Source organism: Leucopleurus acutus, assembly GCF_964270905.1.
Source record: "Leucopleurus acutus genome assembly, chromosome: 13".
NCBI lineage: Eukaryota > Metazoa > Chordata > Mammalia > Artiodactyla > Delphinidae > Leucopleurus > Leucopleurus acutus.
The window spans coordinates 44,034,518-44,176,610 of NC_139155.1; the positions used below are offsets into that span (position 1 = coordinate 44,034,518).

The 142,093-nt window shown below is 38.6% G+C and overlaps 2 protein-coding genes across 3 annotated transcripts; both read right to left on the reverse strand.

Moving 5' to 3' along the window:
• Positions 1–4,242: 4,242 nt before the first annotated feature.
• Positions 4,243–51,772, reverse strand: DSG2 (desmoglein 2). Of its 2 annotated transcripts, XM_082853639.1 has the most exons (15): positions 51,673–51,772; positions 34,716–34,751; positions 32,190–32,324; positions 28,029–28,190; positions 27,739–27,883; positions 26,762–26,928; positions 24,569–24,706; positions 24,269–24,454; positions 20,552–20,817; positions 17,649–17,791; positions 17,129–17,356; positions 11,740–11,967; positions 9,698–9,819; positions 8,838–9,173; positions 4,243–7,189 (listed from the first exon to the last, which is right to left on the reverse strand). In XM_082853639.1, the coding sequence occupies exons 1-15, from the start codon at positions 51,709–51,711 to the stop codon at positions 6,170–6,172; spliced, it is 3,351 nt and encodes a 1,116-aa protein (XP_082709765.1). In that variant the 5' UTR covers positions 51,712–51,772; the 3' UTR covers positions 4,243–6,169. The 2 variants fall into 2 exon arrangements, with proteins under 2 accessions (XP_082709765.1, XP_082709766.1); XM_082853640.1 differs by lacking the exons at positions 32,190–32,324; positions 34,716–34,751; positions 51,673–51,772 and adding an exon at positions 31,766–31,896.
• Positions 51,773–70,389: 18,617 nt separating this feature from the next.
• DSG3 (desmoglein 3) lies at positions 70,390–98,654 on the reverse strand (the record flags this gene model as incomplete). Its single annotated transcript, XM_082853646.1, has 16 exons — positions 70,390–70,878; positions 71,802–72,049; positions 73,438–73,501; positions 73,805–73,944; positions 77,561–77,815; positions 79,691–79,915; positions 80,989–81,128; positions 82,309–82,562; positions 85,031–85,216; positions 85,503–85,631; positions 86,493–86,659; positions 87,589–87,733; positions 88,322–88,477; positions 90,132–90,260; positions 90,782–90,817; positions 98,607–98,654. 16 exons carry the CDS (start codon positions 98,652–98,654, stop codon positions 70,390–70,392), a joined length of 2,811 nt encoding a protein of 936 aa, XP_082709772.1.
• Positions 98,655–142,093: the final 43,439 nt, after the last annotated feature.

Below are 142,093 nucleotides of genomic sequence, written 5' to 3' on the forward strand. Positions count from 1 at the left end.
CAGAAGAGAGTGGCATGATATACTTAAAGTGATGAAAGGGAAGAACCTACAACCAAGATTACTCTATCTGGCAAGAATCCCATTCAGATTTGATGGAGAAATCAAAAGCTTTACAGACAAGCAAAAGCTAAGAGAATTCAGCACTACCAAACCAGCTCTACAACAAATGCTAAAGGAACTTCTCTAAGTGGGAAACACAAGAGAAGAAAAGGACCTACTAACAAACCCAAAACAATTAAGAAATGGTCATAGGGACATACATATCGATAATTACCTTAAATGTGAATGGATTAAATGGTCCAATCAAAAGATACAGGCTTGCTGAATGGATACAAAAAACAAGACCCATATATATGCTGTCTACAAGAGGCCCACTTCAGACCTAGAGACACATACAGACTGAAAGTGAGGGGATGGAAGAAGATATTCCATGCAAATGGAAATCAAAAGAAAGCTGGAGGAGCAATACTCATATCAGATAAAATAGACTTTAAAATAAAGAATGTTACAAGAGACAAGGAAGGACACTACATAAAGATCAAGGGATCAATCCAAAAAGAAGATATAATAATTATAAATATATATGCACCCAGCATAGGAACACCTCAATACATAAGGCAACTGCTAACAGCTATAAAAGAGGAAATTGACAGTAACACAATAATAGTGGGGGACTTTAACACCTCACTTACACCAATGGACAGATCTTCCAAACAGAAAATTAATAAGGAAACACAAGTTTTAAATGACACAATAGACCAGATAGATTTAATTGATATTTATAGGACGTTCCATCCTAAAACAGCAGATTACACTTTCTTCTCAAGCGCACATGGAACATTCTCCAGGATAGATCACATCGTGGACCACAAATCAAGCATCAGTAAATTTAGGAAAATTGAAATCATATCAAGCTTCTTTTCTGACCACAACGCTATGAGATTAGAAATCAATTACAGGGAAAATAAAGTAAAAAAACACAAACACATGGAGGCTAAACAATACATCACTAAATAACCAAGAGATCACTGAAGAAATCAAAGAGGAAATCAAAAAATACCTGGAGACAAATGACAATGAAAACACAATGATCCAAAACCTATGGGATGCAGCAAAAGCAGTTCTAAGAGGGAAGTTTATAGCTATACAAGCCTACCTCAAGAAACAAGAAAAATCTCAAATAATCTAACCTTACACCTAAAGAAACTAGAGAAAACACAAACAAAACGCAAAGTTAGCAGAAGGAAAGAAATCATAAAGATCAGATCAGAAATAAATGAAATAGAAACAAAGAAAACAATAGAAAGATCAATAAAACTAATAGCTGGTTCTTTGAGAAGATAAACAAAATTGATAAACCATTAGCCAGACTCATGAAGAAAAAGAGGGAGAGGACACAAATCAATAAAATTAGAAATGAAAAAGAAGTTACAACAGACACTGCAGAAATACAAAGCATCCTAAGAGACTACTACAAGCAGCTCTCTGCCAATAAAATGGACAACCTGGAAGAAATGGACAAATTCTTAGAAAGGTCTAACCTTCCAAGACTGAACCAGGAAGAAATAGAAAATATGAACAGTGCAATTACATGTAATGAAATAGAAACTGTGATTAAAAATCTTCCAACAAACAAAAGTCCAGGATCAGATGGCTTCACAGGTGAATTCTATCAAACATTTAGAGAAGAGTTAACACTATTCTTCTCAAACTCTTCCAAAGAATTGCAGAGGAAGGAACACTCCCAAACTCATTCTTTGAGGCCACCATCACCATGATACCAAAACCAGACAAAGATACTACAAAAAAAAGAAAATTACAGACCAATATCACTGATGAATATAGATGGCAAAATCCTCAACAAAATACTAGCCAACAGAGTCCAACGACACATTAAAAGAATCATACACCATGCTCAAGTGGGATTCATCCCAGGGATGCAAGGATTCTTCAATATATGCAAATCAATCAATGTGATACACCATATTAAAAAATTGAAGAAAACCATATGATCATCTCAATAGATGCAGAAAAAAACTTTTGACAAAATTCAACACCCATTTATGATAAAAACTCTCCAGAAAGTGGACATAGAGGACCTACCTCAACATAATAAAGGCCATATATGAAAAACCCACAGCAAACATCATTCTCAATGGTGTAAAACTGAAAGCATTTCCTCTAAGATCAGGAACAAGACAAGGATGTCCACTCTCACCACTATTAGTCAACATGGTTTTGGAAGTCCTAGCTACGGCAATCAGAGAAGAAAAAGAAAGAAAAGGAATACAAGTTGGAAAAGAAGAAGTAAAACTCACTGTTTGCAGATGACATGATACTATACATAGAGAATCCTAAAGATGCCACCAGAAAACTACTAGAGCTAATCAATGAATTTGGTAAAGTTGCAGGGTACAAAATTAATGCACAGAAATCTCTTGCATTCCTATATACAAATGATGAAAAATCTGAAAGAGAAATTAAGGAAACACTCCCACTTACCATTGTAACAAAAAGAATAAAATACCTAGGAATAAACTTACCTATGGAGACAAAAGAGCTGTATGCAGAAAACTATAAGACACTGATGAAAGAAATTAAAGATGATACCAACAGGTGGAGAGATATACCATGTTCTTGGATTAGAAGAATCAATATTGTGAAAATGACTATACTACCCAAAGCAACCTACAGATTCAATGCAATCCCTACCAAATTACCAACGGCATTTTTTACAGAACTAGAACAAAAAATCTTAAAATTTGTATGGAGACACAAAAGACCCCGTATAGCCAAAGCAGTCTTGAGGGAAAAAAATGCACTTGGAGGAATCAGACTCCCTGACTTCAGACTATACTACAAAGCTACAGTAATCAAGACAATATGGTACTGGCACAAAAACAGAAATATAGATCAATGGAACAAGATAGAAAGCCCAGAGATAAACCCACGCACCTATGGTCAACCAATCTATGACAAAGGAGGCAAGGATATACAATAGAGAAAAGACAGTCTCTTCAATAAGTGGTGCTGGGAAAACTGGACAGCTACATGTAAAAGAATGAAATTAGAACACTCCCTAACACCATACACAAAAATAAACTCAAAATGGATTAGAGACCTAAATGTAAGAGCGGACACTATAAAACTCTTAGAGGAAAACATAGGCAGAAGACTCTTTGACATAAATCACAGCAAGATCTTTTCTGATTCACCTCCTAGAGTAATGGAAATAAAAGCAAAAATAAACAAATGGGACCTAATGAAACTTCAAAGCTTTTGCACAGCAAAGGAAACCATAAACAAGACGAAAAGACAACCCTCAGAATGGGAGAAAATATTTGCAAATGAATCAACGGACAAAGAATTAATCTCCAAAATATATAAACAACTCATGCAGCTCAATATTAAAAAAAGAAACAACCCAATCAAAAAATGGGCAGAAGACCTAGATAGACATTTCTCCAAAGAAGACATACAGATGGCCAAGAAACATATGAAAAGCTGCTCAACTAATTATTAGAGAAATGCAAATCAAAACTACAATGAGTTATCACCTCACACCAGTTAGAATGGGCATCATCAGAAAATGTACAAACAACAAATGCTGGAGATGATGTGGAGAAAAGGGAACCCTCTTGCAGTGTTGGTGGGAATGTAAATTGATACAGCCACTATGGAGAACAGTATGGAGGTTCCTTTAAAAACTAAAAATAGAATTACCATATGACCCAACAATCCCACTACTGGGCATATGCCCAGAGAAAACCATAATTCAAAAAGACACATGCACCCCAATGTTCAGTGCAGCACTATTTACAATAGCCAGGTCATGGAAGCAACCTAAATGCCCATCGACAGACGAATGGAGAAAGAAGATGTGGTATATATATACAATGGACTATTACTCAGCCATAAAAATGAATGAAACTGGGTCATTTGTAGAGATGTGGATGGATCTAGAGACTGTCATACAGAGTGAAGTAAGTCAGAAAGAGAAAAACAAATATCGTATATTAACGCAGATATATGGAACCTAGAAAAATCGTACAGATGAACCAGTTTGTAGGGCAGAAATTGAGACACAGATGTAGAGAACAAACGTATGGACACTAAGGAGGGAAAGCAGCGTTGGGTGGTGGTGGTGGGATGAACTGGGAGTTTGGGATTGACATGTATACACTGATGTGTATAAAATTGATGACTAATAAGAACCTGCTGTATAAAAAAATAAGTAAAATAAAATTCAAAAATTCCAAAAAAAAATAGACCTTATTTAACAAGGAAAAAAAAAAAGAAGATATGGGCAGTAAGAAGATGGGGGCAATAAGAAGATATGGGCAAGAGGCTGCAGAGAAGGTCGCCTTTTTATTTAAATATTTTGATGATACACATACAATTACAACGTTTCTTCCATAGGACAAATGTAAAAACTAATACAATCACCCTTTCAGGAACAAAGAAAATCATTTAGGAAATGTGGTGACTTTATATATAGGAGACATGTTAGGTTTTTTAAGCCTGTCTGAGGAGGAAATTTAAGACCAAGTTTTGTCTGGAGTACATAGGTCACATTCACATTTTCACACAGTAGTGATATTCTTGTTGCAGACTTGGCAAAAAATAACTACTAAGTCTATAATGAAAGAAAAGCAAAAACAATTAGTACGTAGAGAATAAAAAATTTATAGCATGGAACAGTGACCTTCATTTTGGCCACAGGCTTATGGTGTCTAAAAATATTTGCCTTTTATTCATACACGTCAGTGGGAGTAAAAAAGTATAAACCTTTTGCATAACACATTTTTAAAAGTGTGCCACAAAATGAATTTTTAGAGATTCATTTTCCTAGTAAATATATTAAAAATTCATGAAATCATAGCCTTTGAAATTTATGGAAATTATTTTGTTGTGGAGGATATTTATATAATTAATTACTGATATGCACTTATACTTTGAAATCTGAAATGGATCATTTCTTCAGGGAGCAATAAAAATACTCTATTTATTTGGCCAAAACACCCAAAACACTTTTCAGAAAGAAAGGCAAGATGTACAAATTCAGGTCAGCTACACAATATTTAATATTCCATGTAGTAAGCCATGACCAGCTAGTCAAGGACTTTGAGATATGGAATAAATCATAATTTCAAACTCATAATTATAGAAATTATAGGGTCTTTCAGTATTTTTTGCAAGTATAGATAAAAGAGAGTAGCTTCTAAAATTCAGTTTAATTCTACAAATATTGATTTGGCACCCATGGTAGGCACTGAGGATTTATAGCAGTGAAAAGGATTCTTACCACCATGTATATAGTTAATTTAGACGTACTAAATTAGAAGATAATGTATCCTGAGTTTTTTAATAGTATATTATTCCTATAAAAATAAAGTGATTTTATATTTATGAATTTTGCCCTGAATTATTCTACTGAATTTGAAGTATTTAATATTTTCATGATTATTGAGTGACAAAGGGAAGGTATAATGCTATTTTTGAGGTCATACAACACATGCACACACACAGAATCACACGCGCGCACACACACACACACACACACACACACAGTTATGTGCACAGAAACACACAATGTGTGTTCTTACCATGTCAGTGTTCCAAAATTCAATTAACCTTACGTGGATTGAAGGGCCTCTAGTTTTAAGGAAATCAAACAAGCAAAATGGGTCACTCAAACTGTGCGTGTATCTTTGGATAAATAAGTTGTTGATAATCTGCTAGGTGCAGGAACGTATGGAATATAGAACAGCAATGTTAAATGTTAACATGGTAGGCAAAGAGGCCCACTCAGTTTCATGGGGGGCTCTGTCGGATGGCTCATGAACTGGACACTTTGTTAATTTGATAAAATTCTTAGAAGCCAGATTTATTCTCTATTTAACTTGCTTTGTGAGTATTGTTTGGCCATAAGTCGCTCAAAGGCACCTAAGTCACAGCATCATCATTATGCCCCCTCAGTAAGTCCTGGGGCATTTCTGAATTGCACTCCTAGAAGCTGAGACAGTGAGGTTCTCTGCATATTAGTGACTGAGAAAAATTTGAAGCCCGAGGTATATGTGCCTCTTACATCTGTAAGGCTCATGAAAAGCCAGGTCCTTTGAAAACATGAAATGAGTCACTGCTAGCTGAACTCTGGGGCAGTGTCTGGTTAGGAGAACTGCTGGACTGTGCTAGGCTTGGAGACCCTGGTGGAAGATGTGGTTATTGTATAATTAGAATGACTAGACTCCTTGAAGCCTGAGTCTGGCGGAGGGCCCGGGACTCCAGCTCCAGAAACCACAGTCTTTTTGGCCATTACAGAGGTTTCGGAAGGAATCTGGTAATTAGATTGCAGAGTGGAAGCTGGTGTTAGCACTCTTTCCATCACTGTCACGTTCTGTCCTACGGCTACACTGTGCGCGGCCAGAGGGGGCTGCACACGGGAGCTGGGGGTGAGGAAGCGCTCTCTTTCCCGCACCATAACATAGTGTGCGTCGGGCAGATGCAGGGTGCCCTCCAGGGGGCCAGGTGAGCCCCCGTGAGGCTGGATGACTCTCTCAGTAACCATGATGCCACCCTCGCTAGCGTACTGCTGCTCTCCCAAGAGGGACGCCGGGGCATAGACCCGCTCTGTCACCATCAGGCCTTCGGACTGTCTGGGGTCCAGGACCACAGTGCTCAGTGGCACTGTGGAGCCCGTGGTATAGGAAGTTTCTGTCACTACCACGTTACCAGAAGCCAATGGATCTGAAAGTGGTGCAGCTACCTTTTGAGCCTGCCTAGAAGACACAGATTTTTCAGTGACTATTTCCTGAGTGACTTGCTCTGTGTTTGCTTCATGCAAAGGTTTTGGAACTTGAAAGCTGCTACTGGAGGGATAAGTATTCTCGGAATTAACCCTGGTTTGCTCATAGAATGAATGTGAAGCTGCCTTCACGTCTGTTTCTCTCATAGGTTTTGGCCTCTGCTCGATTTCCATATCCATCTCTATTTTTTGACCCCAGCAAACTTCAGCGAGTGTCTTGAATTTCCATCCTAAGTCATCTAAGAAGCCGTCATCTAGCTCTCCTTCAATAAAACTGCAACAGCCAATGGAACCCTGGAGAGAGTCAGTTTCTTCCTGAGAGTAAACCAGAAGGCAGTCTTTGGCTGTGTGAATGTCATCTTCCTCGGCATAAGAGGCAGCTTTCTAAAACGGAAAGAAGAACAGGCATACAATGAGTGATGCACTTCCTTTAAGAACAAGCCTCTAGATCCCTGCTCAAAATGTTTAACCTCTGTCTTGTAGTTAGACAAGAAACACCAGAGAAGCACAAATTGAAGGACATCCTACAACAGGACTGGCCTGTATTCTTAAAAAATATTCATATCATGAAAGATGAGAAAGGCAGAGGGCATTGTTTCAGGTTAAAGGAGACAGAAGTGTCATGACAACTAAATGGAAAGCAGGGCCCTAGACGGGAAAAACAGTGGCTATAAAAGACATTTTGGGGATAACTGGCTAAACTGAAATATGCAACGTGTCACTGTTCAATCTCTGTACTGTGGTAATGTAAGAGGATGTGCGTGTGCATGTGTGGGTGTGTCTGTGTGAGAGAGAAAGAGTGACAGAGAGACGGAGGGAGGGAGGGAGAAAAGGCAAAAAGCAAATGTGGCAAAATGTTAACATTTGGGTAATCTGGGTGAAGACTATATAGGAGTTCAAACTTCCTATTATTCTTGCAAAATTTCTGATGAGTTTGAAATGATTTCCAAATTAAAAGCTGAGCACACATACATCATCCAGACTGGTTCACGCAGGATTAGAGCAGAGAGGGAAAAAGATACTGAAATAAAACAGGACACCAGAGTGGAGCCCAGCAGTGAGACGGGAAATGGACGAGAAGTGCTCTTCCTTGACACTGACCAAATCACCATTTCCCCGTCTACTTGGGGGCGGGCAGATGGTATGACAGAAGGGAGAATGGGAGGGAGCAGCAAGTGGGAAAGCACTCGGGTCATTTGCAGCCATGCAGATGGGAGGGGGCAGAAATAAACGGGCCTCTGTGGAAGCCCATCCCCTCACTCCTCTAGGGTCCTTCAGGCCCCGAGCAATCTGACTCTGCCCATCCCATTCCCAGGCATGACCCTGTCCTCAAGAGAAGCTTCTAATTTCTAATCCCAGGCATGAGCTTCTGACTGCATCCCATCATCTTTCCTGAAACTTTCCTTCTCATTTTTTATGAACCACCTCAATAGTGAACCAAGTACTTGCCTTCAAAAGAAAACACTTAAAGGGACATAACGGATTGTGTTTAGGTCACACAGTCTCTCCCCTCCCACCCTGCCCGGCGCATCCCTAGCAAGTCTGCTCCTGCAGGGGGACAGCACTTTCTGACCCACTGACATCAGCCTGGTCATGTGACTCGCATTGGCCAATGAAACGTGAGTGGGAAAAGGCAGTGGCTTTGGGGGTCATTGCCAGGTTTGGCATTGCTCTGTTCCCTGCGCCCCAAGGACGCCAGCTTCCTGGGCACAAGCTGTGCTCTCAGCACACATCTTGGAATGCGGACCACATGGGGCAGAGCAGAGCTGCATCGAGGGGCAAAAGCATGAATGTGGGAAATACGCCCTGGCGAGAAGCAAGATCGTGGGGTCATCTGTTGTCACCACACAATTGAGCTGGCTGACTGACCCAGTGGGTCACACCTCTCCTTTCTCATTGCCTGTAAGCATTCTCTTAATGAAAGGAACGATGTCCCATTTAGGTCCAAGAAAATGATTACCCTGATAACATCACGTTCACATAGAAATGTCCGCCCCCCTTTCCCCGCCAATACATAAAAAACACCACTTACTTCAGTGAAATAACTTCTTAAGAATTCCTCATTCACTGCCACCGCAGCTGCTCGAGCTCCGGCCACTTCTCTAGAAGCCACCGTGGCTCTCGTGGTCCTAAGGGTTTCCGGGGTCATCAACGCTCCTGCTGTCCCTGTAACCTGGGTGGCCCCCCCTGAGATGAAGCTCCTGTATTCCTCCCATCGGCCGTCCACCTCGGACATCTCATGCTGCCCTTTGATAAAGGAAGCGGAGCTGCTTCCTTTCACGGCAGCACCCTTGGTGGTCACAGCCCCTGCTCCGCCGCCTACAGCTGCACAGTCTCTGTGGTCTGCCTCTAGAAGAGGCAGCACTGCCTGTGAGAGCAAATACAGCCGAGTCACGGACGGTCAGTACGGTTGGTAGAGGGACCTGAGCTAAGTGAGCGTATGCAGGGAATAAGATATTTCCGCAGAGGCAAATTAGGAAAACTTAGCTTGAATGACTTCTGCCGGCCCTATGCATCGCGTGGAATGGAAATGTAGAAGCACCTGGCTGTGGAAGACAGCCATGTAATACCGGGACAAACATTTCTACCTAAATCCCTACACACGCTTCCTCTCTTTCACCTTTGTTCTACATTCTCGGTGTCACTGCCTGATGCTTCTTCTACATTCTCTGTAACTTAGGACCTGTCAGGGTAGAGCAAAACCACCTCAGCTCTGTCCTGGCAACAAATACAAAGTAAGTTGTTATTCGAGCCCTGTGTTTAACGAAGGCATGCGAATGAAACCTGTAGTAACCACTTTACTCTCTCATGACCTAAGGTGTTAGAAACACTTCCCAAGGCCCCTTTAAAGCAGAAAAGAAGACGTGTTCTGTTGACATCTGATTATCTGACCTTGTCTTCAGGTGGTGCCCCTTCGTTGTTCCAAGGATGCAGCATCTCTATGGTACCAGGGATGGGGGTAAAGCCTTTGGCGCCCTTCCCACAATGGCACTTCAGCAGTAGAAGTGGTACAACTGGACAGAAACAAAATTGAGTACAGATTTTCAAATTTATGTTGCATAATTTTGGAATTTGCGTTATCACTTCCTGAGTTCAGTCTTCACTTATTTACAGCCCTATTTTTCTGTTTTTCTTTTCTTCCCCTGATCTAACGTCACCAAGCCTGTTTCGGGTGAGTTATACCAAAGCCTAAAGGCAGGATGAGGGAGTCTTACGGATTCAGAGTTCTTGGCCATCACAAAGACTGTGGTCAACAAGTGGAACACCAAGACTGGATTTGATACTATCCAAATCATCAAAACCAACTTAAAGGCTGAAATTTTTGTTTTTTTTTTAAACCACTTTAATTTTTAATATGAGAAAATTCACCATCTAAAATATATATATGTGTTAAAAAAGAAATCATAAGTCCCTAAGGGTAGAAAAGCTTTAATATATTCAAATATTCTAGAACATGAGAACTTCTATAATACTTCACCACTTTACCCTAGAGTAGAATTTGGCAGAAGGCATGACTCACTGAGGTTCCAGTTAACCTTTGAATTACCTAAGTACTATTTTCTAAAGTGATTCCACATTAAAAACCCTTAGAATATATATAACATTTTATCTAGAAGTTAATAAAATTTCAGAGCTCCCTCCTTCAATTTTATTCTACCTCCAGGATGAAGTAAAGGCCAATGCTGGCCCCTTGATCAACAGAGTAAAGAATTAACTACATCTGCAAGCAGCCCACCCCAAATTAGCTTTTATTGACGCTCCCATGTGGCAGCTTCCAAGGAAGAGCTGACTACTCCCTAGGCTCCTTTTTATATAATAGTCCCTATAGTTGCTATGCGTAATGAAAAGACTGAAATCAGCCAGGGGTAATTCAACAGATGTTTATCAAGTGTCTGCCATGTGCGAGGCACCATGTTAGGTGCTGGGAAATCTGAGATGAGAAGGCAATGCAAGGAATCTCCAGGTAAAAGATGTAGTCCTACCTACCTATAAACTTGGTAAGCTGAGACAAGTCATTTATCATCATGTCTGTATTTTTACCCATTGAATGGAGATGATGGTATAAAAGTGCACTATAAACTGTTGAGTGCTGTGCATTCAATTGAACATCTACTAATGGCTTTGACAAGCTCGTCTTCTGACACTGTAATAACTGAGGCTGCCCTGGAGGCGTTTCTCTGCCCATGAGCAGGGGTCAAGTGGACTGGTTCCACACGACCCCAGGCTGCAGTCTTCTGTTCTTCAGTGAAAGGAAACCCAAGGTCGTTGGGGGGCATGCAGGGAGGGGAGGGCTGGTTGTCACTGTTGGGAAACATACAAGTGCTCAGAGGGTCTGGCTCCTGTTGGGGCAGGTGAAGAGGCAAGCCAAGCAGAGGGTCTGGGGAGGTGGAGCTCTGACAAGATGAATGTGAAAAGCAAGGATCGATGGGAAAAAGATGAGTTTGTAAAATAACCTTGTAACCATAATCTAAACGCATGCAACAAATCTTTTCTGACAGCTTTCTATGCACAAGGTGCTGTTCGCAGCACTGGGTATGGAAGAGCAGACGACATCCCTCCCTCACGTAGAGCTTATCAAAATGGAGACACCAAAAAGGTTTAAGTTAAAAGGGTGTTGAAGAGCATGTACAATAACCTTGGTTATTTAAATCAGGAGATGATACATTCTTATAAAACAAAATTTGGAAGAGCACTTCAATAACTTTTGGTGAATTTATCAATGATCAATCCTTGCTTCCCTACTCACCCTCAATAGCATTCTAGTGTGTGTGATTATAGAAAAACAAAAGAAATCAATGACTACCGTAGTAACAAAATACTAAAAAAAAAAAAAAACCCTAAAAAGGTACTAACATTACTAAAAGAGCTAAAGTGTAGCTTTTAAAATACTAACATTACTAAAAGAGCTAAAATGTAGCTTTTAAAATACTTACGTAGCAAGAGCAGAAGGGCAAACATTATAAGCGCGATTGCTGCAGGTCCGAGGCCAGCGTAGGAGTCAATCCACATTTCTACACAGCCACCGCCTCCCACACACTTGCAGACGGTGAGTTTAAGGACTTGCTTTTCAGGGCAACTGAAGCCTTTACTATCTGCAATCAGCAAGTGAATGTCACTCCTCCCAAGCGTTCCTTCCTTTTGTTGCAGTAGCATGCTGGTACCTGCAAGGACAAGATAAAAAAGGAAATAAAAATGAGTGATTACCAAGGAAGGGCAAGATTACATTACAGAAACATTCTTTTTTTAAGATTTATTGAGATATAGGGGCTTCCCTAGTGGCGCAGTGGGTTAAGAGTCTGCCTGCCAGTGCAGGGGACATGGGTTTGAGCCCTGGTCTGGGAGGATCCCACACGCCGCGGAGCAACTAAGCCTGTGTGCCACAACTACTGAGCCTGCACTCTAGAGCCCATGAGCCATAACTAATGAGCCCTCTTGCCACCACTACTGAAGCCAGCGTGCCTAGAGCCCGTGCTCCGAAACAAGAGAAGCCACCGCAATGAGAAGCCCGCGCACTGCAACGAAGAGTAGACCCGCTCACCACAACTAGAGAAAGCCCGTGCACAGCAACGAAGACCCCACACAGCCAAAAATAAATAAATTTAAAAAATTTGGGCTTCCCTGGTGGTGCAGTGGTTGAGAGTCCGCCTGCCAATGCAGGGGACACGGGTTCGTGCCCCGGTCTGGGAAGATCCCACATGCCGCGGAGCGGCTGAGCCCATGAGCCATGGCCGCTGAGCCTGCACGTCCAGAGCACAGGCTCCGCAACGGGAGAGGCCACAACAGTGAGAGGTCTGTGTACCGCAAAAAAAAAAAAAAAAAAAAAAAAAAAATTTATTGAGGTATAGTTGATTATATTATATAAGTTTTAGGTGTACAACACAGGGATTCACAAGTTTTAAAGGTTATACTCCATTTATAGTTATTATAAAATATTGGCTATATTCCCTGTGGTGTACAATATATCCTTGTAGCTTATTTATTTTAACATAGTAGATTGTACCTCTTAATCCCCTACCCCATCTTGTTCCTCCCCACTTCCCTCTCCCCAGTGGTAACCACTAGTTTGTTCTCTACGTCTGTGAGTCTACAGAAACATTCTTTAATAGCTAATAATTGTTAGCTCCAGTTAGAAGCTTTATTATTTCATAACTTCTCTATTGAATTCACTGTGTGCTTGATGAAATTAGTCCACATATGCAGGTGAATAGCAAAGGATCAGATCTGGACATACCATCCTTTTATGATGACTAATGTTAACAAATGTGTGTGGTTTACCAGATGTTAGGAACTCTTCCATTACTGGGATACAGTGACAGACAAGTGGAGAGTTAAATGACATTTCCATCGAATGACCTTTATTTTACTATTTCTTTTTTTTAATATGTATTTATTTATTTATTTTGGCTGTGCTGGGTCTTAGTTGCAGCACCAGGATTTTGTTGCAGCATGCGGGCTCTTAGTTGCGGCATGTGGGATCTAGTTCCGGGGCTAGGGATTGAACCCTGGCCCCCTGCATTGGGAGTGCGGAGTCTTACCCACTGGGCCAACAGGGAAGTCCCTATATTTTACTATTTCTTAAAAGAACTTTATTGGGGCTTCCCTGGTGGCGCAGTGGTTGGGAGTCCGCCTGCCGATGCAGGGGACGCGGGTTCGTGCCCCAGTCCAGGAGGATCCCACATGCCGCGAAGTGGCTGGGCCCATGAGCCATGGCTGCTGGGCCTGCGCGTCCGGAGCCTGTGCTCCGCAACAGGAGAGGCCACAACAGTGAGAGGCCCGCGTACCGCAAAAAAAAAAAGAACTTTATTAAGGCAATTTTCAAACAGACGTAATCCAGGAAAGAGCATAATTAACTCCCATGGTACCCATCTCCAGCTTTAATAATTTTCAACAATGGGCCAATCTTGTTTCATCCAGTCCCACCCATTTTGTTCCCAACACTGTGTATTTGAAATTTTTCAAATTTCACGGTATATATGAAAACCTGAAAGACTATTACAATGAATATTGATAAACCCTTCATAAATTGTTTACATTTTACAACAATACTTTCTCTCTACATGCACACTTATTTCCCCCTGAACTATTTCAAGGTAAGTTGCAGATCTCATGATGTTCTTCAGAATAAATCTTCTAAGACCAAAGGATATTAACCCTCTCAAGAAATTCATTCTTGATATAATAATATATTTAATATATAACCCATAGTCAAACTTTTCAACTGTTGTAAAAATGCCCTTTACAGTTCTTGCTCTTACTCTCTCTGGCTTTTGTTTTTTGTTTTTTTTTATGATCCTGGATCCAATCAAAGATTACGCCCTGCATTTAGCTGTCACCTTAGTCTCTATTAATAATCTATAACAGTCCTAACTTTCTTTTGGCCTTTCAGGACTTTGACCTTTTTGAAGTCCACTTATTTTAAAGGATTTTCCACAGTTTGAATTTGTCTGACTGTTTCCTCATGATTGGATTCAGGCTACACATTTTTGGCAAGAATATTACACAGAAAGTGTTGTGCAAATGACCTTTTATCTTATTTTTTAAAAAATCTGACTGATGATTATTTAAGAAATTTTCTTTCAACATGAATAAAAATAATGACCAGTTTTCCCATGAGTAAAAATAATGATCAGTTAGAACAGTTTAAAACTTTTTCTGATATATGTATAACATTTATTAAAAACTAATTTACTTGCAAGGCAAAGATGGATGAATACAAAGATAAAAAATGAGGTGTTTGGGAGGTTTTTTTGTTTTATTTACTTATTTTTGGAAGTAAGAGACATCCTCTTCTCATTTTAAGGTCCATATTTTATGGAATTTGATCTCCAAAGCTAGAAATATACTTATTAAATCATCCCCAAAGCTCTGGAGAAGTGAAGAAAGCATCTAGTCATTCATTTAAGGAATATGAGCTTATTAAAAGAAATACAGGAAAACATGGCCTGGAAGAATATAACTAAATTCATGATTGGCTCTGAGTGGAAAGATGGAAAGGGGAGGAAAGGCCCAAAGGGGACTTCTACTTTGTCAGTGATCGTTAAAAAAAAAGGCCTGATTCAAATATGACAAATTGTTAATATTCTTTTAATTCTAGGTGGGAGGTACAAAGGTATCTGCCTTATTAGTCTCTGTAATTTTCTGTACTTAAGATATTTCCCAAATAAATAAAATAGTTAGGAGCTATTTATTATCATGATAGTTGGTCCATCATCTCATTATACAGCCAAGGAGAAAAAAGCCTGGGTTACAGAACCCTCTCTCTCTCAATTGTCTAGATGTATACCGTATAAGCTCAGTGACTTCCTGTTATAACACTCTAACATGTATGTGTATCCTAAAGAGTTTTATGTTTCTAAGGCTAGGAAAAAATTCAAGAGCCTATCAAATTCAAACATCTTTATCTTTAGACAGAAAATCCATTGTGTATCTGGAAAGGCAACAGAGCATAAAGGTAGTGAGTAGAGACTCCACAGCTAGAGTGCTTGGGTTCAAATACTAATTCCAGCTCTTCAACTAGCTGTAACTTTGAGAATGTTAAACTCTCTGCACCTTTGTTTCCTCATCTGTAAAATGTTGATGACGGTAATGCCAAACTTCTAGGGTTGTTAATATTAGTAAAGTGCTTAGACCGGTGCCTGGCATTTCCTAAACATCACATTTCTTAGATAAAAATAAGTAAGTCTTGGAATCCCAACAAGTTCAATGCAAAACACATTTACTATCTTAGTCAAAGAAAGGCAAACTCCAATCAAGCAGTCAGCCTAGGTGGGAGTCCCAGACTTCTGTGAGTACAGAATGAGATAATGTGAGCCAGGGGACCAACCCCGACGTGAGTCTTGAGGCCTGTGGCTTAATTACCATAAGAAGAATCATCTGGATGTCTGCATCCCAGGGCTCATGCTAGTTGAAAACTTGATCTTAAGTAACCTCAATTAATCAAGATGGTGATTGTCACCCCTTACTGGGGAGACCACTTGAGTTAACCAACAACATAACTATCTTTTGCAAGTGAGTACATAAACCCTAAGAAGATTCAGAATTAAGTATAGGAATATTTAAACAAACTAAAGATTTAGTTTTAATATTTTTGCATTGTAAAGAAATTATTTGCATTTGTTATTATATTTATACACTTGTAATATTTTAAGGACAATTAGCCCTATTAATGTGACAGCTATGTAACTCCAGTTCAAAATGTGTAATTATGTTACTAATTTAGATTTATGGTTTTAGGTTGAAATATCACTGGTTTGTTCAGTATTGGACCATTGAAGAGGATGTCAGGTTTGATGTATTTATAAGTTAAATTTACTGGAATTTTAGAGTATAGGAATCACAAGAAAGTTTTATTTGTTAATTCAGATCATTGAAATACATAAAAAGGAAGCCAAATATACTAAATTTATAAATATATTGAAATGTTAAAGGTGTTTAGTTTGTAAATTGGACCAAACATGATTCAAAGCCTCTTAAAATGACTGTAAAATTTGCTAAGCCTAAGAAAACAATAAACTTAAAAGTTAAGAAAAATTGGGGTATTACATTTAAAACTTTTCTGAAACGAGCACTACCTGTTTAAAACAAAGAGAGTCTTCTGGATAGATTTTTCTACATTTGAAACCACCTTGAAGGAAGCCAACAGAGCACGTCAATAAGGGAATATGTCCCAAGATACGGATTTATGCACATGTCCTTCCGGCATGGGGGGCAAGGGGACAGACAGACTCCTTTCCATGTTTTGTCCATCACTTACCAGCTTTGTGACTTCAAACGAGCTCTCTAACTCTAGTTAAGCCAAAGTTTCCTCAGCTGTAATCAGGGAATAAGGTTATGGGGTAAGAAGTAAACATGATAATGCATATGAAGGGATAGCAGAGTGCCTGGCACATGGTATATGTTCCGTAAGAGTTATTTTTAATGGAATCATCGTTACCATACATCAAGATTTTTAGAAGGCACCTACTCTGATTGGTGTGCTTACAGAGGCAACGTATTCCTCAGCTTACGAGACAACTACTTCAAGAGTGATTTGGAGAATACCCAGTGCAGGGGACATGGGAAAAAGATGAGTTTGTAAAATAGTTCCTTTTTGCCTATTTGTAGCCAAATGCTTTAAAGATATTAGATATCTATTTCCCTTCACTCTCTCCAAATAGGGTATTTATTATTAGGCAGATCAAAGACACTATGCCTGAGTTTCAGACCCTCATTTTATAAACTCAGTTGTATTGGAAATGTAATTCATGCCAAGAAAAAAGCCTGTATTATAAGGATTTTAGATTTCTATCATGTTTAAACATATAGTCCAGTGGTTTTGCTTACTTTCTCGGCTTACTATTTTCCACCTTTCTGCCATTCCAGCTGGTTTGTCAATGACAGAGAAACTGAAAGGCCAGCTGTTTTGGGGTCCGTCCAGGTCCTCTGCGGTCACGTTCACGTATTGCACATCATCACAGACAGTCTGCACAGGGTCGACCAGTGTGGGACAGTTGTCATTGATGTCTTCCACCGTGATACTAATAGTGCCAGTGATGGTTTTTCTAGGATATTCTTAAAAATAAGAAAAAGATAATGTATATTTTGGTTATACTGCTCATATGGACATAGTTTGAATTCTCTTGCCAATTTGGTAAGGAGAAGGTAGTAACCAAATTAGGATGCTTTCTATCTTAGATATGTTTTCATATTCAGATCAAGTAATATCTTTTAATCCACTAAATAAGTAGAAATGTGAAGGTTTACCCATTTGGCATTCCTACAAGATCAAAACAAAGGTCTCTGATGCTGGAAAATAAAATCTAAATGCATATAACCAAGAAAAAATGTCTATTTAATAACTTACCTTCTGTCACAGCCAAAATCTTTGCAGTGTAGGTACCATTTTGGACATATCTGGATTCATAATCAGGAATTTTTACAAGTCTGATTTCAGAGGTGGCAGAATCCACAGAGATCCAATTGTCTGTATCTTCAAATTTGGCATATCTGTTAGAAAGCAGACAAAGTTAATTCTGAGCTCTGGATAAATTGAGACTATCTACAACTAATATCTACAACTCTTTTCAAGCTTAATTTCTGCTTTCTTATATATGTTCTTATTACAGGCATTAGTTTGGAATGGTTTTTAATTTCTTGAAACTATCCTAAAAGCCCCTCTGTTTACTGTGTATCACACCTACTTTGGACCCTTCCTTATTTCTGTAACATTCCCAAGACATATGTGCAAGGGCGACGCCCTTGCCTACTCACCCGGGAGGTTTACGAGTTGCTCTTCAGTCTGCCTTACAGCTTTCAATCTAGTTTTCCTTAAATTTGGAGTTAACCTTGGAGGAAAACTTAGTCACCCAACAAGAACTCGTGGAGAAAAGCAGTTTTACATTCTATTATTTATTGGCATATTATCAATATTTAAAAGTATCAATTTAAAAAATCAATGACTGCCTTAAATGGAAGTACTTTAAATTTTGGGATATTGTTGATTGTTCAGAGCAACAGGCTTCTTTCAGTTAGAAATGGTTAAAAGTGAAAACAATGCTGATAAGGTGATTTCTGGGTTTATTCCTTCAAAGCAAAGGAGAATTAGTGCAAAAAGAGACCGCTTTGGGAAGGCAAGGAGAACATTCATAGTACATTTTCAGAAATATATGTAATTTAATACCATCGAGTTTAAAATGTATCCAAATACAAATATAAACCAAACATATGAGAATTTGATTCAACCAATCATATTAATGATTTATTTTCTATTAAGTGGCTGTTTAGGCATACAAAAATGAGTGGCTAATATATGGCAATATTTGTTTATAGTGACTATTTAATATACACTCGAACTAAACTTTCCTGTCTTTTAATATTTATACCAGTAAATGATGATACATTTGGATTTTCACAAATATTTCTGAATTTCATGGCTGGAATTTTAAAGCTTGAACTTAGCTGCTGTCAATGTTTTCCCAAATAATGCTTATAACAAAGACGAAGTTAAAGTAATAAGAATCACATTTCACAGTGGAATGTTTTGTGTGGTCTCATTTAAGGGATTTTCTGTTTTCTACTGTGAAAACTAGACACCATTCAAAGTAGGATGGCAGCTCACATGTCATGTCAAATACCATAACAACTGATGCATATGAATAATCAGTAAAAGAGTAAATTATGACAAAGTTAAGAGAGTGATTCTTCTGCTGTCCTTATCGACATTTCTAGATTAGGTGAATACTGGAAAATTATTTCACTTAGCTGTGCCTCTCATTCCTTATCTGTAAAATAGTAGATTTGAGTTAATCTTTAAGATCATTCTTATTCTAAAGTTCTGTAAGTGTATGCTAAAAATAAAATACTTTTGAGGAGTAAAGAAACATGGTTCATTATTTTTCAAGGAAGAACATATGATCTTTTGATACAGTCATAACTCTTACTAAAAACAGCAACCAAAATTAAATAGTTAGATGGAAATAGAAGTTTCAATAGAGAGTCACAATATTATTGGAGGATAATTAATTAGAGCATCTAAGCCTCTCAGGGGACAGCGTGAGGAATCATAAGGAACACTCATTCTCAATTCTGGGGATTTAGGTGGGGACTGCCTCCTTAAGGTTAGAGCCATGGAAATAAAAAGTAGACTATAAAAGTCGAGAGAAGCTAGACTGGTTCCTGAAGTTAAGGTGGGCAAAAAGGGGTCCCCAAGACATTGCAGAAAACACAATGGAAGCTGTTTGTTAACATAATTTTGGAAAAAGGTCACTTGCTACTACTGGCCGATGAATTCCATGAAAAGGAGATTCACTAAAAGGAAAGAGATTGTTGAAGAGCTTCCTCCATATTCCCATTCGTGCTATGGTTGGCCACGCATCTAAATACAATGTTTCATGAGTACTGGCACCCAGGGACATAGGCCTAAGGAGAGTGAAGCAACCGACAACTCTGGCACCGACAGCAGGAAAACATAGAAGCTGTTGTGTCTCGGGTGGCAGGTGGGGATTCTTAAATTCAACCAAATAACTACAGCTAGGTAGAACTTCATAAATAATAGCTCTGTAGAGAGTCATCTTTTGATGGTATGGCTCTGAGATCTAAGATGTAAATTCACTTTGAAAATGTGAATGGATCTTGCAAACCTAGGTGTCGCTACAGAGTGGACACAATCCAGCACCTTCCAGCACAGGAGCGGCATTTAGTAGGTTCTCAATAAGTATATTCTGAGTAAAGGTCACCATGACCAAGACAAGCATTACAAAAGTTTCATCAATCCCTAGCTCAAATGGCCTGGTTTAAATGAAGATCAATTTCCAAGGCTTATGAGCAAATGAAACTGGATTCCCCATTATTAAAATATATTATGCAGCTATTTTTATTTCTCTTAACCAACCTTGTATAAAGTGGATTTTGCAGTAAATTTTATTTGCTATTTTCTTATCTCTAATACTCCTTTAAGACAGATTTTAGAAAGTGTCTTTCTGAACTTTCTCTTTGTTGCTTTTTAGCCTTCTCTACCCAGAACTGTTTTGAGGTGAGCAACCCAGCCTCTGCCTCATACTCGGGTGGTGGAGGGAAAGGGATCCTGGGAAAACTCCTCTTTGCCTCTCAGTGACATGTACAACTCTAGGAAATTTAATCTATAGACCTTTGGGGGATTACAATGGCGGGGTTCGAAGGAGTGAAGTGTTAAAATTTCATTACGATTTTTGAAAATAGGCATTCAAAGTCATTTAAAATGATGAAACAATATTCATAACTATCTCTTACTTTACACGGGCTACTTGTCCAGTGTCGCCATCAAAAGCTTGAAATTTTCCCATTATTTGGCTTTGGCTTGATTTTTCCACACTCTCGCTAGTGTGAAATTGGATTATGCTGCTTTTAAAATAAATGCCTTCTTTCACATTTTTCACTTTGACTTTGATCGGAATGGGTGTAGGCTTATATTTATTCTTAACTGATTTGTGAAAAGCTGCTTTGTTAGTGACAATAATGTTGACGTCAAGATTCTTCATTTCTTCATAATCTACTTCCTAGAAAGGCAAAATCAAAGGGAATGCTTTTAAAAGGGACAAAAACTAGAACACACATGTGTGGTTTTAGTGTCAGATTATAATAATTTAAAACATGAAAAATACAGCAGTACTGAGTAGTCCAACTCTTATATTGGTACCATGCCATTAAAAAGTCTGTCAATTTTGATGTTCATAAATGTTAAGGATGTTTAGGAAGCATCCCCAATTTATTTAAGGTCAAAATCATTTAAAACGTATACATTTTTATTTTTAGCAATCTGAAGTGATTTTTTTTCTTAATAAAAAAAAGTTAATGGACATCCAATATAATATTCCTTAAAATGTGTTCCAGGGGTTTGTTCTGGTGAAAAGGGCTACATAAGTAGGCACGGCCAGCTCTCTCCCATGGCATATAAAACTGAGACCTCCTGTAGAAAAAACAACTATTTAGCTTTGTTAAGCCTAGGGATTTTCAAATTTGTTTAAACGGAGAATCTAACCCCCTCCTTTTTAGCATAATGTCTATTAATATCTGGTTTGCTATTAATGCCATAAAAGATTAATCCTCCTCTAAATACTTTGATCTTTGTGAATTGTGGTATTTATTAAGTACCTTTGATATAATCAGTTTATCACTCTATGCATATTTTATGTTCCAATTTGTCCATTTTCTTTTTGAAAACATTTCTATAGTATTCTACTATTTAGATACACTTAATTTACTTAGCCATTCTGTTATTAGGCATTTCGACTATTTGCAGTTAATACTGCTCTGAACGTTTTTATACAAATTATTTTTCCCCTGTTGAGATGCAGAGGGAAGAAGTACCCAGTCAAAGTTTATGTAGGTCCTGTTGCTTTTTATTTCTTGTGGTCCTGACCATTTAGATGTACTGACTGACCATTTTTGCTGTTTCTTCAGTATATCATTAAATATATTACATGTATTTACATGAATTACTGCAATGTTCACTTTTGTTTTTGGATGATTTATTATGAAATCCGTTTTCCTCTCTATAGAGTTCTGGATATATAACTTCTGCCCCCTTTATTATATGGGTCACTGTGGCATTGGGACAATAACACAACACAAATTGACTACAGAAAAATACACTCTTTGTGACTGTAGAATCCTTGTGAAAGTTATTGTCTTTTTAAGTTGCTCTTGCACTTCACAAACTTATTTTGATGGTATGATGTCTGTCGGATGAGAAATAAAATCTTTCAGCCATATGTCATTAGTATTCAAAGACCATGGAAGAACAAGACAATGGTAAAAAAAAAATGAGCTAGGTACTGGCGACATAAAAAATGTTTCATAGTGTTTGTTATAAATAGCCATCGTGCTCCAAAGAGAATGGAAAATTTTTCAGCGTCGAGAGCAATGTATGAGGGCACATACCTCTAGTTTTGCAACTGTTAGCATATTTTATCACTCCCATTTTTGCTATCTTCAATAGCATTAAAGATACTAAACTTATTTGTTAACGCAGCTGAGGCTTTTTCTCATGGGATGATTTACTATCTCTGTTTCTACAGTTTAAAGTATCTATTCTTCTCCTGTATCTTTTTTAGACTGCTTTATTGAGGTATGATTTACCTACAATGAAATTTACCCTTTTTAAGTGTAAAACATGAGGATGTTTCACAAGCCTATATGGTTTTGCAAATATCAAGACTGTTGGTTTTAGAACACTTCCATCACTCCCCAAAAGTTCCTTTTTGCCTATTTGTAGCCAAATCACAACCCACCCTAAGCAACCACAGATCTGTTTTCTATAGAAGCGCTTTTTGCCTTTCCTAGAAATTTCACACAAATAGAATCATACAGTACATAGTATTTTGTGTCTGTATAAAGTATAATGTTTTTGAGGTTCATCCACATTGTAGCATGTATCAGTACTTCATTTCTTTTTATTGCTCAAGAGTATTCCATTGTATCAATAGACCACATTTTATCTGCTCACCAGTTGGTGGACATTTGGACTGTTACCGGTTTTTCATTATTAGGAATACAAGCCACTATGAACACTTGCATGCAAGTTTTTTGTTTTTTTTGTAGATGTATGTTTTTATTTTTCTTGTGTGGATACCTAGGACTAAATCGTTAGGTCACTGGATAACTACTCAATGTTTAACTTTTTATAAAACTGCCAAACTGGCTCTACCATTTAATGTTTCCACTGGCAATATATAGGAGTTCCAGTTCTATATTCTTGCTGATACTTGGTGTTGTCAGTCTTCCTTTGATTGTAGCTTATTCTAGCAGGTGTGCAGTGGTAGCTCACATAGTCTTAATTTGCATCTTCCCTAATGACTAATGATGTTGAGTATCCTTTATGCACACATTTGCTATTTGTATATCTTCTTTATCTATCTTCCTTGTCCATTCATTTGAATGAAATCTGATTACCGCCTTTATACTTTGGAAGTGATTCTTTATACAATTGGAGAAGTAAATTTGTAATTTTCTTAATCTGTTGCTGTCATTTTAATACTAAATTTACTATTTTTTTCATGCCCCCTTTGATAACCCCTTTTTGTGCTACCATGGTGCATTGAGGGTATTTCTATTATTCATCACTACGTGATTGTTTCTCCTTATGTGTATTACTGGCTTTTTATCTCAGGCATCTAGCATGGTTGCACCTATAATCTGTGACTAAAAAGTATGCTTAGTTCTGTATAAGCAGGTAAATCTATTTCGTCTCTGATGCCATTAGCCATGTATTCAGTAATCATAAAATGTGTCTTCCCTTCAAACATGAGCTAATCTTTTTCTATTTTCCTTTGCTTTACAAGAAGTAATCTAAATGCATACAGTAGCCTATTGATAAATGGTATCAATAATTATTACTATGAAACCTCAAGTTAATTTTTCCCTATTCGGTTATACATTATCATCATTCCTCTTCCTGCTATTAGGGTTTACATACTATGCCATATATTAAGTTTTTGTAAAAATGTGGAAACCTCTGGAATCAATTTTTGTCTGTGACTTAATGAAACAGTATTTTGAAAGCTGTAGCTTTGCTTTTTATTTTAAAATCTGATAAGGTAATTCTACCATAAACCATTTAAACATACACTGATATTCTTCTTTACTTATTCTGTTAGATAGATCCATCTAAGTTTTGTTTAAGAAATTCTGTGGGAGTAAGGGTTTTAATTGTTTAAGACCCATGTGCTTAATAACACCATTAAATTTTTGTTCCTTGATTCAATTAAGCACACTTATAACACTGTGTTTCAAAATGTGACCCTCCTACTACTGACATTAGAAACACAAAAAGTGTAACCACTTACTAACCACAGAAATTGGGCTAGTAGGGGTGGCTCCTATCTCTACAACTGTGGTGCCAGTTAACTGATTATGAAAAGTACTTGTAAATATGTGGAGCTCAAAATAGATCAGTTCCCTCCTCTGGACCAGCTTCTCCCATTCCAGTCTTGAACACTAAGTACTTACCTTAATAAGGGTCACGATTCCTTCATTAGTTTGAGTATCAGTTTCTATGTGGAAATAACCCCCTTCATTTCCTGATGCAAAAGTAAAATTGGCTAACCAATTATCGGAGCCTACTTCATCTGCATCGAACACTTTTATGCGTAAAACTTCTACATTGGCTTTGTTTTCTTCAACTATTCCTTCATACTGCAAAACATGAACAGGCAATTTTTATTCTGAGGTAACACAAACCTAGGTGATATATTTTTAGTTTATGACTAAAATATACATAGGCATGTTTGTTATAAAAATAATAGTTACCACTTTATTTTCGACTACAGGTATATTGTCATTGACGTCCAAAATATGAATCTGAACTTGAGCTTGTTTTACTGGCTTGTCTGTTACTTGTCCATTGCCATCTCTTGCTTCTACCGTCAAAGTATAACTGCTGTGTTCCTACAGGGAAGTAAAAAATATCCAGCTGGGGTGAAAATGAATGGCTCTATCTTTCTGGTTTTAGTTCACTTTATCATCAAGGGAATGAACCACAGTATGTTTTATTCATAAATAAGTTTCATGATCTGCTGTTAATCCTATGAAGATGCTGTTTATTTGCCATCAGAGCTTTTCCCTAATGCAGTTGTTGATAGTGAATTCTTAATTATGCCATTGGTGATATTTATCAGGAGATGAGTCTCTCCTTAAAATAGTCTGAGCACAAAAGAGTGCATTCAAAATGTAGTTTGCACTATACTGGAAGTGATGGGACTCTAGGACTTAGTTTTTTCTATCCCACACATCATTTTCAGCTAAAAGTTAAGCCAGGAAAACTTAATCCCCCAAGAACACTTGACCAGTGAAGGCAAAACTTGGTGAACTTTGTCCATACATCCCAGGAGATTAGATTCTTGGAGAACGTGTCCTAGAGAATAACGTTTCAGATATTACTCCAAAGGGAAACCTCTCTTCCACGTGGTCCCCTTCCGATGGCTCCATTCAGTGTGGGTGTTGTTTAAGGAGCCGGGCAGCCAGTGCCAATGCCTGGGGACCCTGTGCTCAGTGAGAGGCAGGACAGCAGAGGCTTTGGAACCAGCTGGCGGGGTTCCAATTCTGACTTACTAGCTGGGTTGGACACACATTATCCCTTTGCTCCTTGGTTTCCTTCTATGTAAAATGGGGGTAATTGTATCTGCTTCACAGGGTTTACAGGTGAAGTTAATTTGAGCTATTCCACATAAAAGGCTTGTAATAGCACCAGGCATGTGGTGAGTGCCCAATAAGCGACAGCCAGTATTTTCTGGTTAAACTTTCCAGAGACGAAGCTCATTTAAAAAAATCACACTACTAATTCAAAATAGTACTTTTCCATTCTCATTTTATGCAAAAAGGTAGAGTAGAATTTTAGGAGTAATAATATGCTTTAATTTTACAAAGACCTTGAGAGGAATGTTGAGCACCATCCTCTCCATCTCTGGCCAGTCATCATTTTTCCAAGTAATACAAAACACCCTGACTGTGCCTGGATGATGATTTATATTTGATGATAATACGTTGTTCTTTGGATCATCCACATTTTACTCTGCATGCTGTTAAGACCTTTATGTCTGTAGCATTTAAAAAAACTTCTCCCTTTTTCAACTAAAATGTTCCCTTTGACTTAGAAACAAAAAATGAAATGTTTGAGAAAGCACCCTTTTTAGGAAACTGACTCAAATTTTCCTCCAATTTGGGATGTACAGTAACTCTTTCCTTTACAAATACTTCTATTACCCTAAATAGGATTCCTATTTCAAACTGTTTTCCTCCCTCTGCATATGTATTAGTAGTACAAAAGATTCCCGACGTTTCATTATAGAGACACAAATTAAGGAACATTGCTTTGGAACTCTCTAGCAAACAGATCCTGACTGGAGAGGCCCTAGGACACTGCTTACGTAATTTTAAAGTTTTTAGCAGCCACATTTAAAAAAAGTAAGAAGAGGGAATTCCCTGGCGGTCCAGTGGTTAGGACTTGGGGCTTCACTGCCGGGGCCCATGTTCAAGCCCTGGTCGGGGAACTAAGATTCTGCAAGCCGAGTGGCGTGGCCAAAGACATAAATAAATAAACATAAAAAAAGTAAAAAGAAACAGGTAATACTAATTTTAAACAAATATATTTCATTTAACCCATGGCATCCAAAATATAATCAATTCAACATGTGATCAACAAAAATATTATTAAGGTGATATTTTACATTCTTTTTTTTTCATACTAAGTCTTCCCAATCTGGTGTATATTTTCCACTTACAGCACATCTCAATTTGGACTAGTCACATTTCAACTGGTCAATGGCCACATATGGCTGATGGCTACCATATTAGACAGCACATCCCTAGAGGAGGATTATTCCGCGTTATCCTATGAGTAAGTAACATAGACCAAAGTCAGAAAATTAGCAAAGAATTAGAGAGAGAATAACTGGAAAGACAGAGAAGAGCTGAAAAGATGAATAACATAAAATATTAATTTACCTCTCTGTCCAAGGCAATAGTGGTTGTATAAACCTCTCCTGTATCTTTATTTAGGTAAAACAATGGAGAACTAGCAGGCTCCTGAGATACGATTCTATAAGAAATTTTAGAATTCAGAGTGTTGGGCTCATCTGCATCTGTTGCGGTGATTTTCATCACAAGGGTATCTGGCATCAGAAACAAAGGTGTCCAAGATGAAACTCAACTTTTAGCATACTTAATGTATGTTATTATTTTATTTATAATATCAACTTGTTCCAAAAAGGATTCCAGGTATTTATCAAAATCACTTTACCAAGATCAAAACATTTAATTGTTTGAGGAAATAAGTGTGAATGGAGGTAGGAATAGGAAAAATAAGGTGAGGGTGAGGCTGAGGTTAGTACATACAATTCTTAGGATGAAGTCCTGAACACTTGCTATAGGAGGGTCACAAATTTGTTTATAATAGACCTAATAACCCATACAAAGAAAGGAGAATGAACAGATACAAATACATGCTTATTAAAATATAAGCAATTCAGGAGAAGCATAGTTAGTTATTCTTTACATTCTGATCAAAGAGAAATCTCTCCTGCGTTTAACACTTGCATTGAAGTCTGACAGTTGAAATAATATGTCAAAGGTCAGCAAACTACTGCCAGTGAGCCAAAGCCAGCCAGCCACCAGCTTTTGTGAATAAAATTTTATTGGAACACAACCATGCTTACATGTTATCTATGGCTGCTTTCCTGATACAGACTAAAATTGAATAGTTGCTATAGAGACCTAACCTATCACATCAATCTACCACATCTGTTTGCGGGTAAAAAATTTATAACAAAAAAGCAGTTCCAAACCTAGAGCAATACGTTTATTATTATTTGTCCTGTGGGTAATACCCAGCCTCCACTAAGACAGAGCTTTCAGTGTTCAGTCACACAATGGGGATAAATTGGCCTTGGATATTCATTCATAAAAAAAAAATAACCTCTTACTTGCTGCACTCAGCTCTTCAACAGACCCGACAAAGACGTCCTGTGTGAACACTGGCTCATTGTCATTGATGTCAAGAACTTTAATTCGGAGTTCTATTGGTTTCTCTAAGTTGTTTCCTTTCTCATCCAAAGCATAACCCATTAGCTGAAATCACGACATAAATAATAGAAGGGATGAGATTTAAGCTGAGGTCATTCAAGTACCATAGTTTCAAAACAATAATAAAACATAACATAATTATTACCCAAGAAGAACTACAAACTAATAAATGTAAAATTGTTCTTCTTACCAGAAAAAATGGTGTTTCTTCTCGATCTAGAATGGTGGTAACGTTCAGTAATCCGGTGTCTTTATTAAAGACAAACACACCAAAAGGTGGCTCTGTGATCCCTTTTCCAGTGTATTTGTATGTAATTTTTAGGTCTTTTTCTTCTGCAATATCAGAATGTATCTAACATAAAAATAAGAAAGGAATGCCTCAAGTTAAACTCTCTATAACTTATAGGTAATTGTTTTTAATGGAAAATTTCGCTCTGAAGCTGTCAGATGTTGATGGGTGGAGGGTGGGCGGTGCACAAGTGCTCCAGAGAAGAGGTACTGGTGTCAGAGGACCTGGTTCTGGTCCTGTCTCAGCCACTCACCAGGTAGTGATGCTGAGGCAGTTACCTACCCTCCTGTGTCTCAGTGTTCTTATCTGTAACCTGAAGAGACACTACTGCCTACCTCTCAGGGTTGTTATGAAATTAAGGTATCATTAGGGGGGTACATCTTGGTGGGGATGGATTTTAAATTTAGCACATAAGGTAAAAATTGCAGAGTCAAAATCACCTTCATAACTCCGTTCGATTATCAGGACAGTATGAATAAGGCATCCTTCCATAGAAGGGTTAAAATAGTCAAGTGTTTGCCTGCTTGGAATGCTTCAGCAAATCAGGGTTTCTAACCCGCTGGGTCTTCTGTAGTTAACACTTTCGTCCTCTATAAACAGCTTTATTTGTATCTCCAATTCGTTTGTTTGTTTGCCATTTCTGTATCTCTCACTCTTCATTAGTAAGTGTGTCTCTGTGGCCTCCTACTGGATCCACAATTTCTTTTCTTCAGACATCGTTGAAGCCATCACCACCCACCTGCCTGGCCAATTCTTGTCCTGAAATCTCAGGATTAGCTAAACATTCTTCCCAGAGGATTCTCAACATGCACTGGGGCTGGGGGTTGTTGCTGAGAATGATCAATGCGGCTCCAATCTCCTGCTACAGCTGCTCTGCTCCAAGAGTGGAAGGATGATCCTGGGGCAGCCCATGATCACTTTTCACTGAGCTTCTCTCTCTGTCTGTCTTTCTTGTTCTCTGTGTTTCTGTTTGTCTGTCTCTCTTTTTTTGCCAAGTACATGCATATACACACACAACACATGTATATGTGCATATACATATATACTTCAGTATTTATAGAGAATATTCTAGATCTCTATGTGCTAATTATATGTATTATATAATTTCACTTACGTTAAAAATAAAACCAAACTGTGTGTGGACATAACAGCTGGTTTGTATATATATGTATGCATGTAAGAGTATGTAAGTATATACATATTTATGTATTTCACAAGATCTGGAAGATACTAAACTGTTGACAGTATTACTCCTAGACAGAGAATTTGGAAAGTTGGGGAAATACAAGATCTTTTGCTTTTTATGTACATTTTACTCTGAACAACTTTTTTTTTTCACTTTTTTCCAGCTTTATTGAAATATAATTGACATAACATTGTGTAGGTTTAAAGTGTACAATGTGATCGTTTGATACACATATGTATTGTGAAATATTTACCACAATAAGATGAACAACTTTTATAATTAAAATTAGTAAGAAGAATAGCTAACACTTATCGAACCCCAAAGAATCAATGCATTTTACGGAAAGAATGTGTGAAAGAATGTGTGAATGACTCAGATATCTCATCAAACCAAACCAAACCAAACCAAACCAAACCGAAAAGCTTAACTCCTTATATACATACCATTATGTAAAACCGTAATTAAACATTTAGATTTTAGAAAGCTTCTATGAAAACAACATGCTGTTGGAAAAAGGAAAGTGTTGTCTTCTGTTCTGTAGCTGCTCTTTCTTTTAAGGAGCTCATCATGTATAATGTTTATAAGATGGGAAAGATGAAGGTACAACTTGCATATGAACAATTATTCATTCACACAAATGTTTACTGAACACCTACTGGATGTTGGCACTGCTCAGGGCACAGGGCATGAGCTGTGAGCTCTAAGGTCTAAGCCCTTGCCCTGGGGGAGCTTACACTCTACTGAGGGAACCAGACAACAAGCAAGCAATTTATGACATAATGTCCTGGAGGCGAATGAGCTAGAAACTGAGCAGAACGAGTGTGGGGACTGAGATGGGGTGAGGCCAGGAAGGGAATTCTTTCAGGAGGTAACTCTTGGCTAGAGGCTTGATGCTGTGAGATACTGCAAGTATCTGTGGGGAGGGCGTTCTAGGCAGAGGCAACAGCAAGTGCTAAGGGTGGGAGGCTGGAATGGCTTGTGTCAGCTTAGGGAGGTGGCAGAGTGGGGGCTGGGGACTGATAGGAGCTAAGGTCAGAGAGGAGGTCAAGGCCAATGAATCCCAAGAGCTCTTGTAGGCCGCGGAGGGTTTACTCCTTCCACTGCAGTGGGCAGCTGTTGAAAGGGTCTCACCAAGGGGATGCTTTGATTTGTCTTTTCAAAAGATCACTCTGGGGCTTCCCTGGTGGAGCAGTGGTTAAGAATTAACCTGCCAATGCAGGGGACCCGGGTTCGAGCCCTGGTCTGGGAAGATCCCACATGCCATGGAGCAACTAAGCCCGTGCGCCACAACTACTGAGCCTGCACTCTAGAGCCCGTGAGCTGCAACTACTGAGCCCATGTGCCACAACTACTGAGCCTGCGAGCCTAGAGCCCGTGCTCCGCAACAAGGGAAGCCACCGCAATGAGAAGCCCGCGCACCACAAGGAAGAGCAGCCCCCGATCACCACAACTAGAGAAAGCCCGCGTGCAGCAATGAAGACCCAATGCAGCCAAAAATAAATAAATAAAATAAATAAATTTATAAAAAAACCAAACCAAAACAAAAAACCCCCAAAAGATCACTCTGGCTGCTTTCTGGAGAATGGACTGTGGTGGGGGGAGGCAGAGGCAAGAGTGAAGGCAGGGAGATGAAGTTGGGGCGCTTTTGGTAGCACAGGTCAGAGCTGACAATGACTCGGACAAGGAGGGTGGCAGTGGGGAGAAGTGGACAGATCTGGAATACATTTTTGGCATAGAACTGACAGTACTTGCTACATTTTTGAAATATTGGATAGAATTATAGTGCCGTTTACTGAAATGGGTAAAACTTATGGAGAACAGCTTTTGGGAAAAATCAGGGGTTCAGACTTGCACATGATAAGTCTGAGATACATATTAATAGAATTACCATAAAATTTATCCAAAAAAATGGGCATTTTGAGAGTGAAAGGGGAGTTATTAATGATTAGGCTAGGACAATGGCTACAAACTCGTACTGTTTCAGGCAGGATGTGTGGTCACCCTACCACCTATTAGATATCAGTTCTTTTCATTTTGAAAACTACTTTCATGTGTAGGGTGGCAGAATACGCAACTCTGGTATAAGAATTATTCCAAGCCGAAAGCAATTGAGAAGAATCAGATACAAGAAAGCTCTCTGCCCTCCCCCTATTTGCCTAAGAGCAGGACATAAATTTGTAAAGGTGCCTTTCCCCCACTCTCTAAGAGGAAGGACAAAGGTTAACCACAGGAGTTAGATCCTTATCAGCCTGGAGACAGGACCAGAGGAATCCACAAAACAAACCTAACTAGATTTTTCTATTATTAGTTGCCCATATATCTGCCTTCCCACAGTTTGCTGCTCCTGGAGATTCAAGGTCCTTTTCGTCTTGTCACTTCTCTAAAAATTTATTGTTCTTTTGCTAAGTAGCTATATAAACCCAAATCCTAAGCAAACCTTTCAGTTACTCACCTCTGGGTGCTACATGCGCGATAGACATGTTACTAAGCTTGTTTTTCTCTTGTTAATCTGTTTTTTTGTCAGTCCAACTTCCAGGGCTACAGACAGAGAAACTAAGAGGGTGGTAGGAAAAAGAACATTGCCCCGCCCCCAACACATGATACTATCTCCTTTTGAGCATTGTAACACTCCGTTAAACAAAGATTCAACTAGTGCCAGATTCAACTCTTAGTTGAATCAAAGCCCTACATTTTATATATATATGTTCACCAATAATGCTGCATCTTCCAGAATGGGAAAGAGGCTCTTCCAGGTGATATGTGGAATGTTAAAAACTCATCATATAATTTTCCTAAAATTTTAAAGTGAACATGAAAGTCCTCAGACCACACTTTAGCAATACGCAAGCATTATCCTGTTCCCCTTGAGAAGGTACCTTGGCAATCGGATTCTTCCTGGACAGATCCTCTCCTTCCCGAAGAGCCAGAGGGGCAGTGATCCAAGCGCGCTTTTGCCTCACTGAGTGAGTATGTTTAGGAAGCAGCTTATTTTCATTTCTTGAGTGTAAGGCCTAAAACAACAAAATAATGCCCCCAAATGATTAAGTACCCTAAGACATTAGTATGGCATCCTGCAATTTACTAGAAGTTGAAAAGGGGCTGTGCAAATTTAACGGTATAAATTTCATATTTTTTTAACAGGCTTCATTTTCAAAGAGGAAATATATACACTCTAGCAAACACTATATACCTGAAGAGCTTGTTTCCAAACCAGCAAAGCAGTTTTTTATCAGTCAGAAGAGATCTCCCAGAGTGAAGAGTTAAAAAGGTGAGAGTAATTGAGTGATCTTACAAATGGGCAAATTAAAATTAACGTACCAAGTCATATGAGTTTTCTTCTTACTGACTGAAAATGAAGTTTTATTTTTCTGTGGTGCCTTATAATATAAAAATGAATTACTAATGTTTTAAGACTACATGTCAGTAACCTGTTGATGTCAATTTAACTAAAACTAGTGCAAGTGTCAGTTAATGGATTTATTGTTTTAAGAATGACGTTAAAGGATTAAATCACCCATCTTTGGTTTATCAAAAACTTTAGGTAGAAAACTATTCTATAAATTTTCAGTTGTGCTTTAATAGATGAATATATATTTTATCCAAGGAAAATTTTAATACAGCTGACCTAGTATTTTAAGATCAGAAATGATTTTTACACTAGGTTTACAGTTTTAGTCATTTTGTTGCTGTATATAACATGTATTTTATTTCAAAATATTTACACTGGTTATCATTAGGTCACTGATTTTTTTCTTTGTTTATAGTGGAAAAATTCTTCTATAATTAAAAAAATTAAATTATGTATCAAAACATTAAAATAACATTAAAGTTTATAATGTAAAACATCTTCCTACTTTTTCCACTCATACTTTGGAGCATTCACTGTTAACAGCTTGATAAATATCTTTTTTTTTGATAAATATCTTTTATGATCTTTTCTTATGACCATACATCTGCACATGTAAAAAGGTCTCTTGGAATTATACTGTACATCTCATTGTGGCCCTTGATTTTTTTTTTTAAGGGTGATTCATTATTTATTTAATTTTATTTTTGGCTGCGTTGGGTCTTCGTTGCTGCGCTTGGGCTTTCTCTAGTTGTGGCGAGTGGGGGCTACTCTTGGTTGCAGTGCGCAGGCTTCTCATTGTGGTGGCTTCTCTTGTTGTGGAGCACGGGCTCTAGGAGTGCAGGCTTCAGTAGTTGTGGCACGTGGGCTCAGGAGTTGTGGCTCACAGGCTCTAGAGTTCAGGCTTAGTTTGTAGCACACGGGCTTAGTTGTTCCGCAGCATGTGGGATCTTCCCAGAGCAGGTCTCGAACCCGTGTCCGCTGCACTGGCAGGTGGATTCTTAACCACTGCGCCACCAGGGAAGTCCTGCCCCTTGATTCTTCATTCAGTACCTCATCGTGGACATTCTTCCATGTACCATAAATTGTTTTACCATTCTCTCATTGATGGACACTTAGATTGTCAAAATACGCTGCACAGACACGCCTGGATAGAAGTTCCTGTGCGCCTGGATAGAAGTTCCTGTGCGTGTGTTTGAGTGGGAATGGCTGAGTCTGAGGTGATAGGGATAGAGTAGGATAATCAAGTACTTAGCTCAGAAATCCCACTAGGGGAATGCAGATAGAGAGAGAACTTTAGGGGACTTTGGGAGACCCCAGTACGTTAATGATCATTCAAGAAAGCAATGGAAAAATCCTGAAACAAGCTTGCTTGCCTCAAAGCAGAGCAAGTCACTTAGCATCAAAGCCTGATCGGCTCGCTTAGCAATAAAACCATGCAAAACAGAAGCACGAGACATGCCCCCAAACAATCAAACACTAGTGGAAAATAAGGCCTACAACCTGCCCAGTGACGTCAGCAAGGTAATGACCCCTAGGACATGCTCTCTGCACACAAAAAAACAGTAATTTATGGAAAGGTGACATTTCAAAGTGAAAGACCCTCGTTGTACTGAGACCTGAAATAATTTTTCCATAGTGCCATGACGGTCCTGGATGCACCATATAGGGTCAAAAACTCCCCCGCCCAGCATGTAGGAGGAGTTAATGATTGAAGACTCAAAGAATGAAAAGGAAGGTGGTCTTCTCCCCCTCCCTCCTCTTCCTTTGAAAAAGTAGCCCACTAAGTACTTGGAGAAGTGCAATGCTTGCCTGCTCCCTTGGAAGCCTCACAAGTGTCCTAGTCTAATAAATCACTTCTAACTTATCACTTTGCCTCCCTCTGAATTCTTTCTGCAGTGAGACATAAAGGACTGGAGCTCCCTGGAGCCCCCTGAAACGCTACCTAGCAGTTTCAGCAGGAGTGTGTGTTTTCAATCTGGGAGAGGCACAACTGTCTTCCATGAAATTAAGCCCCTGAGTCCAAAAGACAGGAATAATCCCCTCGGTTCCTTACCTCTAAATGGAGTCCATCTCCAAAGTTAAAGCAGATCTGGAAAATAAAATTATTTGTTGTTTAATACGATTTATCACTCAATTCAGCTTAAGTACTTTGTTAATGAATAACATAGCACCTAGGATATTATAGACATTAAAAAAGGGGGGGTATTTAAGCACTACTATCTGTCTTTGTCAATAGGAAACAAATTTTAATTTTCCCCTTTGCTTCCCACCATGACCAGGGCCAGAGAGAGGAATCCATATTCTTTTATATGCATACTCCCTCCCCCAGGAAGCTCAGAACACAACTCGTATCTGAAAAACAAAGACACAAACTCTCCTTTTGAAATCTTAGCCACTCTCTGGTCCTTCCCTCCTTACCCTGTGGTTTTCACCTCATGTTCTCAGGGACCCACTTACCTTTCCTCAAGGCCTTTAGTGGGAGATGCCGTCCCCCTCCCCCTCCCCCGCTAACTCCCATCATGCCCCATGTTCGGGTCTGCCCATATTCAGACTTCATTCCTCAGCTTCCTCAGGCCTACCAACTCTTTTCTTTGGTTCTTATCAAGCACTCTGGACTTATATTGCACATCATTATACAGAACTAAATAGTTATGTTTACTCTAAATCTGCACAACAAACCCCCTGTCTGCCTTTTGACTTTTGCAGCACTTTGTTTATAGTCCATTAACCTCCTCTTGGCTTCCCTCTTCTCTTGGTTTAATCGGAACCAGCACTTCTAACAGCATAGCCACATGTGGCTATTTACACTTAAATTAATTGAAATTGATAAATTTGCTCAATTGCCACAAGAGGCAAGTGGCTTAAGAACACTTCCACCATTGCCAGCCTTTCCAAAGATATTGCCAATGACTCAGGGATCCTCAATCTCTTGATCTTCTAATATTCCTGCCTCACTTTTTCCCCCAACTCTGTAAGCCTAACTATGATTCTTTTTGACCCTGTACTGACATTGCTAGAGAGGGCCAGAGAGATTGAATGGACCCGTCCCACATCCATGCTCCCTCCACAGGGGTGATGTCTGTTTCTAGGGTGACTGTGTATGTTTCCGTTTGCCCAGGCAAGTCCTGTTGTGCAGGCACCCCATCTGTCAGCACCCCTTTCATTCTCAAAAGTGTGCTCACTCAGACCATAAATTACACAACAGCCTTATCTTTGCTTCTTGTATTGCATCCCTATCATACCATCCCAAACTTCCAGGCAATACCCCAATCACATTGACCACACTTCTGAACCCACTCTTGGTGATCCCACATTTTATTTGACTGAGATTGTATCTTCCATCACCCTCTCCTTCCCTTCTTTCTCCACGGAAGAGGTGTCCTGATGCCTTTCCAAGGTTAACCATCATCTGTGTGCTTTATTTTCAACTTTTCTACTTATTCTCCCACATTTATCTTCTCAAGAAACTTGTTCCTTTCACTAATCTTTTATCTTCATTTGCTGCTGCCTCATCAAACATGTTTATTTCCTTCCCATTGGTTGGTCAAACAAAGTTAGATCTTCCCCATCTTAAAATCACACAAACAAACCTCTTCCTTGTTTCTGTTAACATTTAATCTACTGCTCCATATCCTTCTTCTACTACAATTCCAACCTGAAATAGTTGTCTATATTTATTGCCTTTACTTCCTCACCTGCTATTTATGTATTAATTCTTTGTAATCTGTCTTAAGTTTGGATTCTTCTCAGGCTTGTCTGCCCTTTTTCATGTGCATCTCAGGTCACACGGATCCATGAAGCCTTGGTTGGTAAATCATGGAAAGCAGGGCTTTCTCTACAATTTTTCAGTCTCTTTTGCTTACTCACATCCCTTTGAAGGCTTCTTGCAGGGTCTGTTCTACACATGGATCTTTCACCTTCCTTTCTTTCCTCTACCTCGTAGCACGTGTTCTTGTTTCCACCCTTGCAAAGAGATACTTAAGGACAGTGGATGTTCAGCCTCTAATATGAGTTTCTCTGGGGCAGATGAACCACCATGGCTAATTTTCTATTTTATGGTCAGATATATTATTTCTTCCTTATCCTCTATTACTAGTTTACCAGCTAGCAATGGCCACAGATATCTCCAACCAAAGTCGTGCTCCCCAAATTTATGTACTTTCAGAGGTGGCATGGTATAAAAAAACAAGTGAAAGCAATGCTGAATGGATCACTCCTCTCTGCATATTTCTCTGGTGGGTATTTTTGAAGGGAAAGACTAGGGACTAGATCCAGGATTCCTCATTGTCACATCATCAGGGGACATTCTTAAAAAGTGATCTATTTCTTGCCCAGCCTCCTAACTACTGGTTTCTTTTCTCTGTATGGGCCACACTGAGGAGTTGGCTGGATAAAATATTTACCACTTTTATTCTTCCCTAGAATCTTATTGGGCCTAGCAAAGGTGTGATATTAAATATGTGTTATTTTAAGTAAATGTTATCATTCTGACCAAGTATCATGTGCCCCAGGATGTAAGCAAAAGGGGCCAATTTATAGTCTTCTAGTCAAACATAAACTCTTTATAAGACTATCTTCATTTTTTATTGGAATGTACTTTTCAGATGTGACTTGTTAAGAAAACTACATGACTATAAACAGTGCTTCTTAAGTTTTAATGTGTATTTTGTTCACTGGGGATCTTGGTATTGATCAAATGAAGATTTCAATTCAGTATGCCTGGAGTTCAGCTTTATACTCTGTATTTCTAACTGGCTCTCAGATGATGCCAAGGCTGCAGGTTCTTGGACCACACTTTAAGTAGCAAAGTTGTAGAACTGTGATATGCAATATCATTTGTTTGTTGAGGGATACAGACAACAAAGTCCACCTATTCATTATTATCTCAGTAGTTAACACAAGAAACTTTGTCACTCTTGATTGCTAATATCTTGAAAGCAGAGAATCTTCTATTTCATGAATTTACTTATTTTTAACCTTTAAAAACTTTTAAATTGCAGTTATAGTCAGCCCTCCATATCTGCAAACGCGGAACCTGCGGACGCAGAACCCACAGATACGGAGTAAGACGCGCCTCGCCATTTTATATAAGGGACTTGAGAATCCACGTATTTTGGTTTCTGGGGAGGGGGGGAATCCTGTAATCAACCCCCGGCGATTACGGAGAGATGACTGTATATGCAAAAGCAGAGTAAACAGTACAATGAGCATCCACATAGCCTGCACCCAGTTTCAACAATTGCGTAGCACACACTTTTTTTTTCTTTGCCCCATTGCTTCTGAAGGGGTTTTATCCCATTTACATTTTACTATTGTTAATGCTTTAGTTATAGCAGCATTTGATTTTTGAGAATTTCCCTAAATTTTTTTTAATTGAAGTACATTTGACATACAGTATTTGTTTCAGCACACATTTCTTTTTAAATAAATTTTTAATTCAGGGATATATTTAGATTTACACAAATATTGTACAGAGGGTACCAAGAGTGCCTTTACTCATTTCCCACTAAAGCTAACATTTTATTTTTATTTATTTTTTTATTTTAAAAAATTTTAATTAATTAATTTATGGCTGCATTGGGTCTTCGTTGCTGTGTGCAGGCTTTCTCTAGTCGTGGCAAATGGGGTGTACTCTTCGTTGCGGTGCACGGGCTTCTCATTGTGGTGACTTCTCTTGCTGCAGAGCACAGGCTCTAGGCGCGTGGGCTTCAGTAGTTGTAGCACGCAGGCTCAGTAGTTGTGGCTTGTGGGCTCTAGAGCACAGGCTCAGTAGTTGTGGTGCACAGGCTTAGTTGCTCTGCGGCATGTGGGATCTTCCCAGACCAGGGCTCGAACCTGTGTCCGCTGCATTGGCAGGTGGACTCTTAACCACTGCGCCACCAGGGAAGTCCCTAAAGCTAACATTTTAAATAACTGTGGTACATTTGTCAAAACTAAGATATCAAAATTGGTATATTTAGATAATGCGCAGTTAACTAAATTACTACACTTTATTCAGATTTTACTGTTGTACTAATGTCCTTTCTCTGTTCCAGGATCCAATCTAGGATCCCACGTTGTATCAAGTTGTTATGTTTCCTTAATTTCCTCTGGTCTGTGACCATTTCCCAGGCTTTCCTTGTTTATGACCTTGACAGTTTTGAGGAGTACTGGCCAATTATCCTGCAGACTGTCCTCTCATTTGGATTTATCTGTTGTTTTTCTTATGTTTAGAACTGGGTGATGTGCTTTTGTAAAGAACACCACAGAGCGGTGGTGAAGTGGCCTTTTCCTCACAGCATATCAGGGGTACATGATACTCACCTGACAATATTTGTTAAAGTAGCCTTTGTAGGTTTCTCCACTGTAAAGTTGCTGTTTTTCCCTTCACCTGCTGTATTCTTTAGAAATGTATCATTAAGTCTAGCTCACCCTTGGAGTAGGGATGCCGGGAGGAGAGAGGTTAAGCTCCACTTCCAAGGGGGGGCATCTCTATATATTATTTGGAATTCTTTAGTAAGAAAGATTTGTCTGTTCTTCCCTCATTTATTTATTAATTCAATCATTTTTATCAGCTTGGATTCATGCATATTGATTTTATTCTGTGGGTTATAATCCAATACTATTTAATTTATTTTACTGTTTAAATAGTTCCAGCTTTGGCCGTTGAAAGATCTTTATGGTTAGATTCTGTGTCCCTTTGACATGTCCCCATGTTTTGTTTTTTGAGCTCTTTCTTACTGTCTAGTATTACAAGATGCTCCAGGCTCATCTTGTATTTTCCCTGTCCTGGCTTTAGAATCAACCATTTCATCAAGGAGCCCTGATTTCTAATACTGAATGGTATTTAGAAGCCAAGATCTGGGTGTGTGGGTGTAGCACACACATTATAAAATTGTTTCCAGTCTCCTCAGCCACATTAAAGGGGAGGGAATAAAGATAGAGCTTTTCTTATTAACTTTGTTGTTACCAGAGGCTGTGTTTTAATTATTTTTCAGTAGCAAAAGGTTCATCTAAATTAACTCCCAAAGGTCCCATCTTCAAACACTATCCCATATGAATTTTCGGGGGACACAAACATTCAGTCTGTAACAACGTGTAAGAGAATTTGGCCAATGAGATATCAGGAGAATCTGGAAAAAGATACTTGTCTCTCATAAGAAGAAAAACATATTCATAGCCTCTCTTTTTACCTGCTTCTGGAGACTGCTGAGCAAGGATGTGACATTTGGAGTCGCAATGGCCATCTGTGACCATGAGTAGAAAGCTAATAAAATGGCAGAGAAGACAAACTGAAACCATAACATCTTTGAGTTACGAAACTGGTCAAATCTGGAGCCACCCCATCTCCTGACCATTTGTTATGCGATATTAAACATTCCTTTTAATTAACCTTTTAGTTGGGTTTTGGTGCTTACATTTGAAAGCAGCCTAACGTGTACCATTGTTCAGTTATTATACAAATTAAAAGAAATAATACATAAATGTATTTATTGCAATGACTGGCACATAGCAGGCACTCAGTGAATACAATTATGATGGTATTTCCTCATTTCTAAGACTTGCATTTTCCTCAGCTTAAAATTTCTGAAATCTGGATTTATCCATGCCTTCAATTTCCCAAGCTCCTGCGATGTTCCTGTCCTCTTGGATTCTTACATGTTGGGGAGACAGACAAAAGTAGGGTGTGATAAAAGTTGTAAAGAAAATTAAAGCAGGGCCAAGGTAGTAGAGAGATTTAAGACTGTGGGGAGGCTCTCAGAAGAGGTTACATCTGCATAGAGACGGGAATGGGGTGAGGGAGCAAGCCAGGTAGAGCCCTGCAAAAGGAATAGCCAGACCAGGAGGTGGGAATGAGAGCGCTGTGGTCAAGGTGGTGGTGGTAGAGGGGAGGGATCCAGTGAAGACGGTGTCAGGGTGCCGCTTATGTTTCTTGATCTCGTTGCTGGTTACACGGTATGTTCGGTTTGTGAAAATTCAGTAATTCAGTCCACTTCACTAAAAAGTTACCAAAATTGATGTGCACCTTAAAGCTGAGGGGTTTGGCATCTACCTAATAGTCCTGCTGTTTGCATTTTACAGCATCTATTGCAATGGCCTGTTTTCACAGACACTTAATAAAGACATGATAGACTGAAATATTTGCTCCACATTCATGGTACAAACAACCCAAGAGAGTTGTACCAACATTTGGTCAGTTGTGGAACTGTTTGTTTATTTGACTAAGGAAATAGTTGAGATCTTAACTACTCCTTCCTAAAGTAAATGATTTGGATGTTTCTTTAGGAATGTGTATCTCACAGCACACATTCTTAATTTAGGGCAGTAGTTCTCAGTTGGGGGAGATTTTGTGCACACAAATTCCCCCACCCCTTTCCTGTGACATCCTGTGGTCACCTGGGATATTTGGTAAAGTGTGGAGACAGTTCTGCTTATCAAACCAGAGTGCGTGTGTTGGGGGCGGGGGGAAGTAAGTGCTACTGGCATGTACTGGGTAGAGACCAGAGAAGCTGCTCAACATCCTACAATGCACAGGACAGCCCCTCCCCCAACAAAGCATTATCTGGCTCTAAATGCAAAGTGCCAAGGCTAAGAAACCCTAACTTAGACCATGTTTCTCTGATTGAAAGTTACTGTAATAACTAGGGCCAAGAAGGTCATGCAAGTTCTGGAGGACCATGGATTTATGTAAATTTCCAAACTGGTAGCATATTGCAGACAATATAAATGGAGTAATTGACACACTCTGTCTTCTGTCCTCCATTCCCACTCCTTCCCGCTTCCCTTTGAACATTTTCAGTTCTGTAAGTTTGAGTGACGTCCTGTGGGGATGTTGTAAAAGGATTTCAAGCACTGGAAGGACGTCTGGACAAGGTGACCATTATGGTTTCTCCTAACTATGAAATCTGTCATTCTTTTTTCTCACAAGGAACTTAGTGATAGAAAAATGTCATGTGTGACACGCCTTTAAGACTGAAGAAGAAACGTAAGTTTCTAGTCTCTGTAGTCAAAGAAGTAGTATTTTTAGATGAACCAGAAAAATCCTTCAAAACCTTTCCCAATTTACTGAAGTTCAGAAAAAATTTAAAAATTTTCTACCGTTAGATCCCATGCATCCTGTAAAAACTGGCCTTTTTGGTAACTGGAAAGAAAATAATTTTTTTTTTTTTTGGCAGAGCCATGAGGGAAGGTCAAATATCATTGAAAAAAATACAATCAATCAATGACTCTTTGTTCCCAAGGTCAGCACCTTTAGAAAAGACATTCAACTCTGAAGTCACCTCGATGAGTTTAACAAACAGAATCCTGGAGGACTTACAAGTCAGTGATGACAGTTCTTCCTGGTTAATAGGCTGTCGGCCGGAAGTAGAGGATTTTGAAGCTTTCTTTTGTGATTCTATGAGTCCAAGGTTAGGTGACCCCTTAAACTTTAATATCTCAGACCAATCGATAACTTACTGAAGATGAGATGTAGAGGGGTGCAAAGTAGTTTAAAATATTGTTTTAACTTTGAGGAATTATAATGGCTTATTGTTTCCATTCAGCCAGAAAGAACTTTAGCCTACTTTAGCAGGGCGGTCAACGGATGATCTTCGGTACCCAAATAGAGGTGACCTAACACATGCCCGCTGCTGCTCTTCAACCTCATGCCCACCCCCGACAATCACAGAAAAGCCTGTTACTTCCCTTTCCTACCCACCCTTCCAACCACGCAGAATGTTTTCAAATTCTGTTTCTCCATTTCATTGTACAGAATGCAGAATCAGAAATTGCTTTTAAGGTCCCTGGCTTACACCCAACCCATTCTTAAAGGGTTTCCAGCTTTGGCTAAAATAATTGAAAGGAAATAAAATGAGATAAAATAAAGGTCATGGATGCCACTTGTTTATCTCCTCTGACTACAGATCCTGAATTTTCTAATTGTATAGACAGAACTGGTCCTCAGTAGACTCTGTATCCACAAGAAGGTCTGATAAACCTGATGTTAGACTTATGTTAGAATTTCACCTATCATACTATTTTCCTCTGGTCTTTTTTTTTGAAGGAGGAGAGGTGGTCTATAAAATTTCTTATTTTATGGCTAAACATTATACCATATTTAGAAATTCCCAACTTAAAAAAATCCAACTTACAAATGACCCACACATTTCCTAGGGCACACAATTCCTAGGGCAGCCTCACTCAACAGCTAGTTTAAACATACGTTTGTTTTCATGGCTGCTGTTTAAAAAAACTCAACAACCAAGAAAAGCAATATTTTGAACTTTAATTTTTCAACTCTGAATTTGAATTTTAGATAGGAAAATTATATACTTTAAGTCTGACAAAAATTCTATAATTGATCATAAATTCTATAAATTGATCCTAATCTTTTGCCTGCTCTTTAGATGTTTGGGCTAGTCTTAATGTAATAAATATGATTTGGGGTGAGTCATATTGACGTTAACTTTAAAGGGGGAGATATTTTCCTTGGAAACATTTATTGGTGCCAAGAATTTTAAAATGCTTGAGTTAGCAATGCTGTGCTACACTTGAGTTGTTAGAGCATGTTGTGAACCGTCCTTTCAAGTTGCCTTTTGTGTAGTCATGGACAGCTCCTATTTTTAACTTGGCATAGACAAATAAACAGAAGACCCAAAAAAGTCAACATTATTTTATTTAGTCAATTTCCTTGGCCCCTAAAACATTAAAAAAAAAAATCAGAGTTGCTAATAAATAGCTAAAAGTAGGCTTTTTCATATTTAATCTTCTTTTTCAATTCCCAATTATTTTCTAATAGGGATGTTAATAAACAGTGGTTCTCAAACTTGAGTGGCACGTGAGTCATCTTGTTGAAACACAAGACTTCTGAGTTTCTGATTCAGTAGGGCTGGGGTGGGGTATAAAAATCTGTATTTCTAACAAGTTTCCGGGTAATGCTGATGCTGCTGGTCCTGAGACCCCACTTTTGAAAACAATTGTGTAAAATCACAGAGTAGCAAAGGAAAGGGAAGGAGAGCCTGCATGACTCATAGACTGGAGAATTAGCCCTTAATTACAGAGATGTGTGAAACGATACATTCCAAATAAGGAAATTCAGCAACTGAGTTATTCCCATCGCAAGAAGATTTTCCACTTTACAAGTAGTAATCAACTACAATAAAATTGCTTTAAACAGTGTTCATACCTCTTCTTCTAGCTGAAGATTTACTGATTTACTGAAGATTTACTGATTTACTGAAGATTTACTGAAGATTTACTGAGCATTTATCATTTTTGAAATACTTTACCATTTTATTGGTGTTTTCTATAATTGCTACAAATGCTTTTGGAATCAGGCAAAATACAAGCAAATCTGTAAAATGTATCTTTTCAGATACATCTACATAATACATAATTTCTTAAACAAAAATGATGGGCTGTTTCCACCCTTTTGCTGCAATATATTTCTGAAAATTACACTAAAAAATAGAATGAAGAAAACCAGATTTCTTCCCCCGCCCCCCCAAGAAGCTTAAGAAAACCAAGAACTTCAAATTGTCCTTTTTCATCACTAGATGGCACTATCCTGTCAGTAAGTCAAACTGCAGGAACTACCAGAAACTGACCAACGATTGACTCCAAGGTCCAAAGTGGAAAACAGGCATTTTCAATTGGCTTCAAATAAGTGGACTGGCAAAACTGAACAGTGAGAAATCAATGGTTTTAGAAAGTTGTTTAGAATACTTCTGCAGGACTGTGCAATTAGGCAAATTTCAATTTACATTTCTTCTCCTTTTTTTTTCCTTTCTAGGATGATTCTATCTTGTAATGAAACTGAACCAATTATCTAGTTCCAGAAGTTCAGGCCTTACGTATGACTAACTATAGAAAACTGCTTGTAAAGGAGGTCACAGTGATGCCTTTGGATTGACAGAGAGGCATTTGGTGTCGGGGGACTTGGGTTCTACCCAGATTCATCCATTAATAACATTCAGTAAATCCAGTTACTGGCACACAGTGGGTACTCAAAAAATGTCAAATTAGTTTCCCTACATTCTCCTTTCCCCCACTGTAGGCTTCATGATAGTGGGACAGCTCACAAGCACCTAGAAGGCTGTTTGGCATATAGCGAAAGCACATCTAGTAATTGCCGAATGTGTTAAAGGTCAACCACACTATCTGAGCGTTAAACGTTTCTTCTGAACAAATGAAATCCAGATTATTATTCCACCTTTTTCCAAACATAGAAAGATACATTAGCTTTTAGGTTTTTAAAGGATTCTTCTGTGTCCAAGGCATTGAGCTAGTATAGATAAATGGTACATAGATCCTGTTCTAAAGAAGTTTAGCAGGAGAGATAAAGTGTACATAAGTTACTATAACAGAGGTAGAAGAAATTCATTGTGTGCACGGCAGTTGCAAAAGCAGTTCTGGGGAGCTCAGAAAAGGCAGAAATGACCTCCTTCTAGAGAAATCCGGAGAGGTTTAGGTGTGGGAGCAGATGGGAGGCGGAAGGAAATGATCTGCTTTAAAGACCGCACCGGCCAGAACTTGCAGAGGGAGGGCAAAGAACAGGAAGGCGTGCAATTTGACACCTAGATCGTGTGTCGGTAGTGAGTAGAAAATAAGGACAAAAAGTTGTGCTAAGGATCTTCACTGATCCTGTAAGGATCAGCTTCTGAAGAGGGATACTATGCCCCCAGAGCTTCGGAGAGATTGTTTTGGCAGTGCTCCACGGCGAGAGGCAGGAGACAGTTTGAAGGTTAAATAAGCCAGAGCAGATGTGATGAGGGCCCGTAATAGGGTAATGGCACCGGGATGGGTGGGTGGAGGCAACAGTCTTTATGGGGACGACGTTAGCGCTTGGCAGTGCCCTGCGTGTGGAGGATAGGGAAAGGGATCAGAGATTGAGTAGTTAGAAGGAGGCATTCTCAGAGAACGAACTGTAGAAATGTTAAGCTAGAATCCTGAGGAAACGCTCTGCGTAGGGAAGAGGCAGCAGGCTCGAGAGTAGGGCGCTGCGGCTCAAGGGGCAGGGCTTACCGCGCGGTCCCAGGGGCGCGCCCCTCAGCCACCGCTGTTACCGGCCACGCTCTGCCTCCCCAATGTACCTCCTGGGCCTCCTGGTGATCTGAGTACAGCATATCCTCCGGTGCCGGATGGGAAAACCACCGCAGCCTTCCGGAGGTGAAAGGACCCCCAGCAGAGTACTATGGAAGCAAAGGAAGGAGATATTTGAAAGAAGAGCCGATCCACAGTGTTAGAACAAGAATGACGATTGGGCTAGGCGCCCTGCCCCATTTCCCAGTTAGCACTTTTGGGGTGTAAGGAGTGGATCTCCAACATGAGGGAGTTTATGGGCCACTTATTTGTGTATTTTTAGTTTGTATCGTAGGGAACGTGAAAGAGTAGTGGGATGGAGGTATTTTAGAATAGGGGAAATGGGACCTCTTTCTTCTCGTCTCCGCCCAAATCTGCCTTCTCATTCCCTCAGCCAGGCAGCACCTGCTAGGCTGATGAAAGGAATTCCCATGAAGGTGCGATTTTGAGGTAAGACCTAGAAAAGTGTTTGGCACAGAGTAGGTGCTCAATAATACTTGCTGAATAAATGAATGTATCAAGGCTTAATCAACTGAGAGGATATTTGCATTTTAAAAAGACAGAGGTAAGTAGGATGAATCCCTGATTAGAATCTCTCACTATTTGCCTATCGCCATTTCTCAGCGGGGGAGCTACTGGCATTTCTGATAGGAAAAGTCTTCCTGAGTGGCCAATTTTTTCTTGAAGGTTCTGTTCGTTGCTGGAGGTTTAGCCACGCTGCATTTGGAGTACTAAATGCCAGTAGCATCCTGCACCTTGTGACAATCAAAACGCCCCTTTCACATCCTTCCCCCCACCCCCACCCCCGGCCCCGACATTTTCTTGAGAACCCTTGTTCGCAAACCAACCCTCCTGCCAGGCTGCACCCTCCCTCCACAGGACTGTCTGGGCTTTTCTGCCGTCTTTGATCACAGCATCCCAAATTCTGGAAGTTTCTTTTTTTTTTTTTAATAATGAGGCAAAATTGTACCCAGTCGACTACCATCTCTTCTTTCTCCACCCCTTCCTGACCTACTCAACTAGCATTCATCTTTTCATTTTATGATTTGAACACCTCCCTAAAAGCACTCACTTGTCAATTAAGCCTTCTGTGGCTTCCCTTGGTATCAAGAAGGCTGCAGACTTCTTTCAGCATGTCATTCTGCTCTGCATACTGTGTTCCAGCTACATGGACTCTTTCTGTTTTTTCAAGGAACCATGCATCCTTGTCTTCAGGCCTTTGCATATGCTCTTCTCTCTACCTAGAACATTCTTCCCCCTCTTTCTCTTCATATCATCTCATTAATTTATAATTACTCTCAGGTCTTAGCTGGGATGTTCAGTGCTGGAGCTCCTTCTGTAGGCTCCATGGCACTGTGTGTTCTTTTATCATTACTCTTCTTACCATCACCCATTTGGAATTTAGCCATTTACTTGTTTACTAGACTGTAAGCACCATGAGGGCAGAACCCATCTGACTTTTTACTGGTCTCCCCATGTTTAGCACACGGTTTAGAATTGAGCAGGTAGTCACTAAATAGTGGTCATATGGGGTTAGTTCCTACCTAGTTTATTTTCTTGTGGGCATCATTCATCTTACCACTAAACTATGGTACAAATCTTGGTGTTCCAGCTTCCTTCACCCTAATCATCAAGCTTTGCATATGATAAAAATCTCAGTAAATTTTAAAATAATTAGAAGTAAACAAAAAGAGTGCAATGTCATATGTGGTATACATCTGAAACTTTAAGGTAAACTTAACTGAGAAAACAATCTTGCATCATATGTGGACTGTATGTTTGAAAAGTGTTATCAGCTGTTAAAATCTGTGGCACAATGAAAGACAGAAAAAAAGCTGTGATTGAGAAATGCTAAAATTGATCTAAAGCTCACTTATAATTTCAATTAAGCTTTCTGACTTTTACTGCAATTTGGCGGTTTTAAAAATATGAACCCCTATTCAGTGTGTAATTTCTTCTCCATATAAATATTTGTATGCTTCATTCATGAATAAACTATTTTGCAAAATTTAGATTGGTAATTCTCTCACACCTATCTAATTATTAGATTAACTGGGAAGTTTCTATCGATATACATTTCTGGACTTTAATCTTGAGATTTTAATTTAGCTCATCAGGTATTTCTAATGATCAGGGAGAATGTAAATGAAATTAATGCTCATGTCTTTTTGTAAAGTACTTTCCGCTAAGTTTATAATTAAAGAAACTTCTGTTAAGAGTTGCCATTTCCCCATTACCTATTAATTTTTTAGAAACAAAAACAAATGTGAAATCATACATTTCTAAAATCCCTGAATATAACTGATTATTCTTATAAGTTTCAATATTTACCATCTCACTTACACTTGAGTTTATTCTAAAATCTATTATCCACTTGCATATTAGAACCTTAAGCATAACTCCAAAGTTGTTGATAATTTATAGATAGTTGAACCTACTTGTTATGGGCTGAATTGTGTCTCTCAAAAGAAGATATATTGAAGTCCTAACCCCCAGTACCTCCGAATGTGACCTTACTTGGAAACAGGGTTTTTGCAGATTTAACCAAGTTTGATGTTATTAGTGTGAGCCCTGATCCAACAGGACCAGTGTTTTTATGGAAAAGGGAAATCTGGACACAGACTCAGACATGCACAGAGGGAAGTCGATATGAAGAGACAGGAAGAATGCCACGTGAAGACAGAGGACTGGAGTGTGTACCGACAAGGCAAGGAATCCTAGAGATTGGTGGTCAACCACCCAATCCCAGGAAGAGGCAAGGAAGGAAACCTGTAGGTTTCAGCCCACACCTTAATTTCAGACTTCTGGCATCCAGAACTGTGAGAAAATAAATTTCTGTTTTAAGCCACCCAGGTTTTGGTACTTCGTTAGAGCAGCCCTAACAAACTAACATATGAGTAAACACAACCGCTCACAGTATAATTTGCTCCCACTTAATCTTTAAGATGTAGTGTGATTTTGAAGGACAAGCTTAATTAGTCAAAGGCAAAACTGAGGCAACCACCAGAAAATCTCTTCAAGTGCCCTCTTTAGCAGGGTGTTGAAGCCTGTGGACCTCTTCTCAGAATAATGTTTTTAAATTTATAAAATAAAAAACATCGAATTATGAACTCAATTACATTGAAATAGTTATCAGAAGTTTTTAAAAAACACCAATTTGTGATGCAGTCATGTCATGTACTTCATTATCAACACATTAAGTAATAAAATATAGCAGAAAGTCTATTAATGATGAGAAAAATGGTATTTTAAGATACCTATAGTATTATGTGAAAATATCTGCGAATTCTATTGTCTAAAGTCACAAGTACTGCTATGCTATTGCAGTGTCTTTCCTACACATAATTTAAAGAAATGTTAAATTTCAGTTAAACATTAGTGAGAACAGGTATGTAATTTATTCCCAGCCATGTCTAAGGACCTTCTGAATTCTATCTATGGACCATCTGGGAGTCGATAAATGCCAGGTAAAGAACTCTTGGTGAGGAAAGGTTCTCTGACTTTATTTACAATATTACCTCTATTTCCCATTTTGATAGAGTTGGCTCTATCTGTGTGATAGCTATGTGGGTGCCACTCAACATCTCGCTTCTGGTTTATCTCCGTGAACTTCAGAGGAAACCTAGAGACCACATATCAGACTCCCAGCAGCTAACGTTCTGAATGTGATTTAGGTTCAACAACCAGCATCTACGTGAGATGTGAAAGAAGGAAGTGAAGCAGAAGCTACGTGTCTGCTGCTCTTGCTGGCAAGCAGAGATGTGGATGGAGCTGGGTTTTTGCAGCTATCTTACTCTGGGTTCTAGTGTTCATCTAGTAGATTCTGTACTAGATTCATGGGTACCAAGATGCAGAGTCCTGGTACATTTCGTTGGTATGCATCCTAGCAAATGTGGCATGGTTCCGGAGCTGGCAGCAAAAGTAGCACCCTGATCATGGCCGTTTCCACACTGCCGGGTGGCAGTGTTGGTTCCTGATCACAGGAGAGGCAGCAGCTCCCTAAGGGCTTAGGCTCTGCTGGATGGATGGCTCTGAAGTCACTGACAGCTCAAAATGGAGTGTTTCCTCAGTCCTTGCCACACGGATGCAATCAACACAATGCCCTGAAATCTTCCTGCTTTAACTAGCTAGAGTGAATCCTGTGATCTACAACTGAACTCTGACCCGTACGCACTACAATTTCTATTACCTTCTATAAAAGAGCTGTGTCCTGGAGAAGTACTTCTGTCAGCATAGCTGCTTTCAAATATTCTTCACTAAAATCTATACTTCCAACTTCAAACACATCAGTGCGCAAAATGCCCACTGTTCTTTGACCAAAAATAAACATACTCAAAATACATATCGTGCAAGTATTGCAGAAAATACAAAGAAGTGTCCAAGAATTTTGCTTATTCAGTTAGTTAGAATCACTTTTCAAAGGAGCAGTCAATCGCTGCTCAATAAAGTAAAAATACTGAATTGATAAAGTAAAAATTATGCCTAAATTATATACCTATTTCTCTGTAAATGTACTTGAATTGGCCTGCTTGTTATATCACTTGAGAACAAAGGCAATTTCTTTTCTAGGATTTTATATTTAACCCTCAAACTAAGCTAGGTGCTATGCTAGTTTTGTAATCTCCTTAGTCTGGAAGTACCATGATGAGGGAACTGGTTGCTTTGCTACTCTGGAGGCCAAAAAGGAAACCACAAATTATCTTTGAAAAGTTTTATTAACAAAATAAACTTGAATTGAAAATTACCTCAATGATTTAGGCAAAATGAAATGGATAAAAAGCATGAAAATTAACTGGTGTGCCAAAGGCCCGCAGGTCCTAAATAGCACGCAAGTGAGAGTTCACTGAAATCCCTAGATGTCATTAGTCATGTTTCTTCCTGTGTGAGATATAGGAAAAAAAAATATTTTCCCTCTTTCATTGTAATTCTGGGATACAGAGAATGCAATCTTTCGGAAGTTAGCGCTTTCAATACAGAGAATGTACTTGTAGTTTTTATTTTCACCATTATATAAGAAAGCAGTATGATTTTGTACCTAATCTCTGTGAACATACATGTGTTAAGTCTCTGGAAGGTGAATGCACGCCTATATGAACAGGATAACTGTCATTTTATCAAAACCCATCTAGCAAACCCTTATAAAACAGATACATTTCTTAATTACGTACAATTCCTTTAACAAACAAAACAAACATATTTAAAAACCCATCTGAATGTAGAAGCCAGGCATAAGAAATGCAGATCGAGAGATGGAACACTGTTTGCCAGTTCCTTTAAGAACCTCTGAAAATCCCGTTTGACTGTGGCGCTGCATATCGATTTTGTGTAATCTTTTAAAATGAAAAAAATCTTAAAACTATTACATATGTTCATTACCTTTAATACTAGGCGACTGTTTTAAAACACCAACTTTGGGAACTTTAAGTTCAGACTATATGTGGGTGATTTCAAAAGTAACGTGGCTTTAACCAAAAAATTACACTTTGTAAAATACATTAAAGAAACTATTTGGGGCCCCTTCCTGCAGTCTAGGAATACAGGTGTTTCCCCAGGTCACTGCCGCGCCCGGGTGGCGGGAGCCCCGGGGAGGAGGCGCGGCCGCTGCTCCCACCGCCTCCATGTTGCCGTCTGAGGAGACTCCGGACAAAGCTCTCGACCTCCAGGAAAGGTCCCCGCTCCAGGGCTCACTACACCCGCGGATCGCCGATACAGAAACGCGCCAGGGCTTGCGCGTGGCGGTAAGAAAAACGGAACTTCAGCCAGCTTCCCACGCCCGCTCCTTCCCAGCGGAGCCGCAGGGCCCGCGCTCGCCGCCGCCTGCTCGGCCCTTTCCCACCTCGGGGCACAAAGAGGGAGCGCCGGGCGGGCCGATGCTTGCCCGGCGGAAGCGGGCAGGTCGGGGCGCGGGCCGGGCGCCCGCAGCTGCCCAGGCCCGCCCGAGGCTCCGCGCCCCTGCTCCCCGCACTTACCAGGAGAAGCAGCAGCGAACCCCCCGCGCCCAGCGCCATCCCGTCGCAGGCTCCGTCTCGGGCCGCCAGCACCACTCGGCGCCGCCGGCTCCCCGCGTCTCCGCGCGCGCGCGCGCCCGCTCCTCCCCGGCGCCCCCGCCCCGAGGGTCCCCTCCCCCGCGGCGGCCGCTCGGCCCTGCCCAAAGGCGCGGTTCCAGGTGTGGCCTCCGCGAGAAAATGGAGCCCGGAACCGGGAGCCCGGAGCCCGGCCGAGCTGCTCGCGCTGAGGTGGGACCTGCGGGGAGGAGGGAGGCGCACGGTGGACTCCCGCCCCGCGCCGCACACGCACCTGGAGCCGTGACGTCCCCGGCATGGGGACTTGGAGTGGCAGGCCCCGCCCCGTCGTCCTCCCCTCCCCGCCCCGCTCTTGCCGGAGTGTGGCCCGGCTCTGCAGCCGAGGCCCGCGGCGGCCAGTGAGCCGGCCCGGCCGCCCGAGGCCGCCGGAAGGTCCAGTGCTTTGTAACTGTGCGCGAGGCCCAGGTGGCGCGGAGGAGAAAGACGAGTGACGCCCGGACCCGCGTCCTCAACCGCGGCCGGGTGCGTGTGGCCCGCTCTCCGGGAGCGAAGGTTCTGGAGCAGGATTTCGGGTGGTTATCTCCGCGAAGGCTTCTCACCTCTTCCCCTGGCCCCTTCAGTGCTTCCCACAGGTATGCCGCTTGTCTGGCTCAGGGGAAGCCGTTATTAGAAGAATCACACATGATCCAAATGGACAGTTCTTCGGCCCCTTGTTAACTAGCTTCGACTGGCAGAAAACTCTAGAGGGGTTCAGGGAAACATACACGCTTCGATATGATTTACAGAATCTCTTACACAAAGTGTCACTAGAGGTCAGAATCCTCTCTGCAATAGTTACTTAGCTGTGTGACCTGGACAACCTCTCTGTGCCTCAGTTTCCAGATCTGTCAAATGGGATTAATGGCATCCAACAAATAGGACTGTTGTGAAGATTAAATCAGAAAATCTGTATGATGGGTTCTGTAGTGTCTAGCACATCCGGGTTCAACAAATGGTGGTGGTGTTATTATTTTTGCAAGTGTAAATATTAAGTTGGATTCTTCTCGAAAAAAACAGAAACTCTAGAATCAGCAACAGATTAGGAAACTTCTAAGAAAGGCTAATTATTGACAGTGAAGTATTGGAAGAGCCTATAAATGTATAAACGGTTGATTTGCTACTAGAACCAGACATTTGGCATCAGAGTTAGCCAAAATAGTAGAGTTCCTTTTGTAGTTAGAAGTGCCTTCCTCTCCCTCCCCCAGTATCTCCTACCCTTCTTTCCCCAGTTCTAATCTTGCCACTTTTCCAGATCCAGTACAATGGCCATCTCTGCCTTAGTCCCTTTCTTCCTAAGCTGCCAGGGACCTCTTTGAGCTGAGAACCACATTTTCCTCTGTTTAGGGAGTAAATGCAGAGTGACTTTTCTCATAGTGTTACTTAAGTATCAGTGGCTAAACTGAGGACAAAGTATCTAGGAGGAGTGTCTGCTTAGTTTCCCACTGTTTCCAGTGACTAGAACAGTGCTGAGTCCCATGATGGACTCTCAATAAACGTTGGTTACATAGCTGAGTCAGGAGGGAAGAATGTCTTCTAGTTTCCACTCCTTTCTCTTGAGTTAGGTGTGGTTGGTAGCACCGTTGGTGATAATTCTCATTCCCCATCACTGCTGGGAAAGCTACTAATTAAACAAGGCAGGCTTTACCAAAACACTCACAAATCATCCCTGGAATCCTACCTAAAATTAGTGCTCTTGCAACTGACTCCTATAGGCAAGTATTTATGCCTCATTATCTAGAGTTTGATCTCTGTTTAGTAATGAAGATAATTGTAGCTTCCGGAATGAGAAAAGCTAATGCAGATTTTATTTCTGTTGGATTATTTACTCTCCCCTGGAGGCTGTCAAAGGCAATTTCAGGAAAGTATTCCTCTATAAGACTTTTATTGTAAGGCTTTGAGAGAAGATGTCAATACGTGTACAATCCAATGCCATAGTATGTCATTCTTGAATTAGTTCCTTCTGAAACTTATGACTCAGTGAGTTGAAGGGACTTGTTGGAAGTCACATCATACACAGCTAGTTCTCTAGCTCCTGACTTTTTTCTGCTGGCATGAGAGTCAATCTATTTCATAAATCTCTTTGCACAAGAACAAATGCCATTCCCAATGAAGTGCTGATTGCTTTAAAGTAAATTGAAGTGTTAACAAGATGTGAAAGGTTTAACTTGCAGGTTTTTCCCCCTAAATTGTTGAACATTATGGTAAATGTACTTTTAAGACACGTACTTATAATGCATCAGTTAAAAAAACATACTTTGTGCAAATAATTAGCTTTAACATCTAGATATATTCAAAATATCTATCTGGGTTATGTTTCCCAGCATACTTTGTTTCACATGTACATACAGGTGATTAGCTTATTAGAATCATCTCTTAGTATTATCTAAAACAAAAATGTTAAAAAAAAGTTTTCATAAAGACCAACAAAAACTGGTTATGACAGTCAAGAAGCTTTCTCATAGAATGTTGATTAATAAAGGGTATGTGAAACAGGGAATATAGCCAATATTTTATAATAACTATAAATGGAGCATAACCTTTAAAATTGTGAATCACTATATGGCACACCTGTAACTTGTATAATATTGTATATAAACTATATCTCAATTTAAAAAACGAAAAAAATAAAGGGTATGTGGATACAGGAAAAACTATGACACATATCTAGGTCAAGGGAGAAGGGCGAAAAGAGGAGGAGTTTGTTTTCTGGTTTAGTTCCACTCATTTGTTCATTTATTCAACATTTAGTTTGTCTCTGTTCACCAAATATTTAATTTGCATTTTACTGTCAATACAAAGATAAGTAATCCAAGAAACAAAAATAGATGCTTATGAAATAGTATAGCTATACCTAACATAGACTGTTATAAGTGCAGTGGTAGAACTATTTGCACGGTATAAAGCAAACGTAGGGAAGAGAGTACCTAACTCATGCTTTGGACCGTGAGGTTGGGGTGGAGTGGTGTGGTGAGCTGATTCTTAAAGGATGAATAGTTGTGAAGGAGACATTGAACCTGTGAGGACAGAGTAACTCAAAGCATAAAGGCTGTTGGTGAAGAGTCAGGGGTTTCAGATTTATCTGAGAAAAAAGCACTTTTTTTTCATAACGTTGACACAAACAGGAAAGTCAGAAGTAAAGACTTTTTTGTGTGTGTGAAAGTTGAATATGAGATATTAGAGCAATATCCAATGAGAAAAGTCCAGCAAGTAGTTTGAAATGAGAACATATTTGCAGGTAGATTTAGGAGGCAGAAAGTCACCTCATTTTCTTTCTTTTCGACTATTCTTTCTCAATACATTTCTTATTCTCTGCCAATCTGTTAAGTGTTTATGCCTTTTGAGTTCTTTCCATCTTTTCTTCTTACTTGGTACCTCACACGACTCTGTAGCCACTCCCATTGTGCAGATCCATCAGTTTTCTCTTCTGAGCTTCTAACATGGGCCATTACCATTTAGACATTTCATAGGGACATCAAACTACCATAATACTTTTGTAGGGATATCAAATGCAGCATACTGACAAAAAAGATTTCCCTATCCCTCTATACCTCTCCAGCTCAAGCTTGCTACTTCCTCATATGCCTTGTCAACTTGGCCACCCAAGCCAGGAAGCTGAGAGTCATCCTCAATTCTCCTTTTTGCATTCTCTCCAATTATTGTACTTAACTTTCCTTTCATTCTCTGTGCCTGTGTTCAAAGTGACTCACACAACCTACCTAGCAGCAGTCACACTGTGGTTTATGGTTAGTTCATTCCTGTCTGCTACTTCGATTGTTTTCCTTTCTCAAGATTGTTACTTCTTTAAGAGCAGAGGCCATATCATATTCATAGTGGGCCCAGCCCCTCGTGTCCAGCACATGTTAGATGATCAATAAAGATTTGTTAGACACATGTAGAGCACAAACGTACGGACACCAAGAGGGGAAAGTGGGGTGAAGTGGAGTGGTGGGGTGATGAATCGGGAGATTGGGATTGACATATATACACTAACATGTGTAAAATAGGTAACTAATAAGAACCTGCTGTATAAAAAATAAATTAATTAAATTTTAAGAAAAGATAAAGCTACTTTACCTTAAGGGAAAAAAAAAAAAAAGGTTTGTTGAACCAAGCCCACATGGAAGGAACTAATTACAAGTGGAAAAGGAGAGTTATGGGGGAAGGTGTTTGAAATATCCACTCTGGATGGATTAATAGTGGATCTGGTCAGAAAATGTTGGTCCGGGATCGTGTGTGTGTGTGTGTGTGAGAGATGCACACGCATACATGTGCACATACACACATGCACGTGTGTTGGTGGGTGTTTGTCTGTTTCCCCCAACGATACTGCAGCCCAAGAGCTGGAGAGGGGTAGCGAATGGTGGGTGTGAGTCAGAGTTTCACAGTGGCCTGGCTGATAATTAAGAGGTCAAAGTGTCTGGGATATAGTATCTCGGGAGTTGAATGTGGCAGGAAGGACATGGACAAGGCAAAGCTGGAGGAGTTCAGGGTCAGGTTGAGAAGAGAGTGTATCACACTAGGAGTGGAGAAATGGGAGAGGATCATCCTTCCCCTTTGTCCTGGAGAAGGAATCATGGTCTTTTTCCATAGAGGCCAAGGCAAGAGGGACATCACAGACACTAGGTGTCAGGATGTTGAAATTTTCATGGATTCTCCAGTTAGCTGGGCCAAGAGCGGCCTCTGCCTTAGGCAGTAAGAGAACAGCACTGGCTGATTTGGGGGGTGGGGCCTCTAACAACAGGGTGGGAAAAGCTTTGCTACCTTTCTGAGCTAGAACTTACAGAGTAATAATCAAGCCCAGTAGACTGCCAGCCCCGTGGTCTAGCACAAAGAAGCCAGCTTATCTTTGGTGAACAGTCACCGCCAACACCCTGCCTGATAGAGAGCCGCATGCAGTGAGTCACAGGCTCTAGCTGAGCTGTTTCCCAGAGGCTCCTCCTCATGAGTCTGTAGACAAGGACCGACTCCTCAGATGCAAAGTCCCGAACCAAAATGACTTAATGAAATTGTCAGCAGTGTTCACAGACCAGAGAATTAGAGGAAGACACTACAGTTGCAAAATGAGATTTGACTCAGCAAAGAAAACAGAATTGTCTATCCTTGGGTCTAAGTAGAGTGCTGAACCAACGTCGTCAGAGATTCTTTTTCGAAATAAATCATACACTAGTTTTACAAGGTGATGAGGCTATAATAATGCTGAATTGAGGTGTGTACAAAGCAACGATTGTCTAGAAAACCTCAGCAAGGTCTTCATGGCCCATCAGAATGCCTCTCCCTCCTACTGACTAAGGTCTGAAATCCTTGAGCTGAAGGTTCCCTCGGCTGATACATGCATATTCCTGGGAGGGTGGCATGCTAATCTCTTATCAGTTATTTACATCATAACATGACACTACAGATACACCAAGCATGCTCCACCTCAGAGTCCTTGTACTCTCTGTTCCTTTTCCTGAGAAGTTTCTGCTCCAGACATGTACCAGGTTTCCTCACTCTTCACTTTTTTCCCCTCAAATATTACCTTATCAGTGAGATCTTCTCTGACCACCCATATAAAAATTATAATTGTTCCCACCCCCAGGGCTCCCCATCGCCCTTTCCTACTTCATTTTTCTTCTTGGCACATCACAATTTAAAAGACTGTGCATTTACTTATTATCTGTCACCATTCATTAGAATGTAAACTTCATGAGGGCTGGTGTTTTTCTCTATGAATTGCTATGTATTCAGCACCTAAACAGTGCCTGATCCATTGTAGGTCTTCATTATATACTAGTGGAACATGTGAATGAAAGAATAGTGAATATATCGGGTTGGCCAAAAAGTGCCTTTGGTTTTTTAGTAAAAATAAAACACGTTTTTCATTTTCACCAAGAACTTTATTGAACAACGTATTCACCCTTCTGCCATTTTTCAGGCAACTTCATAATTCCATCTTCCCAAAACTTTTTATCTTTTTGAGCAAAGAACTGTTCCAGGTGCCTTTTACAGTCTTCTAGGGAATTGAAATTTTTTCCATTAAGAGAATTTTGTAAAGACTGAAATAAATGGAAATCCGAAGGTGCAATGTCTGGTGAATATGGCGGATGAATCAGAACTTCCCAGCCAAGCTGTAACGGTTTTTGCCTGGTCATCAAAGAAGCATGTGGTCTTGCTTTATACTGATGGAAGATTATGCATTTTCTGTTGACTAATTCTAGACGCTTTTCATTGAATGCTGCTTTCAGTTGGTGTAAGTGGGAGCAGTACTTGTTGGAACTAATCGTTTGCTTTTCTGGAAGGAGCTCATAATAGAGGACTCCTTTCCAATCCCACCGTACACACAACGTCACCTTCTTTGGATGAAGACCGGCCTTTGGTGTGGTTAGTGGTGGTTTATTTCACTTGCCCCATGATCTCTTCTGTTCCACGTTATTGTACAGTATCCACTTTTCATCGCCCATCACAGATTGTTTTAAAAATGGAACGTCTTCATCAAGTTTAAGTAGAGAATCGCATGTGGAAGTATGGTCAAGAAGGTTTTTTCGCTTAACTTATATGGCACCCAAACGTCAAAGCGATGAACATAACCAAGCTGGTGCAAATGATTTTCAGTGCTTGATTCGGATATTTTGAGTATATTGGCTATCTCCCGCGTGGTATAACGTTGATTTTCTCAATTAATATCTTGATTTGATCACTATCAACTTCAACTGGTCTACCCAACGGTAGAGCATCATCCAGTGAGAAATCTCCAGCTCAAAACTTCGCAAACCACTTTTGACACATTCGATCAGTCACAGCACCTTCTCCATATACTGCACAGATCTTTTGCGTTTTGATTGCGTTTTTATCTTTCTTGAAATAATAAAGCATAATATGCCAAAAATGTTGCTTTTTTTCTTCCACCTTCAATAATGAAATGGCTACACAAAAATTCACCAATTTTGATGTCTTTTTAAATTTTTTATTTTAATTTTTTATTTATTTATTTATTTTGCTGTACGCGGGCCTCTCACTGTTGTGGCCTCTCCCGTTGCGGAGGACAGGCTCTGGACGCGCAGGCTCAGCGGCCATGGCTCACGGGCCCAGCCACTCCGCGGCACGTGGGATCCTCCCGGACTGGGGCATGAACCCGTGTCCCCTGCATCAGCAGGCAGACTCTCAACCACTGCGCCACCAGGGAAGCCCCTTTTTTAATTTTTTTAACGTCTTTATTGGAGTATAATTGCTTCACAATGGTGTGTTAGTTTCTGCCGTATAACAAAGTGAATCAAAAAATATGGAACGCTTCACGAATTTGCGTGTCATCCTTGCGCAGAGGCCATGCTAATCTTCTCTGTATTGTTACAATTTTAGTATATATGCTGCCAAAGCGAGCACAAGTGTTTTTTTAAATGCACGCTGATATGACAGCTGTCACACACAATCTAACAAAATTGTTTCAATGAAGTTAAAGACAACTAAGTGCTACTAGAGCCATCTTAGGGAAAAAAACCGAGCAAACCTTTTGGCCAACCCAATATTTTCAAGGTTATTTTGGAGGATAGGTGTGTGTGTGTGTAAAATGAGGGTAAAGGGGAAAAGAGAAGAGAGCATTATATTCCTGGAAGGACATGAGTAAATGTCACCAAACTGAGGTGTGGGTGTGCTGGGAGGCCTGCTTCACTGTGGGCAAAATCCCCCTACCTCACAATTTTATCACAGATGGGCCTGCCAAGGCTTCCCGAACAGTATAAAGTTTGAGGCGTTTAGAGGCCAGTGGAGAACATTTCTGTGTTCTTTCTCCTTTTCAAGATGCCCTTCCTTACAGGGGGAGCAAAGTGCGAAACCAGAAACCAGAAACAATATGGAAAATCCCTTTTCCCTCTGGAGGTGAACAAAGTTAGCATTCATTACAATGTTGATTTTATCTCTCCACCTACGTTTTCTGAAAAAAATTTCAGAATAAATCTCTAGCTTTGATTTCACCCTAGGGTTTGTTTATAGGAATTCTCGGAAAGATAAGGGAAGTAGCAGTGGCTGGGGAAGAGAGGAGGAGAGTTTGGTTGCTAATAGCAGCCCTGGACTGTGTGACAGGACTTGTAGGGCTTACGGGCAGCACAAGAGTGTTTACCGAGAATGTCAGACAGAAACCATCATGCTGACCCAAATGTGACTAATGAGCCTAGGGAGATCCACCAGAAAACCCCTCAGAAGACAGAAAAGAATACTGGTTTCTCGGCGGTTACTTCATTCATTTGCACGTAGACAAGTGACATTCTTGCATATCAGGAAAAAGTGAAATAGAAGTGATGCAATGGCTTTGGAGAGCAAAGGTGGAAGTAAAATACTGGCCTTAAAGACCTTTTCAAAATGATCTGACTGATGATTATAAATACTGTAGTAGAGAGAAGCAAAATTTCAAAATAAATAACAATTTCCATGTTAAAGAAAAAACAAGGATTCAAAGAAATTAACTGATTTTAATTTACTTTCAAAACTAACGTTGTTGGTGGTTTTTAAAAAACTTTTGTACCATGCAAGTCGATGCAGTAGCTTATTAATTATCAAGTTCTGAAATTTGTGATTGATTTACTTGTTAAAATCATTAGAGCACATTTAAAGTTATTCCTTAATGATGTTACTTACTTGCATTTTTGACATCCCCCTTGGGTGGAGAAAGGGTTGATTCCAGCGGGGGAGGCAAATGGAGCCTGAGGGTGAGCTTGTCCATGGGAGGGTGTGAGCTTGTGAATGTCGTTTGTCACACGTACTACACAGAAGAAATATTGGGAACTACTACCCTGCTGAGCAAAAGTTATGATATTGTTATTCTTGAATCCCAAATTTGACATTACAAATGCAAATTACTTCTATGTAACTTTACTTTTATAGTATAAGCAATTGAAAATCTTTTAATATGATAAATAATAATTTAATTAACTCAGTTACATCTGTACACACCCAGGAAATAGGAGAGTTGAAGCAGTCTTTCAGATATCATAAGAAAGAAAATCAAAATGTCCCTGGTAGGGTTTCCCTGGTGGAGCAGTGGTTGAGAGTCCGCCTGCCGATGCAGGGGACATGGGTTCGTGCCCGGGTCCGGGAGGATCCCACATGCCGCAGAGCGGCTGGGCCCGTGAGCCATGGCCGCTGAGCCTGCGCGTCAGGAGCCTGTGCTCCACAACGGAAGAGGCCCGCGTACCGCAAAAAAAAAAAAAAAGTCCCAGGTATGTGAGCATTTCAGGAAAGTGTTCTTAAATCCGTTTTGCTTGAACTGTACTTTGTTTTTTTTTTTTTTTTTTTTTTTTTTTTTTGCGGTGGACCTAGTTTGAGTTTCATCACCTCGTCTAGTTCCCATTTAGAGATTTTATTAGACAGAAATGTGTTCAAACATTATCAAACGAGTTAAGCAAAACTGTGATACAAAAAAGGCAGTGGGAAAAAAATTGCTCCTGATAACTTTAGTTTTAACGATCACAGTAACCCTTACCAGCTGGTCTGAGGACATTTGTGGTTAAAGATTTTTTTAAAATCATAGTGTTTATTATGAACATTACTATATGCCTTGAAAGCAGACCTCTTATTTTACAAGGGAATTGTCTGCTAATTTGCTATAACATTTTTTTAGGTGGACCTCTCTTAACTTCTACTGAAACAATGTCTGAATGATTCATACCTTTGGAGAGAGTCACACCCATTTCACGCAGACTCAGCTACAATAAAGGTAAGTCAGCCAACAAAGACTTCTTGTGACTAACTCTCCTGTGGGTATGAAAGAAGAAGAGAGTGTATCCTTGTACTTCTTGCTTAACTTTAGGATTAGAACATTCATCTGAAGTAATCAGTAAATTTATGACAACAAGTTAAGCAGAGCAGTATTACAGGGAAAACTTCTTGAACAAAGAAAAATCCATGTGAAGGGTCATATGGAAGAATTGTTTTATGGTTCATAAAAGTGCCATTGTGAGTTTCCATTGTTTGGACCTTGGAATTTTCAATAATAGGAATCTCAAGTCCGTAGAGTATGGTTTATTGTCCTTTATAACTCGGATTTTCACTTTAGAAGTATGAATAAGCCATCTAAAACCAAAAATTTTGTTTAAATCAGAGGACAATTTTTATTCTAGGCTTCAGGAATAAAAAGATGATGGAATTTCTATGGAACATTTTATTTACTTTTATTTCTTAGAGACTAGATGCATTAGGTCAATTGGTCAGAATGTGAAACCTGAATCTCAGGTGTGATCCGTGGTCCTATATGGACAGATAGGTGCCACATATGTGATTTGACAGGAAAGTGTCCGTGCACTAAACACTCCACCTCCTGACCTATGACCTAATGATAATGAAATTTCACTTTGTTTTTTGAGACTGCAGATATTTGAGTATTAAAGGTGTATACTCCAAGGAGGAGAATAAGTCATTTTCTGTGATTTATACTTTGCTGTGAATTAATTTATCAATTAAAAAACTTATCAACTAGTTATGGTCAGATTTTTAAAGGAAGTAGGAAGTAGTGATTATGAAAACATTAAGCGTATCCTATTCTAGAAATAAGGTAATAAAATATGCAAAGGTAAAGACAATTTAACTTCCTTCTATTTTATGTTGGGTCCACTAGCTTTTGTAAATAAAACTTCTTTTCACTTGGCACCATAAATCCTATAGAAACCGGATGTAAATTGTGGTCATTTTCTTTGTACAGTAATTAATGTTCTACCAGCATTCCCTAACATGCGTATCCTACTGGAGGTTGGGTCAGTAGCATCATTCCTTTTTTTTTTTTTTTTTTTTTGAGGTACGCGGGCCTCTCACTGTCGTGGCCTCTCCCGTTGCGGAGCACAGGCTCCGGACGCATAGGCTCAGCGGTCATGGCCCACGGGCCCAGCCGCTCCGCGGCATGTGGGATCCTCCCGGACCGGGGCACGAACCCGTGTCCCCTGCATCGGCAGGCGGACTCTCAACCACTGCGCCACCAGGGAGGCCCGCATCATTCCTTTTATGCTAATTTGGAAGTAACTATTTTTTTTGCCCAGAGCCACCTAGCTGCCCTATTTTACTTGGTGGAAATGACATAGTTAGAACTCTTAGGGTAAAAAAGCCTCCCATTCTGTCCTTTTCCAAGGGAGCTCAACTGAAATATTGCAGTCACCTGGTCAAATTCTCATTACTTGTTTGGCTACAAGTCACAATTTGATTTGAATGAATTCATCTCTATTTGCTTGTGTATTCAGAGGAATTTCCAGTGCAGAGTAGAGTAGACAGGACAAGTTCTGTGGTTAGGCAAAAGATTAGTGAAAAAGAAATATTACAGTGGCAGTTTGGAATCACAAGAATAGAATTGGCCTAGTTAATTCCTAACTCTACCTTTGATGGACAAGTTACTTTTCTTTTTAAAATTTATTTATTTATTCATTTATTTTTGACTGCATTGGGTCTTTGTTGCTGCACGCGGGCTTTCTCTAGTTGCGGCGAGCACGGGCTACTCTTTGTTGCGGTGCACGGACTTCTCATTGCAGTGGCTTCTCTGTTGCGGAGCACGGGCCCTAGGGCGCACAGGCTTCAATAGTTGTGGCTCACAGGCTCTAGAGCACAGGCTCAGTAGTTGTGGCGCACGGGCTTAGTTGCTCCGCGGCATGTGGGATCTTCCCAGACCAGGGCTCGAACCTGTGTCCCCTGCATTGACAGGCGGATTCCTAACCACTGCACCACCAGGGAAGCCCTGGACAAATTACTTTTCAGCCTGTTTGAGCATCTGTAAAACAGGACTTAGGATCGGATAATATAGATGTTTTGAGTTTGTATGGTTTCAGTAGTTTTGTATGTCACCACTCAACTTTTTGAGTTCATTTTAAAGATTGAAAAAATAGTAATAATTATTTTTATTTCAAATCTTTATGAGTGCTGTGTCCCAAGTGCATTCTTGTAACTTCTTTACAGAAACCTCATGAGGTAGGGAATGTTATTATCTCTATAACAATAATCCAGAGAGGTGCAAAGAGGTAAGTAACTTGCCAAAGACACACAGCTAGTAAATGGTGAAGCTGGGATTTGAACTCAAGTACTTTGTCTCCAAAGCCTGAACTCTTAACCATTAACTTAAAACACACAGTTGAAAAACAAAACAAAACAAAAATTTCAAGTTTATCTTTTGTTAGTCATTAAAATATAATACACAGTTATTTTTTGTTTTGTTTTGTTTTTTTGTTTTGTTTTGTTTTTTGCGGTACGCGGGCCTCTCACTGTTGTGGCCTTTCCCGTTGTGGAGCACAGGCTCCGGACGTGCAGGCTCAGCGGCCATGGCTCATGGGCCCAGCCGCTCCGCGGCATGTGGGATCCTCCCGGACCGGGGCACGAACCCATATCCCCTGCATCAGCAGGCGGACTCTCAATCACTGCGCCACCAGGGAAGCCCAATATACAGTTATTTTTGATTGACTAACAGATGGAATGAAATTTAAAAATTTTCTCTTAGGTCCTCCAGTAGTAAGTTTTCATTTTATGCAAACTAGCAGGTTTTCTTTGCCTGACAGCTCACAGTTTCCTATCAAAATATTCAATAACACCTCCTGATTTGTTCTTTCAGTGGAGACATCCTTCCCTAGCTAGAGTTGGCAAAGGTGGCAATAGCATGCATTGGCTTGTTCTGGAGGCCCTGGGAGAGTGTTGCATAGAGAAGGTCTTGGATCATCCTGACAGCATATGCCTTTGTTGTTGGTTTGCAATTCAAAAGAATATTCAAAGACCAGCACAAAGAGGACAGTTCCAGGGTCCAAGAAAATGTGTATAGAAAGAGTGGCTAGTTAGAAAATCAACTTAGATTTCAAACATTAGCAGCCATAAAATATCTTCTGAGGAAGAATCCATAGCAGATTATAACAGTTGAGAGGAAAAGGGAAGTTGAAGAAAAATATTGTCAAAATTTATTAGACTAAGGGTTTACTATACATTAAATTTTTTTTGACATACAACAAGTTGTACATAATTAATGTATGCAACTTGCTGAGTTTGGAGATAAGTATAAACCTATGAAACCATTACCACAATCTATACCATGAACCTATTTATCACCTTTAAAAGTTTCCTCCTGCCCTTCTGTTTGTTACTGTTATTTTGTGTGTGACAAGAACACCTGACATAAGACTTACCTCTTAGCAAAATTTTAAGTATACAATACAGTATTTTTAAGTATACGCTCTATGCTATACATTAGTCTCTAGGACTTATTCATCAGTTACAACCGAAACTTTGTACCTTTGACTAATAGCTCCATTTCTTATTTCACATGTTTTTACTAATCAAAAGTTGTGGGTGTCAGCCCTGGATGAGAATAATTAAAAGTTTGGTCAAGCAAGACCTCTTCATTGTGTCTTACCTGAAGAAATTTAGGTGGAAAATTTAGGTGATTCTTTTCTTTTTAATCATACATCTAGAGAGTAGACTCCTTGTAGTGTGTGTGTGTGTATATATATATATATATATATATATATATATAAACTTTGTTTCTGCAGTACCACTGAGCATTAGTGTCTGGTCCATGGGTTGGATGATGGCAAGATACTGCTTCAGCTATACCAAGCTACATAGTTACTGGAGGCAAATATGTATGCATATGTGTGCATATGTGTGTGTGTGTGTGTGTGTGTGTGTGTGTGTGTGTGTGTGTGTGTGTGTTTCTCCTCCTAGTTAGGACCATACAACCTTATTATCAATACCAGTCAGTAGGACATGGAAGCCATGACTAAGTTAATCTCACATTTTCTGTTTAAATACTCATTTTTGGCTTAGTAACAATGCCTCCTTGCAGGAGTAGAAACCATACCATTATGTCATTTAAATAAATCCAAGATTACCTGATTCTGTATTGCTTTATAATTAAGAAACTTCTTTGCAATCTTCTCTTGATTATGAAAGAATATAAATACTTTCTCTGCCTTCTCAGGAAATGAGGACGTATTCTTTCAATATCAGTGTTTGGCTTTTATCATAATTTGATGTTCTGTTTTCATACAAAATTTACTGTTGCTAATTTAATAAAAATTCAGCTCACAGAAAACATAAGGAACCATTTAAAGTTATTATTTTAAAAAAACAAAACAAAAACCCAGTTCATAGATACAGAGAACAGACTGGTGGTTGCCAGAGGTAAGGGGTTGAGAGATGGGCAAAATGGGTGAAGGGGATCAAAAGGTACAAACTTCCAGCTATAAAATACATAAGTCCTGGGGATGTAATGTACAGCAGGATCACTATAGTTAATAATACTGAACTGCATATTTGAAAGTTGCTAAAATCTTAAAAGTCCTCATTGGAAGAAAAGACATTTTTTTGTAACTATGTGTGGTGACAGATGTTAACTAGACTTATTGTAGTGATCATTTTGCAATATATATAAATATCAAATAAAAAATTTTAAATATAAAGTTATTTTTTATATCTAGACACATGTCACATAACCTCTTCTAAATAGTGGGCTGTCAAAGTAAGTCTCAGGAGTTTACCGGAAAAGCGATTCCATGACTTCCAGGTAGCTTGTTTCTGTTATTAAATGTGGAGGAGAACTGCTCACTGTGACCTGAAAAATAAACCCAAATATTTTTCAAAACAGCAACAAATCATGTATTTACATTCTTTCATCTATCCCTACCTTTTTATCTTTCTATCTCTACCTTTCAATTGTATATATGTATACATATATATGCCTACATTGTACTGCTTCTTTAATCTTTAGAATTATATCTAGATTTATAATCTTTTTATTGTATAATTTTCATTGTTTTCTTTCCAATTTTTCATGTTCTACTCAAGTCAGAGCTGAAAATAAACAGATTATTCTGAGAGAGTAATAAGTATTATTATTGCTGAATAATATAATTCAGCAATATAATAATATTATTATAATATAATAAATATTATATATTTATTATTATAAATATTTTAGAAGTATATTATAAATAATAATAATTATATATTTATTATAATAAATATATTGAAATATATTCTAAATTATAATAATACAATTAGATTTGTGTCACTTGTATGACGTTGAGGAAGTTACTTTGCTTCTCTGGGTCTCTGTTTTTGTGACTGTAATCTCAGGGCTACTGTAAAAAATAAATTAGAATATAAGTTTCTTGGCCATCTGGTAGCCCTCACCAATGTCACGCTTCTTCCTGCTCTGGTAACTGCATCCTTTGCACTTTTAGACCATCACTATCTTGAGTTTTAACTACACCTGCATTGTGCTTAGATTTTTTTTTTTTTTTTTGCATTTGTGAAAAAAAAAAAAAAAGTCCGTGTATAAAAGAAAAAGAAAGCAAAGACACCAACCTGGAATGGCCTATGTCTTGTCATGGAGGGAATTGTAGTGCACTCTGGATCAGGTAAAGCAGAAGAAAGCTCAGTGTTCTTTGTGGAAAACGTGTTGTTTCTGGCACCTGGAATTTAAATAATTGTCTTCTTTTCTCATCAGTTATCCCCCTTACTGTGCTGTTGAGCAAGTCTTAATCACGGATTCAGAATTACTCTTTGTAGACTCAGTAAAGGAGTTGAGAAAATACTGGATTGCTAATAACAAGAAGGAAAGATCCGTAATTTTTACTTAATTGCTAGTTGTTTCTTATTTGCTAGTTGCAGTGAAGCTAGTCAGTTGAATGTACTCCTTTACACTCTTACTTGATTTCTGAAAATTAAGATAGGAGAAACTGATCTTGCTGGTTTTATTCGTTCAACTTTCTGTGAAGAAGAGGAACTGGTGATTTTTTTGGAATTTACCTGCGTAGCTTTCATTTTCCTGAGATTGATTTGGAAGCCTGAGTTAAGCGATCCACTTTTCTTCACTCAGCATTCACTCTAATCCAGTTTCTGCTCCCCGTACCCCAGGTCCAGGTTGAATTGTCTGCATTTAAGAATGAGGAGGGTCAACCAAAGCAAGATCTGAGTTCTGAAGGGAGTTGTTTTGTGGCATCCCTTTAAAGGAAGACATAAAAATAACAGGCATTTACTGGGAGACAAACTCACCGCAGGGGCTGATGGCTGTCCCCAAGGTCATGGTACATTTTTGTCACCATGTTAGGCTGGAAACCTTACTTTCTCTTTACTTCAACTTCTCTCTGAGTCTTCATAGAATGTCAATTTTTTTTGCCTGAGAGACCATTCCAAATTACCAAACAAATAATAAATGAGTTAAATCATCCAGTTAATAAGTCTGCCCTGACCTCGTCCAGCACCTTATCCAGCACCATTTCTACCCGAAGAAGAGATCCTGAGTCCCCCAGTACTTCCTTCCTGCCTGGGAGGATGCAGAAAAAGTATCAGCTAGAAAAACAATGTAGAATACTGATAAAAATGCATGTGCAATCTCTTTTTTACATCATATTTCTTAACAGTTATTAACTGCAGAGAGTAGTTCAGCTTTTGCTAAATGGTTAAGGAAGTACTCATAAATTTGTTGCAAAACAGTTTTATTATAACAATGTTTGACTGTTAAAGTTTTAGTATATACTGTTTAAAAATTATAATACATTAAGTCAAAAGACAGTTTTTAAAAAGTTTTTCTGTTGAAAACAATTTTTATTTTTAGTGAAAAAATACAGATACATTTTTGCTTTGAATTTCATTTACATGGCAAATCAATTTTAGGTCCTCCTAGACAAGATTGATCTATTTTTATTTTAAAACTCCTTTAATTTCAATTTTTCCCTTATTAGTCTTTACTACTATGTCATAGTTTCCTCTGCAGTTTGACAACGAAGCAAAATTCTCATTTCATAAGTTGGATTTTAAGAGGCAATGTTAAAATACTTTGAGGATCCTGAAAACACATTTGAACTTGGAACAAGGGTTATTCTGATTATTAATTTAATTCTCATGCATAAACAAGAGTCACAGGTCAACTCTGTGTTCTAGATCTCAGAGCAAGACCCCTCTATTGAGAAGAGGCCCCAGTGGTAACAGCAAGGTGACTTCCTCAGGACCTGGCAGGCTGCTCCAAAGGGTCTAGCTCCCCTCACTTCAAGATGGGCACCCTGCAGGCCTTGTTGCCACAGCCGCCTAGTCTTGGAAGAACAGATTGTCTGTGCTTCTCGGGCTGTCTTAGCACATGCCTTCCTGGTGGTCATGGCACCAGGAAGAGGGAAGAATGCTAGATGTAAGGACGTTTAGGGGGTTTCTTCCCCCCCAGGAACCCTCAGGACTGTACACTTCTGGGTTAAAAAAAAAAAAACAACACTTTATTACTTTGCATTCCATCTAAAAAACAAATATAGGTTTTGAATATGGCAAAAGCCAGAAAGGATTATTTTATATACAATTAGAGATAATAGAGCATAGAGCCAGACGATGACCTTGTATAGACTTAGTTAAGGACAAAAAAGTTGATAAGAGGTAGGGTGCTCTCTATGGGCTAAAGGCTGAAGACCTTGAATGATCAGAAATGATTTGAAGAACTGCGTTGCCATCAGGGTAATACCCCTGAAATGACATATTTTAAGCCGTCGCTTACCTAACATTGTTACGCTCAAGAATTAAATTGCGGTAGCAGCTTAATTTAAAAGGAGTGAGACTTAATAAAATAGAGTTACTGATAATTCCTTTCTGTATCGCTTTTTGACCAGAAACACTGTGTATAATACACATTCACAAATTTCACTATGTGTTATTCTAGTCAGAGGCCTCTTTTGCTTATGAGAAAAGCCATGTTTTGTGTTCCCATGAAGTCTGTAGACACAGTTAACAAGATAAACATCACTATAAGTGATATGTAAGTTACAGCTACCTACTGACATTTAAAAAATAAAGAGTAATTTTCAAAGACTATTAACACAGGATTACTGTTACTGAGAAGTGTGTAGGGAGAAGCTTAATGTAAAATATTTTCTTTAGGTAGATCCTTTCAAGGTGATTTAATAAAACACAAAATATTTATACCATACTAAACTTTCCTAAGTTTTCTATGATACTTCTATTTCAAAATTGTCTTATTGTGAGAATATAAGGAATATAGATGCAGCGAGTTTAATGCATAAACCAATACCATTAGCTTGAGCAAAAGATGTACACAGGGTCTCCCAGCACCAAGAAGATAGCAAAAATTCAACTGCAACTACTGCCTTTTTTCCAAGCAGCTCAAAATGCTTTAGCAAAGACCTTATGACCATATCATTATTAATGATATAAGAAAAGGTGAAAGATTCAACAACTGGGGCTCTTGACTCCAAGCACTTAATCCACTAAAACACATGGCATTTGAAGTTTAAAAATTATTAGGAAAATTTCCCACTGAATATGATCTCAAGATTTCTTTTGTAAAACATTAAGATTTACTAGGACTTGAATAGTATTTGAGAAGTAAGAGTGACAACACATCCAGTTTGGGGATATAAACTAGACAATTTAGACTGTAATCATGATCAGTTTATAAGAGTAGCAAATAAGTGCCAAATCAGACCAATACTGTGAGATTTGCTATGCTATTTTGAATAATTTGGTTCAAATATCCATATTTGGCCAGTATATAATTCCAGTTCATTCTGGTCACATCAGAAGGGAACAAGGATCTTCTGTACAGATTTTACGACCTGACCCTTGTAGCTCTGCCAGACCATGTAGGTGGCCAGGAACACTGGAAATGGGACAAATCACTCTTTCCGTCACTATTACATTTTATGTGAGAAGTGGATCAAAGACTGCAGTGGAAGGCTGCACGTAGGAACCAGCAGCTGAGCTAGTCTCCATTACCAAATAGCTACCATGCTGCAAAGGGTCAAGGATGGAAATGGCTGGCTGGAGGACAGAGCCAGAAGCAGACACAGCAGACGCTCCCTGGCTGCCTGGCAAAATCTGGTACCTAACAGATTCTGACTGCTGGACTTGTACGGATTGGCCACGGGATTCAATCCCAGAGCCACTCTCTTTGGTGGGTGGCTGAGAGTTTTTGGCTTCATCATCCATCCCAAGGCTTATCTCTGCAAGTTTTTTAAATTTGGAACTGAGTGAGTCCAAGCAGCTGTCATCAAACTCATCAGCAATAAAACTGCAACAACCCAGGGAGCCGACGGGAGAACCAGGGGCACCTTTTCCTTCGTTATCATAGATCAGCAAGCAATCGTTTGCTTCCTGGCCATCGTCTTCCTCGGCACAGGCAAATGCTTTCTAAAGGTGGAGAAAAGTGGAAAAAAATGAATCGTAAGAGACACTCAGTGGAAGAATGTAATATTATACCATTCTTAGAACTCAAGGTTTGATCAAGAATGCGTGATTTAGGTAATCCATAGGAGGGCATCCTCTGTATCAGCAGTCTTGTGAGAGCCTGACCCGTAAATAGGGCCTATGCCACACCTCGGAATATTCCAAGAATCCTCATCCTAAACAAACCCTTCCTGCCAGTCTCTCCTCACACACAGTGTCAGCCTTCATCTGCTCTACCAGGCTAGATGCCAGCACTTGCCATTTCTGATACCGAAACTGTAGGTGAGATCCGTTCTAAAGATGCACCAACCAAGAGGCAAGCAACCTGCCTCCCAAAGTCCTCTCTGTTCTTGCACCCTTGTCCCATTTTGATTCTGTGCTTCCCGACACTTCACCTAATCTTGGACCACAGCCCTCGTTCCCCCTTTTATGTTTGGGTCATTAATTCAATGGTTCTTCAGCATTTTTGGACATGGACTCCTTGACAATGTGAAGAATACTCCAACCCTCTCAGAAAAATGTTCGCAGATGTATTCTGACATACTTCATGGTATTGGAAATAGAAAATAAGCTGCTTTGTATTCCTAAAGAGGATGCTGCTGATCTGAAATGCAAAAGGTTTTGCTTTCTGTTGTTATTCCAGTTGGAGGAATGAGGAGCCATATTCTCTCATCTTATGTCTACCGGCCCCTCCTCCCTTTTGACCAGTAGCCGGATTTTGGCAGCCGTCTTAGGTTATCTGTATTATTTTACAAGGAGCCTCTACTTTTTTTGCTTGTATTTCACCAAGCTGCAAACAAACGAACTGTAAAACTGAAGTAGAGTCAAGTAGAAAGATCTCTAATGTAAACAAGATAACAAAGCCACAAAGTTTTCCACCAAATTACCTGAGAAAAGTAGGAGTCTAGGAAGTTCATGTTTATTGCCCCTTCACCATAGTCCATGTTGGTTCCTTCCATGGAATGCCTTGTTCTCATCGTTCCGGACCGTCCTGCGGAACAGTTGCTAAGTCCAGCGGCTGCTCCGAATGCTGCAGCGGCTCCAGATCCTGCAGCTGGTCCAAGCCTGGTGGTCACTTCCATTCCCGAAGCTCCTTCCATCACCGTCCCTCCAGTGCATGTATTTGTAAAAACTTCTAAAAACAGGAGAAAATTCGATAACATCTCATGCTGTGATTTGTTTTGTTTTGTTGTGTTTTCCTGGTCTTTGATATCCGTGAGCAGTTGCCAAGTAAAGCAAGTATGTGGGAGAAAATACAATTTTATGACTCGAGGTGATAAGAACATCCCGCAGTCAGTTATGTGAGAGTAACAGAGGAGGTGAGGACGTAACAGAGGATATTAGCAGGTGAAATAGCTCTGAAAACATGCTAACTGAAAAAATATACAAAGGAAATAGATTTTCAGTGACAACGGCCAGAAATGGAAAAGTAAAAACAGAATATTCAGCACACAGCAATGGAAAGCTTCTAATGTAATGCTTGTTTGTTTTCAGGAAAAAAAGAAATTATAATTAAGCTGTCATATTGGCTCAATATGGAAACCAAAGAGCAAACATACATAATGTAATCATGCAAATTAGCAGATGCTAATTTGGTGTCTTGGTGCTTAATGAAAATTTAATAAGCTGTGACTATTTTGCCTGTTACTTTTACATTGCATTTTCATGGAAAGCTATTTTTTCTAGAGAATTCTGAATATAGTTTTTGCTATGTAATTATAATGGGAGAAGCAGGTAAGGATTAAGGATTAAGGTAGCTGATAAAGACAGTTACCTTTTTGGGGGAGATCTTATGCGGACTTTTCAGGCTGGACATTTAAAAACAATCTATTGCTAAGCATGGAATTAAGAAAAAATTGAATATTAGGCATTAGGTCTTATGGTTCTAGTTTACACCTTAGTTGTAGCGTTGAGATAAGATGAATAAAATAGTCATTTGGTAAACCAAAGAAATAAATAATTTCACCTATATGACAAATAAGCGATCCTTGTCCCATTATGATTAAATATAAGAATTGGTAATTGAACTCAAATCAGGATCCTGTTAGCTCTGGGGAAGGAATAAGGGCAACAAGACCTAGGATGTGCACACATGAGGCTTTAACTGCAAATATTACTATTGTTGATAGGCAAAGTTGGGTGGTGAGTGCATAGTGTTTGTTATATTTTCCTTTACATTTTTCTATATGTGTGAAATCTTTGCTAATTAAAAAATTAATAATTGACTCCCTGAGAGTTCTACTTCAGTTTATTAAAGTTTGGAAAAGTATAACAAATCTTCAGCTAGTAAAAAATGGTGACATCAGTGGACAATGAACTTATTGAAGCCAGAGCTAGGTCACAGAATTGACTGATATACTAACAGTAAACCATTTCATTGAAACCCTATTTCAGGGGTAACATCTCTCAGTATGTGCACAAATATGCAAATTATTAAGAAAAGAATTTAGAACATTTCTTATCTTTCAATATTTCTTATTTAACCCATTATTGCTTTCAAAAATAAATTTTATGTTCACTTACCAGAATTTTCCATGTAATCAACTCCACTGGCAGTTATAGGTGGCACATAGATATTTGCGATTTCCTACAAACCACATGCAAAAAATAAATACATTTAAAAATTACCCAGATTTCACCAATATAAGTAAGATATGCAAATGGAGACATTACAAGAATTCCAAATTCTTCCAGGAGTAACCATTTTTATGATTTGACATCTGAAGAGCTAAGATCCTAAAAGGCTCCATTCATTTTAGTACTGACTCTCATGGGTCCTTGAGGGTCAGGAGTATCATTTTTATACCCCATTACCTCTTTATCTATATGAATATAAATCGAATTTTGTTCTGTATGATTGAAATAAATGTTTTACAGAGTGTATCCTCACCTTGTCTTCAGGTTGGGCTCCTTCGATTCCCCACGGACGAATTGCTCCTTCTGAACCATCAGGCACTGGCATGAATCCACCCGACACTCCCCCGATAGGACCGGTCCCAAAGTAACAGGTCAACAACAGAAGGGGGGCCACTAGTATATAGGAAAACAAAATATCAGAACATTTGAATCACTTGGAAACAATTTGACATGGCAATTGCCAGAAACATTACAAAGAAAATACAATATTTTGTAACGCTTATGGATAATCTAATAGAAAGCAAAATTCGTTTCTACAAAATAAAATTTAGTAAATTAAGCATACTAAAATTTCACATGATTATGAAACTGAAGGAGACAGATCAGATTATTCTTGAGACACGTATATTGTTTTCTTAAAATAGGCACTGTTCAATGAATGATAAAGGTGGCCATTCAGTTCCTCAATCATTTTCCGTAATATATATTTTTTTATTATTGCATTTATTTGTACATGTTGAGGCTATGTATATGGTGTCAAGGGAATACACACCTGAAGAGTCAAGATTTTAGGTGGGCATTATAGTGATTTGGTAATCTGGTCTCCAATGATCTCTTAGAGAATAGCCATTAACTTGCAAACTCCCTCAGCAACTAGAGTGATGATCTAATATCATTGTACTTTTAATTGTGACTTAGGAATTCGTAGCTTGGAGGGGCCTTCCTGCCTGGGTAATTACCATTCTTTCTGTGTGTATCAGTCACATCTTAGCAATAAAGATTAACATCATTCTCAGGCTAATGGGCCAAGAGAGAAAGGAGGCACTTCTCAGTCTAGGTAGTCAGTGACCCCACCTCCACCTTTGGCCTGCTGAGGCCACCTGAATCCTAATGTTTGAATTCTGTTCACTTACTGGCAGCTTAGTGAGAGATTTAAGAGTATATAGCCTCTGGAGTCAGACTTCTAGGGTTTGAGTTTTGGTTCCACCATTCACCAGCTGGACAAATTATGTCTTTTCTTGCCTCCATTAACTGATCCAAAGAATGGGAGAATATATAGTATCTACCTCATAGATTGTTGTGAGGATTAAATGAGTTAATATAGATAAAGGATGGTACTGAGTGCCATGAGGACTTGCCAGTATTGTTTGGATGGGCTACATCAGTTGTACAAATTAGGTCAGTTTTATATATTTTATATACACATAAATGAAAAAAATTAGGCCAAGTATATAAAATAAAATAAGTTGGACGTAATACATTTTCTCAAAATTTAACATAATGTTCATATAAGTGATACTTCTAAAGGTTTTCTTTGCTTATGGCCATTCTTAATTCTATGACTTTGTTAAATGTGTGGGAAGGGTCAAATATTATAAATGGACAAATTAGTTTTGAAAAGTAATGAATATATATCTGTATGGTCAGTATTTTTAGGTGGCCATAGTAGTCTTTTAGAAATCTTGTTTATCATTGTGTGTGCAATATGTATTAGGTTTTTACATATGCATCCAGAGAAAGTTCTGTCCTGCACAAAATTCAAGATACGACATTTTGCAAATGGTGATATTTCACATGAAGCAAATGTGATTGTGGGAATAATGGAGTATATGTCCTCTGTCATCCTGAGCCACAATCCCAAATGTACAGTAGCCTAGAGGATATATGCATACCTCAAAATTCAACATTTCAAAATCAGGCTTATCATTGCCACCCAACTTATCTGTGCTTCCTCTGATATTTTCAATTTCAGTTAATGGTTTCAGTAGCAGCCAGATTCAGTGGTGCCTATGGACTTTTGTTCCACTCTTCCTATCTGTCTCCAGATCCTCTCCATGTACCCGCATTGTGCCTTGCACATCAATCCTTTCCTTTCCAGTCTTATGCCATGGCTCAAAACCTGGCCTCCATCATCCCTTGTGAACTATTACAATAACCTCCTAACTGTTCTTTCCTTTTTAATTTACAGTACACACTGTGCCAATGTTATCTTTCTAAAATACAAATATGATCGTGTTAGTCTTTTATTCAAATACTCTCAGCAACCTTCCTTTCCATGTGTGTGTAAGCTCTTTCAAACTAGTCCCAAAGCGTTCTCCAGTTTCATCTCCTTCACTCTCCACAATTTCCCCTTGCTTTAACCTCCCAAGGCTGTGTGCTTCCTAAAACCTGCCAAGCATTTTCTGGCTTTGGCTCACGCTGTTACCCTTTGGAAACACCTTTCCCTCTTTTTGTACTTGCTATAGCCTACTCATTTTCCAAGGCTCAAATGGATGATTCCCCTGAGTCTGTGAAACCTCTGCAATATTCCTTAGTGTTCACTTTTATTTTATATTATATTATTATATATATTACAGCTTTATCATGGTATATGTTTTCCATAGAGTTAGACATGAATAAATCTACTACTACATGAAAACCAGAATCAAGTTCCCTTTCTTGGGAACTTGATTGATCTTGATTGAACTTGGTTGATTGAACTTGATTGATCTATATAAAGACTCATATGTAGGTACTTGAAAAATTTTTGGTTTTGAAATTGACTAATCATGACATTGGAAAACTGAAACTCTGAGTGTCAGTTTCAGCTATTAAATGAAATGATGCATGATAACTTTAGAATAGTAAACACTTAAGGGGAAAGAGGAAGGAGAATATATGGCATGTGTAGGAGGCCACTAAATGTATGGATAGCAATTTATTTCTTTTTTTTTAAAGAGATCTGAATAAATATGGCAAATATTAATGTCTGTTAAGTCTGAGTGATGGTTATATGTTATACGATTATATGTGTGCAAATATTAATATCTGTTAAGTCTGAGTTGTGGTTATATTTGTGCTTGTCATGGCAATTTTCTGTTCTTCTTTGTGGTTTAAAAATATCTCATAAATTAAAAAAATTAAATTAAGAGGTTGAATAATCATTTTAACTCTAAATGTCTATGATTCTGTAATAAATTAGGGAAGTGACTGTGAATTTATCAAGGATTTCTTTTATTTACACTATAAGAATTTGCCATGAAGTTCTTTTAAATAGAGACTTGTTACATTCAAAATACTAATTGAGTCACACGATTTTAAGTGTAACTTTTTGAAACCTACCTATTAAAAAAATAAATTTTAGTTTTATTGAAAAATAATACATGTATGTAATTTCCCTCAATGTGTTCAATAAACTTAATATATTAAGTATGAGAGCCTTACAGGAGTATATTTTCAGGTAGAAAGCTATTCTGAGGAAATTCTAGATTAAGCAATAACTTCTCAGAGTCTGTGATATATTTATGTGCATCGTAAAGCTCAAGGCTTATGATATCTTATATATTTTCCCTAAATTTATTTGGTCAGGGTTCTATTTTATTTTAGAATTTCATGAGATTTGTATACAAAAAAGACATTTTAGAAAGTGCCACACTCATGGATAAAGTCATTATTTTGACCATGAACATCATGGCCAGTGTGTAGACTATTCATGCTTCAATTTTTTCCTTCTTGAGTCTCTCAAGTGTCTTGAGTGAGTCACTCAAGTCTCTTGAGTGTTGTTTTCTATATGTCTAACATATACGACTTGCTTCTCTGTATTATCAATACAGATTGTTGGCAGGTGACGTGTTAGCTTTAAACATTTCTGATTTTTCCTGAAAATGCCATTTCCGATTCTTCCTGAAAATACCATTTCCCCCCAGCTTTGCCTCTAAAACAACTGCGGAGATGCATTGTCCATGCAGCGGGAAGGCCTCTGCATGTGCTGACACCCAGTGCAAGCAGGATGATGCTGCGGCATACTCACACAACAGCAGCAAAAGACCGAGGAACAGTAGGCCGATGGCGGCAGGCCCCAGCCTCCCAGGCGGCTTTTTAACGGGGTCAGGGGTTGTGGTCGGGGGCGAAGTTTTCCAGATGTTATTGTCGTCACACAGACAGACTTCCAGAGTCAAGTCCTCCGGGGTCTTACACCATGTGCCCTCGTCGTCCGTGACGACCAGGGAGATTCTGTACACACCGGGAGGTACCGGCTGCAGAGTTGTTAGGGTTGCAGAGGTGTCTGAAGGGAAACAACCAAACGAATCAGCAGTAGAACAAAGCGTATCTTGCTCCTTGTTCTGAAAACTATGTTTTGTTTTTTTTTTTCTTTTTGGTGAACAGAACCAGAGTTGCCGTAGACATCACTGTCACAAATAGTAGGGTGAGGCTTGAGCAGATACGAGGGCTTTCGGAGATCAGTGGGTGTATGGGGCTGTACTTCCTCCTGTCCTCCTGTCTGCCCCAGATGGGCCCATTATTCTCCCCCGTGAAAACTCAGTACTATATTTTTCCTGCGGTATGTGGGCCTCTCACTGTGGTGGCCTCTCCCATTGCGGAGCACAGGCTCCGGACGCGCAGGCTCAGCGGCCATGGCTTATGGGCCCAGCTGCTCCGCAGCATGTGGGATCCTCCCAGACCAGGGCACGAACCCGCGTCCCCTGCATTGGCAGGTGGACTCTCAAACACTGCGCCACCAGGGAAGCCCCTCAGTCCTATCTTGATTTTCCCCCAAAAGAGGAGGGGAAATGGGCATCATTTAAATCCCAGACCTCCTTCTTCTGGGACTTAACCACTCTTCTGTACGTCTGCACCAACCCCTGGACCCCTGGTGTAGACATCTGAATGTAGCCCTTCCGCCTCACTCCATGCTTTGGTGCCTGACTTATCAAGACTGAGTTTCTGCTTTGGCTGCTGCTACTTCAGCTGCTCCTGTCAGTACTCGTCCCATGAGCCTAATGCCAGTTATATGGGATTCCCTGCGGTGAAGGCCTGTTGCTTCTCTGACTCATGAGCAATGATCATTCTCCATTCTTCATTGCTATGCTATCCCTTCCTAAGTGGGCTCCAGCAGCAGCTCTCATAAGCTGTAGGGTTGTATCCCTTGAATCATTCTTGACCCCATCATGCCCCTTGACATTGTGCCCGATCCACCTAGTCCAACCACTGCTACCTTGCCTACCCTCACCCACACAGGTGTGTCTAGTGCCAGGTCCTGTCTCTCTATGATGTTCCTTTTGTAGCCTTTTCACTGGACATGTGTCTGGTAAACCCATTCGGCTACATGCACAGTTTGGAGCTAGATCCCTACACCAGGATCAGCAAGACCCCAGGAAAGAAGGCCACGGAGGACAAGATGCCTTTGGTGACTCTAGCAATGGTAGATCCCTATGACTAGGGTACCACAGAGTAAGCACATTCATGAACGGAAGCAAGATTAGTTCAGAAAAGAGCTAGAGATAAGTGAGTTCATTTACAGAGGATTTGAAGTGGCCTGCTGGTCATTATAAAATCCTAAAAGGGAGAAGATTCTTATTGTCTAATGGCTTTTTCTGTGAGACTCCTGGAAAACAGAGGAAATGTGAAATTAGCATGATAAAGGTTAAGAGAAAAGAAAGGATGGATTAGCTCTTGCCCATTGGCTAATAGGGTTTACAAATTTCAGTCCACCATGCTCTCAAGATTCCTGACTAGTGACCCACTAGTGACAGCCTTGAGCAGGCTGACCCCTCCAGCGCTTCATGTCTGTTGACAGCCTGCAGACATGAAGGCTGTATTTAGAAGCCTAAACAGCTCTGCAGTAAAATAGGTGCCTGACGCTAATCTTTTTATTTTTTTGGGGTGCCGTGGAGGTACAGATAAAAATATAAAGATATCCAAAAATTGGGGTCCACATGAAAAGCAGAAAATATTAAATAGTGCTAATATTATATCATCCCTTTTCTTTCCTGAAGAGAGAAGAAATTCATGAGGCTAGGACCTCATCTTCATTACAAAGAATTTTAAAAAGTACTCTTGGAAAGGAACTGCTCCCAAATGAACTCTCTCTTAACCTTCTGGAAATATAAAGAAGCAGCAACTTTCATTTGTGGAAGCAGCTTTACGAGTAAGTACTCACCATCAAGTTTTGTGATCGTCCACACTGGCACTTTTGTAGTTTGATTGTCCTGTGAAAATGTGTAGGAGCCAGTATAGTTATCGTTGTCCAGTGATATAGCTGTGACAACCACGGAGGGTGATGAACTACAGGTTGTTTTCTTTTTCAGGACAATTGTTGGACACTTGTCATTAAAATCAGGTAGTCGGACAAATATGGTGCCTGTAGCAGTTTCACCTGTTTTTTCTATAAGAGTGACATTTTAGAGTTAGAGAAATGTACACAAGTTGTACAAAAAATAACTAAATAAATAAACCTTTAAAATTTCTCTCACATGCAGCCAGATTAGTGTATCTACTCATGAGAAATTGTATTCGTTATTCCCACAGGTAAAAGGATGTCACCCAATTTCCACACCTTGTTGAGAGCAAATTTAAATTTATCAACTTGGCAGATGTCTTGATTAGAAGCATGGCTATTAATTTAATATGCTTGGAACCAAGACCTATAAGGTGATAAATTAACTGATTACAAATGAAATCAACATAAAAATAATAGTTTTCTTAAATGTATCCTACTGCACGAGCCCAGACTGTGTGAAAGATTTTTGCTTCTAAAGCTTGAACCAAAGTATTTGGAATAAACTATGATTTATTTTTATTACCCAAAATATAAAGTTTATTGAAGAAAAATTTTTTAATGTTGACAATCAAAAACCATAAAATAAAAATCTCTCAGTGGTGGCATTATGAATTATTTCTGTTGTTTCCCTTAGTGCTTTTTTCTCTTTTCCCAGATAACATGATTTTGGGTGTTTATTCTTTTGTTTTATTTTTATGTTTGCTGATCGCCTTGAGCATAAATCAATTTTACACTTAGGGAAACACACATAGTCAGTAAATATTATTTTAAAAACATTTCAAAAGATTTTTATTGTTCAATGATATAAGTGCTTGAGGTCTCTATAAGTAACTCACTCTGTGTGTAAGTAACTCACAAAGGCACCTCACATTAGAGCTGAGCTTCCCTGATAAGCTTTCTGTCTCAATCTTTATCCACCTTCTCAAACCCAGAAATTCCTGCCCCAACAGCCAACAATAGGACCAACAAAGAATTCACTGGTCCAACAAACTCCAGTGAGAAGCTGGGATGCTCAGTCTTCTCCTGGAGTTACCCACCTCAGACTTGAGACCCAGGGCCCCTAAGATAATTAACTTCATCTAATGATAAAGGTAATGTGTTAATAATCACAATCATCTATTCATCAAGAAATGCCAGTTGGAGTAACATTTCTCTAAAAATGAAATATTTTTTCTTACCATCTGTGGCCAGAACCTCAGCTGTGATTGTCTTGTTAACTATGACAGCAACATCCCGAACAGTATTTTTGACAAATTTGATTTGAGCAGTGTTTGAATCAATAGTTAGCAAACCACCGTCATTACGTCTCAAGGTGTATCTGTTTTGTAATAGAAAACAACAATAGGTTTTTTTTCCAAACATGGAATGTTACCTATTTAATGAAAATGACTCATTAATATTTATTTATACTTAGTATAAGACTATGAAATATACTTTTATAAAAGCAGCAGAAGCTTAACATATTAGCACAGACAAGCAGTATTTCATAATCCTTAAGTATATGTTAGCCTGGTTTTTCAATTTTCTGCTCTGCTCAGTAAAATAACTGTGTCCTTGTTCTTTTTTTTAATGAAGATTATTATTATTGTTTTATTTTAAAATTTCTTTTTGGCTGCATTGTGTCTTTGTTGCTGCATGGGCTTTCTCTAGTTGGGGCGAGCGGGGGCTACTCTTTGTTGCGGTGCGCGGGCTTCTCATTGTGGTGGCTTCTCTTGTGGAGCACAGGCTCTAGGTGCATGGGCTTCAGTAGTTGCAGCACGTGGGCTCAGTAATTGTGGCACATGGGCCCTAGGGCATGCAGAATACAATAGTTGTGGCACATGGGCTTTGTTGCTCCGTGGCATGTGGGATCTTCCCGGACCAGGGATCGAACCCATGTCCCCTGCATTGGCAGGTGGATTCTTAACCACTGCACCACCACGGAAGTCCCTGTGTCCTTGTTCTTTATACTGCAGCAGCTACTTTGCATGGTGCTCTACTATTTTAGGCATATGTGTCTTGTATGTGCTGTTCTATCTGACTGCATCACGGTCTTCTGGTGAAATTCAACTCTTTTTTAAGGCTCAACTGAAAGTCTCCATGAAACTTTTTCCTGATCTCTCTAGACAGGCTAAGTCATTCTTTTCTTAGTTTCCACTTTAACTTGTGCTTATGCTACCTTTGCTCATAGCACGCCTCTTCTTGAGTTACATGGTTCCTTGAGTTGGCTGCTTTGTATCCCTTTGTATCCTTGGCACAGAATAGTTTAGTTGTTATATTGTAATAGTTTATAAATTAAAACTAGTCAAGGTAAACAACAAGGTCCTACTGTATAGCACAGGGAATTTGTTCAATATCCTGTGATAAACCATAATGGAAAAGAATATGAAGAAGATTATATATGTATAACTGAGTTGCTTTGCTGTACAGCAGAAATTAACACAACATTGTAAATCAACTAAACTTCAATAAAATAAAAAAAATTCAAGGAATACTAAAATATTAAAATAAAATCTCACTTGACAAATAAGGCAGCTTTGCCAGTGTCTTCATCAATGGCTTGATATGATCCCAGGATCCCGCTTATGCCTTTTTGGACAGTAAATGTCTTGGAAGCAGGACGGAATACAATTCCTTCCCTCATATTTATTACTTTGATTATGAGTGAGGTTGACTGGACTGTGTATCGAGAGATAATTGATTTGTGAAATTCAGCTTTGTTTTTGACGGCGATACCAAGTTGCAAAGTTTGTAGTTCTTCATAATCTAGAGACTAGAGTAAAAATAAAATTAAAAGGAAAGAGGCGTTACAAAAATATGATCTGGAAAGAGGACAAGAGAGTTCTATGTTACGTGCTATGAATGAATCCTTTATTTCTATACAGCAAAACGGTTTCACAGATCTTCACAATGCTGTGATGAGACTCCTTTAGAATTTGTAACTCATGAAACCTCAGTTTGGTAATGGATACTTACAAAGCAGAGTACTTCTTTTTAGACTAACAAAACATCTTTATAGTTTCTTCAGGCTGTGTGGTACAGTGGAAAGAATCACAAATCTTCTATGGTAACATGGTTTGAACCCTGCTTCTGCTACTTAATAGCTATGTGACTCAGGGCACAATTTTTACTATCTCTGATCCTCAACTTTTTGCTTCTGGTAAAAAACCCTTACCTCATCAGATTGTTGTAAGGACTGAACTAATTAAGGCCCATAATACGTTCCTGTAAATGGCAGCTACGTCCATTCACAGAATAGTTATTGGATTCCTGTGCAATAATATCCTTTCTGGCTTTAAAAATTCCCTGTTGGCAAAGATAAAGTATCCTAATAATCTTGGTTGGCAAACAGGCCTCTGCAAAACGATGAGTGGGTGGCCCACCGACTCTTCATAGAACCATTTTCAGATAGTCCTGTGTGTTACCTATTTGTTTGACTCTGTTATTGAGTGGCCCAAATCAAGGCCTGAGGTATCCCAGGATAGCTTTTTCCATTCACTAGTAAATTTTTTAAGGGTGATGGGACAAGGAAATGTTCATTTCGGTTACATTTGTGTATAACTGAAAATAATTATGGTATGAGAACCAGATTTGAGTTTTAACTTTGCAATGACTGGTTTTGTGGGCTCAAGTGTTTCCTAGTGGAGAAGAAGAGAACGATGCTTAAATAGGTAATTATAATATAAGGGGTAATTGACAAAAGAGATTACAGAGTCTATGTGTGAAAGCGAGTGAAGACTTGTACTTGAGAAAGTCAGGAAAGGCTTCCGAGAGGTTTTCATGTGAGCAGAGTGATACAGGTTGAAGAGGAGTTATTCAGGCAGAGTGAAAGCACTTGCAAATACCAGTTACAGAAGGTGATAGGGAGATGACTGCTGAGAGGCCTTGGATGCAATTCTGAGGGGGCTGAAGGTCATCTCAAAGGCCAGCAGGAGGTCATCACCCTGGCTGCATATTAAGAGTCCCCTGAGGAGCCTTTAAGAACCGCTTGCTGCCTGGCCTTCCCTGCAGACCAACTGAACCAGTAGTTCCTAACTTGCCGCAGGCTGGGAGAAGCTGCAGGTCATTCACATGGACAATCTTGATTGAGGGCCATTTTCACAGCCAATGGAGAACAAGTAAAGTTTTTAAAGAGGAGAGGAGCTGGTCCAAATTGGCTTTAAGAAAAATGTGGTCGAAGGAGAATGAAGGGAAGTGTACACAGGAGGTAGGTACGTCAATCAGGAACGGAGGGGGCAAGGCTGAGAAGAACACAGGCTGTGAGAAGGAAGACCAGGGCTAGACTTTAAGGGCGGTTTCTAGGGCAGAATTTGATGTCTGGCTCTAGGTGGTGAGAAAATGCCACGACTGAAGGACAAGGCCCAGGTTTCTAGTTTGGGAGACTGGATGACACCAACACAGAAGACTGGGAATATCTCATTCCTAGGCATTGTTGGGAGTTTATAACAAAACCCTTGCAACTGAGGATGGCTGTAACCCACTCTGAAAAGCAGAGTAATAGCAACCACTTATGTGGCTTCCAACAATCTAGAATTCCGGGGATCTCCCTGTTAAGGCATATTATGGATCTGTCATTCTACTGGAGTCACAGAATTAAAGAGAGAAGCTCCCATATAGTCCAATGTTCTATGGCAAGGAATGTCCTGAAATAGTGGTAATATTTTTCTAGTCTATACAATACCCAGGCATAAATAGCCTTATGTTATTTCAGATGAAGGGTCTATTGTAGCCAAGCCTGTTAAATGGAAGTGTTACTCAATTATTTATTTTTTATTTTTCAGATTTAGTTTTTACATTTCCATTTTCTAGAAAAAGTCACATTGTTTTTCCCTCTGAGGACCGTAGCTAATCCATTTAAAGTAAGTTGACAAATTCACAAGCAGCTATTCCATGTATTCTTGTCTGTTCCCGAGTTTAAGTCAGGAAGTGTGTTTTACTTTCTTGCGCATAAAACAGGCACACCGATAAATATATGTATATTAGTGTGTTTGTGTTTCTATAGAAAGTGTGATAGCTTGGAAGGAAACAAATCAACATGTTAAGAGAATTTCCTTAGGTAATGGGGCTATGTGTGTCTTCAAAATTCTATCTACTTTTATGTGTTTTTTATGTTTTCTATAAAGAAGTGGTATTATTATTCATAAGTGAATAAAGTTTATTTATGACAGTTTTGGTTAAAATATAGTAATAGTTTTGGTTAATACAGAACATTTTTCCCACTGGAGGGAAATCAGACCTTACCTTAACAACCTTCAAGATGCCTTCATTAGTTGTGAGATCAGTTTGTATTTCAAACCAGTTCCCATCATTTCCAGAGGTAAAGAAATACTCTGCAAGCCAATTATCTGTGAATTCTTCATCCAAATCTATTACTTGAAATCGAAGCAAGTCAGAACTTAAAGTGTTTTCCTTGATACTTGCTGAATACTAAAAAAATAAAAAAAAATTTTTTTAAAAAGCAAAATTTAAGACTCACTGGCAGGTTTTATCTAAATGAATTATATTCATTCTGAATGGCATTAGTCATTAATTCTCTAATTATGTATTGCCTCCTTGCTGGTTACTGAATTCTCATATTTTACAATAGCTTATTTTAAAAGAAAAGTGCAGAGAGCTTAAATAAAAGCCAGCAAGCAGGCAAATCTTGGATTAGGATGGCAAGGTATAACATAAAAAAAGAATATAATTATTTTTCAAGGAATGAAAGGCACACCTGCAATTCTGTGAAGCTTGGGATATTATCGTTGACATCTTTCACTTTAATGCTACATTCACATTGTGCCGCAAGTCCTTCTCCATCTTTGTCTGTACCACTCACAACCAGATGATACTCGCTAACTTGCTAAATTTGGAGAAAAAATAAAGAAAAATGATTAATCTCTAGTGCCAGAGATACGAATGACAACTACTTGCTTCCCATGGGAAGGAAGTGAAAATATTCAAGTTCGTGGTTCATTCTCTAGAAGGACCACACGCGCTTCATTGCCCATCATAGAGGAGGTATGTGGGGCTCTGGGTGGTTAGGTGGAAGTCTTTATGAGGCTAGTACAGGTTTTCTCTGAGCTTCTTAGGGCAGGATAGTACACTTAGAGCAAAAAGGGGTAATGAGGATGGTGGGATGTTTATCGGAGGGAAACTCACTTACAGAGCTTCCCTGCTGGTCTGTTTGGAAAATCACTTGTATAAAAGTTATACAGAGTCTGATGGGGTAGCGTGCATTGATGGAGATGTGGTGGTAGGACAATGGAGCAGAGAGAGGAACGGGATTCTTTAGTATTCCGGAAGTAGGAGTAAATTTGAAAGAAGTCAGGAGAAAAAGCATGACACCAGAGAAGGCTTTACTCCAGATAGAAATTTCTCCCTCCACCTAAGAAATTTCCTTCTCCTCCATCATATGAGGGATTAACCCCGGTTCAGTCTCTGTTGTACATGCAATACCTTCCCTTAACTCCCCCGCTTTAACTCCCACAGGTATGCTGATACTTGTTTCCTTAGGTACAGTTGATTGCGCAGGTCTCAAGTACACATCCCACCCCAGCAGAATCACACTAGGATGCAAGGAGTTTCCCTAGATTGGGCCACGTGAGTCCTGGGAACCTCTATTCCTTCCTCCTTTCATTCTCAGGTAGAAAGGAGTCACCTCTCTTAGCATTCTTACAACAGAATCCTGAGTTATTGAACGCTCCCCAGTGCCTTGCTTTACCTCTCGATCAAGTGAACTGGTCAAAGTGTGGACTTCTCCGGTGTGTCTGCTTATGAGGAACATGGGTGTGCCTGCAGGTTCCTGAGAGATAATTTTGAAGGCAATTATAGAGTTCAAGTGGTTTGGCTCATCTGCATCTGTGGCATTTAGGATCATCACCAGTGAGTCTAGGAATACAGAAGAAGTTTATTAAAGAATATGTAAAGATTGACATTATGTTCACATGAAATGTTCGGCACAATTTCAAACTGATCTTTGTCATTTAAGATCTTAAAACTAGAGGGCTTCGCTGGTGGCACAGTGGTTGGGAATATGCCTGCCAATGAAGGGGACACGGGTTCGACCCCTGGTCCGGGAAGATCCCACATGCTGCAGAGCAATTAGGCCCGTGAGCCACAACTACTGAGCCTGCGCATCTGGAGCCTGTGCTCCGCAACTAGAGAGGCTGCGATAGTGAGAGGCCCGCGCACCGCGATGAAGAGTGGCCCCCGCTTGCTGCAACTAGAGAAAACCCTCGCACAGAAACGAAGACCCAACACAGCCAAAAATAAATTAATTAAACAAAAAACAAAAAAACTATCTGTGTGCTAAAAAAATATTACATGTCACTTGCAATATCTCTTACTGTCTCTGTCAATCAGGTGAGCTGCGCTGCCTTCCGTAAAAATCCTCCACTTCTCACTAAGCCTTGGTTGGTTGTGTTGAGGTTGGGACTATTTTCTCTTTATTTTTTCCCTTGCTGGTTGGACTTATAATTCTCCCTTCCCCCCCATTATCCAAGTAATGAGTGTATCTCTGTCCCTTATAATCTAAAAAAGCCCAACTGATGCATCCAGGTTGCCTAAAACCACCTCCTTAGCTTTGTGACTAGGATAAGCTTTGACTTGATAACAATCACAACTTGGATATATAGTATCCTGGCAGTGGACAAGTAGCTCAACCACAAATATTAGAAAGGAAGACTCAGGTTATCTCGACGAATTTTTCTTCAAAACTACTGATGAAACTAAGAGGATAAATTAGCTTGTAAAAATGATGTACTATAGTGATACTTGTATCTGAAAAAAAAAAATTAAAAATGGTAGTTAAGACTTACTCGAAGCACTATTTTCTTCAATTTCACCCGTGAGCACACTTTGTGAGAACACTGGAGCATTGTCATTTATATCTAAAATTTTGACTGTTAGTATAAGTGGTTTCTCTACATCTTGTCCCAGGACACTGAGAGCACGACAGGTAATCTAGAAAAGGAGGGGAAATGTTAATTAACATTCTACAAACTTTAGTTTGCCTATTATTAAAACTTGTAGAGACAAGGCCTCTCCTGGCATGTACAGTGCTTTTGTGCAAGGAGGAAAAGTATTTCCCCAGAGAGGAGACAAAGCAGGAAAAAGTGCCGACTCTGGGCGTACCAGTTGGGCAAATTGCCCCTTCCTGCAGGCTGGTACGTGTCTCCTGGCAGCATGAAGCTCTTGGCAAACAGCATGCTGGAGTTGAGCGCTCATGCACCCTCCTGGGGTATTCCTTCAGGGGCACAACCATAAGGGGAGGCTCTTTGTTTTATTTTATTTTTTAATTTTTTGGCCATGCTGCGAGGCATGCAAGATCTTAGTTCCCCAACCAGGGATCGAACCTGCTCCCCCTGCAGAGGAAGCGCAGAGTCTTAACCGCTGGACTGCCAGGGAAGTCCAGGGGAGGCTCTTTGTAGAGGGACTAATATTGTTATTTGTTGATGGATGGATTCATGCACTGATCTCTCTTCTAAATTAACCTCCTAAAGCCACTGTGCACCAGGGGAAGGGTGGCCGATATCGAAGACACAAACTTACTTGGAAGCTTGGGGTTACCTCACGATCAACTATGGCTGTTATGTTAATTTCTCCAGTGTATTTGTCAATAATGAAGATTCCCAAAGGGGGCTGATCCACTCCTATTCCAGAAATCTGGTAGGTAATATTCTGGGTTGCTTTGAAGTCTGAAGTAATCTGTAGCCCAAAATACCGAAAATGTTAAGGTGATCATCACTCAGGCCTATTCCTTCCCCTCCTCTCCTCCATACTCTCAAGTCAGCTATTCATTTTATTCACACTTTCTTGACACTGTGCTGTTTCCTTTTTTGCCTTGATAGATAGTAGGAGTGTGAAATAAACTCAAATTTTTGCTTCTGTTGACCACTATGGACCAATGTGTCGTTAATCATTCTGGCTTTAGAATATTTGCCCAGATTGTGGTCACCATGGTGATGTTAAAAGGTTGAGAGAAAGTCAAGGACACTTAATATTGACAAGGCTACTTCTGGATGCTCCCTTCCTTCGCAGGTAACATTAAAAAAACAAAAAAGACATTTATTTTAGTTTAAAAAGGAGGAGCTGGAGAAAAAAAGGGAAAGGGATTATATAGTAAGTGTTAATATTAGAATGCATTGCTTTTATTATTATTTTTTAAACTTTTTAATAGGGAAAACTTCAAATATATTATAAAGTTAGAAGAATATATTGAGCCTGATATATCTCATCACCCAGCTTCAACAATTCTGAATACATGGCCAATCCAATGTTGACTGTCAACCATCTTTAATTATCTTATTGCTGTGTATTGGTATGGTATGATTTCAAATCCACTTAAAAAAAAATCTAAGAATACAGTTGTTTTGTTCTAAGAGTGAAGTTGCTTATGTTGAGAAAGCTGTGTCAGGATGTCGTCATGGACATCCGTGGCTGTCAATAAACACTCAGTAGCTCAGCTATTGGAGAGCAATGTTGGGGGCTTATTGATACGAACATGTGGAGCAGCCATAATGGCTGGGGGACATTTAAGCTTTAAATATCAAGAGATTATGAGGACCTCTTGAGAGTGTTCAGTCTGGGCAAGGCAACTCTTTGCTGACCTAAATAGCTCTCTTGAAGACCTTGGGGCATTATTAGCTCCTGCCTGGGCAAGGCAGCTCTTTGCCTGGCAGTGGTGAAAACCACGATCTTGCTTGCCAGTACCACCGCCTCTGTTCCCTAGTAACGTGCTCTAGTGATAAGGGACTTGTGTTTTTGCACTGGACATCAGCTTGTGGTTGACTAAACTGGCTCTCCCAAGAACCAACTTGTAGAAAAGTACAACTCAACTACATTTGTACTCTATTCCTTTAACCTCTCCCTTGCCTGGAACAATAGTGTGATTAATCTACTTGTGGTTAGGAGTACGGTATTTATTGGTTTATTGAGAGACATTATCTTATATGTTATTGGCTTGTGAAATTATTATAACTCCTGCAGTGAACCCGTGTTAAATAAATTACTGATAAAAATCTTATTCTCTGAGCATAATTTGCTGCCCCAAACAAAGCACTTTCTATATAATTTTTCTATTTGTTTGCTAGAATCTGAATCCAAAAAGGTGTATCCATTGAAATTGATTGAAATGTCTCTTAATTATGTTTTATTACTCTAGAAGCTATAGCTCCTTCATCTTTCTCTCTTTTAAATTGTTATTACTATTATTACTGTGTTTTTTGTTTTGTTGAAGATACCAGGTTATTTGTTCCGTGGACTCTTCAGTCTGCATTTTGCTAATTGGAATTGCCATATTATTTTAATTTACATCTAGTACATTTATTCTGAAAACGTTACTTCTGCTCATAAGACTTACTGTGGCAATTGGATTTCTTTTTGAGTTGTCTTCTTCTTCTCTGCAGGGTCTTGCAAATTTCACCCATTCACGTTTGTATCTCCTTTTGCCTTGTAACGCTGTCTCATATTCTCCATGTTGTCCTTTTGTCTTATGTAAAAAGGGATTCCATTTTATTATGCACATTGTTGGAAATTTTTGCTTTGAGTATTAATTATAGACACCTAGGTTGAGGAGCCTCCTATGTTTCAAGATCTCTCAGACTGTTAAATATCTAATTTTCTCTCCCTCACACTGTCAAGCAAAGAAGAAACATTAAATAACTAGAATAGCTACAGAGCTGTATGATTCTTAATATTAGCATTTAATTATATTTTATATTTTCTATATATATTCCACAACGTCTAACTATTCTGTGCATAAAAGACAGGTTTAATGAAAACCTGTTAATTTATTTAAGATAAGAAGAATGCATGAGATAAGTTACAATAATGACACTTATTCTTGCTAGTATTTAAATATTATTAGGTTAGCAATTAGAATTTTAATTATATTTTCACAATTAAATTATTAAATAATTTAAAACATTAAATATTTATTTTTCCTGAGTACAATTTTAATTTTTTAACTAAACTGTTACTTTAATTACAAAAAACTTTTTCATACTTTACCTCTATTCTCAATTCTCCATGAACCAAAAGGACCACCTGTAGACATTTAAATAAAGTCAAATTAAATGTGAATTCTTCAAATAAGTAATTATATAAGATAATAATCCTGGTTTTTACATTCTGCTGTTCATATTGTAGTTTGTTTCTATTTCAAAAGAAGTAGATTTGGAGATGCAGTATTCAAAGGGCAAAATCCTTCCAAAAAAAAGAAAATACTCTTCGTATAAACAAGTTCTTTCAGTTCTTTAATCTGACTACAGCATTTCAATGATACACAGGAGAATCTATTGGACTTTTCAAAATTCTAACAGTTGTTGCAGCAACCCGACATTTCTTACCTGGTTGCTCTATAAACACTTCCCGGGAGCTATGGAAGCTATTGCTTTGGGAAACAATGATGAGCATCATTGTGATAAGCTTCAGAAAGTGCCATAGGAGATTATTAAAAGCCATGACCTACGCTACTGACTTGTACAAAGGCAGTGCTGTATTAGTTAGTTGCAATTGCAAGGTAAGGCATATAGTCATATAAGAGTGGAGAGAGTGGAAAGGAACTAGTCTAATTTAGAGAATGAAACGTAAAAGATCGGGATATGCTATTCCAACCACTAGTGTTGTTTTCTGTGGGACATGGATCTGCGCATCTCTGCCTTACTAGTTCAATTTAAATTTGAGCTTAATATTCATACTGATCTGAAAAAAACTAAAAATAAAGGTAAAATGAAGCCAGGTGGGCCAGGGTCTTCACTTTCTCAAGGGCGTACAGGACCTTCATCTGTGTCATTTTCCCCCTGGAATGCATTCTTCTTTCCCTTCACACACTTAAATATTACTCATCCTTTAAGATGATTTCAAGTTCCAACAGTCTCCATGAAACTGTCCTTACTGATGTCTCCTTTTCTCAGTTTGTACAACACATATTCTATAACATGCAGTTTCGCTCGTAATGGTTTACCATGATTTATTATTTCTTATGGCTTTATGTGCATTGTGATATCAAGCCAAGAGAATTGCAAACTTCCCAAATCATTGCTTCTGTATTATTTTTCTTCTTGCAATTCGTACAATACCTGTCCCTCAGCAGATGTTTTGTGACTCACGGATTACCTAATCTGAAGAGAATCTGTTAGGGAAAAGATTGTGAAAAATAAATCAGAAGAAAAAAATGACTATTTTTTTGTGCCAGTTGCTATTCATAGAGCTTTATGTTTACTCTCTCACTTAGTATGGCAGTCGTCTGAAGGAGATTCTATTATTGTAATCCTTATTTCATGGATGAAGAAATGGAGACATGAGAGAATGAGTACTTTGCCCCAACTAACAGCCCCAGGAGAGCCAGGATTTGAACCCCTGCAACCTGACTCTAAAGCGTGCACATCACCACTACACTAGATTCTAACCAAAGTCAATGTAAATAAATAGAAAAAAAACTAGTCATAGAAAGAAAGTTATATGATAGTCAGTTTAGATTTCTTCCTGGCAAAGGCTGCAGTTATTCCTGAAACAATGTAGATTTATTACATTGTTTATTTTGGAAGGTTATAATAAAGAGGCAGGTCCCAGTCTGAACCAAAGGAATAATCATACCAGACATAGAATGCCAGGACCCTTCCATTCTAAAAATTTCAGTAAAATCTTTATTTCAAAGGGTGTTTTTTAAAATTGTCATGAAAAAGAACCATTACTTGTGGTTCTAACAGGTCTCAAAATGATTTTACAGCTTTGCTGCTCTTTATTAAACAATATCATGAGTTACTTGGGAGAAAAGACCAGAGCAATGTAGTCATTGTACTACTTTCTCAGTTCATAAGAACAACTCAGCCACACGTGAGAGGAGGGATGGACCAGGCACAATCTCTTTTACGGGAAAACCAGAAAGAGTCATCCAGAAAATATGAATCATGTTTGTACTAGCCCCACGGAGAATGATTCTTCTAGTAGACATTAAGACATGATTTCTGTTTTCCTGGGAAGCAAAGGAAGGACAAACCCTGAACTATGGAAAATGAGCATTGCAGACAGGTGTTTCTTACTTGTTCAATCATTTCAATGAATCAGAGCCCTTAGAGAAGTCACTCAGCCAGACCTTTACTGTTTCCCATCCTCTCTTTTAAAGTCAGGCCAACAAGAATGTTCTCCAATTTTAGGGAATATAGTGAAAATGGGATTATTTTTGTATTTCTAGGAATATGGGGCACTTCTGAATAATGCAGTGTTCTTGATATGTGTATTGAGACATATAATCATAGGCTTACATTATTTCGAATAGTGTTTTAAAGAATCTTTCCTATTTTAGTTAATTAATACTTATATGTGGCTACTTAGGTGTTTTAGTTACTTTGTTCATATAAGTATTTTGAATATGTAATAAATATTTCAATAGCTTCTTGACAATGTAAATCAACTGAGTTTTCTTTTTTTGTGGCCTAGAGTCTAGGAAATACCAATGTGGAGAAAACACTCCATATCTTGAGAATTTCTTTACTTTTCTTTCTTCCCTTTGTTTCCTGGTTATTTTTATAATTTTTTGTTGTTGTTGTTTGTTGTGTTTTGTTTTATTTTTGCGGTACGTGGGCCTCTCACTGTTGTGGCCTCTCCCGTTGCGGAGCACATGCTCCGGACGCGCAGGCTCAGCGTCCATGGCTCATGGGCCCAGCCGCTCCGCGGCATGTGGGATCTTCCCGGACCGGGGCACGAACCCGTGTCCCCTGCATCGGCAGGCAGACTCTCAACCACTGCACCACCAGGGAAGCCCTATTTTTATAATTTTGACTACATGGTTTTTAAAGCATTGATATGGTCTAAATACCTTGGCATACGTAAGAATTAGAAATATTTTATTAAAAGCAAATGAGATTATTAGGTTAAAAAGCGTATGACATAAAGTGATTTGATATTCACATGCCCTATTTGCTAATTAAAATGTATGTAGTTATATCATTAAGATTCCTGTTGAGTATGGTAGGTCCACAATAAATATATTTTGAGGATATGGGTGACTGGATTTTTAAATATCATATATAATAACAATTGCTTTTTACTGAGTTGGCCAAGGTTTTGTTTAGAGTAATCTGATACTTTAGTGTGGGGAAGGACAGACTATTAGACTGTGCATTGGATCCACGGAGCTAGTCCTAGCCAGGCTAGGGCATGGCCACTCTTCTCAGAATGGGATAAGAGTGGATCACACCCACTCCCCTCTGGGAAATTTATAGAATGAATTGGGTAATTCAAAGAAATCATTACAAATTTTAAACTTGATTTTTTAAAATTATTAATTATTTTTGGAAAAATTCATGAAATATATATACATAGGTTGATGATATTATTTTTATAATTGGTTAAGTACAATGATTATGTGTCAGATCATAGAGGTCATTCAATACATGTTGGAATAAATTTCATATGTACAATTCAGAAGAAATGAGTGATTTATATTTTATGATACCTCATAGCTTTATATATAGAGAGACTTTTTAAAATTAAAATTTAAAAACCTGGAATATTTTAATAAGCTTTGTATTAATCAAGGCAAATTCTTTAATTGAAAAAAATGATACATGTTTAATTACTTAAAAATTAATTTAGGACAGTTTAGAGTAAGCTCAATATAGAAAGTTAAGCCTTGTATCATGATAGAGGTGAAAACAAATACCCATGGCTGTTTTCAAGAGCTCATTTTAAATACTGTGTAGGATGCAGTCAAATGTAGCAATAGAAAATTGGACACTGGATCCTGAATCCCTGAATTAAAATCCCAGTCTCACCAGGTACCAGCTGAATAACTTGGGAACATTACTTAATTTTTCAGTTTCCTCATCTGTAAAATAGAAATAATAATTCTACTTTATAGGTTTGTTGTGAGGATTAAATGAATTAACACGTCTAAAGCATATAGATGATCCCTAGCCTACAGTAACTGCTTAATAAGTGTTAATTACTTTTGTCCAGACTTTTAAAAAAAGGTGTAAAAGAGCCACTGTGATATTAAGTGACCTTTTATTATTATTATTCATGTCAAGGCACGTAAAGACTTTCTCTTTCTTGAGCATCAGAAAAAGATAAGAGGGCTTCCCTGGTGGCGCAGTGGTTGAGAGTCCGCCTGCCGATGCAGGGGACACGGGTTTGTGCCCTGGTGCGGGAAGATCCCACATGCCGCGGAGCGGCTGGGCCCGTGAGCCATGGCCGCTGAGCCTGCGCGTCCGGAGCACACGGGAGAGGCCACAATAGTGAGAGGCCCGCGTACCGCAAAAAAAAAAAAAAAAGTAAAAGATAAGAACCAGAGCTCCACCATACAATTGAGTAGGTTGCTCCTTGCACAGCTCCAGGGCGCACTGTTCACATTGTAGTTTATGTGAATGCACTTCCTGGCATTGTGCAGTGTAGAGCCTGGCCAACTGTGCAGTGGCCATGCAAGAAAAATGTGCATATTATACAAATTCAGTTATTCATAGTATAATTATGGATAGTAGCCAATTGCCTATGTAATTCTTGTGATGAACTTTCCAAAGCAAGCCCTCACCTTAGGCTATCAGAATGACTCTTTTTTTTTTTTTTTTACGGTACGCGGGCCTCTCACTGCTGTGGCCTCTCCCGCTGCGGAGCACAGGCTCCGGACGTGCAGGCCCAGAGGCCATGGCTCACGGGCTTAGCCGCTCCGCGGCATGTGGGATCTTCCCGGACCGGGGCATGAACCCGTGTCCCCCGCATTGGCAGACGGACTCTCAACCACTGCGCCACCAGGGAAGCCCCAGAATGACTCTTAACAGGAAAGGAAGAGACAAAGGCTAAGAAGTTTATGAGGAACGTCATGGACATTGAGTGTTCTAAGTGAAAACCTGTTTCGGGTATTAAGCAAGTGGGAGCGGTAATAGGTGGAAGTAATGACATCTTTCCTAAGTTTTGCTCAAGTCAGGCAGGGCTGGCTGGAATTTCTTGGCAAGGTTATTCTGATTTTAGAATCTTAACTTTTGGAAAGGCTCAGGAGGAAATTAATTTTCATATATTTATTAGTACTGGAAGTTGGATTGCTTCATCAAGATTCATCTTTATTACTAAAATATTACAAATAATAGGAATTAGAGTCTTACAAAGCACTTTATGTTTTCCAGAGCACTTTCCTGTGCACTTTGCTCCTTAATTCTTACTGTGGTCATTCTCATTAGTCAGGGGGATATGATTATTCTTGTTTGACAGCTAAGGAAGCAAGGCCTGGAGTGAGTCAGTGGTACAGGCATAGAATGGAGTCTGTGACTTAGCTTTCATATATTACCTCTCTAGGCAACACTTGTATGGTCATAGGTTGGTGTCATTAACTCAAAACCTCCAAACAGGTCTTCCAACTTTCAGACCCCACCCTTTAATAACAAAAGATTTGCTTTCCCACTTCACAGTGCTTTTAAAAACATTGTTTTTTCCCATCACCAAGCTATTTCGAAACTCTGGGTGGCTCCCCACTTCTAAAAGGGTTTCATTACCCTTCACAGAATGCACTTTTCAGTCTGACCCTCATCTGCCTTTTTAACTTCATGTCCAGATTCTCCAATGCAGACTATCATTCCAGCCAAATCAGTGTGTCCATTGCCTGGGCAAGTGCCGTAATTGCGCCTGCCTTTGCATGTGCTGGGCTGACAACCGAAGATATCTCCCTGTGGCCCATCTATACTTATCAAAAAGCAGCTCAAATCTCACCTGGTCCATGGAGCCTGGTTTGCCTACCTCACCTCTGACTGACACTGCCTTCCACTAATAGCATTAAGAGTAGACCAGCACCATCCAGTTGAAATATAATAACCACAAATGTGAGCTGCATATATAATTTTAAATTTTCTATTATTCATATTAAAAAGGTTAAAAAGGTGAAATTAATTTTATTAATATATTTTAAACTAATATGTCCAAAATATTGCCATTTCAATATGTAATCAACATAAAAATTATTAATGATAAATTTTACATTTTTTTTCATACTGAATCTTCAAAACATGGTGTATGCTTTATACTTAACAGCACATTTCAATACAGATCAACCACATTTCAAGTGGTTGATAGCCACATGTGGCTACTGGTTACCATATTGGAAAGAGCAGGTCCAGACCTCTCAGTTTAACAATTATGTATGAAGTTACATTGTTTAAATAGCTTGTGTGTTTGTGTATGTGTGCCTGTAAAATTTTCCTGAGGGGAGCAAAATGTTCTAACCCCTCATAGCTTCTTCCATGACTAGCATTATAGAGGCACCGTGAGGGGAAGTTATAGTTGAGAGAGACCTCATTCAGTCATTCATTTATCCATTCTTCAAACAATTGTGCATCCACTGTAAGACAGATATTATTGTGGGCATTGGGGATAAAAAGAAGAATAAAACAGCCCTCAGTATAAGGATCTTACAGTCACTCCAGAACCAGAGTGGTAACTGAGAGTGGTACATGTCAAAGCAGGGAAAGAAGCTCCTCTAAGCATGTGGCCGTCAAACTCTGTGACAACTCTGTGACAACTCTGACATTCCCTTCCACATATCCCCTAGCTTCCCAGGTTGGTCATTGGCTTGGACAGATGGGTTATGAGGCTACCTGCAGTTCATTTAGTTCAGAAAGGACCATCTGGAAAAGTGCGGAAATCATTACAATTGTCACATTTCTTTTTACAATGTTCCTGGGTCAATTAAATTCATTAGATTGCCAAAACAATTAGTTATACTGTCGTAATAGAAACAGACTCAAACAGAAGGGTGTGATACCAATTTTTCTGCTTGACCATTGCCATGAGAAGGAAGGCTGGGAAACTGGCTCACAGGCAGTCTATTCTAATTTTAAACATATTTAATTTTTAGAATGTTCTTCCTTGAGAACTATCTCCCTATAACTTCTTGAAGTTCAGTTATCTCAATTTTTTTAGATGAGGAAATGAGGGAAACTGATGTGTAGGCCAACCCAATTTATTATTGATAAAACGAGGAATCAGTATTAGGAATTTAAAAAATATTCATTATGGTATATTTCACTATTTTGATATCTTTGCGTAACTGATAATATTGTGACAAGTTTTCTTCTTTACTAAAACAACACATTTAAGGAAAAAATTAGTCTGTAACATCCAGGCTAGTGCTTTGCTCTCCAGATTCCACTTCTCTTTTATGTAATATTATATAAAACTTTCCCAATCCACAAAAGTATTACTCTTCTGAAAAACTGGCTTATAAGATATTGTCTTCTTTTGTACCCAAAGGTTGGATGTCTTTTGCACATAAAGGCTAAACATAAAACGCTGTTTTCTTAATAACCCTCCCAACTTCTCTAGAGTCAAACATTGCTTTGATTCTAATTCCATGGTCTTTGACTACTTAAAAACATGTCAGGTATCAAGACCAGGCATGTACAATTCTTAGCCATATCCTTAAGAGATATAAAACCTTGGAAAATAGAGCTCATTCTCTTTTATGTGTTTTAGTTTGTGTATTAGAATAAAAGCATGAATAAAAAGACGAATAAAAGCATTACTTTGAAGAAGGTGAAGGTGTTGTGGAAAATAGACTTGAGACCAGGATTATTTAATTCTTTAGTTAATTATTTACCTAAAGAAATGCTAAATGGCAACTTTCAAATTCATTTCTGTCATCTGCCTTATTTTCTTATGTGAAAATACAACATTAAAAAAAACAACAAAAGGGGGAAATTGGTAATCTTTACAGTTTCATTTTAAAATGTCTATTTCCACTGAACTCTTTTTAGAATTTATAATAGGGATTCAGCAGTCAAATATAGCATTCTCTAACAAGGAAGGAAACAGGGAAAGTTTGCAATTATTAGAAAAAAATAGGACTTACCATTAAAATGGCCAGAGCCTCTGTGGTTCTGAAAAGGGGCCAAGCCATTGTCTCTGATTTCCTTGGTGAACAAATCCAAGGGAGCTGCTGCTTTAGTCCTTCCAACCGCCTGCATGCGATGTCTAAGGAAAGCCCTCTCAGCGTCTCTGCTGTCTTCAGGACAGCAAGAGTCTTCAGGAGTCTGCAGATAGCCTGTTATGCAGGTCCTCCCCACCCTAAACCAGAAACGCTTGCATCACTCTTGCTCCCAGGTAAAAACTTAGACACACCTCAATTCCTGAAGCAATGAAATCCTCTGTTGGAAGCTGAAAGAAAAGTTCACAGGCTTCACAGGCTGGTTTTTACAGTTTTAATAGGAAGGTACCAGATGATAAACTAATCATGGTGTGGAAGTGAAAAAGTTAACCTTGACTACACTGAAAAAGGATCTAGTTGGCTGCTTCTCATGGTGCCAATTAAAACTGAAAAATAAAACAAAGCCTACAAAATTCCCCCAAATCTGACTTGTGGAAGAGCATTTATTTTTAGCCTGAGTGTATGTGAGTAGATTTAAAGTTAAGCAAAGTATATTTTAGGTGTTAAGCAATAATATGACTTTCAATTTTATTGAAAGAAACTACAAATCTGAAGAAGAAAACCATCACATCAAGCAGTTACTAATACAAGTTTTGAATGAAAACAATTGGAAATAAAATTGGACTATATGCATATGGTGCCTTGGATATTTGAAATATATAAGCTGTGCATTGCAAAATCAGATCCCTGATAATACTCAGATGACATCTTTCTATTGTGTTTCTTTTCATTTATAAGTTTTAAAAAAATTAATTTGCCTAGTGAAGTAGGTTAACTCTGTGCACTCTTAATTACATTTCCTCTAGAGCAGACACCCTGCTCACTGCTGTTTACTTGTGCACTTCTAAACTCCTGGACTCCAACTCAAGTTATGGGATGGGGAAAAGCTACTAAAGCACCTTTTTAGTTTGCTTATAACACTAGAGTTAAGAGCACTCTTAACATTCCAGAATATTTTTTTAAATGTTTGGTAGAAAAACAATATTATAAGTATCTGTGCATCAGGTTTTGGAAGCTTTTTAGTACCAGGGAAACCATTTAATCAGAATATTTTAGACAGAAAGGATTTTATAGTCTAGGAGTTGGAAAAAAACACCTTATAGGTAAAAATCTTGTGGGATTTTTTTTTGTCTTTTTAAAAATTGTGGTAAAATATACATAACAAAATGTACTATTTTAACTATTTTTAAGTTTCAGCTGAGTGGCATTAAGTATATTCACTAGTCTGTGACTGGACTAGTTAACAAATGTAAGGGGATAGAAGCTGGGATGAGCTTTATTGAACTTAGTGATTTGTATAATGCAGAATTCAGCAATTGAAGTGTTGGTTGCTTCTGAATTTAGTATCTGAATTTGTTTAACATTGGTGAGAGTTTTGGGTTTATATGTATGCATACTGGGGCTTTTTTCTTATAGCATAATGAAAAATACATACATATGGTCAAAGACTAGAATGAACCACCTTAATATACTAGAACTTATTTTTTGAATGAAGTGATTATGGATGTATTTTATTTCTTCATTATGGTTGTATGTATTTTCTTAATTTTGGTAATGAGAATGTATTAGTTTTGTAATTTAAAAAGAAACTTCTTTAAAAATAATGTGAGTACAGAAAGCTTTTATGAATAACATTCTAAACTTTGGGGCAGGGAAAAAGAGAAAAACATAATGAACTTTCAATTCCTTCCTTTTTCCATAATTTAATATCTTGGAATTTCTTCAAAGCATTATTGTGCTAAAGACAAAAGAAATTTAAAAAGTGATAGCAGTGAATTATGATATTCCTAGGAATACCCATAAGTTGCATTGTGGACTAAATTCTAGCTATGACTCAATTTTTTTTTCTGATTTACCTTTCCTAAAGCTCCAGTTCTTTGGCAATTATATAAATATTTATTTACTTATTTGGATGCACTGGGTCTTAGTTGTGGCACGTGGGATCTTTGTTGCTGCATGCGGGCTCTTAGTTGCGGCATGAGGAATCTAGTTCCCTGACCAGGGATCAAACTTGAGCCCCCTGTATTGGGAGCGTGGAGTATTAACCACTGGACCACCGGGGAAGTCCCTTCTTTGACAATTTTAATTAATTAGACTTTAAAATGTTGATTATCACTTCACTCTTTCCTCACCTGAGCACAGGTTAAGGACTTAACTGGTATTTCATTTTTGTATTTTGAAATACCATCTAAGGATTCTTGGTTAGGTGGTGTAAATAGGGTATGGGCACCCTTAGAGGAGAGTAATGTACCAGACTTGGCCTGATTCAGGCTGGCTCCATCTACTTGTCCCTGTTAAGGAGGGTTTCAGAAAGCAAGGACGGATCCCATTGTGCATTCTGTAGGCAGACAGGACTCCCCTAATCTTCTTTCTATGTGCTCTTGACAGTGTTTTAAGCCAACACTGCTTTTTCTTTGCAGGATTGGGAACCTCAGTAAGGTAATGAAGCATCCTTGTGTTGGGGCCACATTTACATGGTGATAGGAAGGTGGCCTGGAGGTTACTCCTGCTGGGGAGTGCATTGCATTGTGTCTTCTGGACTAAGCAGTGTTCTCACTTGCTATTTTTGTTTATGTTTATGTTTGTGAAAAGGAAAGAAGGGAGGATTTTCCAATAGTTTTTGTTGAGTGGTTATGTTATTACTCTCCAGATAATGGCTTTGGAAACATAAGCCCAACTTGAAACTGGCTTTTACTCAAGAAGCTGAAATAAAAATGAGGGTCATAACAATAATAATCATAATCATTAAAAAGGAGCTTCATTGTATGTGTGTATTGTGCTTCGTTTGATGCATCATATTAAAAATGTAAGAATTGGACAATAGATACAATACATCGTAGGTGTAAGAAGAGACCATTCTTCAATCTGCTGGAAATTGAACCATGGCATAAGAAGTGAAACAATACAAATGAGCGTTTATTTAAGAGGCAGTGGCTTCAGAGGTTTCCATGATGTTTCTAATGCTCATTATCTACAGCAGTTCTATTATTCACCAAGTAGAGGATGTTAATAAGACTGCTTTCACTGGCAAGCCTTCACTGGTTTTTGTTTGTTTTGACTGGAAACATGTATATACTATATCTTATATGTCAGACATCACTACTTCTTGATATTTAATTGTTCTTGAATGTCCACAACTTCATTAATTAAGGTATGAGTTCCACAAATCATGCATTAACAAAATGATACATACATCCTGAAATGGCCTGCCAATGTAGTGATACATCACTTTTTGTTATTTGAGATAATGGAAATCGTACACTTCTTTCATTAGGATCATCACTTGAAGGCATCCAGAAATGTCAGAGAATGCAATAATTGTGCATTTGCAGAGAACAGTCTGCAACTTTAAAAATCAGTGAAAATAGAGCTATTGATCTAATTTTCTATTAGAGAGTATGCAGCATGGTCACCATGGTTCTGTAATTTCTGGAATTCTTTCTTTCAAAAGATTTGTGCAATTTTTTTTTATCATATATTGATTCAAGCCCAAATTTCAGAAGGGTAAATATGGGTGAATGCACAGTTAAAAATTTTTTACTTATGCCATGGTTTAGGGTCAACATCTTTTGGCTTTGTTTAGTCTGATTAGGCAATTGCTTATTTGTGGGAATATTTTTATAAGGTAATAAAGAGTGTGAATGGAGGAATTTTCCAAATGAGCCTCATGTTCACTTCAACAATGTGTTTCTTTAGGAAATTTTTCTTTGGTTCTTGTGGTTGGTTGGAGATAAACTTGACCAGATGGAATCTACTTACAAAATCTATTTTGAATCCATCTAGTTCCCTCCTTCTCTGGGCATCCACACTCACCAGATTCCTGGCATCTCTTAGGCAGCCTAGGCAATGGGCGTAGGACTGAGCTCCTGTTCCGTTCTCACCTCTCACCCAATCCTCCTCTCACTCAGCAACCTGACTGCTATTTTTGAAAGGATCGTGGCTTCCAATGTACTTGGAACAGAATCAAAACTGCCTGTTGTGGCTTCCAGGGAACTGCCTGGTCCATTCCCTGTATTCCTCTCCAGCCACTTCACACACTCCTTCCTTCTCACATGCACCTTCTTTTGTTCTTCAAAAACCACCAGCTCTTTCCTGCCTCAGGTCTTCACTCGGTTTCTCTCCTGCCTGGTTGGCTGCTTCTCATTCATCAGTTGGTAGCTTATGAGACCTTCTCAGAGGGGTCCTTTCTTTCTACTCCCTAACGTGGGCACTGTCATCCCCATTATTTTATCTGTCATCCCCATTTGCTGCCTGTATAGGGCTTAGTACCATGTGTCCGTTGTTATTTCTTAGTTGGAGTGCTTATATTGCCTTTCTCCACTTGACTGTGCCCTCTATCCGGGAGATATCATATCTATTTCATTTAGTAGCTTATTCCCAGCAATTTGCAGAGTGAATAAATGAATATATCTTTAAAAATTTTGTGCAAGTATATCTGCTGGATCAAAGGGCACATGTAGTACAGTTTTTAATAGGTCGTCATCCCAGAAGGCTATACCAGTTTACATTCCCACTGATAGTGTACGAAATTGTCCTTCCTCCCTCCCCTCCCCCAGGTATAATGTTTATTATAGGTAATTCTTTTCTGCTTCTTATATGAGAAAATAGTACTTATATAAAAATATATTTTAGTTCTACTAAGAGATTTAAATGTTCATTTAAATGCTAATAATTAATCAGATTATAATAAATGGAAATAAAGTTAAGATTCTGAGCATAGCAATCTAAGAAACTGGACCCAGAACTAAGTAAATTCTGGATCTTGGTTAGATCCAAAAGACCTAGCATCCCTCCTGGATCTAACCTCATCCTGGCCTTTTCACCATCTCAGGTGATATAATAATAAGATTTGAGAGAGAGGAACCAAGATGGCAGAGTAGAAGGACGTGCTCTCACTCCCTCTTGCAAGAACACCAGAATCACAACTAGCTGCTGGACAATCATCGACAGGAAGACACTGGAACTCACCAAAAAAGACCCAACATCCAAAGACAAAGGAGAAGCCAAAGTGAGACAGTAGGAGGGGCGCAATCACAGTAAAATCAAATCCCATAAGTGCTGGGTGGCTGACTCACAGACTGGAGAACACTTATATCACAGAAGTCCACCCATTGGAGTGAAGGTTCTGAGCCCCAGGTCAGGCTTCCCAACCTGGGGGTCTGGCAACGGGAGGAGGAATTCCTAGAGAATCAGACTTTGAAGCCCAGTGGGAATTGATTGCAGGACTTTGAAAGGACTGGGGGAAACAGAGACTCCACTCGTGGAGGGCACACATATAAAGTACTGTGTGCATTGGGACCCAGGGGAAGGAGCAGTTACCTCAGGGGAGACTGAACCAGATCTACCTGCTAGTGTTGGAGGGTCTCCTGCAGAGGTGGGGGGTGGCTGTGGCTCACCATGGGGACAAGGACACTGGCAGCAGAAGTTCTGGGAATTACTCCTTGGCATGAGCCCTCCCAGAGCCTGTCATTAGACCCACCAAAGAGCCCAGGTAGGCACCAGTGTTGGGTTGCCTCAGGCCAAACGACCAACAGGGAGGGAACCCAGCCCCACCCATCAACAGTCACGTGCATTAAAGTTTTACTGAGCTCTGCCCACCAGAGCAACAGTCAACTCTACCCATCACCAGTCCCTCCCATCAGGAAACTTCCACAAGCCTCTTAGATAGACTCATGCACCAGAGAGCAGACAGCAGAAGCAAGAAGAACTACAATCCTGCAGCCTGTGGAACAAAAACCACATTCACAGAAAGATAGACAAGATGAAAAGGCAGAGGGCTATGTACCAGATGAAGGAACAAGATAAAACCCCAGAAGAACAACTAAATGAAGTGGAGACAGGCAACCTTCCAAAAAAAATTCAGAATAATGATAGTGAAGATGAACCAGGATCTTGGAAAAAGAATGGAGAGAAAGATTGAGAAGATGCAAGAAATGTTTAACAAAGACCTAGAAGAATTAAAGAACAAACAAACAGAGATGAACAATACAATAACTGAAATGAAAAATACACTACAAGGGATCAATAGCAGAATAACTGAGGGAGAAGAACGGATAAGTGACCTGGAAGACAGAATGGTGGAATTCACTGCTGCACAACAGAATAAAAAAAAGAGAATGAAAAGAAATGAAGACAGCCTAAGAGACCTCTGGCACAACATTAAACACAACAACATTTGCATTATAGGGGTCCCAGAAGGAGAAGAGAGAGAGAAAGGACCCGAGAAAATATTTAAGAGATTATAGTTGAAGACTTCCCTAACATGTGAAAGGAAATAGCCACCCAAGTCCAGGAAGTGCAGCGAATTCCATACAGGATAAACCCAAGGAGAAACACGCCGAGACACATAGTAATCAAATTGGCAAAAATTAAAGACAAAGCAAAATTATTAAAAGCAACAAGGGAAAAATGACAAATAACATAAAAGGGAACTCCCATAAGGTTAACAGCTGATTTCTCAGCATAAACTCTACAAGCCAGAAGGGAGTGGCATGATATACTTAAAGTGATGGCATGATAAACTTAAAGTGATGCAAGTACTAAACCAAGAGTACTCCACCCAGCAAGGATCTCATTCAGATTCGATGGAGAAATCAAAAAGCAAAGGCTAAGAGAATTCAGCACCACCAAACCAGCTCTACAACAAATGCTAATGGAACTTCTCTAAGTGAGAATCAAAAGAGAGGAAAAGGACCTACAAAAACAAACCCAAAACAATTAAGAAAATGGTCATAGGAACATAGGAACATACATACTCTCTCTCAAATCTTATGCCCACCCTGCATTGGTGGGCGGATTCTTTACCACTGTACCAGCAGGGAAGCCCGGACTTGGGGTATCATGCAAAATGAAATAAGTCAGACAGAGAAGACAAATACTGTATGATATCACCTATATGTGGAATCTAAACACTACAACAAACTAGTGAACATAATGAAACAGACTCACACTTGTGGTTACCAGTGGAGAGAGGGAAGTGGGGAGGGGCAACAGAAGGGTAGGGGATTAAGAGGTACAAACTACTAGGTATAAAATAAGCTAAAAGGATATATTGTACAACACAGGGAATAGAGCCAATATTTTATAATAACTATAAATGGAGTATAACCTTTAAAAACCGTGAATTACTACTGTACATATCTAATATCTAATATATGTATTAGATATTAAATTGGCTAATTAGCAATACCCTTCAATGTCAAAAGACAAAGCAGTTTGCTTGTGAAGCTGCCTCCAGCTGTGCTCAATTGGTCACAGACTGTCACAGGAAGAGGTGGGCTGGGAGGTGCAGAACTGAAAGCAGAATCAGCCCAATTCCTTCCCTTCATCAAGGTTTACTCTCCACAAATTTAGCACCACAGAGGCACTGAAAAGACACATGTGAAATACAAATCTGAGCGTTTGCTTTCCTTGCTTAAATCCTTCAGTGTCTCCTCAACTGCTGTAAGATAAACTGCCAGCCCTTTACCGTGGACACAGGGTTTTCCATGATTTGTTCCAATGGACGTCTTGGTCTCATGGCCACCATTTCCCACATGTACTTGATGCTCTTTATGCCTGTGTCACACCAGGCTGGACACTGCTGGTGGTTGCCCCACCCCCATTCCACCACCTTGTGATCACCACCTTGCTACATGCTTCCCTAACAATGAGCTGAGGATTCATCCTCTCCAGATACCATCTCTGATCTCCCAAACTAGCCTGTGCTCTGGGTCTGCATGTCCATACGTAGCACATAGGTAGAGATTTCTTAAAGATTATCCTGAAATGTTTGCTTAAGAGTTGATCCCCCTTACTAGTCTGTAGCATCCCCAAGGGTGGGACTGTGTCTGGTTCCTCTTTGTAGCCCCAGTGCCTCGCCTGTTCATGCCAGATACTCAATAAATATTTCTGAAATGAAATGAAGTCAGTGGATTGAAAGTGTGAACAAAGTGTGGGTTAGGAATCATGCCGCTGAGTGGTCCATTGAAAGAACAGATCTGGGAATCCTGGGAGAAAATCTAAGATCAGGGTCAGAGTTACCAGGTCAGACTGTAAGATGTGGGCATCTTTCGGTATCTGGAAAAGTTCTTGTTGTGCTAGCACTCAGAAATCCAAGTCAGGTCTAAGGGAGAAGCAGTCAGAATAAAAGTCAAGAGTTTGGCATTTAGGACTCGTACGAGAAAAACAACAACGACAAAAATGGGAATGGAGTACAAATTAGGAACAAGAATCAGAACAGGCAACTAGTCAGTTTAACAAGCTCCAAACCAGGAAATGACTGTCTATCCTAGAACAAGTATTATCTCTGCTCCGTCTTGTGCAGGCTTCCTGGTGAGGTTAGAGATCAGGTTGGGCCAGTGTGACTGGTTCCAGAGTGTGGCAGGCTCCTTGGGGCTAGTGAGCACAGCACTGGCTCCTGCTTGCCTTTCAGGGTGCACCCCTCTTCCAGTCTGCTGTCTGGATGCAGCTTGCTCTCTCCATTCCTGATTCCTAGTCCCTCCCCCTCCCTCTCAACACTTTTCTTCCTGCTGCTTCAGGAGGAAAGCCGTCCTCACCATATCCATCCATTCTGTCTTTTCTTTCTATTAGTTTTCCCTTTTCCACACTACCTGGGGGCAGAATGTAGATCTGAAATTTGTATTACTCTATTTATCAGAGGAAATTTTATGCTCCGTATTTTCACTAGAAAATGTAAATGCCCCCTCTTCCAAACTTTTTTTCACTCTTAAAGAAGATCCAACTAATAAAATTGCTTGGTATCCATTTAGACTTAATTAAAACCCATTCTGCTAGAGCTTGAAGAAAAGCAAGCTACTGTGTGTATTGGTGGGGGGGGGGGGATTGAGCGTGTGCGAGTGGACGCACTAAGTCTGATGCCCCCTCTCGAGTCCATTAAGAAGGGCAGCACACAGAAAGGGGCGCGGTAACACAAAATCTGAAGTAATTCTGAAGTTTCTTTCAGAAACTTATCCCTCAGGGAACAACAGTTCATTTCTCTCCATGAAGCTTCATTCCTAATTTTCTCAGTTGACCATAAAATATCCTGGAAATTGTGTACCTGGGGTTTTACTCCCAAAGGGGGATCCTCTGAAACTGGTTTCTTCTTGAACAAAATACCTGGAATGCCTCAGGTCACTCTCATTTTAGGAAAGACTTGATATAGTGAGAGCAGATGAGATCTGGGCAATTTCATACACAGAGACATATGTTGTCCAAGAAACTCACATTTTGAAGGGGATGCTTGCGAAGCCCAGAGAGGTATGGGACTTGCCTATCACTGCATGGTTCGTCTACGGTGGAGACTGGGCACGAGTCCCATCCCCGGTGTCCAGGTTAAGATGACAAGTCACTACTGGGCAGGAATTACGGGCACGTGTCTCATCATCTACAAAGTGCAAGCTATCTCATACTCCAGAAGTTGAAGATCAAAGCAAAGAGAGGCAGAAGTGGGGTTTGCTAGGTTCAATTTAAATGAATGAAGATAGGATATACCTATAACCTACATGGAGCCTCCCTTTCCTCCATATACATAAACGGTCTTCCCTTAGTAACAATTATAATAGGCCTTTGGTAAATGAGGATCACTGTGTACTAATTTTTACAAACTCTTCTATAGTCCTCCAGGGATTTGATAACTTTCTTATTTTCCCAGTGCTCTCCAGGAAGAGGTATTCTGTATAAAAGATTTACTGACTGCTTATCTTCATATGATGTGGATAATATTAAAGGCACTGAATTATCTCTTACCTGCACAGCTTTTGCTCTGCTCCAAGAGACACTGTCCTCTGTCACTCTAACTTCCCATTCCTACCACTAAAGGCCTTCCTATTCCTCTTTCAACTTATTCCTAAAGTTCAAGCATTTGAGACTCTGAGGAAACTTAAGATGATCTAGTCTAGAGGTGTTCAAACTTTTTTTAACCATGGTCAAAAATATAGTTATGTCAACAACCAATACACACATATGCAAGCGCATACTCTTACTATGTGTGATATACTCTGCTATTTCCTTTTCTTTTATGTTCTATCTAATTCCATTAAAAATATTTCCCTATATAGGCTTGCTAAATTGACTTCATGACTCATTATTGGGGGGTGTGACCCACAGTATAAAAACATTGATTTAATCCAATTCTCTAATTTCACAAATAAGCAAAGTACGGTGAAGAAACTTAAGTGACTTGTCCAAGAATTGAACCCAAATATGAATAGAATTCTCAGTCTAGTTATGCAGAGCTGCAAGCCTTGGAACGTAGACGTTTAATATCTCTTCATGATTTTTCTTTTAAAAGCATAGATCCTCCCATAATCTACAGCTACTAGAAGAGACAATTTTGATAACAATGTTAAGAATTGATTGAATAAGGGTAATTCAATTAAGTATATTTTCCATGTATATTGAATATATTTATTTATTTATTCAGATTATAAGTTAATTTTTTAAAATTTAATTTTATTTATTTACTTTTATACAGCAGGTTCTTATTAGTTATTTATTTAATACATATTAGTGTATATATGTCAATCCCAATCTCCCAGTTCATCCCACCACCCCCCACCCACTTTCCCCCTTTGGTGTCCATAAGTTTGTTCTCTACATCTGTGTCTCTATTTCTGCCTTGCAAACTGGTTCATCTGTACCATTTTTCTAGATTCCACATATATGCGTTAATATGCGATACTTGTTTTTCTCTTTCTGACTTACTTCACTCCGTATGACAATCTCTAGATCCATCCACGTCTCTACAAAGGACCCAATTTCGTTCCTTTTTATGGCTGAGTAATATTCCATTCTATATATGTACCACATCTTCTTTATTCCTCTGTTGACCGACATTTAGGTTGCTTTCATGACCTGGCTATTGTAAATAGTGCTGCAATGAACATCGGGGTGCATTTCGAATTCTGGTTTTCTCCGGATATACGCCTAGGAGTGGGATTGCTGGGTCATATGGTAATTCTATTTTTAGTTTTTTAAGGAACCTCCATACTGTTCTCCATAGTGGCTGTATCAATTTACATTCCCACCAACAGTGCAAGAGGGTTCCCTTTTCTCCACACCCTCTCCGGCATTTATTGTTTGTAGATATTCTGATGATGCCCATCCTAACTGGTGTGAGGTGATACCTCATGGTAGTTTTGATTTGCATTTCTCTAATAATTAGTAATGTTGAGCAGCTTTTCATATGCTTTTTGGCGATCTTGAGACACAAAGATGAATGAGACTGTGGTAGAGTCTTGGATCAAGGTGTATCTATAGGCATGGAAGGAAATGAACTAATTCAATTCATGCTATGAAAGATTTTAGATGACTAACTGGTCATATGAGATTGTCAGATATTTAATGGATGCCTACAAGGGTGACTGTATTTTCTAAAACTCAACTTAGTCTAACAAGAATGAGTACATAAGGGGATAACAGATCGATGATTTGAAGTTAAGACTGAAAGAGCTGGTGATCAGTGTGAACCCATCCTGGAAATCCAGGAGGTATGGTTACTACTAATTATTGTACCCGACACTTAAAATCAACAGTTGATCCAGATTTCAAAACTCCTTATAAACCAATTTTCATTTTGCACAGATTTTCCAGTTGACAACGTGATGGATGTTTTCTAAGTAATCACTGCTAATCAGTCTATCATGGAGCTTAGTGGTTTTAATTTCAGGTATCATTTCTCAGCCCTTTTTTTCCTGCTAGGCTACATATTTTTCTGTCTTAGCTGAGGATGCTTCACAAGTACTTTGCCAAAACATGCAGTGAGCTGAACACACCCTTACCTTCGGAGAAAGGACATCCCTTTCGATTCTAGGGAAACCATAATTGCTAAGCCAGTGGAATTTTCTGTGGTCTTTTCTCCCCTTCCTCCTTCTCTCTCTAGGGAAGGGAAAAGTGTGGAGGGAGGAGTCTGGTGTCCTCCTGACCTGCTGCTGGGTACTCCTTTCTGAGGTAGCCTGTGGTACAGGGCAGAAGGGAACTGTGACTTGGAGAGAGACTGGGAGAGGCCAGAGTTAATGGAGGGTAGGTGTCCTGTTCCCTCTTGTTCTGGTAGAGAATAGCTTCTCTTTCAGATTCTCATGCTTGCTTCCTGTCAGCAGAAAATGAGGCTCCCCTGAGCCTCCCATGAGAAAATCTGAAGATTGAGAGAGGAAGGCATTAACTCCCTAAAATAGTTGACTACCAGAATATGGTAAAGGATTTAACTTTCTTTTTTTCCATTTCTTTAGGTAATCAGTTGGTTTTCACTGATAAATTTTATGAAATTGGAATGGGTGGAAAAGTGTTAAGGTTCCAGTTAACTGTTTTAGTGCTTGCTGTGTGATTTGGTCTAAAAGTACTAGTCGATATCGGTAGTTAGTTGGAAGCATCTTGATTCTAACCATTCTGTGAAGATTATGCTCTGTATGAATAGATAACAGCCATCAGAAACAGTTAATGAATCTTGTTAGCTTGTGATATTTGTCTAGGGTTTGCACTCCGGCTTGTAATTGTTGTGAAAAGGATAAGTGTATAAGCCAAATTTCCCTGATGGGTCCAGGTCTTCCATCCTCTCCATTCAAGAGTTGAACATTTAATCTTAATTTTTCAGTGTCATTTGTCACAGTATCTTCTCTCCTCCCAGTATGTCAGTGCAGGTGAAGCAGAAGATGTAAATTCTCTAAGTTAAGGGAGGCTGGGTGAGGGGAGGAAACATTGGTTTCAAACTGCGGAAATGTAAAATAACAAGGAACAGGCTAGAACCTGATTGAAATCCACCAATTGTGAAAGGTTAGTCAGGGTTTAATGTATTCTGGACACTGTAAAAATCTCAAATATTTTGAAATTAAGACCACAGGTAAGTAATAAGTGCCATCCCAGGATGGGATTTACCATCATCATGTCAGATCATGTCCTATTTTTGCTGGGAATATTTTTTCCCTCTAAAGCACATATTTAAATCTAAGGATTCTTTCTGTTGGATGGTTAACCTAGTTTTATCAGTGAGGCCACAGGTGGTACCTGGGTGTGCCAGTGTGGCATTGTGGTGCAGACTTTCTCATGACTTTTTTGGGGGAGAGATGCTTTTCAGGGCTTAAATTGTTAGATGATAATTTGGTATTTTAAAAGAAAATTGTAGCTCAATACTTTGGTTCTAGGATTATACCTACATAGATCAGGGCTGAACACATTATACAAAGACAGCAGAGCCTGTATTGTCTTCAGTCTAAAAACTGAGTAAGTTTTGTGGCCATCAAAAGTAACCTGTGACAACTTAAGCCTTGATAGCACGGGATATCTATCTAAATATTCCTCTAGAGTGCTGGCATCCTTACAAACGAATATGAGCTTCATAGTAATAGGAAACATCTATTGGATACTCGGACTCAATCTCAGAACTGGAAGGGAACTGGAACTCCAGAAATGTAAAAAATATAGCTATGATTATTGCACTGAAGTGTATAAGGTGTTTTCACTAACATCCTGGACTACCTTGTTAATAATGTGTTATAATATACAGATTTTAAAATATCTGCATAGTCTTTGACCCAGAAATTTCAATTCAAAAGGAAATAATGCAAAGTGCATGCAAAGCTATACACATGAAGATATAAATCATGTCACTATTTACAATATAAAAGAAGTGGAAGAAACCTCAATGTTCATTCATGGAATGAAATATCCCCTAAAATACTTTTAAAGAATTTTAAATATAAATAGTAGGCACAAACTTTTGTTTATAATAATCTCAACTTTAAAATTATATGCAGTGAATAAGGTTGTAGAGAGAGGGTGTAGAGAATAAGTACTAACTACAGATTTGGTTTTCTTAGGCATTAGCTGTCAGCCAAAGGGTAGAGTTATGATAGCATTAACTGAAAGGAAAACTATCATGGTGTGAGCAGTAGATGTCTCTGGGTAATGGAACATGATTTCCATTTTCTTTTTATTTATTTTTTTTGAATTTTATTTAATTTTTTAAAACAGCAGGTTCTTATTAGTCATCAATTTTATACACATCAGTGTATACATGTCAAATCCAATCTCCCAATTCATCACACCGCCACCCCCATCCCCCCGCCATTTTTGACCCCTGGTGTCCATACGTTTGTTCTCTACATCTGTGTCTCAATTTCTGCCCTGCAAACCAGTCATCTGTACCATTTTTCTGGGTTCCACAAATATACGTTAATATATGATATTTGTTTTTCTCTTCTGACTTACTTCACTCTGAATGACACTCTGTAGATCCATCCATGTCTCTACAAAGGACCCAATTTCGTTCCTTTTTATGGCTGAGTAATATTCCATTCTATATATGTACCACAACTTCTTTATCCATTTGTCTGTCGATGGGCATTTAAGTTGCTTCCATGACCTGGCTATTGTAAATAGTGCTGCAAGGAACATTGGGGTGCATGTCTTTATGAATTATGGTTTTCTCTGGGTAAATGCCCAGTAGTGGGATTGCTGGATCATATGGTAATTCTATTTTTAGTTTTTAAAGGAATCTCCATACTGTTCTCCATAGTGGCTGTATCAATTTACATTCCCACCAACAGGGCAAGAGGGTTCCCTTTTCTCCACAACCTCTCCAGCATTTGTTGTTTGTACATTTTCTGATGATGCCCATTTTAACTGGTGTGAGGTGATAACTCATTGTAGTTTTGATTTGCATTTCTCTAATAATTAGTGATGTTGAGCACCTTTTCATGTGCTTCTTAGCCATCTGTATGCCTTCTTTGGACATTTGGAGAAATGTCTATTTAGGTCTTCAGTCCATTTTTGGATTGGGTTTTTTTTTTTAATGTTGACCTGCATGAGCTGTTTATATATTTGGGAGATTAATTCTTTGTCTGTTGATTCATTTGCAAATATTTTCTCCTATTCTAAGGGTTGTCTCTTCGTCTTGTTTGTAGTTTCCTATGCTGTGCAAAAGCTTTTAAGTTTCATTAAGTCCCATTTGTTTATTTTTGTTTTTATTTCCATTACTTTAGGAGGCGGATCAAAAAAAATCTTGCTGTGATTTATGTCAAAGAGTGTTCTTCCTATGTTTTCCTCTAAGAGTTTTATAGTGTCCAGTCTTACATTTAGGTCTCTAATCCATTTTGAGTTTATTTTGCTGTATGGTGTTAGGGAGTGTTCTAATTTCATTCTTTTACATGTAGCTGTCCAGTTTTCCCAGCACCACTTATTGAAGAGACTGTCTTTTCTCTATTGTATATCCTTGCCTCCTTTGTCATAGATTAGTTGACCATAGGTGCATGGGTTTATCTGTGGGCTTTCTATCTTGTTCCATTGATCTATATTTCTGTTTTTGTGCCAGTACCATATTGTCTTGATTACTGTAGTTTTGTAGTATAGTCTGAAGTCAGGGAGTCCGGTTCCTCCAGCTCCGTTTTTTTTCCCTCAAGACTGCTTCAGCTATTCAGGGTGTTTCGTGTCTCCATACAAATTTTAAGATTTTTTGTTCTAGTTCTGTAAAAAATGCCACTTGTAATTTGATATGGATTACATTGAATCTGTAGATTGCTTTGTGTAGTATAGTCATTTTCACAATATTGATTCTTCCAATCCAAGAATATGGTATATCTCTCCAACTGTTAGTATCATCTTTAATTACTTTCATCAGTGTCTTATAGTTTTCTGCATACAGCTCTTTTGTCTCCCTAGGTGGGTTTATGGCTAGGTATTTTATGTGTTTTGTTGCAATGGTAAATGGGAGTGTTTCCTTAATTTCTCTTTCAGATCTTTCATCATTAGTGTACAGGAATGCAAAGGATTTCTGTGCATTAATTTTGTATCCTGCAACTTTACCAAATTCATTGATTAGCTTTAGTAGTTTTCTTGTGGCATCTTTAGGATTCTCTATGTAGAGTATCATATCATCTGCAAACAGTGACAGTTTTACTTCTTCTTTTCCAATTTGCATTCCTTTTATTTCTTTTTCTTCCCTGATTGCCATGGCTAGGACTCCCAAAACTATGTTGAATAATAGTGGTGAGAGTGGACATCCTTGTCTTTTTCCTGATCTTAGAGGAAATGCTTTTAGTTTTTCACCATTGAGAATGATGTTTGCTGTGGATTTGTCATATATGGCCTTTATTATGTTGAGGTAGGTTCCCTCTGGAGAGTTTTCATCATAAAAGGGTGTTGAATTTTGTCAAAAGCTTTTTCTGCATCTATTCAGATGATCATATGGTTTTTATTCTTCAATTTGTTAATATGTTGTATCACAATGATTGATTTGTGTATATTGAAGAATCCTTGCATCCCTGGGATAAATCCCACTTGAGCATGGTGTATGATCCTTTTAATGTGTTGTTGGATTCTGTTTGGTTGTATTGTGTTGAGCATTTTTGCATCTATATTCATCAGTGATATTGGTCTGTAATTTTCTTTTTTTGTAGTATCTTTGTCTGGTTTTGGTATCACGGTGATGGTGGCCTCATAGAATGAGTTTGGGAGTGTTCTTTCCTCTGCAATTTTTTGGAAGAGTTTGAGAAGGATGGGTGTTAGCTCTTCTCTAAATGTTTGATAGGATTCACCTGTGAAGCCATCTGGTCCTGGACTTTTGTTTGTTGGAAGATGTTTAATCACAGCTTCAATTTCATTACTTGTGATTGCTCTGTTCATATTTTCTGTTTCTTCCTGGTTCATTCTTGGAAGATCCTACCTTTCTAAGAATTTGTCCATTTCTTCCAGGTTGTCCATTTTATTGGCATAGAGTTGCTTGTAGTAGTCTCTTAGGATGCCTTGTAATTCTGTGCTGTCTGTTGTAACTTCTCTGTTTTCATTTCTAATTTTAATGATTTGAGTCCTCTCCCTCTTTTTCTTGATGAGTCTGGCTAATGGTTTATCAATTTTGTTTATGTTCTCAAAGAACCAGCTTTTAGTTTTATTGATCTTGTATTGTTTTCTTTGTTTTGATTTCATTTATTTCTGTTCTGATCTTTATGATTTCTTTCCTTCTGCTAACTTTGAGTTTTTTTCATTCTTCTTCCTCTAGTTCCTAGGTGTAAGGTTAGATTGTTTGAGATTTTTCTTGTTTCTTGAGATAGGCTTGTATAGCTATTAACTTCCCTCTTAGAACTGCTTTTGCTGCATCCCATAGGTTTTGGATCATCGTGTTTTCATTGTCATTTGTCTCTAGGTATTTTTTGATTTCCTCTTTGATTTCTTCAGTGATCTCTTGGTTATTTAGTAGTGTATTTATTAGCCTCAATGTGTTTCTATTTTTTACATTTTTTTCCCTGTAATTGATTTCTAATCTCACAGCATTGTGGTCTGAAAAGATGCTTGATATGATTTCAATTTTCTTCAATTTACTGAGGCTTGATTTGTGACCCAAGATGTGATCTATCCTGGGAATGTTCTGTGAGCACTTGAGAAGAAAGTGTAATCTGCTGTTTTTGGATGGAATGTCCTATAAATATCAATTAAATCTGTCTGGTCTATTGTGCCATTTAAAGCTTGTGTTCCTTATCAATTTTCTGTTTGGATGATCTGTCCATTGGTGTAAGTGAGGTGTTAATATCCCCCACTATTAATGCATTAGTATCAATTTCCTCTTGTATAGCTGTTAGCAGTTGCCTTAGGTATTGAGGTGCTTCTATGTTGGGTGCATCTTGGATTGACTCCTTGATCATTATGTAGTGTCCTTCCTTGTCTCTTGTACCATTCTTTATTTTAAAGCCTATATTATCTGATATGAGTATTGCTACTCCAGCTTTCTTTTGATTTCCATTTGCATGGAATATCTTTTTGCACCCCCCCACTTTCAGTCTGTTTGTTTCCCTAGGTCTAAAGTGGATTTCTTGTAGATAGCATATATATGGGTCTTGTTTTTGTATCCATTTTGTGAGCCTGTGTCTTTTGGTTGGAGCATTTAATCCATTCATGTTTAAGGTAATTATCAATATGTATATTACTATTACCATTTTCTTAATTGTTTTCAGTTTGTTTTTGTAGGTCTTTTCCTTCTCTTGTGTTTCCTGCCTAGAGAAGGTCCTTTAGCATTTGTTGTAGAGCTGTTTTGGTGGTGCTGAATTCTCTTAGCTTTTGCTTGTCCATAAAGCTTTGGATTTCCCCATTGAATCTGAATGAGATCCTTGCCAGGTAGAATAATGTTGGTTGTAGGTTCTTCCCTTTCATCACTTTAATTATGTCATGCCACTCCCTCCGGCTTGTAGAGGTTTTGCTGAGAAATCAGCTGTTAACCTTATGGGAGTTCCCTTGTATGTTATTTGTTGTTCTTCCCTTGCTGCTTTCAATAATTTTTCTTTGTCTTTAATTTTTGCCAATTTGATTACTATGTGTCTCAGCATGTTTCTCCTTGGGTTTATCTTGTATGGGACTCTCTGTGCTTCCTGGACTTGGGTGGCTGTTTCCTTTCACATGTTAGGGAAGTTTTTTACTATAATCTCTTCAAATATTTTCTTGGGTCCTTTTTCTCTCTCTTCTTCTGGGACCCCTATAATGTGAATGTTGTTGCATTTAATGTTGTCCCAGAGGTCTCTTAGGCTGTCTTCATTTCTTTTCATTGTTTTTTCTTTATTCTGTTCTGTAGAAGTGAATTCCACCATTCTATCTTCCACGTCACTTATCCATTCTTCTGCCACAGTTACTATGCTATTGATTCCCTCTAGTGTATTTTTCATTTCAGTTATTGTATTGTTCATCTATGTTTGTTTGTTCTTTAATTCTTCTAGGTCTTTGTTAAACATTTCTTGCATCTTCTCGATCTTTGCCTCCATTCTTTTTCTGAGATCCTGGATCATCTTCACTCTCATTATTCTGAATTCTTTTTCTGGAAGATTGCCTATCTCCACTTCATTTAGTTGGTTTTCTGGGGTTTTATCCTTTTCCTTCATCTGGTACATAACCTTCTGCCTTTTCATCTTGTCTGTCTTTCTGTGAATGTGGTTTTTGTTCCACAGGCTGCAGGATTGTAGTTCTTCTTGCTTCTGCTGTCTGTCCTCTGGTGAATGAGGCTATCTAAGAGGCTTGTCTCTTTTTATATTTTCTAAATTTTCTACAGTAAGCACACATTAATTTTTTTTTTTTCTTTTTATGGTACGCGGGCCTCTCACTGCTGTGGCCTCTCCTGTTGTGGAGCACAGGCTCCGGACACGCAGGCTCAGCGGCCATGGCTCACAGGCCTAGCCGCTCCGCGACATGTGGGATCTTCCCAGACCGGGGAACGAACCCATGTCCCCTGCATTGGCAGGCGGACTCTCAACCATTGCACCACCAGGGAAGCCCCACACATTAATTTTATGCTAGGAATATAATCAGTGGTGCACCAATAGCAAAAAAAGTCTTAAAATCCTAACACTGATTTTTCTGTTGATTTCATTTCTATTCCTTGTAAAAGTAGAAAGCATATTATTCTTGAGGTGAAAGCCTGGATCTTAGTGTTCATGTTCTGCTCCTTCAGCAGATGATCTTCCAGGAGGGTTATCCAGTTTTAACGGCATTTACTGGCTTGGTGTTTTTAGGTTAGAGTGCCATCTTTGGGACATAACTGGCATAACTGGTTGCCACCATTTGCTGATTATGTGAAATGCACAATTCAAATATGATTTTGTGACATGGGCAGTTAATTATTCAGTTAGCCCAGGGATCAGGACGTGTAGATGAAACTCAAAGCAGTTCCTCACTACTTTGTTTCATTGAGAGAACTTCCTCTGATCTCCTCACCAACAGCCTCACCCTCCTCCTATCTACTCCAGAGCAAACTTCACAAGTGATTTTGAAGTCACTGTTCTCCTGGTTCTCTTTACCTTCCAGGTTAAAGTTAAAATATCCTTAGAATTTCATAATATTTAGGCCTCAGACTTCTTGTTTATAGAACCATCCTCCTTCATTCCCCAGCCTTACTATGCTAAGAGATTAGCCAGTTTCCCTCTCTTTCTCTCTCTCTCTCTCTCTCTCTGTGTGTGTGTGTGTGTGTGTGTGTCTCTCCCCCATTCTGTTCTATTGACCTGGAATGCCATTCCTGTTTCTTCATTTGGCTATTTCCTGCAGTCCTGCCAGACTCAGCTGAAAGGTCACTTCTTCAGAGAAGCCTTTCTCAACTCCATTCAGCTGGGCACCCCTCTCTTCTCCCATAGCCCTCTCATTCACACCCCTCATGAAACACTTGTCATACTGTATTTTAACTCTTATTTCTTCCTGCATCTGACTGTGAGGTTCTTGATGGCAAGGACCTTAATTCAACCTCTCCATTTCCAGCACTCAGCTCACAGGTAATAGTGAAATACTAAAAACATTTTTTTTTTTTGCGGTACACAGGCCTCTCACTGTTGTGGCCTCTCCCGTTGCGGAGCACAGGCTCCGGACGCACAGGCTCAGCGGCCATGGCTTACGGGCCCAGCCGCTCCGCGGCATGTGGGATCTTCCCAGACCGGGGCATGAACCCGTGTTCCCTGCATCGGCAGGCAGACTCTCAACCACTGCGCCACGAGGGAAGCCCTAAAAACATTTTTAATGAATGAATGAATGAGCATTGAAACGAGGTCACAGGGGCTCCCATATCATTTTTCTTTTTCTCACTTTTCTTCATCTTTAAAAGGAAGATCATAGGGTGGATTGAATGCGAAAATATTTGAAAAGTAATTAGCATAATGCTTGGTGCATGATAATAAATATTTATTTTTTCACTCTTTTATTGACAGTTCCTATCTAGCTTCAGGTTCCCCACACCTGGTGGCTCATGCCTTACTCATACAAAAGTCTCCACCTCCACCTCCTTGTTAAATAGATAAGACTTCCCAGTCAAGCAATACTTATGCTGATCACATGCAAACACTGTGACTTTTGTACTAACACCTCATCATCACTCACCACACATACTCACTGCCTCCTATTAAACACACATTCAGCATCTCTGTTACCTTTAACTCAGTCATCTTACTCATCACAGGGAAACTCAGCTCTATGGATTTCTAACCAAGGCGTGGTCTTTTTAAGAAAAAATTTTTCAATACTTAAGGTTGATCCTTTATGCCAATGACAGTAAATACAGATAGCCCTCAATTTTCATTTTTTCCCCTCAACTCACTTTTTCCACATTGTATATTGGTACCGCTGCATTACCTTTCTTATGCACAATTCAAACTGCTTATGAGCTAATGAAAAAGCACTTTGTGCCAGCATGTGATACCCACTTGCCAACAGTTCAGTACCAATCACCATCTTTAGCTGCAAAAAAGGATTTATTCGTATAATTATTGGAATGGTTTTATTGCCTTTTCCTTTATTATTTTTTTCTGCATTCAATTTCACTTAATTTTGTTATTTTTTAAAATGATACGACACAATCTTTTGCTTATTCACTTTTTAACAATCCACAAAAGCACTGGCAGATCTCCAACAGTAATTCTTTCCTAGTATGAACTCTATTTTTTCACTTACTTTTATTTCAAATAAGCTGAAATAGAATTTAAAGAAGTTTTCACAAATTAATTTTTATTATCTGTATTTATTATTTAGTCCATGTTTAAAAGATTGCAACAACCATTTACACATGGACACATGGTAACATTCAAGAAAAAAGTAAAAAATTGTATATCATATTTAGTGACAGTAACTAGCTTTTTGGGAATGGGATTTTTTCCATGTAATATGTTTAATAAGTGTAATATTTAGGATTCATTTATTTGGTTTTCATGGTTGTTTTTGAAATATATTATGATGGAAAGTAAATGAATTGTATCTTACTATTGGGAACTTTATTTTGCCCTCTACTGTACGGTTTTCTGGGTTTTTTTTGTTTTGTTTTTTTGTTTTTTGTTTTTTGTTTTTTTTTGGATACTGAGCTTATATATAAGAAATAGAGGAAATGGTTTTGAAAGAAAATAAAAACTATCAACCAGTCAATGGTTATAATGAAAAGTATTTATCAGCAGTCTCAAATTTCCAGAAGTTTTAACTTTTTTCTGAAGTATTTATCCTGTGTAAAATATCACACTAGAAAAGGCAAAGTATTAGATTAGTGCTATTTTTGAATGGCTCAAAGTTATTTATTTATATATTCAATTTAATTTTAATCAAAATTCCATCGTTTGCTATTTTTTCTAAACTTGAGTGTATCAGAAGTGCCAAGATAAGTTAAAAAAAAAAAGGTAATGGGTGGTGACTGCACTTACCAGATATCAAAACATACTAAAAACAATGTAGTACATCTGTAACAATAGTCAGAATTATCAACATACTTAATAATATGTCAGTGTAATAAAGGACAGACTAGAAATGTGTCTAAGCATATATGGTAATTTATAATAATCATTTAATGGTTCATTCTTTTATTCAATCAACTTATATTTATTGATTGTCAGAAGCTGCATAAATGATGGGTATACATCAGGTAATCATAATTCTTACTAGATTATTAAAAATTAAAGAATTGTTTAAATCAATTATTATTAAGTTTGTGTTTAAGCAAGTCCTATCAAGAACTGTTGGTGGCAGGCACTTGCCCAGCTAAGCCTGCGCGGGGCCACCTAGGTAGCTCCCAGCTCCGCAGGCAGCCTCCAGGTCCCGACCCCTGCGCCCACGGCCCTAGGCAAAGACAAGGGCTCACCTGAGGCTCGGCAGCTGGCACAGCTGTCGGGTTAGGTCATGGTGGAGTCTGATTTTTGTGATGCTTCCCTTCACTGTTAGCTGTTGAGGAAGTGTCCCTCCCTGTGTCTCAGATGAAGAGCCATTTGTGAGTACCAGCATCTGTGCTACCAGTGTGAAACCTAGTTGGTCCATTCATTGATTGCTCAGTTGAGCGCTCAATTCATCCATTTGCCAATCAAGACTTCTGGATGGAATCTGCCTCACCTGTTTCTTTCCAAGGAAAGCACAGTAAAGGCTTCAGCCGTAAGTTGCCTCTTTCTCTGTGCCCAGAGACAACCCTCACCATTTCCCTGTGCAGCCCTGCATGGTGTGGGGCCCTCTCCTCTCCAGAACTGCACAGAGCAAGGCACTGGAAATACAATAAACCAGCAGCCATTGATGATGCCTTCACAGAGCTGATAATTTTGGTGGGAAAAACTAAGGAAGAAGCAAAATTTGTGACCCTGAACCAAGATGGTGGAGTAAAAGCATGTGCGCTCACTCCCTCTTGCGAGAACACCAGAATCACAACTAGCTGCTGGACAATCATCAACAGGAAGACACTGGAGCTCACCAAAAAAGATACCCCACATCCAAAGACAAACGAGAAGCCACAAGAAGAAGGTAAGAGGGGCACAATCACGGTAAAATCAAATCCCATAACTGTTGGGTGGGTTACTCAGATACTGGAGAACACATATAACACAGAAGTCCACCCACTGGAGTGAAGTTCTGAGCTCCACATCAGGCTTCCCAACCTAGGGGTCTGGCAACGGGAGGAGGAATTCCTAGAGAATCAGATTTTGAAGGCTAGTGTGAGTTGATAGCAGGACTTCAACAGGACTGGAGGAAACAGAGACTCCACTCTTGGAGGGCACACACAAAGTAGTGTGTGCATCGGGACCCAGGAGAAGGAGCAGTGACCCCAGGGGAGACTGAACCAGACTTACCTGCTAGTGTTGGAGGGTCCCCTGCAGAGGCAGGAGGTGGCTGTGGCTCACCGTGGGGACAAGGACACTGGCAGCAGAAGTTCTGGGAAGTACTCCTCGGCATGAGGCCTCCCAGAGTCTGCCATTACCCCACCAAAGAGCCCAGGTAAGCTCCAGTGTTGGGTTACCTCAGGCCAAACAACCAACAGAGAGGGAACCCAGCCCCAACCATCAGCAGTCAAATGGATTAAAGTTTACTGAGCTCTGTCCACCAGAGCAACAGTCAGCTCTAGCCACCACCAGTCCTTCCCATCAGGAAACTTGCACAAGCCTCTTAGCCTCATCCAACAGAGGGCAGACAGCAGAAGCAAGAAGAACTACAGTCCTGCAGCCTGTGGAACAAAAACCACATTCACAGAAAGATAGACATGATGAAAAGGCAAAGGGCTATGTACCAGATGAAGGAACAAGATAAAACCCCAGAAGAACAACTAAATGAAGTGGAGATAGGCAATCTTCCAGAAAAAAGAATTCAGAATAATGATAGTGAAGATGATCCAGGACCTCGGAAAAACAATGGAGGCAAAGATCAAGAGGATGTAAGAAATGTTTAACAAAGACCTAGAAGAATTAAAGGGCAAATAAACAGAGATGAACAATACAATAACTGAAATGAAAAGTACACTAGAAGGAATCAATAGCAGAATAACTGAGGCAGAAGAACGGATAAGTGACCTGGAAGACAGAATGGTGGAATTCACTGCTGAGGAACAGAATAAAGGAAAAAAAATGAAAAGAAATGAAGACAGCCTAAGAGACCTCTGAGACAACATTAAACGTAACAACATTCGCATTATAGGGGTCCCAGAAGGAGAAGAGAGAGTGAAAGGACCCGAGAAAATATTTGAAGAAATTATAGTCGAAAACTTCCCTAACTTGTGAAAGGAAATAGCCACCCAAGTTGAGGAAGCACAGAGAGTCCCATACAGGATAAACCCAAGGAGAAACACGCCAAGACACAGAGTAATTAAATTGCCAAAAATTAAAGGCAAAGAAAAATTATTGAAAGCAGCAAGGGAAAAACAAGTAACATACAAGGGAATTCCCATAAGGTTAACAGCTGATTTCTCAGCATAAACTCTACAAGCCAGAAGGGAGTGGCATGATATACTTAAAGTTATGAAAGGGAATAACCTACAACAAAGAGTGCTCTACCTGGCAAGGATCTCATTCAGATTCGATGGAGAAATCAAAAACTTTACAGACAAGCAAAAGCTAAGAGAATTCAGCACCACCAAACCAGCTCTACAACAAATGCTTAAGGAAATTCTCTAAGTGGGAAACACAAGAGAAGAAAAGGACCTACAAAAACAAAAACAAAACAATTAAGAAAATGGTCATAGGAACATACATATCAATAATTACCTCAAACGTGAATGGATTAAATGGTCCAACCAAAAGACACAGGCTTGCTGAATGCACACAAAAAAGAAGACCCATATATATGCTGTCAATAAGAGACCCACTTCAGACCTAGGGACACATAAGACTGAAAGTCAGGGGATGGAAAAAGATACTCCATGCAAATGGAAATCCAAAGAAAGCTGGAGTAGCAATACTCATATCAGATAAAATAGACTTTAAAATAAAGAATGTTACAAGAGACAAGGAAGGACACTACATAATGATCAAGGGGTCAATCCAATAAGAAAATATAACAATTATAAATATATATGCACCCAACATAGGAGCACCTCAATACATAAGGCAACTGCTAACAGCTATAAAAGAGGAAATCGACAGTAACACAGTAATAGTGGGGGACTTTAACACCTCACTTACACCAGTGGACAGATCTTCCAAACAGAAAATTAATAAAGAAACAGAAGCATTAAATGACACAATAGACCAGATAGATTTAATTGATATTTAAAGGACATTCCATCCAAAAACAACAGATTACACTTTCTTCTCAGTGTGCACAGAACATTCTCCAGGATAGATCACATCTTGGGTCACAAGTCAAGCCTCAGTAAATTTAAGAAAATGGAAATCAAATCAAGCATCTTTTCTGACCACAATGCTATGAGATTAGAAATCAATTACAGGGGAAAAAAACATAAAAAACGCAAACAAATGAAGGCTAAACAATACGTTACTAAATAACCAAGAGATCACTGAAGAAATCGAAGAGGAAATCAAAAAATACCTAGAGACAAATGACAATGAAAACACGATGATCCAAAGCCTATGGGATGCAGTAAAAGCAGTTATAAGAGGAAAGTTTATAGCTATACAAGCCTACCTCAAGAAACAAGAAAAGTATCAAATAAACAATCTAACCTTACACCTAAAGGAACTAGAGAAAGAAGAAAAAACTAAACTCAAAGTTAGCAGAAGGAAAGAAATCATAAAGATCAGAGCAGAAATAAATTATATAGAAACAAAGAAAACAATAGCAAAGATCAATAAAACTAAAAGCTGGTTCTTTGAGAAGATAAGCAAAATTGATAAACCATTAGCCAGACTCATCAAGAAAAAGAGGAGAGGACTGAAATCAATAAAATTAGATATGAAAAAGGAGAAGTTAAAACAGACACCACAGAAATACAAAGCATCCTAAGAGACTACTACAAGCAACTTTATGCCAATAAAATGGACAACGTGGAAGATATGGACACATTCTTAGAAAGGTATAACCTCCAAGACTGAACCAGGAAGAAATAGAAAATATGAACAGACCAATCACAAGTAATGAAATTGAAGCTGTGATTAAAAATCTTCCAACATGGGGCTTCCCTGGTGGCGCGGTGGTTGGGAGTCCGCCTGCCAATGCAGGGGACACGGGTTCGTGCCCCGGTCCGGAAGGATCCCACATGCCACGGAGCGGCTGGGCCCGTGAGCCCTGGCCGCTGAGCCTGCGCGTCCGGAGCCTGTGCTCCGCAACGGGAGAGGCCACAGCAGTGGGAGGTCCGTGTACCGCAAAAAAAAAAAAAAAAAAAAAATCTTCCAACAAACAAAAGTCCAGGACCAGATGGCTTTACAGGTGAATTCTATCAAACATTTAGAGAAGAGCTAACACCCACCCTTCTCAAACTCTTCCAAAAAATTTCAGAGGAAGGAACACTCCCAAACTCATTCTATGAGGCCACCATCACCGTGATACCAAAACCAGACAAAGATACTACAAAAAAAGAAAATTACAGACCAATATCACTGATGAATATAGATGCAAAAATCCTCAACAAATACTAGCAAACAGAATCCAACAACACATTAAAAGAATCATACACCATGATCAAGTGGGATTTATCTTAGGGATGCAAGGATTCTTCAACATATGCAAACCAATGAGTGTGATACACTATACTAACAAATTGAAGAATAAAAACCATATGATCATCTGAATAGATGCAGAAAAAGCTTTTGACAAAATTCAACACCCTTTTATTATAAAAATGCTCCAGAAAGTGGGCATAGAGGGAACATAACTCAACATAATAAAGGCCATATATGACAAACCCAAAGCAAACATCAATCTCAATGGTGAAAAACTGAAAGCATTTCCTCTAAGATCAGGAACAAGACAAGGATGTCCACTCTCACCACTATTATTCTACATAGTTTTGGAAGTCCTAGCCACAGCAATCAGAGAAGAAAAAGAAATAAAAGTAATGCAAATTGGACAAGAAAAAGTGAAACTGTCACTGTTTGCAGATGACATGATACTATACATAGAGAATCCTAAAGATGCCACCAGAAAACTACTAGAGCTAATCAATGAATTTGGTAAAGTACCAGGATACATAATTAATGCACAGAAATCTCTTGCATTCCTATACATTAATGATGAAAAATCTGAAACAGGCAACTCTCCCATTTACCATTGCAACAAAAAGAGTAAAATAACTAGGAATAAACCTACCTAGGAAGACAAAACACCTTTATGCAAAAAAGTATAAGACACTGATGAAAGGAATTAAAGATGATACCAACAGATGGAGAGATATACCATGGTCTTGGATTGGAAGAATCAATATCGTGAAAATGACTATACTACACAAAGCAATCTACAGATTCATTGCAATCACTATCAAATTACCAGTGGCATTTTTTACAGAACTAGAACAAAAAATCTTAAAATTTGTATGGAGACACAAAAGACCCCGAATAGCAAAACTGTCTTGATGGAAAAAAACGGAGCTGGAGGAATCAGATTCCCTGACTTCAGACTATACTACAAAGCTACAGTAATCAAGACAATATGGTACTGGCACAAAAACAGAAACATAGATCAATGGAACAATATAGAAAGCCAGAGATAAATCCACACACCTATGGTCAACTAATCTTGACAAAGGAGGCAAGGATATACAATAGAGAAAAGACAGTCTCTTCAATAAGTGGTGCTGGGAAAACTGGACAGCTACTTGCAAAAGAATGAAATTAGAACACTCCCTAACACCATACACAAAAATAAACTCAAAGTGGATTGGAGACCTAAATGTAAGACCAGACACTATAAAACCGTTAGAGGAAAACATAGACAGAACACTGTATGACTTAAATCACAGCAGGAGCTTTTTTGATCCACCTCTTAAAGTAATGGAAATCAAAACAAAAATAAACAAATGGGACCTAATGAAACTTCAAAGCTTTTGCACAGCAAAGGAAACCATAAACAAGACGAAAAGACAACCCTCAGAATGGGAGAAAATGTTTGCAAATGAAGAAACTGACAAAGGATTAATCTCCAAAATTTACAAGCAGCTCATGCAGGTCAATATCAAAAAAAACCCAAACAACCCAATCCAAAAATGGGCAGAAGACCTAAATAGACATTTCTCCAAAGAAGATATACAGATTGCCAACAAACACATGAAAGAATGCTCAACATCATTAATCATTAGAGAAATGTAAATCAAAACTACAATGAGATAGCATCTCACACTGTTCAGAATGGCCATCAGCAAAAAATCTGCAAACAATAAATGCTGGAGAAGGTGTGGAGCAAAGGGGACCCTCTTGCACTGTCGATGGGAATGTAAATTGATGCATCCACTATGCAGAAGAGTATGGAGGTTCCTTAAAAAACTAAAAATAGAACTACCATACGACCCAGCAATCCCACTACTGGGCATATACCCTGAGAAAACCATAATTCAAAGAGTCATGTACCACAATGTTCATTGCACCTCTATTTACAAAAGCCAGGATATGGAAACAGCCTGTGTCCATCAACAGATGAATGGATAAGGAAGATGTGGCACATATATACAATGGAATATTACTCAGCCATAAAAAGAAATGAAACTGAGTTATTTGTAGTGAGGTGGATGGACCTAGAGTCTGTCATACAGAGTGAAGTTAGTCAGAAAGAGAAAAACAAATACCATATGCTAACACATATATATGGAATCTAAAAAAAAAATAAAAAAATGAAAGGTCATGAAGAACCTAGGGGCAAGACGGGAATAAAGATACAGACCTACTAGAGAATGGACTTGAGGACACGGGGAGGGGGAAGGGTAAGCTGGGACAAAGTGAGAGGGTGGCATGGACATATATACACTACCAAATGTAAAATAGATAGGTAGTGGGAAGCAGCTGCATAGCACAGGGAGATCAGCTCGGTGCTTTGTGACCACCTAGAGGGGTGGGATAGGGAGGGTGGGAGGGAGATGCAAGAGGGAAGAGATCTGGGGATATATGTATACGTATAGCTCATTCACTTTGTTATACAGCAACAACTAACACAACAATGTAAAGCAATTATAGTCGAATAAAGACGGTAAAAAAAAAAAAAAAAGAAATAGGTCACCTAAATGTTCCCTTCCTGGACTGTAGGAATGCCTTGATAATTCCAGAAAGGGTTTGTCGTAATGGCTTGGTTTTCTTCATTTTTCTTTAACCATTTCTTACCGGAAAAAATTCTTATGATTCAAATATTTTATAATTAGTTATAGTGTAATCTTGACATAGCTAACATTCCTCCACCTTGAAACAAACTCGCAAGGAAGTAACTGTTTAAAAGAAATGGGCTTGATCAACTTTACTTCCGTACAAATGTAGAACCCATTTGCACTGGAAATTTTGGCAGCAATCTGCCTGATTTAAGTATAAGTAAAAGAAAATTGAAAAATAATTTTATTTCTGATTATACATTTTAGAATTATTCCAGCATTTTTTCTGAATTAGATTATGTCTCTGATGTCATTTGAGTTGAATTCAACCAGATTACACCCTGCTTTTCTATGGCATTTGTTCCCTCAAGCATGGAGAGTCTTTTGAAGTCACCAGAGGCTGAACTCATAGAACTCTCTTTGCTGGAAGGGGTTTAAAAATGGAGTGAATCCCATGTAGAAAGTCCAACAACTGACATAGGAGGCAAGGCTTCAAGTTTGTATTTCTTTCCCAGGCCTTTAAATTCTACTTACCATTAAAATGATCAAAAGGCAAATATTCCTGAAAAGGAGCCAATCCATTCCTCCAGTTCTCTCTTGCACAGGAACCCCAGTGAGATTTGATTTTAGTCTTAATCCTCTGGGTCCTGAATTTGGCTCTTAAGCAAGATGTGCTTCGAGATGCCCTTCTAGGAGGGGCTGGGAGATAACTCTGCTGTTGTCTGGGCAGAGGAATGAAGATGTTCTATAATGGCTCTGTTTCCCCACCCCGAGCTCCTGGGCTGGTCTGGAAGGCTGGCATTGCTTGGGCTCTGGGTCAGAGGATAGACACACCTTGATTCTTATTGCAATGAAACCCTTTGTTGGACACCAAAGACAAATCTTACAGAGTGAGGACAAGATTTACAGGGAAGATACCCAATGAATAATAAGTTACTCACAACATGAAAAATAATTTAAATCTTAGGGCCTGTCACCATGCTGAATAAAATTAGTAGGCTTCTTACTGCCAGCATTGTAAAAGCAAAATTACATATACTGACACACACACACACATGTCCACTACAGAACCAACTTCAAGGACTGACACTCTGAGCAGAGGACATTGTGAAAAGGCACCACGCCTAAGTATGGTGTAGGGAGAAAGAATAATGAAACTCTCATCTCTTAATTCTGGTGATTCCTGCTTCCCTCCGTAAGAAGTCCTGTAGTTGAGCTGCATTCTTCAATTTTAAAGATCTTCTAAAAATAAGATTAAGACAAAGAAACTCTGATTTCACTAGTATATTTGTTTCCACATTTTAGCAACTTTTTTCCTCTATATACAGTCAAACCAGTGTGGTATAACATTAACTGAATTGTTTTAAGGTAACCACAATACAGTTCACTCCTCATGGCATTTCCACCGATAAAAAACTACATAATATGGATGAGGAACACCTTTAAACCCTCAGAAATATATTTATTGAGAAGAAGCTGAAATTGGAAACCTGAGAATTTAAGGGGAAAAGACCAGAGCAGCATCTGTGTATTTCTGAAAATCATTTTCCCTTTTTCATTTTTCTCTTCTCCTTTGTTTGTCTGGGTTTAGTATACGCATAGTTTTCTCATGAAAAAATTTCAGGCTGGCAGCAACACTCACAAACATCAAAAGGAAAGTGTAGTTAAATGTTCTCTAATTGCTAATAGGTATTGGTTGGAGAATTTTAAAGGGAGACCGCATCTTGCCTTCACTACCCCATCCCTGCAATTCAGAAACAAGGCAGGTCTATCCCTGGTCAGGGAATGTATTCCAAATAACACTTAGTTCCTCTAGAACCTTAGTGTAGCATTTTTGCAAGCATAGGAAAGAATCTAGGCAATTGGAGGGCTGGCATAGTATTCTAAAATGAAGAGAAATGAATTATATGTTAAAGATATTTATGGGACAGAGAGCAAGAAGTTATACTTAAGCAATGGGAGAAAAATGAATTGTTATGAGGAGGCAGTATTTGGACATATCTGCCTAAGCCAAACCATATATTTGGGGATATCTGCCCAATTCAAAAATGTATACGCTGACCTGATAAATCATGTATATGGTCCACGTTTTAAAATACATTTTTGGGTGGTCCTCCAGATTGTCTAGAACTAATACACATACATTCATGGAGTGGATATTAACCCACTACTTCATTGTATGCTAGATTAGTCTTTAAACCAAGAGCTATGGAAACCTACACTTGAGTAAATAAGCATTTAAAACATTCCCTTGTAACTGTTTATAGCCAACTGAGCTTCCATCCTTCTTTGTTTTCATGAATTTTTCTCCAGAGGTTTGAAATGTGACAACTGTATCTACTATAAAAATTTTCTTTTATAGCTAGGTCAGAAAAGCATTAAATTATTTTTACTCTTTGAGATATATCCTCTATCAATGGTGCCAGTGAGCTTTGGGCTTTTGGAATGCACAGCATTTTCCCTTTGTCTTTGTATATATCGAAGGTACAAATGGTGCTGCTGCTTGAGATGTTTGCCAAGAGAAAGGGTGAAGTGAGGGGGTTCTCTCCAATCCAGCCTCCCAAGGACCTTTTCATTGGCTATAACTGCACTGTGGCCTTGTTTTTATTTTTATTTTTAAAAAATTTTATATATTTATTTTTTTAGCATCTTTATTGGAGTATAACTGCTTTACAATGGTGTGTTAGTTTCTGCTTTATAACAAAGTGAATCAGCTCTACATATACATATATCCCCATATCTCTTCCCTCTTGAGTTTCCCTCCCTCCCATTGTATGAAACATTTGACTTAGTTTCGAATAAAGAAGGATGATGAGAATTTGCACTGTATCAGTGAGTGGGGATATTCCTTGGCTAACTGAGTATTTGTCTATCCCTAGAAACACACCACTAACAGCTCTGGAGATGGTTTGTGTCTTGTGGAAATGTAATGTGCAATACTGCTTAAGATTTGAATTACAGAAACATAGGAGGAGAAAATAAAGTGTCCCAAATAAATGGAATTTCAGGCTTAAAAAAATGTATGGCTGACACCCTCTTTCTGTGTGCTACCCAGTTTACCATGGCCCATGTACATAAAATTCTTTCTGGTGTCTGCCTCAAAAGGAGAATATGAGAGGATGGTAGAGAGCATACAGGAGCTTCACTGTTTCCAGTACTATGCACTGGGCCAAGAGGCAGGAATAAATGTGGGAGATCTTTGATTGCAATGGGAGTCACTGCAGAAAAGTAGAGAATGGGAGAAGCCAGCAGGGATTTATCGTCCATAGTGGATTTATGGTTCTGAACAATGGGTGAGTCAGAGCTTAAGAAGGAACTAGGGGATCAGGGAGAAGTCTGTAGGTATCACGATGGTTTTATTTCCATAACAACTTCCAAGCAAGCTCTGAGGCAACCTCTAATAGTGTATTATACTAACATCATAATATGGAAAATTGCCCATTGTTTAGCCAGTTAAAGAAATTTGTTTTTGTTTTATTTTAGTTAATGTTAAATTAGAATAATTTAATTTGCCTAAGAGAATTAATGAAACAGGTCTAGATCCCTATTGTTACTGTTTTTCACAAGGGGAAAATTATACTTTTCCCTTGCTGTGTCATATGGAGATATTTTACAAGGGTTTACCCCCCTTTGTTTATATCATGCTTGGTTGATTTCTTCTGAAATATAAAATTTTCTATCTATCTAAATTGCTATTCATTGGGTAAACTTCAAAGAAAAGAAACAACAATCAGTAGAAATAGGGCTATATCATTTAGATGATTCCTCCAGATTTCCCCATTTATAACTCCTGATTTCAGTGCTCCCCAGAATTTGCTGGAGATTACTCTCATGAGCAGATTTAAAAGATTCTGCAATAACTCCTATGACCTTATTTGGACTTACTTTTTTGGGAGAGTTGAGGAGATTATTTCAAAGTAGAATCCTCAGAGAATTTTAGTTAGTGAAATCCTTTTCTAGGCAAAGCACATGGTTTCGAGCTTAGATAGATAAACAGCAACTACTTCTGTTTCTCTTGTGAGGTACCAGCCATGAATGACACAGAGCATGAAATATTAATGCTTAAAGATACCCTAGAGATTATTTATCCAATCTGTACCCTCTTCCTTCTCTTGTCTCGATGTTACAGTATAGCCCAGAGAGGCTGAAAAGTTTATTAGTACTATGAAGAGGGCAAGAATTCTACCTCCTGATTTATAGTCAATTTATATATATACCAAGCCACTTTTCAGTATTGGATAGATATGTGAAGGCAAACTGGAAAAGAGTGGACAGTTGAACGTTATTATTAAAAAATAAAACCTTTCTATACTGGAGAGTTGACCAAACTATTGAGTTTAACAGCTGACTCTGCAAGCGGAAATTTTCAATTTAAGTTTGCCCTATTATTTATGTTTGAAATCAAACCAATTTGATTTCATTTGCTCCTATGAAAGTGTACATTGAATTTCAGGGGTGCTCTTGATATTTAATTATTGTTCTTGTGTTTCTGTAATATTGTCTCATCCTGCTTCCAAAGTTGTAGGACATTTTCATTCCAAACGTCATACCCACCTAACACATAGTTTAAAAAAAATAATGCACTTTAACACTTTATAAAGCACTTTAACACATAGTTTAAAAAAAATAATGCACTTTAACACTTTATAAAGCACTTTAACACATAGTTTAAAAAAAATGCACTTTAACACTTTATAAAGCACTTTAACACATATTTAAAAAAAATAATGCCACAGAGAACAGCTAATTCAATACATTCCAGTACAAATTCTTTTTGAAAAAAAAAAAAGAAAAAGAAATCTCTACAGGCAAAGATATTATGAAAATGGTGTCAGGACAAAGTTTTACATCAAATTATCACAGTTTAGGGTTACTGGTGGATATTCTTTAAGTATCTAAGGGCAGCTTAATCTCTTGAAAACAGGTGTTAGAGGAAAGAAAATTTTTAAAATATTTATGGTCCCAAACTGTGTCAAATGCTACAGGCAAGGAGGTTCTAGAGTTGACTCAAGCAAAAGGGTTTTCATTAGCATGGGCCTGGAGGGATGGAAAATAGGTAAACAAAGCTGCCTCGGTCTTGACCTAGAGTAGTTACTGTGAATACATGTCTGTTCACCTTGAGATGATGGCATTGAAGATAAACAACCTGTCTCCTCATTAAATCAGTTTATGTATGGCAACAAGGGTGCTGGCAAACCAGGTTATTTAGTGGGTGTTAGAAATCATGGAATTAAACATCAGTTTCCTAAAGAGTTATGCTAATAACATAAGGATGATGTTAGTTTACACCCTAAAATCATACTTACCCACAGACAGAAGCGCCTTGTTGGTTCTCTGGGACTTCATGCCCTTGGTGTGGGATGTATTCCAAATAAGGGCAGAATGAGTAGCATGGCTTCTAGCTCTGTATTAATTAAAGTGCATTACTTACATACTTACTGCATACTTACTACATACTCATTCCCCAAAATGTCACTGTAGTTCACCCTCGACTCCTGATCATGACAGTAGTGGCAGCGGTTCCACAATGTGGTAATTACTTAGATGTCACTCTGGCTACTTTGATGACACTGGCAGTGTCCTTCTCTGGCAAAGTTGTAAGGTATATATATATATATATATATATATATATATATATATATATATGTATAGTATATATATAGTTTGCTTTCGGTGTAGTTATGCATCTAGCAGACTCTGAATGGGATCTGGGCTCAGGTTGTTTTGGAAGAAATCCAGATATAGGAAGGTCAAAAGCTAGGCAGTGTTTTTAGAAATATATTTCTTGGGCCACTTGCAAAATCGTATGGTCCAGTACATAACAAGAGCAGATTTCTCGGCCCCAGATTTACTGAATCAGAATCTCTGGAGGCGGGAACTAGAATTATTTATTCGCAACAAGCTTTCTAGGTAATTCTAGAGTTGCAGGCTGAAGTTTAAGAGCTACTGAGCCAGGGTAATTAACCTGGGCCTATGGGTAACCCGAAACGGCAGCAGGTAAACATGGACATTTTTCTAACATGGTAAGATTAGCGCCTCTTCATGGGAGGGAAGCGGTACTGGCTATTAGTGTTTCTTTTTATGTGAAAAGCTTGCTTCCTTTTTCCTTTTTCCCATTGTATTACTGAGGTCTTAATTATAGATTTATAAACTTCTTATGTAAGGGAAATTAACTTCTGTCATATGCATTGCAATTATTTTTACTTATTTTTTTCTCTTTTAAGTTTGTTTTGGATTTTTTAAAAATTTTGCAATTGAGAATGATTATATTTTTACATAGAATAGGCTGTTAGAAACCATCCTGCTATCTCTTAGTACCCTATTGCTGCTGTAATAAGTTATCACAAACAGTGACTGAAAACTACACAAATTCATAATCTTACATCTCTGATGGTCAGAAGTTCAAAATGAGTCTCATGGGGCTAAAATAATGGTGTCAGCAGGGCTGCAATTCTAGAGACTCTGGAGAAGAATTGTTTCCTTGCCTCTTCCAGCTTCTAGTGGATGCCTTCAATTCTTTGGTTCATGGCCCCCTTCCAGCAATCCTATCATCTTCGCCTCTTTTCTCATATCTCCTTTATATCAGTATATGCACACAATTTCCCTGGGGCGTATACAAGGAGCAGAATTTCTAGGTCATAAGTTAATTTTCTTTAACTTGTTTTCCCAAGTGACTATACTGACCTGGGCTGAGTTCCCACCATCAGCTTCGGAGAGTTTGCTTTGCTCGCCCACACAGAAAGCAAAAAGCATTGTCAGACTCTTAAACTTTATCCAATTTGCAGGGTGGGTACCTGTTATCTCCTATGAATTTCTCTGATTGTTGTTGAGTTTAATATCTTTGCCTACGTTTATTGTCCGTTTGGATTTTTTTCTTTTGTTAAAGGCATATTGAAGATTTTTTTCCCCATTTTTAATCAGATTGTGCCTCTTAAAAAATTGATTTGTTGTTCTTTACATTACACATCTTGTGTGTCATTGTTGGATATATGTATTGCAAGTATTTTTCACTCATTCTGTGGCTTGGCTTTTTACTTTTTAAGAAGATATAATGTATAGAAATTTTTATTTTTGAAATTGTCAAGTTTATCAGTCTTTTATGGTTAGTGCTCTTGTGTCTTAAGAAAGCTTTTCACACACTTATAAAATATTGCCTTTCAAAGTTAAGTTCCTAAATCATCTGGAGATGATTTTTGTAAATGTTATGGGATCGATTTCATCTTTATTTTTTATATGTGTACCTTAATGTCCAGACACTTCATTAAAAAGAGACTACTTTCTGCACTGCTTTCTGTAGTACCAATTATAATAAATCTGAGAGTGTGCATAAAATATATAATATACAAACAAAAATTTAAATAAATAAAATATTGAAAAATAATAGTGTGCATAAAAGTGTGTATCTGTTTTTAAGCTCTGTCTCTCCCTCTTTTTCCTTTTGCCTATTCATCTATTCTTATGTTAGTGCTAAGCTGTTTTAATTGCATAACTTTGTTCTATTCAAGAGTGTTTTGGCTGTTCTTGGCCAATAGCATTTCCTGTATATTTTAGAACCAAGTGTTTCACAAACAAGCTGCAATTTTGATTAGGCTTGTATAATATTTTAACAGAAATTAGAAAGAATTGTCAAAATTTCAATTTTGAGTCATTTATTGGAGTACCACAAACAAGGAGATTTCTTTATATTTTTAGGTTTTATTTAATGAAGTTTTATTTTTTCATTGTTAAGGTCTTACAGAGACTTTTAAAGGTTATTCCTTGGTAGTAGTATAATAATATAATGATATATTTTCTTTAATTACAATTTCTAACATTTTCTTGCATATAGAAGTGCAGTTGATTTTGGCATTCTGCCATTTGTATCCAGCAATTTTGCTAAACCTTTATTTTTAATTTGAATGATATATCTGAAGAGTCTTTTGGATTTTTAACTACACAATCATTTAATCTGACAATAATGATAGTTTTGTTTCTTTTTTTCCAATCATCCCCATAACCTTTCCCCCCTACTTTTGTACCATCAGCAAAATGTTAAACAAAACTTTGATAGTGAACATCACTATTTTATTTCTCTATTTCACAGAGAAATCTTTTAATTTTGTACCATTAAGTATGATATTTATTTGGGGGATTTTATAGATAGTCTGTATAAAGTTAAGAAAGTCTTCTCTATTCATAATTTACTACGAGCATATGTTTTACTAAACATGTCCTATATGTTGGGAAGATTATATAATTTTTCTCACTTAATTTGTTTCTGTGGTGTATTACATGGATTGAATTTTCTAATGTTAACCCAGCCTTGTGTTTTCAGTTATAACCCAGATTTGGTCATCATCATTTTGATATAATACTAGATTTAGTTTGTGAATATTCTGTTTAGGAATTTTCCACCTAAGTTCATGAGTGAAATTGGCATATAGTTTTCCTGTCTTACGCTAATCTTGTTGAATTTTTTGGTCAAAATTATGCTAGCCTTCTTAAATGAGTTCAGGATTGTGATGTTTTATTCTCTTATCTAGAAGAGTTGTATTAGATTGAAATTATTTCCTCCTTGAGTGTTTGGTTCTTAAAACAGTTTGAGTAAATTGTACTTTTTACTATGAATTTCTCCATTTTATTTAAATCTTGTAATTGATTTGCAACGTGTTGTTTATAATAGCCTCTTATTATTTTCCTAATATCTGTGGAATCTATAGTTAAGTCCTATTTTAAAGAATTCTTGATATTTTAAATCTGTGCATTCTCTTTTGTTTTGATCTAGTATAGTATACTAGGTATATGAATTTTATTGGATTTTTATTTGATAGTACATGCCTGATGATTTCAATATATGAAGTGTTTTAAGGTGCTTTTCTGCATTCTGTTGTTTCTGCTGGGTTTTACTCATGAAGTTTAGTTGGATTGGTCCCTGGGTTACCTTGAATGTGCTATAGTATTCTCTTTCTTCCTTCCTCATGTCTATGGGGTCAGGAAGTAAAGATGACATCTTTAAGGAGTCTGTCTTTCAGCTTTGACTCACCTACTGACCAGTGATCTGGAACGGATTTCCTATAAGAATGTTCTCTGACAATTCTATAACTTGCCTACATCACTGAATCTTGAAAGACTGTGTCATTTACTTTTAGAGAAATCTGCCCTCCACAGGAGATCTGGAGGAATATTAACTACCTCTAGAACTTCCTAGTTTTGGTCCACATTTCAGTGTACTTAGCAGACATTGCGTGTGTGTGTGTGTGTTTGCTTTTTGAAGGCGGATTGTTATGTTCAACTATTATTTATTATTTATTTACTATTAAAATATCTTTTTATTTTATTTTATTTATTTAAGGTGTCTTATCTCTAATTAGAGCATCTTGTTTGTCAAGCGTGTAGAATTATCTATTTACAGTTAAGATCAATGTGCTATGCCAGTGTGGCATATTGAAATGAATAAAGATTTAGATATGGTTCAAATTCCAGGAATTTCACTAACTGGGTTTGTTTCCATGAGTGAGTTAATTTATTTCTGTAAATAGCAAATTCCTTATCTATTTTCTTCCCTGGAAGATTTTGGGACATTAAATTAGATACATTTTAATAGAAAAAACTAGCATACAGTGCATTCTCTTTGAGTAGTATTCTTTCTTTCATAATTTATAGAGTGTATATATCTTTAACAGACTTGCCATTTATTAAAACCTCTGGCATTAGGTGTAGATATAAGTTATTTTTTCTATATACTAGTATTCAGCTTTTACTGTTAGTCATTAAATATGATTTTCTTATTGTTTGCTACTGTAGTTTATAACAAATTAATTTCTGACAATTTTGCATCTGTGTTTAAAATTTTATTCTATTTAATTGATTTTTAATCCTCATTTTGGTTTTAATAATTTTTAAAATACATTATATATCTTAAAAAATATGGCTTATTATCCTTACTTTGCAAATAAGAATGTTTTAGAAGGAAAGCTTTTGGGTTGTTAGTGATGAGTGTTGCAAAGAGAAGTCCGGCCAGTCACCCAAATGGGACATATTAATTACTTAACTTGCCCTGAGTTCCCCATTGCATGGTTTACATCTGAGTTTTCTAGGCTTACATTTATTTTTGTCTTTATATTGAAAACAGTTAAGTTTTCCTGGTTACTGATGCTCAATAATCATATTTATAGATGATTTATAAAGTAAATATTAATTTATGAGTTTGCAGTGGGGGAGATTTTTCCATGGTGGGATAACTGTAAAGTTAATATTTTCTCTCCAGATGCCCTCTACTTGCCCTAGCCAGCAAGGTACCAACCCCCAAATTGTTTATCGATCATGAATAGAGAGCAAAGATGTATAGATATTTTGACACGCCCTTCATCTAAGCTGCAGGGCTGTCTAGTAAAATATTCTTCCCCTGTGAGAAGGAATATCTTTAATTACTCTCCCAGAGAACAGCATATGAAAAGGTCTGAACTTACATATATTTGATTTCATCTATCAGGTGATAGTTGTTATGATTTGTTTATCTCATAGGGTCCTGGAAGCACTTTTCTGTTGCTACCATGATCGTTGTCATTTGAAGAAAGCTACATTCTTGTTCCAATATTTTTGGACTCATTTTTCAAATATTTGAAAAATATTTAGTTATATTTGCAAATAAACTATTTTTCTGTAGTTAACCGTTTAATTCTAACTACATACTAGTAAGGTCTAAATTTTTGTATATCTAGTCTTTTTTAAGACATTTGGTAAAGGTACATTTTACAGTCTAAGAAAATTAAATTATATTGTACCTCATTTTAAAGAGGCATCATTATGCCAAAGAGTAACTTCGAAAGGGAAGTTCTATTGGGAATGGCTGTAATTTGAGAAGCACTATGATGTAATCTAGGGGCTCAGTGCTCACATAGAACGCCAAGGCAAGAATGGATTTTAGAAGAACTGAGGCATGAATGGATTGCATTTATTCATGTATCCAGCAAATAATTTTTCAGTTTCTGCTTGTCACTACGTTGACCTCTCTGCATCATACATCAATTCAAAATTTTTTATTTAATTTCTTCCATATTCAAATCATGACAATAGAATTTTTGAGGTACCTTTTTCAATTTTTGCAATAATATGTCTTAGAAACAGAGTGAACTGTATTGTTGTTGTTAGAAATAAGCTGTTAAAGTGTTTGGGCTATGTATACAAAAAATAATGACTTTGACTCATAGCCCTTGTTTTTTGGCACTAAATAGACATTAAACCCAATTATCTATCAAGGTCACTCCTAAATGTGTAACAGTAAAGCTAAGTCATGTGTTATAGGAGAACGATTATATGTCTAAACACTTTACAGGGAGAAGAATCTAATTAATATAAATGATATAATATCATAAAGGTACAAATTAATGACAAGGGGAACCCGAAGACATTCTTATTTTATACCATTGGGTTTCGTTATCCAATCTATCGATCCATTCTTATTTACGGTGGAATGTTCAAGAAAGGCCTGTCAAATCAGAAAATTCTGAGGTTCCATGTCACATATTTCATCAGAGAATGCTCTGTAGAGCATACCAGTGGTTGTAACAAATCCTTTCGGTACCGTCTCCATATTTTGCCCTTATCACTTCAGTGTCCACATGCCCGATTTCTAATGGCCAGCTCCTGTGTTTCTTCCTTTCGTTGGCGCCATAGCCACTTTACCCACCTGTGCAGCAAGCACAGGGAATTCTATGCCCAGGGACGGTCCTTAATTACTAACTGATGGTAGCCGTTGTCTGAATACAGAATCACCTTCATTTCTGGGACAATTTAGCTCTATGGTGCAAGTACCTTACCAGCTCCTAGGAAGGGTTTTCCCTTCCCAGGAGGGCTGAGCTTCAGTTGTCCATGGTGGTCACTGGCTTTTAATGGCTGCTTCCCCTTCCCTCTTTCATCTCCCCATTTACTACCAGTGGTTTCTTCACCTCCATCCTTTCCCCCCAGATTGCGCTCACATCCTGTCTCAGAGTCTATTTCTGCGTGAACCCAACTGAACATGTGATCAAAACCACCTGAGAAGCCTGGGTGAGTAATTTATCAAGCAGAGACTGGCATACATTTTGAAAGAGATATCTATTAATTTGAATGCAGCAAAGTATTTTCCTTTGAAAAATGTGACCAATTACATTCTGGGTCCAACCAGATATGAACTTTGATGAGAATTGGAGCCTGATATTTTGAGCAATTGCGGAAAAGTTCTTGAGGCAGGGGCTTTCCTCCCTAGGTTTTATATAATGAGGATGGCTGGGACCACACAGGCACAGAGCAGACCGGGATATCCCAAGTTTGGCATAATTAAGCTTTGTTTGTAAAATTAGGAAAAGTAAGTCTCCCAGAGTCAGCTGGAGTTTGTCTTATTTGAACACAAGTACATGCCCAGAAACTGGCATCTGTTTCAAACTTTTTAGTCAATTTAATATTCTCCATTTGTATTTATTATGCTTGAGTTCTTTCAAGTGAGATTTTTATATATTTTAAAAAGAATGAGATCTTTTATGTTTTATTTTTTGGCCACAGCGTGTGGCATGTGGGATCTTAGTTCCCCCGATCAGGGATCGAACTCACGTCCCCTGCATCGGAAGGCGAAGTCTTAACCACTGGACCGCCAAGGAAGTCCCTATAGTAAGATTTTAATTTAATCTATTGCTCAGTGCCCTTTTTCCAATTTCTTTTTGCATGTTGCTATTAAACTATCTAGGGCTTTTGGTTTATTTTTGTCACTTGTTTTGCTACCAAACTGTATGGTCAAACCAGGTAATAGGACTCTCTCGTAAGAGAGCTAGCAACCAGTAATCTTTTAAAAATACAATTCTGAGCAGAGCACTCCTCTGCCCAAGCTTTCCAGTGGCTCTCCATTTCACTGAGAATGTCAGAATTCTTACAATGACTTGCAAGGTTGAACTCCATCTCATCCCTTGTTACTTCTCGGACTTCCTTTCTTATTGCTTTCCTTCTTTCACTGCTACATGCAGGTCTCCTTCTTCTTCCTTGAATACCCCAAGCAAATGCCTACCTCAGAATTTTTGCAGTTTTGTAATCCCCTCTCCTGAAGTGCCCTGTACCCAGATAGCCACATGGCTTGTTCCTGAATGTTCTTCAGGCGTCTGCTCAAATATTGCCTTATAACTAACTCTGCCTCAATTACCTTATATAAAAGAGTATCCCTCCCACCCTGCACTCCCTAGCCTAAGTTGCCCTGCTTTTTCTCTTGACCATTTATTGCCATCTAACATATTATACACTTACTTGTTCATTGTCAGAACCCCCGCCCCATCTTGAATGTAAACTCCATGAGGAGCTTTGTTCACTACCATATCATCACTGCTTGGCAAAACTATTAGGCATTTAATAACCATCTGTGGAATGAATCAATGAATGAATCAATGAATTAACAATTTAGACAAGGAAAGAATTTATGAGGAAATAATACTTAATGATACCTAAATGATGAAAGGATGCAACCATATGAAAATGAGGAGGGAAATGTTCCATGCAGAGTGAATACCAGTTGCAAAGGCCAAAGTATTTCCTTAATCCATTTCCCCTCACGTTCTCTATTATAACTATTATAGTCCAAGCCACCATTGTCTTCCCACCACCATCCTTTATGCCAGATCAGGCAGGTCCCTGTAGGCTGTTCTAAGACATGCACTGAAAATCCATTGAAATTCTTAAAATCGGGGATTGACTTAATCTAACTTATATTTTAGAAGGCCACATAGGCTCATCTGTAGAAAATTGTTTAAATGAGTCCAGTATGGAAGTAGAGAGGCTACTTAAGAGGCAGTTCTGGTAGGGTGGCAGATGGGGATGGAAACTATTTAATGGGTTGAGATATATTCTGGTTATAAAATCAACAGGGCTTACTAATGGATTAAATGTGAGGGGTGAGGGAAAGGATAAAAGTCAAAGGACTACTTAGATTCTGGGTTGAGCACTGGGTCAATGTAGTCATATTTACTGGGATGAGGGATATTAGAGGATAAATTATAAGCTTTAATCCCAAACAGTT

Excerpts from the sequence above, each read along its gene's own strand:
- DSG2 (XM_082853639.1), bottom strand. The coding sequence starts at position 51,711 with ATGGCGCTGGGCGCGGGGGGTTCGCTGCTGCTTCTCCTG. Across the intron at positions 27,884-28,028 it reads AAGAAACACCATTTTTTCTG|CTAATGGGTTATGCTTTGGA; the intron begins GTAAGAAGAACA and ends TCGTGATTTCAG. Across the intron at positions 17,792-20,551 it reads GGACAAGTAGCCCGTGTAAA|ATATGCCAAATTTGAAGATA; the intron begins GTAAGAGATAGT and ends GCTTTCTAACAG.